The sequence below is a fragment of the Phytophthora cinnamomi genome (genome assembly GCF_018691715.1).
Source record: "Phytophthora cinnamomi strain GKB4 chromosome Unknown Contig21, whole genome shotgun sequence".
Lineage (NCBI taxonomy): Eukaryota > Oomycota > Peronosporomycetes > Peronosporales > Peronosporaceae > Phytophthora > Phytophthora cinnamomi.
This window is the reverse complement of record NW_027150954.1, coordinates 164,718-291,794: the sequence shown is the minus strand read 5'-3', so window position 1 is coordinate 291,794 and position 127,077 is coordinate 164,718. Positions and strand designations below refer to the sequence as shown.

Here is a 127,077-nt window from a genome sequence, read left to right as displayed (position 1 = left end):
CATCATATTGCATCTACCCTCATGCAAAACGTTAACAACAAGTTGCTGTTGTAGTCGACGATACCGTTCAAATCAACTACAAAGAGAAATATATTGTTGGTTCATTACAAACAATGCTAGCTTGGACTCTACTCGTTTGATAGCGACAGCTCCATGTCGCGTGAAAACGTCGTGCGTATCTGCGAGATGCCGACCGTGCGGACACGGTAGTTAGCCATTCTGAAGACGTTGTTGATTCTGCGGCCGCGAAGAACGGAGTCGTACGGTAGCGGGAGATTAAGGCGGCTGTATACCTTATGCATGCTCCCCATCCCCCACTCCGCTGCCTGCCGTACCGAAGTGATGGCGTTGTGAAGCGTCCGCGCAGAGCTTCTCAGCGACGGCAGAATTCTGTCGAGATCTCCGTCTTTGAGCGGTGTCAGGATGCGACCGACCATGGCGGTCGAACATGGAAATGCGGAGTCCGATACCACGTTCATGCGTGCGTCGGGGAAGTACGTGGGGTCGAGTAACTTAGTTCTGAAGCCGATCGAGGTGTCCGAGTCGTTCCATGACCCGGGGCAATTATGCTTGCACCAAATGATGCAGCCATCGGCTGCAAAGCAGATCGTACCAGTCACGAATACTGTGTGCAACCACCCGTTATACATGGCATTTTGCAAGTCAGCATTAGAAGGCTGTTGGACCTAAAGTATTAGTTATAGTACGTTGTATTTCTCTTTAAGCAAATAACAGTTTTGCAAAGTGAAACTAACCTTGAAGTTTTTCCCATCAATGAAGCCGAACGTGTGCTTGAGAAGTGGCTCGCGGGCTTCCACGAGCTGTGCCAATTCGGCTTGGCGAGAGGGGGACGGCCACGAGATCCTTGCCGGGGCGTAGCCGTCTAGCGCACCTGCTAGTGCCTTCTCCGCATGGCGTAGTGTTCTCGATATGGTGCTCGGCGGAGCACCGAACATCATACACAGGGAGCTCTGCTCCATCGATCCAACGTAGAAGCACAGGACCAGGCCCAGGATCTGGTGGTAGTGGCGTAGCTTCGGGGGGGGCGCCCACGTGACGTGCTGCGTGGAATGTAGTAGAAGCGGCGAAACCGCCGCAGTAGCTGGTCGAAAGCAGACCTGACAACGTGCACGTATTAGATGTAGCGCAGAACATTAGCGACACTAAGATAACATCATACCTGGTTAAGCTCGTCGCGTTCAGGAAATTGATGTCGCTGCCGTACGTGTACAGCATCTTCCTCGCGGAGTCGTTTGGCGTGTCCAGGCACTGGATAGTCAGGTAGTGTCGGCTTCGCATGGCAATTTTCCACGCCTCCTCAACCAGCTTGTTGTACACCTCCCTGCGCACCTCGTGCAGCGCTTCCTCCTGTCTGAGAAAGGCACCAGTCAGCACCACCAGCGCATCGACGTCCTCTGCACCCATCGCTTCGACACGTGGGCCCGAGGCGCGCCAAATCCGAAGTGATGAAATCTGGAAGGAGTGCGGCGTTGGAGGTGTCCGGTGTGAAGTGACAGGTACATTTTCAGAGCCATCAAACGGCTATTGCAGTTGCCTGCTTCAGGGCGACATCAAGCGGACACAAGTGACACATGTAAGGTAATTGCGGTGGAGCTTCCGAGCGCTATATCAACATATATCTTTTAAAAACCTGTCATATCTGCTGCAGATATGACAGGCGTTTAATGTATTTATGGTAGGCACCCACTGTACTACAGTCGTCTATGTTCATGACTCGTCAGTGCCCTGAATATATTGTATTAATACTGTATCGTAACCTATTGTGTTGCCTCTTGACAAACACACCCTCACAATGTTGCCGAAGCAACAGCTGGTACAGAGAGTGTTGGTCGAGGAGCACGCAAATTTTGCATGGTAGGAGCAATGTACAGCACGACGGGGAAATGAAGGGTTCGGCCACTAGTCTGTAAAAAATTCCAAATTGTGCGCCATATGACAAAAGCGGGCACTCCAACAAATTTATGGCACAGTACGACTGAATGGGGCAAAATGTCGCTGCCCTGCTGGAAATTAATCGCAAGGCTACCTAATGGTTGAAGCTAAGTTGATTTGCTTCTTATGAAACATGTTGCCTCAATAGACGTGATTGATATACATTCTCCAAGTTAATTACACAACAGAGGTTATCGAACCTATCATTGAAGGGATTTGTGTTTTATACAGCTACTCGTTTCAGCAGGTTATTTGATTCTATGGCTGTGCTATTAAAGCAAAATACTGTAATACTCCACTCGATGTATTGTACAATTAGCGACAATCATAAGCTGGTGACATCATCCAAGTTTGCGTTAATCCTTGTCCTAAGAAGTAATCAGAGTGGCGTACGTGAATTCTGACTGGACAAGATTGCGGTCGAGCGCACCCCCGCCGAAGGCCTCGTCACACTGCGCTGCGGGCCCAACAGGGCCCGCCCAACCACTGTATTACTAACTTAACACTGCGAGTAGCCGCAGGGCGAGCGGGACGGGGGTGCCACTGCCGCAGCGAAGCGTAGGCAGCAGACCTCGGAAAAAATATTATTGAATTGCAATTACTGTCTTTTTGTACGGAAATATGTATTATTGGACCCCAAGGTCTCCAGTACAATTATTACTGAGACAGCAAAAGCAGTAGACTGGATTTCCATACAAAACATAAGCATAATACATTTTCAATAAAACAATAAATACAATAAATATGTATTACTGATCACGAATTTATTGAAGTGATTATTATGGATTTTGAATTGTTGCAATTCAATACTATACTGTATTTTCCGAGGTCTGGTAGGCAGGCCAGCTCCAGTAGTGAAGGGACCATATCGAGCAGAGCGCTCCAACCAAACAATACTATAACAGGTAGTAGTACGGCAATAGTCATTCCAATCGATGGACTCCCAAGGATGCAAATTTTCTTAAGCTGGTTTGTCGTCTGTGCGGGGCGCCATACAGACATAAGTACGTGTGATGTGCCGCTACAAGTTTAATGAGGTTTAAGCTTTAATTCATACTACGTAGTACGACTTGCTGTTTTCATAGGTATTCTAGAAGTATGACTTGGTAGGCAAGACCGTCAAACATTCAGTTACAATACCAACAGAGACGGAAGAGAACTCGACTAGTACGACTCAGCGTATTCATTTCAAGTCGAGACATTTATCTCGCCGCCGTAAAGGTCTTAAGAGTATCGGATGGCCGAGATGGTCTGGTGCAGGGTGTACGTCTGGCCAGCAGGCAGCACCTGCTTCTCGCTGACACGGCCAGGCTCGATAGCCAGCATCTTGAGGTACTCCTCCGGGCCGAAGTCATCCATGGTCTTGGCGCGATCGGCCCACGGGTTCCACACGACCACATCGGTCTTGGTAGCGATGCCGTTGATGGATCCCGACTTCTCGACCCCCACGGTGTAGTCAAAGTTGGTACCCCTGATAGGAGCCTCAACCTTGTCCGGGGCGTTGCTGTACACGTTGTCGGTCTGGGACGTGATGCTGATGGCGTCGCGTGTCTCCGTCTTGTTCGCTTTGGCGACCTTATCGTAGTAGTTAACGCCGTTGAGGCCCGTAACCATCACGCCATTGTCGCGCACGTCGTTCACCCCGATATAGTTGTGCAGTAGGGCGTGGAAATCGATCTCCTTAGTGAACGTGTTGTGTACGTGCAGAGCAGTCTCGAGCTGGGCCGAGTACAGCTTCACCTCGTACTGGAGCTCGAAGTCGACGGGCCACATCTTGCGGGTCGCATCGCTCGACGCCATCTTGAACGTGGCCACGCTGGGGCGGGTCTCGTCAGCAGCCTGCTCAACGCTGGCCAACGTCCAGTTGGTGATGCGGGCGAAACCGTGGCTTGGGAAACCGGTCGCACTGCCGAAGTTCGGGAACACGACGGGGATACCGCCACGAATGGGGTTCACACCGTCAAAGTGTGACCGGTTCGACATGAACAGAATGTCAAGGTTCGGATCGAATACGGAGCGGAAAGACTTGACATGAGCACCGAAAAGGAACACCTCTGCGCTCGCGCCAGTCGGGTGCGTGAGCTTCACGGTCTCCAACTCAGCGTTAGCGGCGCTAAGTGCGGCCAGCATAGCCGAAGCCACGGCTGCAGTCTTGAACATGAAGGAGTAAACCATTGTTGGGTGTTGTCGCACTTGAGTTTGCTGCCGAGACGGTGGATTTCTCAATGAATTTCCACTCGTGGGGACGAGAGATGGCAGCAGGTCATGGCGATAGAAGGCTTCCGGCGAGCATCACCAATGGCGACTGTCCCAGCGTCCACATGGAAGCGTAATCGCAGATCGCGAAATGGATCACAGGGGACATGTTGTGCATCTGTACACATGTACATGAACTATCGGAAGTCGTGTTCTGATGGGAATGTGTTGTCCGATCGAATGCAGAATCGCTGGATATCTAGGAAAAACGATCGAGCATATATCCCGACCACCAAGTCGAATTTTGGATCCTTCGTCCCCAAAACTAGATATCTTTACAAGCTAGCAAACGAGAAGTTCACTATGTGGTAAATTGGGTCGCTGGATCTCGGCGGTCAGCTGTATTACAGGATACCATGTAGTTTTAATAAAAAAAATAATTCTATTATACCAGTTAATATATTGTGAAAACCGGTGATTTTGTCACTCCGTATAGCTCTGTAAATCAGGGCTGTGAGCAAAAACGATATGTGGTAATTTGTACTGGATAGGAAGTTAATGTGGGTACTAATCTGAGTAAGTCGGCTTAAATAGGAGTTGGGAACTGGGCTCTAAAGCCATCTTGTCGGAACAGAGTGGTGAGGGAGAGAGACAGCGGAGACACGATGTATGCTGTAGAATTTCGATGGAGAGCTGTGGTGCTGCACTACGCGTATGGTGTGCCATGTAAGCGTGTCGGCCACATACTTGGCATCAGCTCGCGACGGTACTTCGATGGTATCAGCAGTTCAAACGTGACGGCGAGGTCATCAAAGCTGCCCTCTGGGTCGAAGCGAAACTCCACGTCCTCGACACGGACGCTGGTACTGCTCGTCCTGTTGATTCCTCCTATTTTGACTGATATCTTGGCTAGTGTTTGCATAGCCGCTTGCTCGGTGGATTTATTTGTGCGGACTTCCTCGGAATGCCGAGGTTGGAGCTGACATTTCAGCCTATTTAGAGACCAAATCGATTCCGACTCTAAAATAGCTTTGACGCGATGCTGCATAAGACCGATTATAATTAGGGGTACACAATTCTAAATAAGGGATGGGTCGAAATAAATAAGGGTTACCGTATCTAAATAAGGCACTAAATCAGCCGATTTGCTATCCGATTAGACATTCTGAGTGCTTTTAACAATAATAATCGTGTTCTAATACATTACAGACTGTACTACAGTCGTCTATGTTCATGACTCGTCAGTGCTCTGAATATGTTGTATTAATACTGTATCGTAACCTATTGTGTTGCCTCTTGACAAACACACCCTCACAATGTTGCCGAAGCAACAGCTGGTACAGAGAGTGTTGGTCGAGGAGCACGCAAATTTTGCATGGTAGGAGCAATGTACAGCACGACGGGGAAATGAAGGGTTCGGCCACTAGTCTGTAAAAAATTCCAAATTGTGCGCCATATGACAAAAGCGGGCACTCCAACAAATTTATGGCACAGTACGACTGAATGGGGCAAAATGTCGCTGCCCTGCTGGAAATTAATCGCAAGGCTACCTAATGGTTGAAGCTAAGTTGATTTGCTTCTTATGAAACATGTTGCCTCAATAGACGTGATTGATATACATTCTCCAAGTTAATTACACAACAGAGGTTATCGAACCTATCATTGAAGGGATTTGTGTTTTATACAGCTACTCGTTTCAGCAGGTTATTTGATTCTATGGCTGTGCTATTAAAGCAAAATACTGTAATACTCCACTCGATGTATTGTACAATTAGCGACAATCATAAGCTGGTGACATCATCCAAGTTTGCGTTAATCCTTGTCCTAAGAAGTAATCAGAGTGGCGTACGTGAATTCTGACTGGACAAGATTGCGGTCGAGCGCACCCCCGCCGAAGGCCTCGTCACACTGCGCTGCGGGCCCAACAGGGCCCGCCCAACCACTGTATTACTAACTTAACACTGCGAGTAGCCGCAGGGCGAGCGGGACGGGGGTGCCACTGCCGCAGCGAAGCGTAGGCAGCAGACCTCGGAAAAAATATTATTGAATTGCAATTACTGTCTTTTTGTACGGAAATATGTATTATTGGACCCCAAGGTCTCCAGTACAATTATTACTGAGACAGCAAAAGCAGTAGACTGGATTTCCATACAAAACATAAGCATAATACATTTTCAATAAAACAATAATTACAATAAATATGTATTACTGATCACGAATTTATTGAAGTGATTATTATGGATTTTGAATTGTTGCAATTCAATACTATACTGTATTTTCCGAGGTCTGGTAGGCAGGCCAGCTCCAGTAGTGAAGGGACCATATCGAGCAGAGCGCTCCAACCAAACAATACTATAACAGGTAGTAGTACGGCAATAGTCATTCCAATCGATGGACTCCCAAGGATGCAAATTTTCTTAAGCTGGTTTGTCGTCTGTGCGGGGCGCCATACAGACATAAGTACGTGTGATGTGCCGCTACAAGTTTAATGAGGTTTAAGCTTTAATTCATACTACGTAGTACGACTTGCTGTTTTCATAGGTATTCTAGAAGTATGACTTGGTAGGCAAGACCGTCAAACATTCAGTTACAATACCAACAGAGACGGAAGAGAACTCGACTAGTACGACTCAGCGTATTCATTTCAAGTCGAGACATTTATCTCGCCGCCGTAAAGGTCTTAAGAGTATCGGATGGCCGAGATGGTCTGGTGCAGGGTGTACGTCTGGCCAGCAGGCAGCACCTGCTTCTCGCTGACACGGCCAGGCTCGATAGCCAGCATCTTGAGGTACTCCTCCGGGCCGAAGTCATCCATGGTCTTGGCGCGATCGGCCCACGGGTTCCACACGACCACATCGGTCTTGGTAGCGATGCCGTTGATGGATCCCGACTTCTCGACCCCCACGGTGTAGTCAAAGTTGGTACCCCTGATAGGAGCCTCAACCTTGTCCGGGGCGTTGCTGTACACGTTGTCGGTCTGGGACGTGATGCTGATGGCGTCGCGTGTCTCCGTCTTGTTCGCTTTGGCGACCTTATCGTAGTAGTTAACGCCGTTGAGGCCCGTAACCATCACGCCATTGTCGCGCACGTCGTTCACCCCGATATAGTTGTGCAGTAGGGCGTGGAAATCGATCTCCTTAGTGAACGTGTTGTGTACGTGCAGAGCAGTCTCGAGCTGGGCCGAGTACAGCTTCACCTCGTACTGGAGCTCGAAGTCGACGGGCCACATCTTGCGGGTCGCATCGCTCGACGCCATCTTGAACGTGGCCACGCTGGGGCGGGTCTCGTCAGCAGCCTGCTCAACGCTGGCCAACGTCCAGTTGGTGATGCGGGCGAAACCGTGGCTTGGGAAACCGGTCGCACTGCCGAAGTTCGGGAACACGACGGGGATACCGCCACGAATGGGGTTCACACCGTCAAAGTGTGACCGGTTCGACATGAACAGAATGTCAAGGTTCGGATCGAATACGGAGCGGAAAGACTTGACATGAGCACCGAAAAGGAACACCTCTGCGCTCGCGCCAGTCGGGTGCGTGAGCTTCACGGTCTCCAACTCAGCGTTAGCGGCGCTAAGTGCGGCCAGCATAGCCGAAGCCACGGCTGCAGTCTTGAACATGAAGGAGTAAACCATTGTTGGGTGTTGTCGCACTTGAGTTTGCTGCCGAGACGGTGGATTTCTCAATGAATTTCCACTCGTGGGGACGAGAGATGGCAGCAGGTCATGGCGATAGAAGGCTTCCGGCGAGCATCACCAATGGCGACTGTCCCAGCGTCCACATGGAAGCGTAATCGCAGATCGCGAAATGGATCACAGGGGACATGTTGTGCATCTGTACACATGTACATGAACTATCGGAAGTCGTGTTCTGATGGGAATGTGTTGTCCGATCGAATGCAGAATCGCTGGATATCTAGGAAAAACGATCGAGCATATATCCCGACCACCAAGTCGAATTTTGGATCCTTCGTCCCCAAAACTAGATATCTTTACAAGCTAGCAAACGAGAAGTTCACTATGTGGTAAATTGGGTCGCTGGATCTCGGCGGTCAGCTGTATTACAGGATACCATGTAGTTTTAATAAAAAAAAAATCCTATTATACCAGTTAATATATTGTGAAAACCGGTGATTTTGTCACTCCGTATAGCTCTGTAAATCAGGGCTGTGAGCAAAAACGATATGTGGTAATTTGTACTGGATAGGAAGTTAATGTGGGTACTAATCTGAGTAAGTCGGCTTAAATAGGAGTTGGGAACTGGGCTCTAAAGCCATCTTGTCGGAACAGAGTGGTGAGAGACAGCGGAGACACGATGTATGCTGTAGAATTTCGATGGAGAGCTGTGGTGCTGCACTACGCGTATGGTGTGCCATGTAAGCGTGTCGGCCACATACTTGGCATCAGCTCGCGACGGTACTTCGATGGTATCAGCAGTTCAAACGTGACGGCGAGGTCATCAAAGCTGCCCTCTGGGTCGAAGCGAAACTCCACGTCCTCGACACGGACGCTGGTACTGCTCGTCCTGTTGATTCCTCCTATTTTGACTGATATCTTGGCTAGTGTTTGCATAGCCGCTTGCTCGGTGGATTTATTTGTGCGGACTTCCTCGGAATGCCGAGGTTGGAGCTGACATTTCAGCCTATTTAGAGACCAAATCGATTCCGACTCTAAAATAGCTTTGACGCGATGCTGCATAAGACCGATTATAATTAGGGGTACACAATTCTAAATAAGGGATGGGTCGAAATAAATAAGGGTTACCGTATCTAAATAAGGCACTAAATCAGCCGATTTGCTATCCGATTAGACATTCTGAGTGCTTTTAACAATAATAATCGTGTTCTAATACATTACAGACTGTACTACAGTCGTCTATGTTCATGACTCGTCAGTGCTCTGAATATGTTGTATTAATACTGTATCGTAACCTATTGTGTTGCCTCTTGACAAACACACCCTCACAATGTTGCCGAAGCAACAGCTGGTACAGAGAGTGTTGGTCGAGGAGCACGCAAATTTTGCATGGTAGGAGCAATGTACAGCACGACGGGGAAATGAAGGGTTCGGCCACTAGTCTGTAAAAAATTCCAAATTGTGCGCCATATGACAAAAGCGGGCACTCCAACAAATTTATGGCACAGTACGACTGAATGGGGCAAAATGTCGCTGCCCTGCTGGAAATTAATCGCAAGGCTACCTAATGGTTGAAGCTAAGTTGATTTGCTTCTTATGAAACATGTTGCCTCAATAGACGTGATTGATATACATTCTCCAAGTTAATTACACAACAGAGGTTATCGAACCTATCATTGAAGGGATTTGTGTTTTATACAGCTACTCGTTTCAGCAGGTTATTTGATTCTATGGCTGTGCTATTAAAGCAAAATACTGTAATACTCCACTCGATGTATTGTACAATTAGCGACAATCATAAGCTGGTGACATCATCCAAGTTTGCGTTAATCCTTGTCCTAAGAAGTAATCAGAGTGGCGTACGTGAATTCTGACTGGACAAGATTGCGGTCGAGCGCACCCCCGCCGAAGGCCTCGTCACACTGCGCTGCGGGCCCAACAGGGCCCGCCCAACCACTGTATTACTAACTTAACACTGCGAGTAGCCGCAGGGCGAGCGGGACGGGGGTGCCACTGCCGCAGCGAAGCGTAGGCAGCAGACCTCGGAAAAAATATTATTGAATTGCAATTACTGTCTTTTTGTACGGAAATATGTATTATTGGACCCCAAGGTCTCCAGTACAATTATTACTGAGACAGCAAAAGCAGTAGACTGGATTTCCATACAAAACATAAGCATAATACATTTTCAATAAAACAATAAATACAATAAATATGTATTACTGATCACGAATTTATTGAAGTGATTATTATGGAATTTGAATTGTTGCAATTCAATAATATACTGTATTTTCCGAGGTCTGACAGGTGCCGTACTGGTATTGGACCAACAAATTTTATACTACCATGAGAGTTTACTACAGAAACTGCAGCAGGATTTGCGGAGGCACATGATCTTATGATCTGTGTGCGGCCCTCATGGTCCATTTATTGCGTGGTCTGTTGAGCGATTGTTACTGAAGGATAAAATCTTCTAATATCTTGAATAAGTATCTAAATGTTTAATAAAACCTGCCAAACTCCAAAACTGCCTCCAGATTTTACTAGATAGTCACATAATTTTAAGCCGTTGGTGACGTAGACTACATTACCGATGTGTACTCCACAAACATGTTCATGTGAATTTTACCATACAATTACTAACTGTAAGTGCTGTTTGAAATGGGTGTTGGATTGTTTGCTCCATACCAAGGCCTCCAAATCAGCTACGAGTTCGGTGTTGGAGGCCGCTCTGTCGCTTATCATCTTTCTTGATGGCTGCGCACACCCACCAGAAGTATATAAACGCGATTACACACAAGTTGTCGTAGTTAAAGAGAGAGTCAAGAAACATTCGTCTAACTTCACCAACACTTAGTGGGGGGGGGTCCCACCGGCAAATTTTTAGTAGGCTACTCAAGATTGGCGACTCAATAAATCCAGCGAAATCATGAGTTGTGTTTCCACCGGCATATTTTGAGTAGGTGCGGCCTTTCGTCCATTCCAAAGAGCTGGCAAACAGAACGCTAGTAGTTCTGCATAGGTTTCTGTCTCGAGGCTACGCATCATCTAGCGGCGGCGAGGACAGTGACGACACTGATGAAGCAGTGCAGTACGTGCTCAGTGGCAATGCCTGTACCAGTGGATTGTCTCTACCACTGCACGAAGATTGCGCTGCATCCGTGTTTTGGTTGTTGTCAGCGAAGTCCGCAAAATATGTCTGACGAGGAGCACTACTATCCTCTCTCTCAAAGATAGGCGTAGAGGAAACTAAAGCGGAAGGCTCGACAGAATCATCACCGCCTAAGATGTACTTCAAAGCATTGAATACGGCTATATCCATGTCGGCATTGCGAGCGTCCGTCTTGTTAGCAGCCTTGATGGCTTACTTTTGCTCACGTGACAGTTGCCAAACCAACAAGGCTGGCCGGTTGATCCGACCACACGGTTGTTGTTAAATGCGACTATGAACTTGTACGCAACAGGCAAGTTGTTCTTCTTGTCGATGACTGCTTTCTCACTGCGAGACGTGGTGCCACCACACAGCGTCTTGAATTGCTCGAATACTCGCGTGTTAAGAAGGGCCGTCGACTCCCCCTTCTCTGCTGGGGTATCCAGCTCAACTCGCCATGCCTCGATGAGCTTCAGGATCTCCGTTGTAGTCCAGTTAGGCCCTCGAGCACGAGATTCGCCCTGCTGCTTCTGCTGCTTCATCTTCACCATGAGACCTTCTCCCCCGCCCCCTACTCAAGATTTTTTTGCAGTAGCAGAAATCCTACTGCAAAAATCCGCACCTTCTGACGGGTTATTGAGTAGGAAAGTAATGAATCAGGTTAGGTTCTCAAAAACGCCTACTCAAGAGTTACCGGTGCGAACCCCCCAGTAGCTTTTGCTATAAACTAACAAACAGTTTGCAAACGCTAGCGTTTGCTATACGGCTCATGTATGTGCGAACATTAGTTACCGATCATCGAGATTGGATAGTACTCCGATTTCCCATGCCAAACTCTTACGACCAAGACAAATAGGAGCGATACAACCCCCAGCAATAATACGAGAAATTCGATAAATTTTCCCGATACGAGCAAATCGCTGCGTCTTTTTTCTAGGTCGTCCGGCACTAAATGACTGTAATGCACCTCACTTCAAAACGGAAAACGAAAACGCTGCGTCAAGACATAATTCACGATAGAGTGCAGACATCGCATAACTCAGTGTGTAGGGTACATCATTTTTTTAATTTCTTTTCGCATCTATCTATCCGAGCGTCGCCGCTTCGCGGTCGTAAGTATTGTTTGGTTGGAGCGCTCTGCTCGATATGGTCCCTTCACTACTGGAGCTGGCCTGCCTACCAGACCTCGGAAAATACAGTATAGTATTGAATTGCAACAATTCAAAATCCATAATAATCACTTCAATAAATTCGTGATCAGTAATACATATTTATTGTATTTATTGTTTTATTGAAAATGTATTATGCTTATGTTTTGTATGGAAATCCAGTCTACTGCTTTTGCTGTCTCAGTAATAATTGTACTGGAGATGTTGGGGTCCAATAGTTATCTGGATTATATGCCACTCAGGTGCTATTATTCTCCAATCGAAATACCTACTGAATATGATTCGTTCGGTTCGGTTCAACAGACGCTTGACTGGACTGTGGTGTTGAATTACCTGTGCTCTAATAAAATTATGCTGCCATCCAGTTTTATTAAACTAGTATGGCAGCATCCTCACGGCGAATCATCGCCTCGGTTGCTAAGGGAGCAATCCCACAAATATTCTCTTTCAGAATATTTTTGGCAATGCCCCCCAAATATCATACATATTCTAGTTAGAACGTTGAACTTCATTTGCAATCGAGTCGAGAACTGTCTCCAACCCCACGAGGTAAGACGTGCGCGTAGGGCGAGCTGCTGTCCGTCATACTTATACTGTGCGTTGCCTTGTGTTGCTGTAGCATTGCTGTTGCGCCGCTATTCCTACAAGAGCTCATCATCGTCGCCGCTACGTGTGAGGGTCATCTCATGGCGAAGAAAAGCACCAATTCTGAGATGCGCTCGGCGCAAGGCCTCAGTTCGCTACAATGTCAGTATCCCGGGAAATGTGGCAACGAGAGAGCGCTTAAGGCGAATGGTCAGTGGCACTGGCTTTGCGCTATCCACCGCGACCACCAGAATGCGATGCAGCGCGCGCGCTACCAAAACTCAAGCAAATCAAGGAAGGCATTTCCAAACGACAGAAGATTCGTGATTCTACTAATGTAGAAGAGGATCGCGGGACTATGCTCGGGTCTCCAATCTCACGCAGCGGTGATGCTGGGAACGCAGAACGACCTACACGTCTAGAACATGCACGGGATTGCAGCGCGCGTGATCACACAGACGTTACAACCAACGCGACAGAATCGGCGCTGTTGGATCCACCGGTTGAGGGAAGCTGCCACACGACGCCACCACCGGCGAGCGCTGTACACACGCTTCCCCATGTGTCTGTTCAAGTGAATTACACGCATGCGCAAGACCTTTCGCGTAGCTGCCGCATCTTCTCCATCCGTCTACATTGTAGTTCAGGCATTCCCGGTCCCCCCCCCCCCCCACGCAGCCAACAGCGGTTCCAGCGTCTTACATCTCTTGTGTTGCGCCTCAAGTGGAATATGGCCACACTGACGAGGATAGCGGCACTCGAGACCAGACCATTGCGACGGCAGCAACACCGAAGGAGTTCGCCCATGGCTCTCCATCTGTGTTGAGCCTTAACGTTGGCACGAGTCCGTCATCTTGTTTGCAACGCAAAACTTCTACTGGTGACTACAATCACGTAGATGAAGCACAGGGGCCCTCGTTGAAGGTATAGCTTTCAGTCAGGCAAGCTGTAATCCGTGATATACACGCTTGAATGTTATGGCTTCTGATTAGTTTTGCTCTAAGCATCAACTACGAATTTGTTAGCTAGTTGTTTGCTTTTAAGATGGCTGCAACTTCCCCATTACAATGACTCGATAGTTCTGTTGTGCACTATAGCAATGGCTTTCATGTTGAGTACTGCCGGCACTGCTGACTGTGTAGTTCGAGCTACAGCGTTTGAAACACGATCTTCTTCGCGCTGAAATTCCTTTACTTTCGCAGGAGAACCGGTAAGTTTATCTAATGTTAATCGGTGAGTGAGTACGATGGAGGACCGATGTCTGACCCGTGAGAGTGCTACATAAGTGAATGGTATGCTAGGAATCGAATTCGAGTGAAATACGACATACTTACAAGTAAGACCTTGGACTTTATGCACGGTCATTGCGTAGGCAAGCCTAAGCGGGATGCCTCTTCGTACTACACGGAGATCCCTTGATTCCTTTCCCCATGATACGTCTTTAGGGTTTATTGGCACAATGTTCGGTATGTCGTCCAGCAGCGAAGGTCCTAAGTACACGTCGGTAATTTGCACGAGAACAATAGGTAATTCACTACCTCGCACAAACATAAAGTCGTACACTACGGCATTTGTACCATTACACAGTCCAGCCGACTGGGCCATGTTGTATGTGAGCGTGACGGGGGCACCAATGCAAAGTTTTAGCTTGTTAGTCACTACTCTATCACGGTCTGGGTTGGTTTGTTGTGCATCCTTCACGAGCGCGCGTACCGTCCCCACTGGAATATCTCTTTTAATTGCCAACCTTTTCTGCTGAACAAAATGCTGTGAAGTAATGTTCACGATCGGTGATCTGGCGGAGCTAATACTCTTCTCGTTGGTGGCAGCTACGTCTACATTTTTGTACGCTACATGCTTTGCATTGTCCGTCCATGTAGGTTCATCTATCATTGCTAAACAGCGCGTGTTGAAGAGATCTGTATCAGCTTGTGTAGGCACCTTCTGCCTCAATCTACGAAGAGCACTAAACCACTCTGGATCAAGTTTGCCTCTATTTTGGCTCGTTAAGGTACACTCTGAATACTAAGCCAGATCTCCCTTCCGCGTCTTTGAACCACGTTTGACATTTTAACTAGTGGTGTTGAAAGCGAGCTCGGTACTACAGGGTCTAACTGAGCTGCATCGCCTGTAAAATAAACGTCTCTACCTCCGAATAACTCATCCGAGTGACTCGGCCAGATTTCTCGCATCCGCCTATCTATCCAGTACAGCATCCCACACGAAATCATGCTGAACTCGTCAATAATGACGAGGTGCACGTCCTTGAATTGCAGCTGCATGTTTTTCAGCTTAGTCGGACCAGTTTTGGTTTCTGTCAAGGATTTATATGGTACAGAGAATGCCGGCTTAGAAAAAGAGGAAAACCCAAGGGCCGAACATAGCGTCTTCCCCTTGATGTTAAACGCTGCTGTCCCTTGGTGAGCAAGTAGTAGAACGCGTTTTGATGTTCGTCGCGTCGAACCATGCTCACCGAAGACGTTATGCACGTCTTTCACTATGTGCCGGATCAACCAGCTCTTTCCGGACCCGCCTTCGCCATTTATTATCATCTGGAGTACATAGTTTGCAACTCGACTTTTCCAGCGAACATTTAAACCGTTTTCGAGACTGCTCCATTGCAAGGGCAAACGGCACCCACTGCGATTCGGCCATTGTTTCCGTACTACTTTCTCTACTAGTTTCCTCACAGTCATTTATCGGATAGCGATAATGCGATATTTTCCTGGTATTCTCGTGAAATACGTTTCCTAGTGTACGCTGGTCGTGTTTCTCTTTCGACCACGGCTTTAAACACACATTTATAAAATCACGAGCTTTGTTCATGACTTCCGCTGAGTAGGTATGCCTAGGTTTTAAGTCAACGCCACTGAGGTTTCTCGAAGCGACTTCATCCGTTGGCTCTTCTTGAGAATGTTCATCGCCTACACATGGGTTGTCAATAAAAACGTATTCAGAAGCAGGGAAAGAAGAAATACTACATGAGTCGCGGGAATTTCTGAGTAGATCTAGCTTGTGTTGCCGGCCAGCTTAGCATTGGACTCTTGCCGAAGCTCTTCATGCAAATTCTCTTCTTGTACTTCAAAAAAGCGTTTGATACACTGCTCATCAGTCTGTGGCAAGTCTTCCAATGATCTCCAGGGAACATACAGAAACACTTCCGAAAGGCAAAAATTTGCGTTCCCCGAAACCGGGTGCATCCACGGGGACTTCTGCACCACCACCGCCTTGTTTCGGCGTGCTATCCACCCTTCCCCGTCCACCCGTTTCCAGATATCACCACTTTTTTTATTTTTGGCTATCTCAGGTATCGCTTCATATTCCTCAACGAATGTTGCGAAGATCATCGACTCGAATAAAGTATCAGCTGGCCGGTTCATGTATGCTCGCTCGATGGGCTCGATTCTAATTGAATTCGAGTTAAATTGGTTCAGTGCAATGAGATCCTCTACTCCATTCGGCTCCACGCGGTAGTATCTAAGATTATGGCGCAGGACTTTCACTTTTACGACCGACCTCGACTTACTATGCAAAGGAAGCGTTCTTAGTAAGATGTAGATCGCCTCGGGAGCACCAACTTCTCGCACAGACAGCGTAGAATTTGCTACGCGTTTCAGAACCGAGTGATACGACAGGTTTGGGTCACACCGCTGGATCGCTCTAGCAATTACGCGTCGAAAGCGTAGCGTATCAGGCTCTGCTTTGCTAATGTAAGCCCCCGCGTACTCTGCGGCTCCATATGAATTACCGATCAATTGTAGATCCATATTAGCACGCCAACAAGATAGTAAATGCGGTGAATAATTGTTGTTCGTGGACACCGCACGTCTTAAATGTACCTTTAATGATGGGGTTCCATCCGCGCCAACATTTGTTTCAATGATCGTTTTCTCTTGCAGATTTTTAGGGAATACAAAGCGACAATTGGAGCTCTTTTTCCTACATGATGAGTTTGCATAGCACTCATGCTGTTGTACGCGCTGTACGAGCCTGGAAAGATCACATTCCCATTCGACGGTTCCAATTGCTGGGGGTATCAACGCCAAGATATCCACCTTACCGATGCGATGCACGCCGCATGTAGTACACGATCAGCTATCTAATTCTTGTAGTGTTTTCGACAAAACCGATAATGTTTATCAACAAATGCGGCAAGCTCCGCTCGTCGTTCATCGGTTTCTGACAGCTTTAGCACATCTGGGGCATCTTCGATTCAGAGTAGGCAATGAACGTGGGGTGAACCACGCTGCTGAAACTCAACTCTCCAGAAATGATCAATGATCTTGCCTAGTGGTTGTGCTTTACCGCACAAAATAGTATCAAAAAACGTCTGGAAGCGCCGATTAAAATGCCTCGCACTGATGTCGGGGTTTTGATTCAAGTATTTTCTTCGCTCTTCAAAAGAAAGTTGCCTGCATTCTGCTAGCGTCAGGGCGGGGTTACATGCTCGAGCGAAGTCCGGCCAAATAGAGTCAGCGGCGCTCAAGGTTAAAAAGTGTAGTGGGTCTATTTGACTCACTACTTTAGCTTACACGTCGCGCAACGTGTATGAGGAAGCGTAAGTACTTAGTAATTACTTAGGTTAATTATATTTGAATACACAAATATAAGTTAAGTAACAAAAGGATTCCAAGTGACTTAAATTAGGTAAAATGAGAACTGTATTGTTTGTAAATTGATCTTCCTCTAAAATCTGCTAAAAACTGTTTATCATCTATGAAAGGGTTGGCAGCGGCTGGCTGTCAGAGCCCCGCTAATATGCATGTCTCTGATTGGTAGAAAGATGCTGCTTTCTACCAATAGGATCTTTTGGGTATGTGTGGACCACTCACTGTGGTGGTCCACTTCAATGTATCCATCGGTGTGTCTTACACCAATGTGAGGAAGTATCCAAAACGTTTAACAGATAACCTATCTGTTAAATTCACAAGTGGCTTGCAGCCACTTGTACGTGTAACCCCGTTACACCATCCCCCTTAAGGTTAGACGCGCGGGGTCCCCGCCCGTCAATCTTTTGAATTGACCATTCGTCAATTCCCCGCGTTTGGAGAAGAGACTCGCGCTCATTCAACGATAAGCGCGCCCCAAGAGAAGAAGAACCCGAAGGCGGTGGGGAGTCATCTCTCCATCGACGACTACTTCGAACGCCAGAAGGCGAAGTACGGTGACGTCGTCGACTTCGACGACGACGATGAAGACATGGAGGGCGAGGAGGACTCGCCCTCAAAGCGTAAAGACTCAGTGTCGAGCGAATCGCTCGACCCTCACGCCAAGAACGTTCGCCCGCGTGAAGGGGACGAATCGGACGCTTCGAGTTCGAAGCGTTCGCGTACTGAGAGTGATACCCCACTCGCTTCAGCTGGGGCTCTCAGTACTCCGCGCGCTGCTGCTGCAGCGCGTGATGTTAAAGCTCAAGGCTCTCCGCGCGCTGCGCCTGCAGCGCGCGATCCATGGATGCCGTCCGCGTCCGAGATCGCGGACCGGTTTGGGAACTCGGTACCTCCGAATGAGGTGCCGCTGTACGTATGCAGCGCCATCAAAGATGACGCTGTGGCTGCCGAGCTGCACTTTGATGCGGAAACGCATCAAAGGCGCGATACTACATCGGACTCTTTCATGAGCTCCGATGGTTTCAAAGCAAGAAGACCTCTTCTCGCAGCAAAGTGCCCGAATGGCAGGCACTTTGTCAAAGCTGGAACGCCTTTGTTGAGAACTTCAACAAGAGGCCGAGTGCTTACCGTGATCGGATTAAGCAAGCGCGTGATCGCTTCGAGACGTACTCGAAGCGTGGAAAGCTGGAGCAACTTCATGTTGCTGCTGAGGAGGCAAATGTGCCGTGCGCTGTGCCCGAGGGCTTTCAGTGCACGAAGTGCTTTCAGGCGCGGTCCGCTTGAGCGACCGCGACCTGAACGGGTACACGTCGTTCCGTGTGCCCGAGAGTCTCAAGAGCTCCGTGCTAAGTTCTTAGCACGTGAGGGTTCGGGCGCTAGCGATGATCGCAGCGCTCGTGTTACTTCCGCTGCGCCAGCGCGTACTGCTCTTCGTACGCCCTCACCATTTCCGGAACGTCCTCCAGCAAGACGTTCCGCGGCTCCCATGTATCTCGATGGGGAGGAAATCCTCTCCAACGAATACGAAAACGAGCCCCTTGAGGGTTCGTTTTCGGGATACTATGGTCAGCAATCCGCTCAACAATCCAGCGGGTTGAGCCGCGGGCGTCACGGATCGGCGGTGGCGGGGGTGGGAACACGCCCCGGGTATGATCAGCCCCGGGCTGATCAGTATGCGCCTCTCCACGACCGGGTGGCCGTCGTGGAGCGTCTGCAGGGCGCTGAGTTCGCCGCCCTGAAGCAGGAGCTGGCGAACCAGAAGGCCCAAGTCGCGGCGGTCTCGCAGACCGCCTCGAATATCCAGGTCGAGCTGGGGACCCAGATGAAGGGGTTGCTCTAGCGCGTCCGCGCGCTGGAGGAGAGGTTGCTCGTCGCCGAGGCCAAGTCCTCCGCTTCTGCCTCGGCTCCTGCCGAGGCTTCGGGTCAGCCGAGCTAGATGGCTCGTGCTGCCGGTATGGCTTCAGTCGTCCGACGTAAAAGGTCGGATGGAGGCGCATGCTAGACGGTATGTCTAGCGTGTATGCGTTGCCGTGCCGTGCCAACACAGTGAACGGCCCGATGAAGCGCGGAGCAAGCTTGCTTGCTCCGAAGTTCGAAACTGCATGTTTAGGCAGGTTTTGTGTAGCTAACAAAACTAATGAACCAACTTCGAATTCATTTGTGTTGCCTCTGCCCGCATTATCTGCGTTCAGCTTCTGTTGATCAACAGAAGCTGCTATTGTGTCTTGGACAAACCGAATTACGGCTTGTCTTTTGGTGATGAAACTGATTGCATCCGAGCTGAAGTCATTCAGCTCGCTCTCCGCTAGAGGCCCGGCCTCTGCGTGGTTCTTTGCGGTGTCTGCGCTCTGCACAGACCCGTGGTCGTTGGCCATGTTGTTGGGGGAGTCTGCGCCCTGCGCAGACTCATGTGGTTTGTCCATTGTTGCAGCTGACACTGTGCAAGTGTCAGCGGTTTTCTGCGGCTGCTGTATTGCAGTCGTAGATCCTCCCCCACTTAAAGTGGGAGCCATCACTCCGAGTAAACTCGGTAGACGTGGATGCCGCATGGCATTCACGTAGAACGGTGTATGCCCTGTCGAGGCATGCACTGAGTTATTGATGGCAAATTCTGCCATCGGTAAGCACTCGCTCCAGTAGTGGAACGAGTGAGCGTAGCTCTTCAACATATCGACGAGCACGCGATTCACGCGCTCGGTTTGACCGTCCGTCTGCGGATGATCCACAGTCGACATGGAAAGCTGGCTCCCAAGAAGTGTAAACACTTCTTGCCACAGGTGCGCTGTGAAGCGCGGGTCTCTGTCCGACACGATGTCGGACGGCATGCCATGGTGTTTGAACACCATGTCGACGAGCAGACGGGCCGTCTGCTTCGCGGTCACCTCTGCTGGCACCGCAGCAAGATGTACCATCTTGCTGGAACGGTCTACAAAGACCACAACACCGGTGTTCCCTCCGCTGTCCGGGGGAAGACCAAAGATGAAGTCCAAAGACATGGACTTCCAACACTCCGACGGAGTCGGTAGTGATTGCAGTGGAGCCTGCGCGAATGGCGCAGGCTTTACGCGTTGGCATACCTCGCAAGCACGGATGTACTTGCGCACCCACTTATACTGGTGGTGCCAGTAGAAGTCGCGCGTGAGAAGGACGTATGTCTTCTCACGTCCGAGATGTCCCGCAGTCGGGGCATCGTGATACTCGTACATGATCCTGAGTCGCAGGTCATGGTCATTTGGCACGACAACGAGATCCGCGGTGTCGTCGACTGCGTTGTAAAGTAGTAGTCCTTCGTGCACACGAAAGCGGTGTGCACGCGCTCGAAGGTGCTTGGGCAGCTTCTGACGGGACTTGTCAGAAGGCGCTGTGCCATAGGCCAGCAAGAGCTTCGCGTCCGCGTCGTGCGCGTACGCGGCCTTCACATCATCCAACAGAGATGATGTGGGTTTGCTCGATCGTATGGCGTCAATGGCATTGACGTCAACAGCTTCTGCATAGTCCGGCCGACGTGATAACGCGTCGGCCACCACGTTCAATCTTCCGGGTTTGTATTCGACCCGGAAGTTATACTCCGCAAAGAATGAGAGCCATCTCGCCATTCTTTGTGAAATGTGTGGCGACTTCACTGCGGTGCGCAGTGAAGCGTGGTCGGTGTAGACCACAAATGGTCTACTCCCAAGCAAGTACACTCGGAACTTTGCGAGTGCATACTTCATGGCAAGGAGTTCCTTGTCATGCACCGGATAGTTGCGCTCAGCTGGCTTCAGCTGACGCGATTGGTAGACGACACGATCACGGCCCTCGTGATCGTGCTGCGATAACGCGCATCCGATCGCGAAATCGGATGCGTCACACACTACGTGAAATGGGCGATCTTGGTCAGCCACTGCCAAGATCGGCGCCTCAGTCAAGCCCCGCTTGACTGCATCGAATGCCTTTTGGCAATCGGGTGTCCAATTCCACACAGCTTCTTTCTTAAGAAGCTGTGACAGCGGGCGGATCTTGCTCGCATAGTCCTCCACGTACTTGCACAAGTACGTGGCCAAGGAACTGCCTCAGTTCCTTGACACTTGATGGCGTTGGCCATTCGTTAATCACTCTGACCTTTTCTGGGTCAGGGCGGACACCATTCTTCCGTACGAGACACCCGAGGACGGGTATCTCGCTCGCCCCGAAGATACACTTCTTCAGGTTCGCGTAGAGCTTATGCTTTCGCATAAGCTCGTGGAGATGCACCCTGTGCATCTCTACGTCGTCTTCCCGTCCACAGCCCGGCTGTGGATGAATACATCATCGAAGTAGCTCGGTGCGAAGTCGCGCACCGAGCGCAACAAGTGTGTCACGCACCTGTTGAAAGTCGCAGGGGCATTCTTAAGCCCCTGTGGCATTACTAGCCATTCCCAGAGCATGCCGCTTGGCGTGCTCACTGCCGTGAGAGGGATATCGCTCTCACGCATTAGGATTTGATAAAATCCATCTCGCAAGTCGAGAGCACTGTAAACGGTGCTCCCGGCCATCGAATCGATGATAACATCTTTTCGTGGTATCGGCGTCTGCGCCGGTACCGTCGCATCGTTCAGCTTGTTGTAGGCATGAACGATGCGCCATCCGCCCTGTGGCTTCTTGACACAGAACGTCGGAGCACTGTGTGGGGACTTTGATTCCCGCACTTGTCTCTTACGACGACTTTCAAAGAAGTCGTCGATCGCTTTCACTTGCTCTCGCGGCAGTGGCCACTGCCGCGTGACACAGTACTTCGTGCCCGGCACGAGATCAATCTCGTGCTGAATGCCCTTATCCTGCGGAAGCTCCGCAGGAATCTCTTCCGGGAGTACGTCTTTGTACTCCCTCAACAATTCGTAATAGGGACTCGGCTTCAGCGAGTCCCAGCCTTGTTCCTCGAAGCGCTCTCGCTTCGTCTTCGCACTGAGAGTGTCTTCACTCTCAGTGGTACTTCCCATGAAGAGCTGCCTCAGCTCTTCGCTCTCGCTCGCCGTTCTTTCGCTGTCCGAAAGAACGCAGACTTGCTCGATGCGTCCATCGTGCAAGTCGCGCGTGAAGCGCTTCCAGCTCATGGCTGGAAGCGAAGTCAACTCCGACGCCGTCGTCGGAGGACTAGCGAGTTCCATGTCACGATACTGGAATCCAGTATCGGTGCGCGTCAAGACGCTTAGCGTCTTGACATTCGGCGTCACCGCCGCAGTCTGCCCAGCAGACTGCTCTTGTTGCGTCTCGGTCCCGGACCGAGACTTGCGCAGCGTTTTCCGCTTGCGCCGTCTTCTTGTTGTGCGGAGCCCGGCTCCGCACAGTTGTTCTTCTGGTCCAGGCCCGGCCGTGGACTGTCGTTCGCCGGCGGACCCTGTCCGCGGGCGCGCGGTATCAAGCCCGGCTTGACCGCATTTTCCTCCGTGCAGCCCGGCTGCACGGCAATGTGTCCCTTCGCCGGCAGACCCTGTCTGCGGGCGCGCGATATCAAGCCCGGCTTGATCGCATAGCGCTTCGTCGTGCAGCCCGGCTGCACGACAGCATGCAAATTGCGTCAGTGCGGTACGTTTGCAACCGTCCGCACTGTTTGCAGCGTCAACTCCCGGAGTTGACACGCCTTCGTCACCTCGACGCCATTCATTGGCGGAGCCCCTCATGACCGAGGGTGCGTCGGCTCCCGGAGCCGACGCGTCGTTGTCGACCTGACCGCTTCGGGTCAGGGACTGTCCCTACACGCTTGAACGTGGGTGTTGGTTCCCGGAACCAACACATCTTTTTTCTTCCGACGTCGGCAGCATTGCCGACGTGGGTCTCACTTGTGCGCGCCCTCGCGCACTTCCTGGGGCACTCCGGGACAGCAGCATGAAGCGCTGTCTCGACTGGTGAGCCGCGCGCACCTGCTGGTGCGCGCGCTGCGGTAACAGGGCCATCGCTCTCTGTTCCGCTATCGCGTCCGAAGCGCACGAGCGTGCGCTTCTTCCAGTCTATTACCGGATCATGCCGTGCAAGCCACGGCATGCCCATTACCACGTCGAACTTATCGTCCAGGTCCAGGACGATAAAGTGTTCGACAAACACTCGTTGTTTGTACAAGAAGCGCACGTTCACGACGCGCTTCTCGGTCTTCACGATGGCACCTGTTGCCAGTCGTACCTCCAGAAGACTTCGAGGTGTATCTACCTCCTCGAAGTCAAGTCTCGACAGGCTTCGTAGTCGAACAAAGTTGTTCGACGCGCCTGAATCTACCAATGCTCGAAGAGAGTCACTCGCTCTCTTCGAGTAAACCTTCAAGATGACTAGGTTTGGCCTGTCATCTTGTTTCTTGCAGTGAGAGCTGGTCTCACTGGGGGCTGCAGTCCTCAGTGTCGCGTGCCCGATGTCGGCACGCGCGACTGCATTACCAGTAGGGCGCCCCGCGCCTACTGGATGTTCGCGTTTTTTGTTGGTCCGCGGCGATGCCTAGCATCGCCACGACGGCCACCTCCAGGGGGCATGGGAGCTGTACACTCCCGTGCAAAGTGACCGATCCTTCCGCAGCGGAAGCATCGCACGTTACCTCCCTGCTGCTGGTAACCAGCAGTTGTTGCGCTCGAGAGGTCCATTGGCTCCGGACCTCCCGTCCTCGCTACCGGGCGCGGTTGCGGCCTCGGTACGTTCACATGGAGTTTAGCCTGCCGCAGGCTAAACTCTTCTTGCATGGCAAGAGTGATTGCAGCTTCGAGAGTACTCGGGTACTCTCGGAAGAGATAGGTCTGCACAGGCCCATCTCTAAGCCCCTTCATGAACGTGACGACCTTGGTCGCCTCGTCAATCGGGTTAGTCACGATATTTGATACCAAATATCGTGCGCGCTGCGCGTAAGCATGGACGTCATGCTTACCCTGCTGAAGGTCGAGGAACTCCGCCCTCGACCGGAACTCGTTTTGCGGGGGCTCAAACGCTTGTTTGAGCTCCTCTTTGAACACTTCGTACGTGCTGAAGCACGTAGGATCGGAGAGTCGGCGTCCATACGCCCAACTCCTTGCGCGTCCGCCAAGGCAGGACATGGCGAACGCGACCTTCGACAGCGGGTCGACGATGCGTCGAGCCGCTATGGCTGTGTCGAGTTCGACAAGCCATCGGAGGAGAGGTTCGCCCTCTCTTCCCACGTAATTGCTCACGCTCAACTTTAACGGTTGAGCACGCGGTGTCGTCCCTGACGACGCCGTCACTGAGGAAGCAGCGTCACGCTGCTCCTTCATGATGAATCCCAGAGCAACACCATGTTGCTCCGTCGGCGATAGCGTACGCAGCATTGTAGCTATCGCCGCTTCTCCAATGACTGTTGACAGTCGTTGGAGGGCCTCCCACTCTGGGTCAGACAGGTGGGGGCAGTCAGCGCGTGCAACATGCGTTGCAGGCGTGTTGGAGCTCTCCATGGGCACCTCCGTACTCATGTGGTTCTCGGCTCCGCGTTCGTACACCGCGTACGAACGTCAAGCAGTCGGTCGTTGGACGGACTACAAAGTGCTACCAGGTGTAGTGGGTCTAACTTGACTCACTACTTTAGCTTACACGTCGCGCAACGTGTATGAGGAAGCGTAAGTACTTAGTAATTACTTAGGTTAATTATATTTGAATACACAAATATAAGTTAAGTAAGAAAGGATTCCAAGTGACTTAGATTAGGTAAAATGAGAACTGTATTGTTTGTAAATTGATCTTCCTCTAAAATCTGCTAAAAACTGTTTATCATCTATGAAAGGGTTGGCAGCGGCTGGCTGTCAGAGCCCCGCTAATATGCATGTCTCTGATTGGTAGAAAGATGCTGCTTTCTACCAATAGGATCTTTTGGGTATGTGTGGACCACTCACTGTGGTGGTCCACTTCAATGTATCCATCGGTGTGTCTCACACCAATGTGAGGAAGCATCCAAAACGTTTAACAGATAACCTATCTGTTAAATTCACAAGTGGCTTGCAGCCACTTGTACGTGTAACCCCGTTACAAAAAGTAAGTAGGCCACCTTGTTGGTAGCACACGGTTCCCAATCATGGCCATTAAATCGTCGCGGGCGTTGGACCAGTACAACCCACTACCCCGTACTACCCGAAAAAATGGATTTAACGAATCTAACACCTGGATTGCAGCATTGAGTTCTTCTTTTTCGTTAGACGGATGTCCGCAATCTCTTCTGGGACTTTGATCACGCCCACACCCTGCCGTTTCTACTGCCGCGACACGGCTGTCCGTAACACGAACTCGTCTCACCAGGCCATCGATTTGTCTTCTCTGAATCAAATTCATGCAGAAAAACTTGAAATTCCCGTGAATTACAAAACGTCTGTCATGCCACCTCATAAGGTGTGCGCAGAAGTCGGCTAAGCTGTACTCGTGCATTCTACCTTCATTATCATTAACCGCGTGATATCCTCCTTTTCCATCCGGAAACAACGTAGGGAAGCAACACAGCATTAAATGCTCCGTCCCGTATTCATCTATCGGATGTTCTTGACGTCGCAGCTCACCAATAGGAATAGCAGGATCCGATGCATTTACACCTGCCGCTCTCATCAGCTGTTCTAATTCGCTCTCTTCATTGCCCTGACTGCCTTCAAGTTCAAACGATTCAGTTAGATTGTCAAGTACGTCACTTCTTTCATCATCTCCATTTGAGCTCGCCAATTGAGATTGAGCAAACACGCTCGCGTCATCGTACTGGGTAGTGCATGTTGCACAATCTTCCGTGCTGCAGGTGGGGTCGAGCGCCGGATCCTGGAGTTCGTCCGTCAAACAATATGGTAAAGTCGGCGAATATGCTCACTGCTAGTGACGGGATAATCACGATTCTCGCTGTTGACCTACTGAGTGTGACCTCTTAGCTCCTGTACTTCCTCATCTGTTACAGATATCGTTGGTATGTCTTGTGCGGTGTCTACTTCTTCTAGCGCCCGGAGATTTTCCTCCGAAATCGAGACGACTTTGTAGCGATCGTTGTTAGCAATCAGCCACTTCAACGCGCTCCGCACCAATGCAGGCCGGACGCGAAAATACTTTGTGGTTTTGTCCGACTTTGACGCGAGAAAAACAACCCCACATTCCCTCAACGGCCTCGGTACTTCTCTTACTCTTGCTCCAGGGTCATTCCAATAATTTATAGCATTGCCTCGAGTGAATTCTTGGCCGTCACGGTAGAGATTCACACACGTAGTGAACGAGATCCCCAATCCGACCAATCTTGCCTCAATCCGATTAAGTACAGCCAGTTCTTTAGGCACCTCACAGATTCGGAATCCACTGCTCCGACAGAACTTAGGTGTGCTTCGTGAGCGTAGTGATCGATAGCATCGATCACACAGCCAAATCGACTGCGTTGACTGCGTACCCCCGCCAGACACACTCGAGACAAGACCCTCCGGTATAATTTCCACTGCTCCTTCCTCGTTGCGAAGGGGATCAAAAAACCTGGATTCAGATTCGTACAATCTTAACACGGCATTCACTGAGTTTGCGAGTTCCCCACAGCTTCCGCATACGCGAAACAGTGGGTCATCGATGCCCCCGAAAAAGTCTACAACGTACACAATTGTCGCTAGGTGAGTCTCCCAGACCAGAAGTCCGTACGAAAAACACTAACCTTTTTTGTCGTCCTCGATATTTTCTTCATCGTCTGCATTCAATCGAAGCATCGACTTCTTTCTCCGCTTGTTGCGAGGAAGCTGCTGAGTATCTGCGTTCCGTTGTTTTTTTTGTTTCCTCGTGTCGCGCGAGCTGGGCTCTGGTGCGCTCTGCTTCTACGTCATCAACAGACACGGTAGGCTTTGGTGTTGCTTTAGGCTTTGGCGTTGCTTTACGATACGGGATTGTAGATTTTGCTGTTGCCTTCAGAGCACGTTTTGCGGCTTTCGCGCGTCGTGTCAACTTGGCAGCTCTTGCCATCGTCTTGCCGAATGGTCTGGATGCTCATTCAGAGCTGAAGCGACGGATGTTGTGAGGACTCCCCCAGCATCAACAAACCCACTCTACGGCTTAAATCTGTTAGATTTTGGGTGAGCCTCACCCGGGGTATGGATGAATAGCATCATCTCTCCGACCTCACTGATCTTTTGTATGGCGTTTTTTCGTGAATATTGACCAATGATTTGCATTGATTCTGTTTCCACCAATCCACTCGAGACATAGCTCGTATTTTTTACCAATAAAAGCTCAGTATCAGACAGAGGTCGGAACCCCCTTAACTCCGACGTATCGGGTCGGAAGCAAGCCTCAGATATGTATATCTGTATAGAGATGGCCGCCCAGCCACACATCATTTAGATATCACCTCCCTCTCCGACCCATTACGATGAGCCTCAACGATCTCAAGCGCGCCAACACCAAGCGCGCGCGCTCGACCGCTCTAAAGGCGTTCGCTTCCTCTCGAGCGAAGGGACCAGCCTCGAGCACGTTGGCGCCATGATCTTTGCCGAACCGAGCCGTGCAAGCGCCATCATCTTGACGATAATGGACAAGTTTGGCGTTTATCTTGCTGTCCACGCTGGCTCGAAGGGGCAGTATCTGTCACGGTACTCCGTGGCACAGTACTACCGACAGGTGAAGTGCTGGCTGCTCGATGAATATCCCGTCCCAGGTGGTGCTGTTGCAAGGCAGCTGCTAAGTATGGGTCGCACTCTGGAGCAGCACTGTATTAAGCGCGAAGGCGGTGGTTTCGTGAAGAAGGCGGTGGCATGCACCAAGACCGACTTGCAAAAGATGGTGGGATACCTGTATTCAACAGCTAGCTGCGCAGAGGACTACCAAGATGCTGCATTGCTATGCTTGCTCTGGTACCTGTTTGGCCGCGCTTCGGACTTGACCTTCGTCCGCAAACAGCAGCTCTCCATCGGTGCTGGAGGGGTTTTCTTCATCCGCATCATTCGGATGAAGACGTCTGATGAGCAAGCGCTGTCGCTTTTCCCCGACGCTGACTTCCGGTCGTGTCCGTTGCTGGCTCTGCGCTTGCGCTGGCATCTCAGGAAGCTCCATCGACTGCGCTGTTGAGCCATCTTCCAGCGCTAACGGCCCACGTGCCAGTTGAGCTGACTGCCTCTGTCCCCCTCCTGGAGATGCTTGAGGGCTGCGACGACCAAACTCCTTCAAGTGCACCAGCTCAGTCGAATTCATCCAGGGCACCATCACCTCTTGGGATCCACGTTCAAGTTAATCATCTCCTCGATCGAGTTGCGGGTCCAGATGGAGTGGAAGAACCGCTGAGCTCGCACTCCTTTCGCCGAGGAGAAGCTCAGCGTGCAAACGCTTGCTCGGACTTGACAGCGCAGTGGATCTTCGACCGCGGAGCCTGGAACATGACTACGACAAACAAGGCATTTGCATACGTCTTCAATACACCGAAGGAGGATCACCAAGTTGCGAAGGTGCTCAGTGGTATGGCACCAAAGCAAACCTCTGTACTGCCGTCGCTGGAAGCCTTCGACTCGACTACGCAAGATCAGATCCATGAAGTCAGCCATAAAATATTCAGTGCAAGCCACTCACTGGGAAATCCGGCCTTCAACATCAGCGTTGCTGTGCGAGAAGTGCTGACTGCGACGCTGATCCTTCACTATCCGTCGCTGTTAAAGATTAACCCACGCGGTAAAGTAGTCGCGAAGATTGAGCACTGCGCCGAGGAATCCGGAGTGACGACGACCAACCTGCTCACTTGGTCACAACAGCTCACAAGATCATCAAACCAAGCAAACGGAGTCACTGAAGACATGATCGAATGAAGTAAAGGAGCGAAAGCTGCATTCGATCATCAAACGGCCTTGATTGAACGATTAATCGAGCTAAATCGACAACTGGAAGCACGCGTAAACTCGTTAGAATCTGCAAACGACAGTAAAAAAGACGATATAATCGCACGACGAGGTGAGCAAGGATCGAAGCGACTGCGAGAAGAAGAAACAAACGTACCCCAGAAGCGCAGACGCCGTTCGAAGCTGCAACCGCTAACCGACACCTGGTTTGCGTGGTATGCAGGAGATCCGCGCGGCTGGAGATGCAACGACAAGCACAAAAACTCAGACGCCAAGCAGCTTGTGGCCTTCTTGAAGCTCTTTATCGAAGATGGGTACGTGCTCGACGAATCATCACCCTGCTACAAGGACGATGTTCGTCAGCTTGGGGAGTTAGCATCAGGCAAGGTCATGGCGTTCTTGCGGTTGCGAAACGTACCCTCATCAGGATCCTGCGCTGTGCTGAAAGCGCTTCGGCAGCTGCATCGCGGAGGAAGCCTGAACGTTCTCATCGGAGACTATCGGAAGCGCCTTGCCATCGGAAGAGTTGTAAATCCTGCACCAGTACACCATCAAAACACACTCAAACAAGTCCCATAGCCCAACACAATAGCACAGTCATTGTTCCTCGTGTTAGTTGTTCTTGCTTCCGTTGATGCCGCTTGCGTGGAGGTCTGCATCGTTCATTCAATCATAGAAATTTTACCGATGGGTGGAATCGAACCACCTTCATCCCTTTCGGGAGCTCTTCCATTGAGCTACATCGGTGGGGGTTAGACAACAACATCGCAGGGTACTTCACACTGGAGTGCTCGACGGGGAATTAACGACCACAGCTCTTCGTGGAAGCGACAACCCTCTTAGGTGCACCGATGCGCGGCACAACCCCCTCAATTCACCCTCCCGGGTGGTCAATCGAGCACTGAGTGCGCAGGTCAAACGGCGCAGTCAAACTTACGCGTGCACCACTCATTTGTTAGGTTATTTACGTGCGTAATTACCTGCTGTCATCCTATTTACGAAAACCTTCCCAACTTAGTTCGATATAAAGTTCTGTGATATGGTCGGATTCTGGTCGGAGTTGCATTCACGGTGGGAGACGTGATGATATGGTCCACTGTCGGCTTCTTCTGTTTTGCAACTCTGCAACTATATCTGCACATCCTCACCCCTTGAATCCATTTCCGCTACAGCAGTTGTAAAGTATGGCATTCAGGCAAGTTCTAGGCATCGACTTCAACTAAAATGACTTCCCGCTATCGTATAATCACATAAAGTGGCACAACTGCTAGCAAATACAAGGCACGCAAGATCTCTTCATAGAAGTAACAGCGCCCGTCGTTTTTTTTCAGTGTCAAATCACTCTTTTGCATTCAAATCTGCTACATGAAATGAACTACCTTACAGCCTCAACACTCACTCGCGCGTAGTTAGTTCTGGATGAAAGCAACTTGCACCGTTCAATGCCCCAACATGTTCACCCTTAGCTGGCTTTAGGCCAATTTTCCCGAACTCCATTAACATGTTAGTAGTTTGTACTATACATTAACGGTTTACTAGCGCTAGCGTTTGTTATACAACTCATGTTAGCGTGAAGACTAACGGCATCCTAGATGGTGACTACCCCAGTCTCAATAATGCCCAAGTCGATATCTTATCGTTGCCGCAAAACGATTTAGGTAACTAAAATGAGGACGAATCCTGTAAACGCTGCGTAGATTCTGTATAAACGAACAATTTGTTGAACAGCTAGACGTGATATCGTGATTTAGATTGTCGTCGGAAAGCTGCCGACGTTGTTTAGTTGCGGCCGTTGGCAGCGGGACTCGGGGTCGGGAACTTCGTGTAGTACAGCTTGCGGCCGTTCACAGCGGGACTCGGGGTGGGGAACTTGGTGTAGTAGAGCTTACGCACGTTAGGCGTCTCTTCCTTGGCGTCAACGTTAGCCGAGGCGCTGGCCAGAGCGAAACACAGCGTGGTGGCGATGGCAGCAATGGCGACGATCTTGATGAACTGCATGGTTAGCTCGAAGCGTTGCTCGGACGGGACTTGATGTGCACGAGGCGAATCGAGAAATGACAGCGTGGAAATTCGCTTCTCCGCTAGCCAGTGCAGTAGGGAGCTACGAAGTCCAACCGCACGCATCTTATCTTCCTGGATTAGCTTGCTGAAGTACATGTACTGTACATACGGTACTTCATATAACTGTATATTGCAACCAGTTTACATGGGGAAGGTCTGTACGTGTTATATAACGTATGTGCACGGCATTTCTTGAGAGGATCGTGCCTTCGTTGCGTACTGCATGTGCCATACACGCATACAGATTATTATAATAGAGCTGTGTCTATAAGCAACTGAGCACGTGTACATGTACGCTTAGTACTAGCACGGCAAAGATGGCGACCAGGAGAAAACTGGAATATCCTTTTTTATCACGAGCCTATGACGAACGAGAAGTGAACAATGACGAACTGGTAGTGTCTGCAAAGGCAATGCTGTATGTACTGTAAATAAAACTACGTGATACCTGCGTTAGAATGTCCCAGCACTGGTCCAGCACCTAGTTCTGCGGTTTCTCCGCGCCAAGTAAAAGAAAATGACGTCACATACAGATGATCAACCACACGGATGGGCCCGATCTTTAGAGTGAGTTTTCGGGTATAGACATTGTACTATCGCGGGAGTTCGCGTATGCGGCACTGCAACAGTGCGCGGCGCCGGGCATAGCCACCCATCATAACCGCAAATTTCATTTCGCGTCTTTTTATAAACATTGTACTATGAGGTAAACAAATAATAATAATAACAATAAATAATAGAATAAATGAACGTAGTGATGCTTGACAAAGATGCAAAACGCACATTAATAGTGCTTGTACTCAACCGTTCAGGGGCAGCCACGTCACTCAAGCTCCATACAACAGCTACGCCTACAAACATGTTCATGTACATGCATTTTAATAATATAAACCAGAGTGCAGTTTTATAATTACACTATTATAATGGGAAACCCCACACCAAAAAATCTGCGAGATGCTCGGTCGCACTCGCAGCACTTCGTCTATGTGGAACAGGTAGTAGCACTTGTTGGTCACACGTGCCCGAGCGTCGAGTAGTAGAAACAAGTGTGCGATTCGAGAGAAAACTGATTGTGTCGTTGTTGTTTAAGTGTTGTTGTAGGGGAAAGCACCTCGAGCCACAAAACCCCCGTTGACTACTCTTGACTACACCGGCCGCAGCCTTAGAAGAATTCTGCACGCATGCAGAAGCAGCTCCCAGAAACCCGCAGGTATTATCCGGCAGAACACTATTAATTCTCTCATAGTCACAGGCATCATGGTCAAAGACCTCAACCACCACTCTCTACTTCAACAAGTACACTAGTCGGTACTCAACCAACTTCACCTTTCAAACATGCTGTAGTAACCAGAGTGACCACGGAACGCACTCAGCGTCTCGCACTCCCACTTCACTTTGGTTGCTCAACGTGCTTCATTCGTGTTGCCGCAGCAAACCTATGCTCCCTTCATGTCAACGTCTGATCCGCAATCATAGTCCATGGTAGTTCCGGCATTCTCAGTACAATGCCTCATGACATGGCGAACATCTTCTAGGTTGAGCTGGTCACGCAGACGCTCAAAGACACACGGCCCTAAAGCTTTCGTAAAAATATCGGTGATGTTCTTTGCTGAGGGAACATATTCAATTTCCAATCGATCACGATCTACCCATTCAGCAATTGAACGCGTCTTTTTCGCCAAATGTTTTTGTTCTTGTGAGTTTCCATTATTTTTCACTTCCTTGATCGTACTTTGGTTATTACAGTACAGCGTAGCCACGGCTCGCTGGTCGATTCCCAATTCCTTCAACATCAATTGTGCCCACTTAATCTCTTTCGTGCACTTGTGCGCTGCAATTAGTTCAGCCGCACATGTGTCATCAGCTACCGTACTCTGCTTCTTACTCTGCCAGTGCCACACATTGCCATTAAGACGAAGAATCCAACCGCTTACCGAACGGCTTGTCTCCGGACAACCTGCGTGGTCAGCATCCGCAAAGGCGTCAAGCTTCACACCGTCCTGATCGATCTCCTCGTAGCGATAGACCAATCCAATGTCTTTAGTATCACGCAGATACCTCAATATGCGTTGAGCTTGACGAAAATTTTGCTTCGTGTACGCACCTCCATACCTTCCCAATGTTCGTACTGCATTAGCCAAGTCCGGCCTTGTGCAGTGAACGAGATACTGAAGTGAGCCCACGATCTCCCGAAATGGTAATGTCGGATCATTTATCAGTTTCGGATCCGTCTCGACACGAAGTGTTGGTTCATTGTGCATTTGAGGTGAGCGAACTGATTTGGCATCAGCCAATCCAAACTTCTTCAGCATCCGCTCAATGTATGCAGTCTGAGATATGCACAGTCTTGCCGGGCACATAATTAATTTCCATACCAAGTAGATGCTTCACTCGGCCTAAATTCTTCAGCTTAAATTTCTTCCCAAGAACTTCCACCACTTTCTTCGCGTCTCTCCGATCTGACGCGATCACAATATCATCGACGTACACTGTCAAGAAAATCTTATTATGATCTTCCATCTTGTAGTACACGCCGGCATCAAATGGGCACTTCTTGAACCCCATGTCTGCTAAATGGGTATGCAGTGTGTTGTTCCAGATCCGAGAGGCTTGCTTCAAGCCATACAAGTCTTTCAACAATTTGCAAACCCTCCCAGTTCCATCGCTGTAGCCCTCGGGCTGCTCCATGTAAATTTCAACGCCTTGCAGTACACCGTTCAAGAAGGCTGTCACAAAATCTATGTGCTGACAGTCCAGGCCTAACAACAACGCTAGAAGCAGGACTAGTCGGACTGACTCGATTCGCACGACTGGAGAATAAGTTTCCAAGTAATCCAATCCATACTTTTGTCGATAGCCCTTGATTGCCAGTCTTGCTTTGTGCCTCTCAATTTCTCCTCTTTCATTCCGTTTTAGTGCCAGTACCCATAGTGACGATAAAATGTTTATGGGCCTGTCTCGTGTCGGCTTTGGTCTTGGGACCAACATCCAGGTCTGATTTTCAATCAATGACTCGTACTCAACGTCCATTGCTTCCACTGAGCCGCATGCTCAGACGCAAGCGCTTCATGTACGGTTGTGGGATTCAGTAAGTCACAAACCGTAGCAATCATCATGCATTGAAACAACGTTTGCGCCAAAACAAATGTTCCAGAATCGTATCGACTGTTAGGTCGTCGCACACAGTTCGACCTCCGCACTGTTCTCGTTGCTGTACTAGTATTCACCGGGCTCCGATCGGCGCTCCCACTAACACCAGTACTCCCACTAACACCGGCACTGCTAGCTCCAGCACTCCCACTAACACCGGCATCGCCTGCTCCAGTACTCGGTTGTGCAGTGACATCGACTTCCATCGCTTCAGCATTTCTCCCACTGAAGTCGCTGTCATTGTCACTATCACTACCGTCATCACTGCTACTGTCATCATCGTCGGTCTCTTCATCCACAAAGGCTTCGGACACACCATCGTCGGTGTCATAGAACTCGTCGTCGTCATCATCATCCAACGATGATGAGGGCCCAGTAATTTCATCATTATGCCCTTCGTCAAACTCATCATACGGCAAATATACCCGGCTCACCGGTAAGGACACGAAATCGATGTGTTCGAGCAACTCTACTTCCTCGCCATAGTACCGCTTATTTATCAGATCTCTCACGTACATGGGATCGGCCGCCATGTCTTCATGAAACACGACATCTCGTCGTTCCACCAGATTTCCTGTACTCAAGTCGAGAATTCGATACCCGAGCGATGTCTTGGCATATCCAAGAAATATACCAGGGTCTGATCGCATGTCTAGTTTGGTCTTACGTTTCTTCTTCGGAATAAAGTGAAATACCACTGACCCACACACGTGCAGATCACGCACAACCGGCTTGTTTCCAAATAATTTTTCAATTGGGGTTACACCATCCATGCCTTGGTTGCACTCATGTTGTCCACATGTACGACATAACCAAGTACTTCACTCCACAGACAGTACAGCAACCCAGCCGCTTCGTTAACAGCCCGCACTTTACTCATCAACCCGCCGTTCAGTTTTTCAACCAAACAATTTTCCTCTGGGGTATACGCGTTGGTAGTTAACAACTCGATTCCGTGCAAGGCAAGGAAGGAGATCAGTGCCGTGTTGACAAACTCCTTCCCCTGATCACACGAGAAAACATTGATCGAGTGTTCCTTTTCCAATCGCAATATCAAATTCATCACATGCTGAGCTGCTTCACTCTTTTCCTTCAGAAGATAACACCACTTATACCGTGATGCTTCGTCTCGAATGAGCTGGAAGTAAATATTTCCACCAGGAGTCAAACACCTACATGACAGACGTCCGACATCAGGCGCGCATAGCACTCTGTCTGACGTTTCCTCTGCTGACGATTGTAGGCCATTCGCCTTGTTTCGCACGCGGACAGGCAATGCAGCGAAACTGACCCTTAAAATCGTTCAAAGTGAGCGACTCCATACCTTCAACCATCTCCAATTGAACCATCTTTCTCATAGCTTCGACATTCTGATAAGCAAAACGCATGTGCCACAACAGTAATTTGTTCTCCTTTGGAGTTGAAGTCATTCTACACACAGTAGAGTTCGAGCGAACGGGGGACGTATCCAGCCAGTAATGTCCATTCCTCTTCTTGAACATCAGCTTCACACCTTCATACATCTCATTAGTGAAGTAGGCGACTCTATCTGCTGGGTTACGGGTAAACGGCGTGGATGGAATCCAGCCATCCAGTTCAAGCAATTCTTGACTCAGAAGATTAATGAGTCCATTCGGAGAATAACGCGTTTCCTCCAAGTTCAATATAAATCCGGAGTCATTCGGATCTAAAACATTCATTGTCCGTACTTGGACCAGACCAATGCCTTCAGCTTTGGCACTACCCCCCTTCCAGTCATTGAAATACATATCATCTTCGATCAATTCATGCTGAAATGAGTCCACACTAGGGGACACATGCACATCAGTACCGGTATCTAACATCCATTCCTGCGTAAATTCATCTGAAGCAGCCAGGACCTGTCGTGAAGCCGCAGCATCACTCGAACCTCGCATCATGCCAATGGTACCAGAGGGTTTTACCCATCGACCCATGAAGCCAATTTTCTTATTCTTTTTCTTCTTTGAGGCGTTTTTACCTCGCGTCTCGCTGTCCTCACTGTCGTCTTCATCATCATTTTGGCCCGCTTTCTCCTTTTTCTTTTGTTCGGCAAGCCACTTTCAGCACTTAGCCCGAAGATGACCAACTTTGTGGCAAAAATGACATTCACGGGTCTCTTTCCACGTGCCTCCTCCTTGGGACTTCTTTCCAGGATCTACTTTGTTTTGTTTCTTGGCTTGCCAGGGTCTTTTTCCCTGGACTGAACCAATAATTTTGTCGCCGTTCTCCTTCTTTTTCTTGGAGAGATCGTTGTTTTCATCATCGGATTCATCCATTTCGGCTTCACTTCGCAGAGAATTCAGCACTCGTTCGAGATCAGGAGGATTTTCATCTCTATTGAACATTCGGACAACGTTTCGATGGGTTCCTTCTACTCCCGTTAGAATGATACTTGCCATCTCTGCATCACCGATCTGATCATTCATGTTCTCGAGTTGGCGGCGATAATCCTCTAGATCCTCCAAATATTTATCCATTTTCATACCCTTCACAAATTTCGCGCCATACAACTTAGCACGAATCCGAATACTGTTTGCGAAGTCTCGCCGTGTCTTGTCTCGCACGAACGCTGTCCACATCTCACTCACCCGCGCGAAATTGCAGGCTTTCTTGGCATCCTTTGGGAGAAGCCCACAGAGCAAAGCATCCCGCGCAAACAGGTTGCGCTCTTCATAAATTTGTTGCTGGGCGGCATTCTGCGCGTCTGGACCATCGGTCCCCACAACCACATCCCAGCAGTCTCGTTGCCTCAGATATGATTCCAATCGAGCCCGATACAAATCAAAACCACCATCTGCATCATACTTAGGCGTTTTAGTAGCAGCGGCCACTTTCCGCACCGCTTGTTGCCGTTGGAGAGCTTGACCTACTTGTTGACCATGTCCTTGATCTTGTTGCTGTGGTTGCGGCTGCCCTTGTTGTTGCCCTTGTTGACCTCCAGCGTTACCACGGCGCTGCAACGCACCAAACTCCATTTTGCCTCTTGCTTAACTCCAAATCCCACACAGAAGCCATTTGGGCCCATAACCTGCGAGATGCTCGGTCGCACTCGCAGCACTTCGTCTATGTGGAACAGGTAGTAGCACTTGTTGGTCACACGTGCCCGAGCGTCGAGTAGTAGAAACAAGTGTGCGATTCGAGAGAAAACTGATTGTGTCGTTGTTGTTTAAGTGTTGTTGTAGGGGAAAGCACCTCGAGCCACAAAACCCCCGTTGACTACTCTTGACTACACCGGCCGCAGCCTTAGAAGAATTCTGCACGCATGCAGAAGCAGCTCCCAGAAACCCGCAGGTACTATCCGGCAGAACACTATTAATTCTCTCATAGTCACAGGCATCATGGTCAAAGACCTCAACCACCACTCTCTACTTCAACAAGTACACTAGTCGGTACTCAACCAACTTCACCTTTCAAACATGCTGTAGTAACCAGAGTGACCACGGAACGCACTCAGCGTCTCGCAAAATCTAACGCCAGCATACCCTCGTGCGTACGATTATGCAACAAATCCTCAAACTAAATCCAAATGAGTCCACCACCTCAACTTGAGGTTCCCCAGAATACAATGAGTACAGTCCGGAAAAAACCTCCGAGGTTTTTTCCCTCTCCCTAACAACCAGCGCTGGGCCAACAACGCCGCCCCACGCTCCTGCCATGGCGTCTCCGCTCGCGTCGAGCGCGTCCAGCTCCGCCCCCGCTGCGTCCACGGCCGCTCCAGCAGCGCCCGCAGCTCCCTCTGCCTCCCTCGCACCCAATGCAGCGCCCCCCGTCCCCAGCGACGCCGCACAAGCCGCGCAATCCGCGTCCAACGCCGACAACGACCCCGCCACGGACCATGTCGACGCCGAGGCCGTGGCCGTGCCGCGCTGCAGCACGTGGTTCGCCATGGACAAGATCAACCCCATCGAGAAGCGCATGCTGCCCGAGTTCTTCTCCTCCTCCTCCTCAAAGACGGCGGAGCTCTATCTCAAATACCGCAACTACATGGTGCACGCCTACCGCCAGCAGCCGGGCGTGTACCTGACGGCCACGGCCTGCCGCCGCAACCTGGCGGGCGACGCCTGCGCCATCCTCAGAGTGCACGAGTTCCTCACGCACTGGGGGCTCATCAACTTCCACGTGCCGCCGCACGCGATGCCCCCGGCCGTGCACGCCAACTACCACCTCAAGCTGGCGGACACTAGTGCCGCCGCCCAGCAGGGGCCGGTGGCCATGCTCGTGGCCGCCAAGAAGGAGAACGCCCGGCGGGCGGACACCGCGCTGGCCTGCGAGGCCTGCGGGGCCGCCAGAGGCCCCGACGACGCCTTCTTCGAGCTGAACGCCGAGGCCAAAAAGAAGTTCACGAGCAATGGAGCGGCGGGCAACGCCGCCACGCCCATGACGGCTGCGGCCAATGGGAAGGCGGCGGTGGGTGAAGGCAAGGAGATGACGGTGGGGGGCTTCGCGCTCAGGCCCGGGAGCGGCATCTGCGAGGAGTGCTACATCCGCGGAGCCTTCCCGGAGGGGTACGAGGCCGGGGACTTTGTGCTGATGCCGACCGTGGCCAAGAACTTGGCGGCGGCGCACAAGTGGACGAAGGAGGAGACCGACTTGCTGCTGGAGGCCGTGAGCAGCACCAGGACCAGCGGCATCAAGAGCCCCGAGAACGAGGACGACGACGGAAGCTGCGACTGGAACTTTGTCGCCGCCAAGGTGGGCACGAAGACGGCGGACGAGTGTCTGCTGCACTTTTTGGAGATGCCGCTGCTCAACCAGACAGTGCCGAGTCAGGGAAGGAGTCTGGGGGACTCGATTCAGGCGCTGCGGCCGTTTACCGCTGGAGAAGCGCTGAACGCCCCGGTGCTCAACTTGGCGGCACTGGTGGAGCAAGTGGACCCGCTGGTTGCGAAGGCTGCGGCCCACGCGGCTATTGGTGCTATCAAGCGGCTGCACACGATGCCTGTGCCAACGAAATCGTCGGAAAAAGAAGCGGTTATAGAGACCGGTGGACCAGCGGATGGAGTCAAGGTGGAGAGTGCGACCACTTTGGCAACTCCCGCTAAGGCAGGAGATACCCCGGCTACCTCGCTCGAAGATGCGGCGGCAGCAGTTGCTAGCAGCGCCGAGGCCGCGGGAATCGCGTCTGCCGTCAAGATAGAGGACGCATCGGCAGATGGTGACGTTGCCATGGAGGACGTGTCGTCTTCGACCACGACTACAGAATCTGCCTCAAAGACAGAAGATGGCAAGAAGGGGGACACAACACCTGTCTCGAAGGAAATCATCGCTGTTACAGAAGAAGCCGCCAACGCTACAACTGTTGCATTGCTAGCAACTCGGGCCCAGAGAATCGCAGATGACACTGCTGCGGGCCCCGTGCGAGACTTGGTGAATCAACTTCTGGAGAACCAATTGCGGCAAATGGAGCTGAAGATGCAGCAGCTCAGTGTACTAGAACAGACGATCGTCGCCGAGAAGGAGCAGCTTGCCAAAGAAAAGTACCAGCTCTATGTGGATCGGCTAGCATTCTCCCAGGAGAAACTAAACGGCCGATCTGGACCATAGACCCCCTTGAATTTCTCCATAACAATCGCATAGCATTCAAGCTGGCAAGCAGAATCCAAAGAGATGATGAATTTTCCCGGTATGCCCACTTTTATTGCAGGAACTTTTTGCCAGGAAGTAATTAGCAACTCGTTTCGCGGCGTGTCGGTTGGGAGGCCGTTCATGGTACGTTTTTGCGCGAAAATAATAGAGCCACACCTTGCCTGCACCATTGTTTCGTAGGCAAGATGGAGGTCACTTACACTGGAGCTACTTCACTTGGGCCCCGAGGAGAAGAAGCCGCAGCGGTGACAGTGACGGTGGACCCTCCAACATGCGTCGTACGTACGAAGGTAACAGCAACGCTATGAGCTTTTCCGATAGAATCATAGTACGCGCGACTTATTTTCACTTGTACTGTGCAGAGCGATCAAATTGTGCTGGATGCACTGGCGAATCCAGTCTCAAACGTCAAGAGTGTGGAGCTACGCCACTTTGATCTGGATCAGTTGAGCGTCCAGCAACTAGACTTGCTTTTTGGTGGCTGTGGCCACGAGTGCCAGAGCGTATCGCTCGAGAAGTGTACGCTTTCCGGGGATCGCTTTTTCGCCATGATGACGGACCAGTTAACGAGGAATCGCGTCAAACTTGTGCATTTTCGAGTGAGAAGGTGAGTGAGCGTAATTTTACATGAGATTTTGAGCAGGAAACTCACGCTTGGTCCTTTATTTTACTTTGCGTTAGTTGCCAGCAAGTAAGCATGACGTCTCTAATCGCCATCTCGGCGCTTTTTACTTCGTCTCTTGTGACTCTAGAGCTGTCGTCATGCAAACTACCGCGCCAGGCTGGAATCATTTTGAGTCAGTCACTTCAATCGTGCACGTCACTTCGTCATCTGCTCTTAGCCGACAACAACATCCGCGATGGTGGCTTACGCGCCATCGCAGATGCGTTAAAGCTGTTGATCGTATCAAGCGGCAGTGCCATGTCGATAGTTCTTGGCAAGCTGAACGATTCCGCACCGTCGATGTTGGAGCAGCTCGACATTTCTCGAAATGGAATCACATCGGCAGGATTCGCCACCTTGACACAACTTCCGCTGCGCCGCCTGAGTGCAGCTGGCAATGTTATTGAAAGCGGCGTGGGGGCATTATTAATGGACAATACCTCGATGATGGAGACGCTGTGTGTGCTTGGGAACCCTCTCTCGGAGGATGGCAAACTGGAGCTGGTACGCTCACTCTTCCGTCGCCGTGACAAGACAGGCAAAAGCGCCTTACGTGAGCTCGATTTGCGAGCGTGTGGCTTCAATTCGGTTGATGGTCTGGACTTACTGCAGCGGAGTTTCCTGCAAGCAGCAACCGCTGGCCAGCAATGCTCTCTCCAGACTCTCTACTTAGACAAGAAATCATCTCTTACGGAAGAAGAGGATGAAAAACAATTCAAGGGAGGTTGTGAATGTCTGAAGGAAGTTGCAAAGACAAACTTTCCAGGTCTGCGCCTTCAATTTCAGTCAGGTTCGCACCTGGAAGAATTGCCAGACCCCATGCAAAGTGGGGATCAGTCTGGGTGTGCAAACGCACTTCAAAACCCAAGTGAGCAACCACAGGATCCACCTTTCACGAGAAAATTAGGAATCAGTAGTGAGCTTGAAGCCGTGGCCATGGCGACCAAAACCAGCATAAACGCCACTTTGGCTTCGGTTGCTGGCTTGCCCACCTCCCCATCGTCAGGACCACACAAAGTCTTGAGTGCAGAATACCCTCGTTCGGATAAATCTGTTACAATTCACGCTGTGGCGTCGGATCCACTACGAACACCAACTGCAATAGTCCAAGCGCACCCACTGCAACAGTCCAACCTCGCAAACTCGTCAATGATGCGCGTTGAGCCTGTTGCACCGCTGCCAATGCAGCATATCGACGTCGAGTACATTGTCAGCAAGACTATCGAATGTATGAGTCACAACTTCGAGCAACGCCTTGGCCAATTTTTGTCCCGAATGGAGACGCAGCAGCAGGAGCGGGTACGTGGTTTTGTGAACTCAGCTTGAGGCAATACACAACCTAAGAAGATGTTCCTCAATGTCAACAGAATTCATCACAGGTGCAGTTTCTGGCAGCCAAGCTGGAGGCATGTGAACGTGCTCTGCCCCGATTGGAGGCGCGACTGGATATGCTGACAGATCGAGTTGCAGCCGGGAATGCTCAACTAGCCAAATTGCAGGCGGACGTTGCACTCCAGATCCAGCAAATACGGCAGGAAGTTCTCACGCAGCACATGTCCAGCCCGTACAACTCTACGCAATTATCTCCCACGAGTTCCCTTTCCTCTCGGATGCAATCGCAAGTGGAAGAAATGGTGTCCAGCAAAGTACAAGCTAGCGAACAGCGATTGTATTCTGAAGTGGACCGTGTCCGAGCCGCACAGTCCAATGTAACACCAACAGACCCGCATGCAGTGGTAAATGCTGTTTCGGTTCACTTGACGCAATTCAAGCGAGAGTTCGATGCGAATCAAGCTGCCGTTCTGCGCCAGTTCACCGAAAGTGTGAGCTCAGATGGGCGTCGACTGGAGGAGCGGATTGCGCAGGTAGAGGCTCAGATCGGTAGCCTCGAGTCCGTCATCCAATCCGAGCAGCAAGCGTCATTATTAGCTTTGGAGGCTATCTCTGATGCATTTCACGATCCTGCTACACCTGTCTCCACGCGGAAGGCATAGCGTAGCAAAAAGAAATGGAGACAGATTTGATAAGAATACGACGGCGTGAGCACTTGATAACACGGTTTTGTTAGCGGACCTCTCGTTCGGAGCGAGACGACCACTGTGACTCGTATGCATATCGTTGGTGTACCTGGAAAATGTATTGGATCGTGATAAACCTGCACCAGGGCACACGTAGCTGAGAACAGATCCGCACGGCGTATGGATATGGACGACTCCTATCATAATCCGTCTTTAATTACAAGTACTCGCCCCATTCCGGGCACCGAGTCCGGGCTCATTCCTATATATTGGCACATTTCGTCAGGAGAAGTGGAGATTATGGTTCATTGATTGGTGCAGGTAGTTCGTTCACGTACGGTGGTCTGCGCAACCGTTGTGACCACCGCAGAAAGCGGATACGCGGATGCATTTAGATATTTGCTGTTCGCGTCTTCGATGTGTTATCGAATAACGGTGGCTGACGCAAATAACACCCCCTGATGTCATCTGGGATGGACATACGTTATCTTCGGATCTGTTTGAGTAGAGAAAGAAATGGAGGTACACGCATTTGTATAATGAAGGCTTCACATTCAACTACTAAAATAAAAGTACGTATGAAGCATACGGTGGGAATGAAAGCAGCCGCCATGTCTTCCCCTGGATGAACTTTATTGTCCGTGAGCAGCGCAGCCTTCCTCGTGTGATCTACCCCACTTCGCAATTTGCTCTTCATGGACAAGCTCAAAACAACACTACCAAGTACACCTCAATCATGCGTCTTCACGTTCTAGCGCTACTCGTCGCTGCGGTTGGACTTCGATCGCTGATGCTTCACCGAAAACTGCTGACACGAAGTTGGTTGCATCCAACTTCCGCTCAGCTATTGTGAACGAAAACGCTATTCCAGCTCAGAGACTGCTGAGAACTGCTGTGCAAGAGGAAGACAGCGAAGAAGATGCCGACGAAGAGAGGGGCGTCCTAGACTTCGACAAGCTCACGGCTTCGATCAAAACGATGTTGGCTATCGCTCGGCTGAGATCGTGGCTGAAGAAAGGCACATCTACCGACGATGCCCTTCAGAAACTGAAAGTTAACCAAGTAGTAGTGAGAGTCCAAAGTTAGATACGTTGGTCACGTACGTAAGGGTCTTCAACAAGAAGAACTCTAGGGGGGGAAAAACGACTGTGATGAAGACGACCACGACCGCCTATGACGGACGAGGCCATAGTGGCGAGGGGGAATGAAGCGGCGACAAAGTCACCGAAGACGGAGACCACCGCATTACAACTGAGGGAGGCCCAATTCGAGCAATGGATAATTGGTCTGGATGATGTTTTGCCGAAGGTATTTAAAGTCCAGGCCGACAGTGCTACCGAAACGGACAAGCTGATCGCAAGCCAGTTCGCCAAGTACTTGAAGGAACCCCCTCGATGCTACGCAAGTGCTCCGCCTAACACCATTTGAATTGTACAGTTTTAGTTATGTTTAAAACTGTACGTACATTATGGTGATCGCTCTATGTGAGATAAAGTGATTCACATTGTATTTTTTGTCCTGAAGCTAGGTTTAAAAAAAAAGTCCACGTACGTCGAAGTAGTGAACATATTGTCACATGTCCGAGCGGACTCGACCGATAACTCGTTAATTAACGCGGTTAGCGGTATCCAGCGGGTCAGTCGTACTACTACATGTAGTAGAAAGTTTTGCCTCAACATGCAACTGTGTTTGTGGTAATATTCGATGCTGTGACAGCGCTGCTGTTTCCCTCCATTCACTTCGAAGTAGCAACGTACTAAAGCGAATGAAGTTAAACAATTTTTGAAGACATAATGTCACGCTATGACCAGGAGAGCGTGCGTAAACTGCCTACCCCGTTTTACTGTTTGGCGGGAGTGTCTTGGGACTAACCTTGTTGCTTTTTATGCGTCTCGTGGAATATGGTGACACTGGTGAACAACAGAGCGTGGCGAAGCACCGCGAGCACCCCGACTATAAGACGTTCGCGGGCGGGCTAGTTCGAGCCTTGATCCGTGAGCATGATTATGCTAGCAGTCCTAGCTGTACTGTAGTTTATGATACCAAGGTGCCAAAAGATTGGTGTACTTTAATACGGCTATGAGAAATCTCAAACGAACCGATCTTGTCGCGACATAGTACTAGTGACCAGGATCTGCATCATCACTGGCCAGCACACAATTCTGTGTATCATACTCGTACATATCGTGAAAATAAAAAAATGTCACTGTCGCGGAAGCCCAGGCCTGAAATTTGTTTTTTTTTCTTAAAAGAAAAACTCGCGCTATAACAGGAACTTGAAACAACACTACATGTAGTTAAGTATTGTATAAATGATCGAGTACGCTAGAAAATATGTTGCTTCGACGTTGTCCAATAGACAACAAGACACCTGACGCTATACCATATATTCAACCCGTTTTGGTGCAGCTAACTCCACAAGTGGTATGTCGCTCCTACTTCGAAATACTTTGAATCATATAGTTGACTCCACACACATACGTTTTCCCTCAGCTTGCTCTGGCGGAGTATTCTCTGCTGTTGACGCTTGTGTCAACGAAAGAGTAGGACCCACATTAATATTTTCCCAGCGAAGAAGCCCCATGACTGTCTCCAGTACGTTTGCCCGAACACTTCTCGGGTCCCCTATAGCCGAACATCCCGTCAAATGAATCTCGCAATGCTCCTCTCCATTTTCGTCAACAACCGGCACGAAATGATTCCACATACACGCATCGTTCGCCCAAATCTTTTCTAGCGAACCACCGTATCGAACAGGGTCCTGCGGGACACTTTGGGTCACGATCGCGTAGCAGCCATTCGCTTCGAAAAGACGAAAGCGAAGGTACAGCAAACGCACCACTTTCTCCTCGCCATCTGGGTCCACCTTCTCGCGCGCGATTAAATAGGTATCATCATTGAATTTCTGCACGACCTACATCAGGCCAACACAAATAAAAGAGCAAGTTAGTACCAAACGGCACGCCGCATTTTTCCACTTTCGATGCTTACATGGAACTGCTGTGTCGCTGCCTCCGACGCACTTCGGTAAGTTACGAATTTGATCTCGTTCGCCCAATTGCGATCCACCAGGTGCGTCGCTGACCGCTTCCGGAAAATCTTCTTGAAGGAAAAGTACAGCTTGTCGTCCTTGAACCGATGCAGCGTTGTCCACCCAAAGAGATACACACGCTGTGTGTCCGCAAAGCCCACTTTGTCCACCAGCGTCCTCTCGCGTCTCGAGTTCAAAATAATTTCATCGATGCGATCTGCGCTGAACCCATTCTGAACTGTTGGATCCACAGGGCTCTCGCGACACAGCTGCCTGTACACTCGCTCCTGGGCCTGTTGCTCCCGGGCCATTTCCTCCAGCAACCCTTCCATCCTGTCCTCCCCCTTGACTCTCTCTCCCATCTCTTGCTGAAATTTGAGGTTCTGTCGCATGAGCTTGTTCGCCTGCTCGCGAGTGTCCTCCAGGCGTCGCTGCAGGTCCGCAATGCGGTCCGTCGGGGCCGCCGAGACGGAGATACGGGACAGCGATTGGTCCACCTGGGACAGCAACTGACGGTGCGTCTCCTCGAGGCTCCGGGCCTCCTGACGCAGCGCCTCCATGTTGTCCTTGTCCCGCTGGCGCGCGCGCTGCATGGCCTCGCGGTTGCGGCGCCGGCGCTTGTCCAGCGACGCTTGCCGCTTGAGCTCCTTGGTCGACTGCATCGCTCGTCTAGCGACTGGGAAATTGATTGCCACGGGTATTTCAGCGGGAAAGTCATCAAGTTTTAGTGATGAAAAGGTAAAAGTTACTAAATTTTGACGAAAAGAAATAAGAGTATTAATAGTTGCTACTATTGCGTTTCCGATGGAGATGCTCTTACGCTGCATATTTGTACAAAAGTTATGTTAAGAGGAAACAGAACATTGCATATAAACTACATGGATACGGGGATTCGTCACCAGCATACATTTATCTTTGGCGAGCGTCGAGAGTTATGGGCTTTGTGCCGACGGTGTATGTGCTTGGTCGTTACCTTATAAAGGTTAAATGTACCCAATACAATCCTCAACCTTGAAAATGAAATGAAAAAGCTTACATTTATCAAGATATCTTATGTAGCCTATTATATGCTACATAATTTGCAGTTTCCAGAGCCGTACTGAAGGGGTTAAAGTACTACCTTGTTGTTTTAGTAGAGAATTTTTTGGTTTTTTTTTTTTTTTTTTTTGGGGGGGGTCTCGTTTCAACTACAGGCATCGCCTCCAAGAGAGAAATGTTTTACCGTCGAAACGATGAACTCGATTATTGCTAAACGTGTAATTAGCACACATACAGGCAACTGTACAGAATCCGTGATTTTGTACGAGGTTCACCATTGTTCGCACACCACTGTATAACTTTTAGGAATCCTAGAACTAAATGACTGCAATGAACTTCACTTTAAAACGAAACGAAAACGATGTAAAACAGTCGCTAGCGTTTGCAAATGTTTTGCTAGAGTAAGGCAAAAAAAAATGTGCAGCTAGACGTTTTAACCCCGACGCTCTCTATAGGCTGCGAGAACTCGTTGGGACCCACAACTCGGGGGTACTGATCTTTTCATATTAATTTTGTTGCGTTTGACAAAGATGATGGCCAACCATATGAACGTTCGCTGGGAACTTCTTGTCATCGAGATCTCGCTAAACAGTAATTGACCCTTCTACGAGAGAGCGAATCGGGCGCACACTAACGTGCAACCTCGACGCTCTTAGGAGAATGGAAATGTTTTCAGAGTGACAGATTTACAACGTACAAAACATACTTCCGAGTAATATTCGTTTCTATTCATTCGACAAATACAACACTACGGCGTAGTATCAATACTAATGCACCTTATATAATGTTCGAACAAACACTAAATGTATGCGAGGCTAACGTTTGCAAACTGTTTATATGTGTATAACAAGAAATGGCGGGGTTAGACGGTTTATTATGTAGCACTTTCTAGACCACGAAAAACATGTTGGGTGGAAAAGGTTGTGGTTCTTACCTCTACTGCGAGTAGGCCAGCCGAGAACTTCATTTCCTCCAATGAAATGCTTGGATGCCAAGCACTACCTCTTTTGCAAAACTGTGATGCTAACATCGACTATTTGGATAAACTTCGGACAGCATATGAAGACCTTCTGAAGCTGGTATCAGATAGGAACACCGCTGCAAGTTGTTGTGTTTGCGAGAGGTCGGCAACTTAATGCAAGTACTTTATAATACGCTGCAGAATTGCTGCAGCAGGAAAAAGAAGCAAATTAGTAAGCAAGTTCCTGCTCTCCTCCTTGATGAGCAATGCCAGTATTTTTGCTTGCTTAGTGTGCTGATGCTAATTTTTGCAAACTAACGGTGTTCACTTATATGTTAAGAAGCTGATCGTGGACATGTAATGTAGTGTGGTTGTATGAGAATCCAAAACGTTTTATAGTGTAGTAAAAACTCTCAGTGCCGATAATCGCTTTGGATTCTCGATTATAGACGTCCCCGCTAATTCGCCCCCGTGATCAGTAATTTACCTCGCACAGATAGTACATCCGTTCTTGAGATTTGCTCCAGCTGTAAGATGCATATACTGAATTGGATGAGTTTTGGAGATAAAAGTGTCACACTGCGGGAAGTCCCGCAAATACATGTAATTGGCTCAGTGCGGCCAAGCCGTAAATCAGTATATTTGCATCTATGTGTAGCCTGCACGACTTTACGACCTTGCAGTTTCTATTGATCCCACCCTGGCGGATACGTCTGTATGAAAAAGACGGCCAACCAAGCCTAAACTCTCCTATCATCACGGGATCAGGCAGTATGCTTGAAGTAATATAATGCATCTTATCGGCGTTGCACAATTCATAATTGTTGCTGGCTGATACATTACGTCGACGCCATCGACTAGACGGTACATGAATTTTCATCTGGTACGATCCCATCACGAAAGGGAGGCCATTCTATATAAAATAGCCAGGGTTTACCTCGCACAGAGAGTGCACATCTTCTTGGGATTTGCTCACCTGTCAAGTTCATTTTCTTCGTGTTTCGAAACAATGCATAGGTTTCACACTTTGTTTCACCATGGTGCAATTGGAAGAGATAGAGCAGATCCCAACCGAGTGAACATACGTACTGCTAAAACCAGAAAAGGCGATAATGTACACAAAAGCTGGGTTGTTTTCACTTTTAATACGGTTCGGATTGGATAAAATAATCTGATTTCGCGTGTGATTGGAGGAAATATATCGAAACTGCACACTATCGGCATGAAGAATTACAATAATGCAAACCTATCTAAAGTTGTGAAACACTAGAACGATCGGTACAAGTGATACCAGGACTATATTGTCAAATTAGAAGTATTACTAATACTGTAGACCAACCTATCCAACCTGATAGGACCAAGGTTGTTGTATCGGGTGTGATGATTAGACAGCGCTCTTACTTCACTTACTTTTTGTATGGATGCCTCTTCAGATCATGTAGAATGCAGGATACGCATCAGTTATCGTGGTCGATAGCTATCGGTTAGTACAGGTTCGTCTGAGGATTAAAATTCATACGACTTACAGTATTAATATGTATGTTTATTAGATTTTGTATAAGTAAGTATCAGCAGCCAATCAAATCAAAACGTTCGAGTCCCATCCGTGAGTACTGTACCGTTCTTTCTGGAAGAAAGTTCTTGTTCGCCATTCGTCATATCGCAGGGGTCATTGCTCGTACAAGCGCGCAAACGCCCTGGCGTGGCTTGAAGCCGCGATGGTGGTAGAGGGAACTGAAGACGACGACGAGGAAGCTATGCTTCACGAAGCAATTGGTAGCACTCCCTACCTGGAGCGCGGGTCCGTAAAGAAGACAGCGTTTTGTTCCCCATATCGACACATCAGATGACACGATGGCAACGCAGCCATCCGTTGAGCTCACGAACTTCACCCAATAAAATCAAAAACATATAATACTACTTCCGTGAACAGCCAATCAAACAGTCTTCCTTTCGAACTTTCCTCGTTTTGGAGGAAAGTATTGGCAGGCTTCAAGGTTTGATTTCATTGGACAATGAAACTTTTTACTTACAGTAACGTTACTTACTTTCCAACCGTGTCAACCCCTAGTTATATTACACTCCACTTAGAAATAAAAAGTGATGCCATTACTAGGGAAGGGCTCGGTTCGTCTGTAGGAATCTGACACGATTGGGTTGGCTCGCCTCCACGCCACGGTCGTCACGTGGAGGCAAACGAACCCAATCGAATCGCCGAGTCACCTGTGATCTTGTACATGTACCTCCTCCATTGATCTAGTATACGGTGCGATTGAGAGCAAGAGAGATTTACTGTTCGAACGCTGTACATGTACTCCCTCTTCAGTCTGAATGGTCTTCCCGCAAGTCCCTCTCGTAGTCACTTCGGAATTTGGTCGACCGCACTCACAGCGTTGTCTAAGTCCTGCTAAACGATGCGTCCCGAATCGATCGTGCTGCTGGTAGTGGCTGCTCTCCAGGCTTGCGTCGATGGTGCCTCGTCCAAACTGGTGGCTGTCGACTTTCCGGTCACGGACCACTCGCTCGCTAGTAACCAAGACACTATTCCTGCCAAAAGGTTGTTAAGAGTTTCCGAAACAACGAACCAGTATGACGAAGAGAGGGTAGACTTGGCGGGTCTGGCCAAGGCGGGTGCGTCGAAGGTCACTGGCGCCACCAGCACTCTCAGTTCTTGGTTGTACCACAACGCGAATGGGGTTCAAGTTTTGAGAAATCTGCAGCTTGGCGATGATATCGCGGCGGCTCTGAGGAGCTCAAAGCTGGAAATGCTGAGAAATTACGTCGCCATGTTCAACGAAAAGCACCCGAACAGCAAGATCTCAGTGATCGGGACTCTCACGGCGCACTACGGAGACGATGTTGTGGCAATGGCGCTCGTGACCGCGCAGAGGCGGCAGGGCACAAAGGCCCTTGCAACCCAATTGCGCGAGGATCAACTCGCGGGTTGGCTGAAGAATGACAAGTCCGTCGTCGACGTATTCAAGCTCTTGAATCTCGGCGACGACGGGTACCAAGCGCTTACCAGCCAAAAGTTGGACGTACTGGACGACTACATTACCTTGTTCAATCGGAAGAAGTTGGCTGAGAAAACGTTGCTCGCGACTTTATCGACGGGGTTCGGTGGAGAGAGGAAATTGGCGAAGTTGCTGATAACCGCGAAGGAAGATATAACTACGAGAGGAAGGGCCTTGGAATTGCAGTCTGAGCTGTTTAACAAGTGGTTCGCGAGAAAATTACAACCAGACGAAATCTTGCAGGGCCTCAAGCTTGGCGATAATGTGCAGGAAGCTCTGAACGACATCAACCTGCAGACCCTGATCAATTATATCTCCTTCGTCAACAAGAAAAATCCGGCCAACGAAGTGTCACTGATTGGAACTCTTACGGCGCACTACGGCGATGCTATTGTGTTAAAAGCACTGATAGCTGCAAAGGGGGTACATAGTACGAAAGACATTGCCACGGTGCTGCAGCTTCAGCAATTAGAGGGCTGGCTGACCAGCGGGAAGTCTGTTGACGACGTTTACGCGTTGCTGAAGTTCCCGGAAGATGACCTCGCAGTTTTTGTCAGTCCGGAGTTGGGAGTGCTGGAAGACTACATCAAGCTGTTCAACCGCCAAAAATCTGGCGACGAAACCGTGGTCAAGGCATTGGCAGTGGGTTTTGGTGGTGACGACCAATTGGCGATGGCTTTGGAGGATGCTAGGCGGTATCCACTTCTCAACGCAAAAGTCACACAGTTGCAGAAGGCGCAATTTGCCCGGTGGAAGGACGAAGGAATTGATTCAACTAACATCCTTGCCAAGGTATTCAAAGTTGGCGAGACGGAAGGAACAACCCCGTTGGAGGAATCGATTGTAAAACGGTTCACGTCGTTCTAGGAGAAATAGACGATTAACGTTCTGTTGTTTGCACCGTCAAATAATTCAATCCTCGTATTCATACTTCGAAGCATCAGTGTTTCGTTTGCGGCGCGCAACGGCAGTCATCTCTCCAACTTCTTAAAATCTTAGGCTATCCACGAGAGATGATCTAAAGAATGTAGAACGCGTGAAAGTATATAAATTTTACCTCAGTGAGCGAGTCTTGCACGCGCCTCGAGTGCCATTTGCTCCCAGCTCGAGTAGTAAAGATTGACACTGCAGACCGTAAATGCCGTGGCGATGCCCGTACCGAAGCCGATCCAAAGTCCTTCGATCCCAAAGCCAAAGTGGAACGACAGCAAGGTTCCCAGGGGGATGCCGATAACGTAGAAGGCCAGCACATTGGTTTTCGCGGCCATGTCCTGCCAGCCAGCGCCCTTGTAGATGCCCTGGATCACGCAGTTCAGCGAGTCGATGATCTCGTAGGGAACCATCACAAGCAGCGCGTCCGAGGCGCGCTGGATTGCCACCGGGTCGTTGATCACAAGGAGCGGGATCTGGTGGCGGAGCAGATACACGAGTCCCGCGAAGAAGCACGAGAGCACGAACACCGTGCTCTGCGTCGTGCGACTGATGACTCTCGCCTTCTTCGGGTGGTTCGCCCCCAAACAGTTGCCAACACGAATATTACTCGAGACGGAGACGCCCATAAACACCGTATAGATCGACGACGCAACATTCATGAGCACCGCATGAGCACTCACAGCCACGACACCGTCCGGCAGGTTCCCTGCCATCACCGCCAACAGCTCGTACGCCCACCATTCCATCGCCATCATAAGCAGGCCCGGGACCCCCAATTTGAGGAACAACGGGACCAGCGCCCACGCCCTCTCTACCTGCCAGCCGCTCCACCACCGCCGGTGGTTCCCACTGAGAGCAAAGTACGGCACCAGACACAGCGGCAGCACCATGTACCCGAGCGTCCTGGACAGCGCCGCGCCGTGGAAGCCCAGCGGCGTACAGTACGTGAGCACGTAGCCGCCGACCACGTTGACGAAGGTGCCCACCAGCGCGAAGAGCACCATGGGGCGCACCACGTTCTGCGCCTGCAGAACCTTGCGCAGCATCTCGTAGACGAACAGGAAGGGCGCGCCGAAGACCGTGACCCTGGAGAACTCGCCCGCCAGCCTGGCCACCTCCGGGTCCTGGCCCGCCAGCAGCAGGAAGTACTCTGCGTGCCAGTTCATGAGGAACACGGGCACGAGGCACGCCCCCACCACCACGAGCGCCGACTGCAGGTAGAGCCCCAGCTTGTCCAGCTTGCCGGCCCCGTAGGCCTGCGAGCACAGCGTGTCCAGGCCCGACGTGAGGCCGAAGCCGATGGACAGCGCCGACACGTTGGTGAACATGGTGGAGAGCGTGGCGGCCGCCACGAAGCGCTTGGTGTCGGGCGACTCGAGGTGCCCCACCAGCACGATGCACACGAGGCCCGGCAGGTACTCGAGCGTGTAGGTCACGACCACGGGGTAGGCGAGCGCCATGGTCTTCCAGAACTCGTCGGCGGCCACGGGCTCGGGCTCCTCCTCCTGCTCGAGCGCCAGCTCCTGCACGAGCGACGCCGCGTCGCTCTCCGTCTCGTAGTCGCGGACGCGCACCACGTCCAGCGACGCCACGTACGTGGGGCTGGCGGCCGGGAAGCTCGAGCCGCGCGAGATGATGGCGGGCGCGAAGTCCACGTCCACGTCGCACTCGCCCACCAGCAGCGACGTCTGCTCCGACGAGTCCGCCATGGCTCTAGTAGCTAGACTAGTTCGTCACCTGAAGGGGCAAAAGCCCAAGTGACTGACTGACTGGTCGGCCTTCTAGCTACAGGCAGATACACTCAACTTGTAGTTCCGGCGGTGTGCGCCACATCAGCGACGCTGCCTGACCAGTGGATGCACGGCAAACAACAGGGAGGGCCAATGCTAGGCATCTAGACGGTACACAGTGTATCCTTGTATGAAGATATCAGGACACAGCTTCAAGGTTCAAGATTACCACAAGAAATCCCCAGAAGAATCATATTCACAGGAGCTCCGATAAGAGAAGGGCAAGCACAGAGCTGGCAATAATGGCCGTTGCTCCTTAGCTGGAGGCCGAACGGCAAACGAACGCGGGCGGGATAGATCACAACATCAATCCTAGTATTTTAGAAATTAAGGCAAAGAAAGGCTTGAAAGTAAATGGGCGGCAGGCGCCGCCGCGGGCGCGCGCACCGAAGCACTCAAGCCTCAAGATGCTACGCGCAGACGGCGGCGGGTCTGCCCCAGATTCTAAGACCAGTGGGCTCCTCTGCGGGCAGCTTAGAAGCACTTGCGGTGCACGATCGAGGGTCCCGACTCGTCGTACTCGGCCTTCGAGATCCACATCTGCTGGAACGTCGACAGCGACGACAGGATGGAGCCACCGATCCAGACCGAGTACTTGCGCTCGGGCGGGGCCACCACCTTGATCTTCATGGTGGACGGGGCCAGGGCCGTCAGCTCCTTCGTCATACGCTCGCCGATGCCCGGGTACATGGTGGTACCGCCCGACAGCACGATGTTGCAGTACAGGTCCTTACGGATATCGACGTCACACTTCATGATGGTCTGGAACGTGCAGTCGTGGATGCCCGAGGCTTCCTTACCGATGAGCGAGGGCTGGAACAGCACCTCGGGGGTACGGAAGCGCTCGTTGCCGATGACGATCACGTTGCCATCGGGCAGCTCGTAGCTCTTCTCGAGGCCCGACGACTCGGCGGCCGTCTTCATCTCCTGGTCGAAGTCCAGGGCGATGTACGTGAGCTTCTCCTTGATGTCGCGCACAATTTCTCGCTCGGCCGTGGTGGTGAACGAGTAACCGCGCTCCGTCAGGATCTTCATCATGTAGTCCGTCAGGTCGCGGCCGGCCAGGTCCAGACGCACGATGGCGTGCGGCAGCGCGTAGCCCTCGTAGATGGGCACCGTGTGGGACACACCGTCACCGGAGTCGAGCACGCAGCCCGTGGTACGGCCAGAGGCGTACAGCGACAGCACGGCCTGGATGTTCACGTACATGGCGGGCACGTTGAACGTCTCGAACATGATCTGCGTCATGCGCTCGCGGTTGGCCTTGGGGTTGAGCGGGGCCTCCGTCAGCAGCACCGGGTGCTCCTCGGGGGCGACGCGCAGCTCGTTGTAGAACGTGTGGTGCCAGATCTTCTCCATGTCGTCCCAGTTGGTCACGATGCCGTGCTCGATGGGGTACTTCAGCGTAAGCACACCACGCTTGGACTGGGCCTCGTCACCCACGTACGCGTCCTTCTGGTCCATGCCCACCATGATGCCCAGGTGCTTGGGGCGGCCCACGATGGACGGGAACACGGCGCGCGGGGCGTCGTCGCCGGCGAAACCGGCCTTGCACATGCCGGAGCCGTTGTCCACGACCAGGGCTTGGACGTCTTCGTCAGCCATCTTGATGCAGAGGAGGGAGTGGGCTTGGGGTCTTGGGGAGCTGCCGCCTACTGGGGGAAAAGGGAAATGAGCCACGTGGAGTGGGGGGGAGTTGGCTCCTGAGGTGAAGCGACGACAGGCGCGTCGTCCCTCCCAGGAGATAGAGAGGGCGAGTGTAATTTGGGACGTCAACCATCCTCGGAGGGATCTCTATAGTGAAACCAAGAGGAACGCCGTTCCATAGGCGGTTTTTCAACCCGACGCTGGTCATTTGGGTGAGGCCCGCGCCTCAAATAGACGCCCGGCATCGACAGAAACCGTTTGACGCTCGCAACGCCGGCCTGCAGCGCGCTGCAGTGCATGTACATATTGACACACTGCACAGCGAGCACGCGAGCAATATCGTCCTGCGCTTCGCTTCGCGTTGCCTCGCTTGAAAAAAGAAGCGACGCTGCAAGGTGCACAACGGTATTCGAGCTGTAAAGGGCTGTACACCAACCTAGTCATCATTTTTGCCGACGTACGCGGCCAGGTACGACGGCAAATACATCCATGCGAGCACTGCGAGCAGCTCTCGGTGGTGCTATTGCAGGACTTCTTTGCCTGGCAGGGCGCAATCATCGTGGATCTCCAGACAGTCATGGAAAGCCTTATGTTCTCCAATAAAGGACTTTGTTGGCCACTATCTAGTAGCATCCATTAAGTTATGTCCTTCTGAATGTCATATATCTAGTTTATATGACTGCATAGAGTCTTAGGTCGGCGCCTCAACTAGGCTTAGATGAGGTGTGAGCCTGTCTGATTGTGGGGTCAATTTTTACCTGAGGTTAGGGATGCGTTTTCCGATTTTCCGAACCCGCCTAAGCTTTCGCACAGCGTTTTTGTATGCCGGCCCGATTTTCCGAACCCGCCGCAGAGCTGAGACACGCCCCGCGTACGTCAGCGAGGCCAGCGCTCAATCGTAGATCGCTCTGCTCGCCGCGCGCGATTTGCAGCGCGCTCCCGGAAACGCTGAAGCAGCAAGTTGCCCTGCTGCCCTTGGTTGCCGTGCTGCTCACCTAGCATCGCTGGGCAACGAGAGTGTTGCTTGGGCCGTGCGCAGAGCTTGCAGCATTGCATGGGATGCGCAGGTCTGGGTTCCTGATTCGCCTCGCCTGTCATGCCAGGATGAGCCCGCATCGACGACACGCCGGTCCGTATCCTTTCGGACGGACGCAGGCTGTCGGCAAGCGCGCTTGTTGCCTGCACATGTACATACTACCTAGCTGGTTGTCCCCAGCTGCTGCGCCTCAGCCGAGCTAGGCCCAGATGCCGCGTCCTGAGGACGCCGGGGCGGGCGGCCAGCTGCGGTCAGGCCTGCAGCCAGCCCTATGGGGCGATCCGTGTCCAGGTTGAAGTGCGTTGTTTGTCCGTGCGGAGACCGAGGCCTCGCTATGCCATTGGGTTCGCGGCAACGAGGAAGGGCCAGTCGCTCTATGGGCTGCCGAGGCTCGACAGGCTCCACCGCATTGCCGCATTGGCGGTGTCGCGCCGTTGTGGAGGAGGTGTAGCCTGCCTGGTCGCACGTTGAGTCGTACATGTAAACTCCGGCTTGGCGTCCTTACCGTACGGGGCTGCAGTGTATCGTCGAGCCTGTCTTTTGCCGCCGCAGACTCAGACGTCCGCGAGCGTCGACTAATTGTCCTCGGCGACATGCCAGCTCTTCCCGCGTGGCGTATCGGCCTGGCTGATCAGCGCCGCGATCACTGGAGGCTCCAAGCACCAAGACCCGGACGCAAATCTTTCGACCACCGAATTAATCGCTTGCCCTGGTGCATTTTGGGCTTGTTTGGCACCAAGCCAGCGCGTGGGTGGAGATTTCTGGCCTCTTGGATCGCTGCCGTGGAGCACGACGCACTCTTCCAGCTTGTAGAGCCCCAAGACCCCGTATTAAAGCGTTTTTACGATATGCAGCTATCGTCTTCAAATGACCGTCTTCAAGTTGAAGTGTACTTCAGCTGATCCCAGACCCGACTCGCTTTCTCCTGAGCTGGACTCGACTAATTCATCGAATAACACAAGGACGTGGACTGCCTGGCGGGTTGACAGTGTACACACACACACCACTTTCAGACTATGCTGAAATGTTCGTGCTTGTGCCGTGTCAGAGCGAACTTATGCACGCAGGTGGTACTGCGTGTATCCATTTCGGTGCCGCGCCAGCAGGATGCAGGAATACACCGTTGGTATCAGCCGGGCTATTAAATTAAAATCTGAACCAAACCAAAGCGATGCAAAGAACGAAGAGCACATAATTTACACAACTTCATTAGGAGTTGTCATCGTCGTTTTAGCTCCTACTGCACTGAAGACAATGGCGGGAAAACTCCATAACTATGCAATTCCGAGTGAGACTGTGATGTATTACTGCTACCGGTAACTCAACGATTTTGCGCTGGTATTCGAGGCTGGGCAAAATGCATTATGGTACGATGCTGATTGGAGTGTCCCACCCCTCGCCAGCGAATAATGGCGTTATTTCATTCTTTCACTAAAGCGGTAACCAGGAAAACGACTGGTTGAGCAAAATGCCGAGTTGAGTAAGCAATATACCTTAACGGGTTTAGAATATGGTTGAATTTAGACACAAACACACATTTGGTGCTGGATAACAAGTTGTGCGCAATGAGTGAATACTCACTACTTATTTAGCACACTATCTTTAAAGTCATCATTACCCAGTCGCTGCTTCTTCTTACTCCTCCTCATCCCCCTCTTTCAAACCAGTTGCAGCAATGGTGGTAGATGCTGGTTGTACCAAGCGCGAATTGCTTACATTTCTGGGCATGTTTTATTATTACTGATGTATTTACTATTGGTTATCAGTGAGTTGATCCAGTAAGTCGCGGCAAGTTTTTTTTATTAGGAAGTCGTGCCTCGTACGTTGTTTATTGGGAACCTCTATTCTGTCAAGGGTCAATAAGCACAGAGTGTATTCGAACTCGCTGTTGTCGCAGACGTCGAACGTGCTGCTAATATCGAGCGAAATGATAACACTATCCGTACGCGCAAATGATGGAGTCGCACTGCTCTGATCGATGTATTGCAGCGAAATTACAGCAAGTAACAATGACGACTTGGCAAGCACTGAGACCCACGTGAACGTCTTGTCCGTCTCAATGTGGAACAATGAGGATGAATCTGCCCCTGACCCTCTAGAGCGCACGCGCTGCAGGAACGAAGTATAAACAGCTTGAACTACACGATCTCCGCGGGCCTGTTCGTAGCTGCGAACATTCGCGTGGGCATGCCGACGTGCTCACACTGACCCAACTGTCGTCGTTAAAGATACATCTACTTGCAATACTGCCACGCATCGACCATTGCTACGGTGTGCGCAAGTTGGGTCAGTGTGAGCACGTCGGCATGCCCACGCGAATGTTCGCAGCTACGAACAGGCCCGCGGAGATCGTGTAGTTCAAGCTGTTTATACTTCGTTCCTGCAGCGCGTGCGCTCGAGAGGTTCCGGGGGTTAATCTCCGTGCTGAGAGCCGCAGCATTGCAGCAACTTTGTCACTTCAACGTACGAATTGGTGTTTGCCACACCATTCAACCGTTGTTTTTGCATTCAACCGTCGACGTAACGACACGACACTGACTGGTCCGCCGGCATTGGTCTCAGTATCACTTCGGCCACACTGCGCATCAGCATGGCGTTCGAGCCTCGCAGCCCAACCTTCGCAAAATATGGCGGGGAGCGCCAGCCGCTGCTGGACTACAAGCAGAACGAGGAGACGGTCGTGGGGATCGCCGGCAGCCTCGAGATCCCGGACGAAGCTGAGCCCCACGTCGTCGAAGAGCTCAAGACGCTGCTCAAGCTCGTGTATCCCGTCGTAAGTGCCAATGCGAACAGCTATTGTACTTTATGTAGCGTGCATTTCATATCATAATGACCGCTGGACCGGTGGTAAGGCTTACGTACGGAACAATTAATTAACGGGGACTTTTGGTGGTTGCCAATTGCAGGTCGTGACGACGGCGCTCGAATTTCTCCCGGGCTTCACGTGCATCATCCTGGCGGGACACATCAAATCCCCGCACACGCAGCAATACGTGGATGCAGCTACTCTGTCCACGATGGTGAGCTGCATGGGTGATGACTGTAATGTTGAGGGGAAAATGTGGTTTAACTTTTCTTTTACGTATTGTGTTGCTGCAGTTCATCAACATCACAGCGTACTCCGTTGGTTTTGGGCTCACGTCGGCGCTGGACACGCTGTGTTCCCAGGCGTACGGCGCGAGGAGGTTTGAGAAGATTGGGATTTACTTCCAAGCCGGACTGCAGATTATCCTGGCGTGTCTTGGGCCGATTTTCCTGCTGAACTGGTACTCCGAGAGCTTCTTGCTGTACATGGGGCAAGACCCGGAGGTGTCGAGGCTGGCGCAGAGCTTCTCGCGGTGGATGCTGCCTGGTGTACCGTTCGTTTTCCTGTACGAATTGGTGCGCAAGGTACTGCAGGCCCAGAACATCATGAAGCCGCTCGTGGGGATCGCAGCGATGGGCAACGTCGTGAACATCGCGACGGGATACGTGCTGACGTACCACACGTCGATGGGTTTTGAAGGTATTGCCTTGTCCAGGTCTCTGGGCAACATGGTTCTCCCGCTCCTGTTGATCCCGTACTTCTACTACCACCCGCACCACTTGACTCAGTGGTGGCGCGGATGGAACATGAAGGAGGCGTTTGCGCACGTAGGGTTGTTCCTGCGGCTTGGCGTGCCAGGGGCTTTGATGATGACGATGGGATGGTGGGCGTTTGAGCTGCTTACGTTGATGGCGGGCGTGCTGCCGAACGCCGTCGTGTCGGTCAGCGCTCACGCGGTGCTGGTCAACATCAACAACACCATCTATATGACTTTTGCGGGTCTCGCAGTCGCTTCCAACATTCGTGTCGGCAATTGCCTCGGCGCTAATGCACCCAAGCAGGCTAAGCTTGCGTGCACGGTGTCTCTGCTGCTGACGCTGGGAATTTCGTCAACCTTCTCCATCACGCTGTACATGCTGCGTGGCAGTATTCCGAGTCTCTTCCTCAACGACCCCCAGGGCATTGCGCGAGCCGCCAGCGTGCTGGCGGTTTGGGCACCGCTGGAAGTGCTGGACGGGCTGAACGCAGTGATCCAGGGTATCTTCCGCGGAGCAGGCAAGCAGAAGGTGGCCGCCACCGTGAACGCAGTAGCCTACTACATTTTCGGCATCCCCGTCGCCGGATTGCTGGCCTTCCACTTCGTCTTAGGCGTCGAGGGTCTCTGGTTGGGCTTCGGCTTCGGCATCTTCGTTGCTGCGTCGCTGCAGTTCTACATGCTGTTCGAGCGCTGGACGTGGGCGAAACTCGCTGACGAGGCCCAGAAGCGCACCGAATGATCACGATTTGTGACGTGGCTGTACGGCGGATAGACTTATGAACGACGAGTGCACAGATCAAAGTAGAGATGGCAATTCAATGATCCACTGAGTTGGGCTTACGCCTCCACACACACACGATGCAGTCAATGTAGTTCCGGCCGTCGTTGGGCCACACCACTATTCAACTGACCGTCGATCAGGTGGATGAATGATTCAACCAGTTTAGCATCGGATTGATTCAAACGAGCCCCTGATCTGTTCATGCTTTCGACTTCTGCGATTGCAATGCGTCACGGAGACCATGCGCCTGGCAGCAGTACATGCATTCTACCCGAATCCCTTCCTGATCACGACGCGTGCTGATTATGGGATTCTCGCTGGATGTGTTCCACTTCGGCATCGGGTGGATGGACGGCAGTTCGAATTCTGCGGCAGGCGAGAGGCACATCAGGGGGGATTCATACAGGTGCAGCGATGGTGTCGCCGCTGACTTTCGAGCCCGAGCCCGCGAGTCCCAGCGAGAGTCGACCCCTGCTGCTCCAGCAGCAACTGCAGCATGACACGCTCGTGGCCATCGCCGACTGCCACGGGCTCAAGCCCCACGAACCGGAGCCCGACGCCGCCGAGGAGCTGCAGACGCTGTTGGCGCTGGTGTACCCCGTGGTGAGCAATCAATTGCATTGAGGTGACATAAAGCCACCGTCACTAAGCTAAAGAATAAATTCATGGACAGGTGGGCACAACGGCGCTCGAATTCCTGCCTGGCCTCACGTGCATTGTGCTGGCGGGACACATGGATTCGCCATATACCCAACAGTATGTAGACGCCGCCACTCTCTCCACTATGGTAAAGTTTTCTCGCTGCTTACTGCATCTCGCATTGATATGAGCGGTAACAACGAACTGTTGCTGCTATTGCTCTTAGTTCATGAACGTGACGTACTATTCCGTTTGCTTCGGGCTCTCGTCTGCGCTGGATACGTTGTGCTCTCAAGCGTACGGCGCTCGACGGTATGACAAGATTGGCATCTACTTCCAAGCCGGAGTCATTGTGCTCGGAGCAGTATTCGGACCCATTTTCCTGCTGAACTGGTACACCGAGTGGCTCATGGTGCTGATGGGCCAGGATCCGGAGGTGTCGAGGCTGGCGCAGAGCTTCTCGCGCTGGATGCTGCTAGGGATGCCGTTTGTGGTTCTCTATGAGCTCGTGAGGAAGGTGCTGCAGGCGCAGAACATTATGAAGCCGCTCCTTACGATTGCGACCATCGGCAACGTTGTTAACGTCGTGACGGGCTACGTGCTGACGTACTACACGCCCATGGGCTTCGAAGGCATTGCTCTATCGAGGTCCTTGGGGAATATTACACTGCCGCTACTGCTGATCCCGTACTTCTACTACCATCCGCATCATCTCACCCAGTGGTGGAGTGGCTGGAATTTGAAGGAGGCGATCGCGCACGTGGGGTTGTTCCTGAAGCTAGGTGTTTCGGGCGCCTTGATGATGACGATGGAATGGTGGGCGTTTGAGCTGCTTACGTTGATGGCGGGCGTGCTGCCGAACGCTGTCGTGTCCATGAGTGCCCATTCGGTACTGGTCAACATCAACAGCATCATCTACATGGTCTTCGCAGGGCTGGCTGTGGCCGTGAACATCCGCGTCGGCAATTGTCTGGGCGCGAACATGCCCAAGCAGGCCAAGGCTTCATGCACAGTGTCGCTCACACTAACGCTCGCTGTCTCGCTGACCTTCATCGCCTTCCTGTACGCGACTCGCTGGACGTTGCCCAATCTCCTCCTCAACGATCAAAAGAGCGTTGCGCGCGCCGCGAGTGCACTGGCAGTGTGGGCGCCATTTGAAATTCTTGACGGCCAGAACACTGTACTGCAGGGCGTGTTCCGAGGTGCAGGCAAGCAAAAGGTCGGCGCAACCATTAACGCTGTCGCTTACTACGTGTTTGGTACGCCGTTGGCCGCGCTGTTGGGATTCTACTGGGCATTTGATGTTGAAGGGCTCTGGGTGGGCTTTGGACTGGGAATCCTCGTGTCGGCATCATGTCTGTACTACCTGTTGTTCGAGCACTGGACGTGGGACGAACTTGCCGACGATGCCCAGAAGCGCACGGCGGCGTGACATTTAGCATGAGGATAAAGCGGTATGCGGAAAGCGCTCAATTGAATACCTTATAGGAAAATGCATTCAAGGAGAATAGCAGATCGATTGATGCTGGCGTGTTGAACCAACGTGCAGCGCAGTATCATGCCTCGTGTACCTGGGCATCTTCAGCGAGTTTTTCCACGACGAACTTCAAACAAGTATGTGAACCCGAAGCCCATCCTCAAACATTAGACGCCTAGAGCTGCCATTGGATAGCCATGATAGTTGTTGACTTTGCCACCGCTTCAAGTTCTCGACCGCGTTTTGGAAGGCGTGTTTCAAGAAGCTGGTCGCCCATACAGAGTGAGAACCACCCCATAAAAGACTCGAGATGATACATGTACTGCGCATCATCGGTAGTTTTCCACGCGAACTGAGTGCAGCGTTGGAGCAAGGAGGAATGAGCAAGCGGACGAAGCTGGGGAAAAGATGTTTTGAAGACATTACGATCAAGACCTCAAATTGAAGACCCCAAATCTAGTTGTGCAGAAAATGGGTAGGTGGGCTGGCCAATGCCGATGAATCTTGGCCCCCTTCCTGTCGTGGTTCGTTTGGAGTTACGTCGCCGCGGGAATCAAGCCCTCACGACCGCGCCGCCGTACAAGTGCCGTGAACGTTTCACCAGCGTTGTGTCCTGCACCACGCCTGCCATATCGGTGTAGTTGTAGGTATTCAACCATTCCTGATAGGGGTTGCCACTCGGCACCTTGCTTCTCAAGCAACGCACCTTCAAGCCTTTGACCTTAACCAAACGAACCACATTGACCCCTAATCTGATTGAATGCTGCATAGTGTAGCAAGAGAGCAGAGGTGGGGTCATTAAGTAAGTTTCGCTCTGCATCAGAGCTAGTCGTCGATGAGAGTTGTGATTTGCCCCCTTCCCTAAAAAATGGTCATTTGGGGGAGGAAACAATTTCTTCAGAATATATAGATAAACGGAATTATCATAACTGAGGTCCGGACCCGGTCTCTGTCGGGGGCTTGCATAAACTATGTTATTTGCCCTAGCAGCTGGTAAAATAACTTTCCTACACAAACGCGCACACAGTGTGGGGGTTAAGACGTCGATCTTGTATTAGTGACGGCTCTTGAGTCGGTTGCAGCAGCTGCCCGAGTTGGACAGGAGCTGAACCCCCCCAATAACCGGTGTGAGGCGTTACTGAAGGGTAGTCGACGATTTAGCCTCGCTGACCACCTTCGATGCGGCCGAGGACACCAACTCTGCGCAGAGTCGAGTATAGATCGTGAATGTGTCAGACGCCCAGCGACCGTGGAACTGTATTGTGAGGGCATCGATGCCAGCTCGGTACATATTCGTGGTCCCGCCGGAGCGCAGTGAGTGCGTGCTGTACCCACGAGGGTCGCCATCGGAGCGCCGTGCTGCGTCCTGTACTGCGCAGGCAACCTTTTGGGCTGATATGAACCGGGCAGTCCCGTTCTCAGAGACATAGGTGACGGCTGGTAGGTCCGCAGGTAGGTTTCTCCTTGACCGCAGTAGGAGGATGGCCCCCAGGACGGGACACAGGAAGCTGTGACCCGATCGCTGCAGCATGCGTGCCTTGCCGTGACCAGATTGATCGGTCTTGGATCCGCGGAGGCGGATATGAACGGATGTAGCTACAAAGGTATCCGTGGTCGCTGTACCGGTGTCGTCACATGGCACCACGTCCGCTGCCCTTAGCGCGAACCACCGAAACTTGCCGTCATCTGTGGCGGTAATTTCGGACCTCCGAAGGAGAAAGAAGAAGGACAGACACCCCAAAGAGCTTGGTCCGAAGGGGAAGTCATGTTGAGTGAAGCGAAGCATGTCTACAGAAGGCTGATCGACACGGGAGCTTTGCGAGCCGGGGGTTCGTCGAGTCTGCGGATCCCCTTCAGGAGCATGCGGATTTGTGGATGGTCCGATGGAAACGGCCACCCGGATGCTAGGAAGAAGTGTCTGATTCCCATTAGCGTGGCTAGAATAATGGAGCTCCGAATGCGGCGGTTTGATCCATAGCCGTGCTCAAAGCCTGAGATGATAAAGTCGGAAATATGTTAGAGTTGGATCGCGATGGGGAGACCGTCCAGCCAAGGGCTTATTCCGCGGCGCGAGATGAAGGATTGTCATACAGAGAGTACCAGTTCGTATTTGTTGCATGTGGAATTTGCCATGGAGTGCCCGCGCCGATATCTAGCCAGATCTGTTCGAGCTGAGTCGTGTTCAGTTGGGGTTGAACCTGTGTCCACAATTGTGTTAGGTTAGTGAAGGTTATGTTAGCATGACGGCCCCCGACTAGGCGAGATCCGGCACCGGCAATGATGTTATCCGCGCCTGCTACGTGTGATGAGGAGAACCGTAGTCCGAAGGCCACTTCCCAGTACCCGAGTAGACGAATAATGGTTTGAGCTCGCGTGTTGGTGGATGACATTTTGGTTTGCCATGCTACGACCGAGGTGTTGTCTATTCTGGAGTGTACGTGAGTCGGTGTGTTGCGTTGGCGTGACCCGAACTCAGAGCGCCATGTGCTGACCCATGTGTGAACCGCAAATTCACTCGAGAGTAGTTCGCGGTAGTTTATGTCGAACCCGTTGCGGTGACCGGCATTGAAATCTGAGATCATGTCTCGTCCTGGTGAAGAGAACTGGTAGGTGAGCACGCGCTTTTGGCGGCGCTCCAGGGCGCACAGTGTTGTGGGCCTACTTTGGCTCACTTCTTTAGCTTACACGTCGCGCTACGTGTATGAGGAAGCGTAGGAGCTTATTAATAATTTGAATTAATTATACTTGAGTCCACAAGTATAATATAAATCAAATAAAACAATAAACTCCTACGCTTCCTCATACACGTAGCGCGACGTGTAAGCTAAAGTAGTCAGTCAAGTTAGACCCACTACACCTGGTAGCACTTTGTAGTCCGTCCAACGACCGACTGCTTGACGTTCGTACGAGGTGTACGAACGCGGAGCCGAGAACCAAATGAGCACGGAGGTGCCCATGGAGAGCTCCGATACGCCTGCAACGCATGTTGCACGCGCGGACTACCCCCACATGTCAGATCCAGAGTGGGAGGCCCTCCAACGACTGTCAACAGTCATTGAGGAAGCGGCGATAGCTACGATGCTGCGTACGCTATCGCCGACAGAGCAACATGGTGTTGCTCTGGGGTTCATCATGAAGGAGCAGCGCGATGCTGCTTCCTCAGCGACGGCGTCGTCGGGGACGACACCGCGTGCTCAATCATTAAAATTGAGCATGAGCAATTATGTAGGAAGAGAGGGCGAGCCTCTCCTCCGATGGCTTGTCGAACTCGATACAGCATTGCGGCTCGACGCATCGTCGACCCGTTGTCAAAGGTTGCGTTCGCCATGTCATGTCTTGGCGGACGAGCGAGGAGTTGGGTGTACGGACGCCGACTCTCAGATCCTACGTGCTTTAGCACGTACGAGATAGTCAAAGAGGAGCTCAGACAAGCGTTTGAGCCCCCCCCCCAAAATGAGTTCCGGTCGAGGGCTGAATTCCTCGCCCTGCGGCAGGGTAAGCATGACGTCCATGCTTACGCGCAGCGTGCACGGTACTTGGTCTCGAACACCGTGACCAACCCGATAGACGAGGCGACTAAAGTCGTCACGTCCATGAAGGGACTTAGAGATGGGCCTGTGAAGGCCTATCTCTTCCGAGAGTACCCGAGTACTCTCAGCGCTGCGATTACTCTCGCAATGCAAGAAGAGTTTAGCCTGCGACAGGCTAAACTGCATGCGAACGTGCCGAGGTCGCAACCGCGCCCGGTAGTGAGCACGGGAGGTACGGAACCATTGGACCTCTCAAATGCAACGGCTGCTGGTCACCAGCAGCAGGGAGGTAACGTGCGATGCTTCCGTTGCGGAAGGATCGGTCACTTTGCACGGGAGTGCACAGATCCCGTGCACTACAATGGTGGCCGTCGTGGCGATGCCGGGCATCGCCGCGAACAGACAAAAAACGTGAACATCCAGTAGGCGCGGGGCGCCCTACTGGTAATGCAGTCGCGCGTGCCGACATTGGGCACGCGACACTGAGGACTGCAGCCCCCAGTGAGACCAGATCTCGCTGCAAGAAGCAAGATGACAGGCCGACCCTGGTCATCTTGAAAGTTTACTCGAAGAGAGCGAGCGACTCTCTTCGAGCATTGGTAGATTCGGGCGCGTCGAACAACTTTGCTCGACTGCGGAGTTTACCGAGTCTTGACTTCGAGGAGGTAAATGTACCTCGAAGTCTTCTGGAAGTGCGATTGGCAACAGGTGCCATCATGAAGACCGATAAGCGCGTCGTGAACGTGCGCTTCTCGTACAAACAACGAGTGTTTGTCGAACACTTTATCGTCCTGGACCTGGACGATAAGTTCGACGTGGTAATGGGAATGCCGTGGCTTGCACGGCATGATCCGGTAATAGACTGGAAGAAGCGCACGCTCGTGCGCTTTGGTCGCGACTGCGGAACAGAGAGCGATGGCCCTGTTACCGCAGCGCACGCACCAGCAGGTGCGCGCGGCTCACCAGTCGAGACAGCGCTTTATGCTGCTGTCCCGGAGTGCCCAAGGAGTGCGCGAGGGCGCGCACAAGTGAGACCCACGTCGGCAATGCTGCCGACGTCGGAAGAAAAAGATGTGTTGGTTCCGGGAACCAACACCCACGTTCAAGCGTGTAAGGGACAGTCCCTGACCCGAAGAGGTCAGGTCGACGACCACGCGTCGACTCCGGGAGTTGACGCACCCTCAGTGATGAGGGGCTCCGCCAATAACTGGCGTCGAGGTGACGAAGGCGTGTCAACTCCGGGAGTTGACGCTGCAAACAGTGCGGACGGTTGCAAACATACCGCACTGACGCAATTTGCATGCTGTCGTGTAGCCGGGTTGCACGACGAAACGCCATGCGGTCAAGCCGGGCTTGATACCGCGCGCCCGCAGACAGGGTCTGCCGGCGAACAACTGTCCACGGCCGGGCCTGGACCAGAAGAACAACTGTGCGGAGCCCGGCTCCGCACGGCAAGAAGACGGCGCAAGCGGAGAACGCTGCGCAAGTCTCGGTCCGAGACCGAGACGCAACAAGAGCAGTCTGCTGGGCAGACTGCGGCGGTGACGCCGAATGTCAAGACGCTAAGCGTCTTGACGCGCACCGATACTGGATTCCAGTATCGCGAAATGGAACTCGCTAATCCTCCGACGACGGCGTCGGAGTTTACTTCGCTTCCAGTCATGAGCTGGAAGCGCTTCACGCGCGACTTGCATGATGGACGCATCGAGCAGGTCTGCGTTCTTTCGAACAGCGAAAGAACGGAGAGCGAGAGCGAAGAGCTGAGACAGCTCTTCATGGGAAGTACCACTGAGAGTGAAGACACTCTCAGTGCGAAGACGAATCGAGAGCGCTTCGAGTAGCAAGGCTGGGACTCGCTGAAGTCGAGTCCCTGTTACGAATTACTGAGGGAGTGCAAAGACGTACTCCCGGAAGAGATTCCTGCGGAGCTTCCGCAGGATAAAGGCATTCAGCACGAGATTGATCTCGTGCCGGTCACGAAATACTGTGTCACGCGGTAGTGGCCACTGCCGCGAGAACAAGTAAAAGCGATCGACGACTTCTTTGAAAGTCGTCGCAAAGCTGGACAAGTGCGGGAATCGAAGTCCCCACACAGTGCTCCGACGTTCTGTGTCAAAAAGCCACAGGGCGGATGGCTCATCGTTCATGCCTACAACAAGCTGAACGATGCGACAGTACCGGCACAGACGCCGATACCGCGAAAAGATGTTATCATCGATTCGATGGCCGGGAGCACCGTTTACAGTGCTCTCGACTTGCGAGATGGATTTTATCAGATCCTAATGCGTGAGAGCGATATCCCTCTCACGACAGTGAGCACGGCAAGCGGCATGCTCTGGGAATGGCTAGTAATGCCACAGGGGCTTAAGAACGCCCCTGCGACCTTCAACAGGTGCGTGACGCACTTGTTGCGCTCGGTGCGCGACTTCGCGCCGAGCTACTTCGATGATGTGTTCATCCACAGCCGGGCTGTGGACGGGAAGACAGACATTGAGATGCACCGGGTGCATCTCCGGAAGCGACTTGAGCTTATGCGAAAGCATACGTTATAAGCAAACCTGATGAAGTGTATCTTCGGGGCGAGCGAGATACCCGTCCTCGGGTGTCTCGTAGGGAACAATGGCGTTCGCCCTGACCCGGAAAAGGTCAGAGTGGTAAATGAATGGCCAACGCATTCAAGTGTCAAGGAACTGAGGCAGTTCCTTGGCTTGGCCACGTACTTGTGCAAGTACGTGGAGGATTACACGGGCAAGATCCGCCCGCTGTCACAGCTTCTTAAGAAGGAAGCTGTGTGGAATTGGACAGCCGATTGCCAAAAGGCATTCGATGCAGTCAAGCGGGGTTTGCCTGATGCACCGATCTTGGCAGTGGCTGGCCAAGATCGTCCATTCCACGTCGAATGTGACGCATCCGACTTCGCGATCGGATGTGCGTTGATGCAGCACGATCACGAGGGCCGTGATCGTGTAGTCTACTACCAATCGCGTCAGCTGAAGCCAGTTGAGCGCAACTATCCGGTGCATGACGAGAAACTCCTCGCCATGAAATACGCACTCGCAAAGTTCCGAGTGTATTTGCTTGGAAGTAGACCGTTTGTGGTCTACACAGACCATGCATCACTGCGCACCGCAGTGAAGTCACCACACATATCACAAAGAATGGCGAGATGGCTCTCATTCTTTGCGGAGTATAACTTCCGGGTCGAATACAACCCGGAAGATTGAATGTGGCGGCCGACGCGTTATCACGTCGGCCGGATTATGCAGAAGCTGCTGACGTCAATGCCATTGACGTCATGCGATCGAGCAAACCCACATCGTCTCTGTTGCACGATGTGAAGGCCGCGTACGCGCACGACACGGACACGAAACGCTTGCTAGTCTATGGCACAGCACCTTCTGACAAGGCTCGTCAGAAGCTGCCCAAGCACCTTCGTGCGCGTACACACCGCTTTCGGGTGCACGACGGAATACTGCTTTACAATGCAGTCGACGACAACGCGATTCGCGTTGTCGTGCCAAATGATCATGACCTGCGACTCAGGATCATGCATGAGTATCATGATGCCCCGACTGCGGGACATCTCGGACGTGAGAAGACATACGTCCTTCTCACGCGCGAGCTCTACTGGCACCACCAGTATAAGTGGGTGCGCAAGTACGTCCGTGCTTGCGAAGTATGCCAACGCGTAAAGCCTGCGCCATTCGCGCAGGCTCCTTTGCAATCACTACCGACTCCGTCGGAGTGTTGGAAGCCCATGTCTTTGGACCTCATCTTTGGTCTTCCCCCGGACAGCGGAGGGAATACCGGTGTTGGGGTCTTCGTCGACCGCTTCAGCAAGATGGTACATCTTGCTGCGGTGCCGGCAGAGGTGACCGCGAAGCAGACGGCCCGTCTGTTCGTTGACATGGTGTTCAAACACCATGGCATGCCGACCGACATCGTGTCGGACAGAGACCCGCGCTTCACAGCGCACCTGTGGCGAGAAGTGTTTACACTTCTTGGGAGCCAGCTTTCAATGTCGACTGCGGACCACCCGCAGACGGACGGCCAAACCGAGCGCGTGAATCGCGTGCTCGTCGACATTTTGAAGAGCTACGCTCACTCGTTCCAATACTGGAGCGAGTGTTTGTCGATAGCAGAGTTTGCCATCAACAACTCGGTACATGCCTCGACCGGGCATACACCGTTTTATGTGAATGCCATGCGGCATTCCCGTCTGCCGAGTTTACTCGGAGTGGTGGATCCCCCTTTAAGTGAGGGAGGATCTACGACTGCAACACAGCAGCCGCAGAAAACCGCTGACACTTGCACAGTGTCAGCTGCAACAACGAACAAAACGCATGAGTCTGCGCAGGGCGCAGACCTTGGCAGGAAGAACCAAGGGTCAGCGCAGGGCGCTGACCCCCAGAACAAGGAAAACGAGTCTGTGCAGAGCACAGACTCCACAAGGAACAAGGACCACGGGTTTGCACAGGGCGCAGACACCGCGAAGAACCACGCAGAGGCCGGGCCTCTTGCGGAGAGCGAGCTGAACGAGTTCAGCTCGGATGCAACCAACTTCATTACCAAAAGCCAAGCCGTAATCCGGTTTATCCAGGATGCAATAGCAGCTTCTGTTGATCAACAGAAGCTGAACGCAGACAATGTGGGCAGAGGCAACACAAATGAATTCAAAGTTAGTTCATTGGTTTTGTTAGCTACGCAAAACCTGCCTAAACATGCAGTTTCGGACTTCGGGGCAAGCAAGCTTGCTCCGCGCTTCATCGGGCCGTTCACTGTGTTGGCACGGCACGGCAACGCATACACGCTAGACATACCGTCTAGCATGCACCTCCATCCGACCTTTTACGTCGGACGACTGAAGCCATACCTGCAGCACGAGCCATCTAGCTCGGCTGACCCGAAGCCTCGGCAGGAGCCGAGGCAGAAGCGGAAGCCTTGGCCTCGGCAACGAGCAGCCTCTCCTCCAGCGCGCGGACGCGCTGGAGCAACCCCTTCATCTGGGTCCCCAGCTCGACCTGGATATTCGAGGCGGTCTGCGAGACCGCCGCGACTTGGGCCTTCTGGTTCGCCAGCTCCTGTTTCAGGGCGGCGAACTCGGAGCCCTGCAAACGCTCCACGGCGGTCACGCGGTCGTGGAGAGGCGCATACTGATCAGCCCGGGGCTGATCATACCCGGGGCGTGTTCCCACCCCCGCCACCGCCGATCCGTGACGCCCGCGGCTCAACCCGCTGGATTGTTGAGCGGATTGTTGACCATAGTATCCCGAAAACGGACCCTCAAGGGGCTCGTTTTCGTATTCGTTGGAGAGGATTTCCTCCCCATCGAGATACATGGGAGCCGCGGAACGTCTTGCTGGAGGACGTTTCGGAACTTGTGAGGGCGTACGAGGAGCAGTACGCGCTGGCGCAGCGGAAGTAGTACGAGCGCTGCGATCATCGCCAGCGCCCGAACCCTCACGTACTAAGAACTTAGCACGGAACTCTTTGAGACCCTCGGGTACACGGAACGACGTGTACCCGTTCAGGTCGCGGTCGCTCAAGCGGACCGCGCCTGGGAAGCACTTCGCGCACTAAAAGCCCTCGGGCACAGCGCACGGCACATTAGCCTCCTCCGCAGCAACGTGGAGTTGCTCCAACTTTCCACGCTTCGAGTACGTCTCGAAGCGATCACGCGCTTGCTTAATCCGATCACGGTAAGCATTCGGCCTCTTGTTGAAGTTCTCAACAAAAGCATTCTAACTTTGACAAAGTGCCTGCCACTCGGGCACTTTGCTGCGAGAAGATGTCTTCTTGCTTTGAAACTATCGGAGCTCATGAAAGAGTCCGATGTAGTAATCGCGCCATTGATGCGTTTCCGCATCAAAGTGTAGCTCGGCAGCCACAGCGTCATCTTTGATGGCGCTGCATACATACAGCGGCACCTCATTCGGAGGTACCGAGTTCCCATACCTGTCCGAGATCTCGGACGCGGACGGCATCCACGGATCGCGCGCTGCAGGCGCAGCGCGCGGAGAGCCTTGAGCTTTGGAATCACGCGGTGCAGTTGCAGCGCGCGGAGAACTGAGAGCCCCAGCGGAAGTGAGTGGGGTATCGCTCTCAGTTCGCGAATGCTTCGAACTCGAAGCGTCCGATTTGTCCCCTTCATGCGGGCGAATGATCTTAGCGTGGGGGCCGAGCGACTCGCTCGACACTGAGTCTCTGCGCTTTGAGGACGAGTCCTTCTCGTCCTCCATGACTTCATCGTCGTCATCGAAGTCGACGACGTCACCATACTTCGGCTTCTGGCGTTCGAAGTAGTCATCGATGGAGAGATGACTCTCCACCGCCTTCGGGTTCTTCTTCAGGCGCGCGCTCATCGTTGAATGAGCGCGGGTTTCTTCTCCAAACGCGGATAATTGACGAATGGTCAATTCAGAGATTTACGTGCGGGGACCCCGCGCGTCTAACCTTAAGGGGGGGATGGTGTAACGGGGTTACACGCACAAGTGGCTACAAGCCACTTGTGAATTTAACAGATAAGACTTCTGTTAAAAGTTTTAGATACTTCCTCACCTTGGTGTAAGGCACACCAATGGATACATTGAAGTGGGCCACCACAATGAGTGGTCCACACCTACCCAAAGATCCTATTGGTAGAAAGCAGCATCTTTCTACCAATTAGAGACGTGCATATTGGCGGGGCACTGACAGCCAGCCGCTGTCAACCCCTTTCATAGATGATAAACAGTTTTAGCAGATTTAGGAGGAAGATCAATTTACAAACAGTACAATTCCCATTTTACCTAATCTAAGTCACTTGGAGTCTTTATTTGATTTATATTATACTTGTGTACTCAAGTATAATTAACTCAAGTTATTACTAAGTACCTACGCTTCCTCGCGCGACGTGTAAACAACAGTAGTGATTCAACTTAGACCCACTTCATCTACGAGTTGGCTGGTCTTTAGGTGGTGTGCAAGACCGGCATATTCGATGCGAATCAGCTGGAGATCAGTACGTTGGGTGTGTTGTTGCTGGGCTCCCGCTTAATCATGCGGACTTTTCAGTCCGTCCTCCCCATTTTGAAGACAACCGAGGTTCTAGTCTGCGTAACTGCGTCGCAGAAATGTTCACCGCACTTCACGCCACTAGAACATTCAAGATAGCCTAAATCTGTGCATGGCATCTCTCGTCTGTCATGCTAATTACCACGGAGAGACATTGCCAGCTTCTCACCCGCTGCTTTCAACGTACTGGTTTCGATATGATAATGAATTGAGTCAACTACGATCTAAACTAGTGGTGGGCACGTCTTCGCGGATGAATCCAACAGGAATTCCGCCACGTGTAGACCTGTACAATCAGCTACATGTAATGCAAAACTCTATTGACAACATGCCACCAGTGCTGTAGGATGGAATCAGCAACCAAATTGAGGAAAAGGGAGTTGCAGCTGGAAATATTAGCAAGGACAGCTCGAATCGACCATTGATAAACTACCTGCATGCGCAGGGTGGCACATCCTCCAGCGATAGCAGCCTCTATTGATAGGGACACAAACAACCGCCGAAGAGTACACTGCTATGACGGGAAATTTCATCTACTTCCGCAGTCTTTTTAGTTTCTAAATCCTGGTCCATTTGGAGCATGGACGTGGTAGTTCGGCGATTCCCACAAAGACTATCCTCCATTTAAAACTATTCGAGCACATGATCTACCCAGCGAAGCACTGCGCAAAACTTTCTCTTATTGGTCTGTCATGATACGGCGCATTCAAGCAGCGGCCGTGTCGGCTGGGTTGGCTATTCCACCGAGTATGTCTGAGCAGCAGGTAACGGAAGTTTTTCGTGTAGGAATGAACTAACTGGCACCTCCGAAGAGAAGAAGACACGTAGCAGAGTTGTCAGTCACTACTATACTTAGGCTTGTGAGGGAGGCGCGGCACCTGCAATTTCGGACTTCTTCAACATCAACACTAGAGCACAAACGGCAGCAACTTAATTTTGACCAATAAAATCCCTTTCCTTCATCGGAGTATTATTGTCCTACGAATATGTCAGATAAGTGATTGTATTAATACGTCCAAGAATAAAACTGACACTTCCCTGATGAAGCCCACTAACTATTTTGCGCAAACCCTCGTCTGCTCTTCCTGTCGTCCTGTCGTCCTCAGCTGTCGGTATGGCCAGCAACACCCCAGACAACAAGTGTGGAATCGACTGGAATGAGTGTGTACCAAATCTCTGGCGAGAATTGCTGCTGCGAGCCCTAAAATCTGTGTACAGCCGCAAGTTCTCTACAACGCACGCACCAAGGGTTTTAACTTCAGGCTTAAAGGAAAACCCCAGATGTGGTTCCTACTGGATACAGTCAGTGGTGACTCGTATTTTGTATCACACAAAGTCGGCCCTGACAATCGTATTTCACATTTATTTTTTTGCAGCTCACGAATCAATTGCCATCTACAAGCAGAACCCTGGCGTCATACTGCTTGATTGTTCCTATAAGACCAAAAGTTCAAAATGCCGCTGCTGAATATGGTCGGAATCTCCGGGGTGAACACGACGGCACAAGCACACTTGAAGGGAGACAAGGATGATTATATTTTCGCGCTCAAAGTCCTAGAAAAAAAAAAAAAACAGAACAACAAGCACCTGATTCTCGTAGATAGGGACCTCGCTCTACTCAATGCTCTAGATGAGGGTTCCCCAGAGGTATCTGCACTACTCTGCATTGGGCATGTGGTCAACGGCGTCAAAGCCCATGCAAGGCGCTCGTTCCTCGGTAGCGAAAAGTCAACTCCTATATGTCCGAAGTGGAAGGACTCACCACAGCACCGCCAGTTTTGCGACATTTTCTATAAAGGAATCAGAGCGCAAACCGAAGAGGGGTACAACACAGCTCGTGAATCGTTGCGTGAATGGCACCAACAGAGGCCGACTGTGTGGACAGCATTTGGCTTGATACTTGGAAACGGCGTCTTGATCACCATTGGATGAAGTTACCCACTTCGGCCTTCAGATACCACTCAGCACTCAAACGGTGGCTCCGATCATCGAGAGACGACATGCTGACGGCATCCACTCGAATGCAGCACTGGCGGACTCAATTTAACCGTAACTATTTTGATAAGGTGGCTACAACAAAGGTCAAGTCGTTGGCATCTCTCCAGAAGTCTTTATTTCACGGTGCTACCACCGTGGTTCACAACTATGTCCTAAGGTGTTATCTGGATTAACTCGACTTAATTACATCAAAGCCCTGCATCGGTAGATTCACCCGCACCACCGGATTCTGTGCTCGCACAAGCTCGCAATTTGAAAGCAATCGAATACTTCTTTGAAGCCGTCCGACATCCAGGCTCACTGGTGGGTCGCCCCCTCCACTTATTGTTTTGGAGCCGCTCACGATTCGCGAGCTGAGGGCGGCTCGAGCGCAACAGTACAAAGCGGCTAGAGCACGCAAGAAAGATAGCGGTGTGTGCGGTACAATCTGTAGTACGTCTCGCTTCGAGCGAGAAGACACGCCCACACACACATCGTAGCGTGTCACGCCCACCGCCATCACTGCTGACGCTGGAAGCCACGCTGGCGACAGTACAGCGGTCAATTTCAAGGTTTCCATCTGTGCGCTTTACCCTTACAAACAGTGCAAGTCGATTCGAGCAGTGCCATTATATTTATCTTCACAGCCTCTTGCAAGCAGGCTAGCTATCGAACAAAGTTGCTTGGGGCTCAAAACTCCTCCCCCCCCCTCCCCCCAATGACCATGTTTTTGCCTGAAGTGTGGGACCGGACCCGCCCGTAGAACCGGAAAATCTACCCGTCCGAAGTAGCGCGTGCATATGCCATTTGAAGACCTCAAAAGATATGGTGCGAAAAAGTCATTATGCAAGCAATGCTACTCAACTAAGCTTCGTGTTTATCGGAAAACACGAGGCGTATTCTAGTACATGGGAATTCTTGCTGCAATATCTACTGCGAGGCGAGGGGCGCAAAAATTTACGAGATGCGAGTATTGCGCAATGCCGACGAAAACTCAATCCTGTTTATCGCGTGCTAGCTTGCAACCCAAGTCTAAACAGTTCCTGAATCGAGGTCATCAGGTTAGCGGGTTCTCCCTGAGGTACTTAGCGTACGACTTCACAAGCCCGTTATCTCGCTTAGTTTCCCAATCCTGGTAAACAGCAGGCCGTTTCTGTTTCAGCATTGTTTTGATGTCGACATTTGACTTGCCAGCTAGTCTCCATTTGGCAAACAATGCCGACTGCAGATCCGTTGCAAGACCTCCTATGCTCAGGGAGCCCTTGGCCGACTGGATGTACCTCGCCAAATCCACCTGGTCGTAGTGCTTCAACATAGTCGTCAGCATAATAACTTCGTAGTCACCCGGCTGTAATCTGTTTGCAGCCTTAGCCCATTCCTTCATCTCGCCGACACCAAACAGGTATCCCTTCTGGTTGTGGAGGTTAAGTTGCTTGAATAGGTTCTCCATGCGTTGAGAATTCGAGACCTGGGACTTGAAAACACTAGCGACCGTTTCGATGGCGTGGAGCCTTCTCTCTTCGTGACCGTCGACGTCGTCGTTCTCCTTGTTGGCCCTCAGAACCTTTGGGCAAACTTGTTCTCTGTACCAGTAACGGTCGATCGAGCCACAGTGGGGAAATAAGGCGTCTCAACCGTGGCGGCATCGACGCTCGCCAGAAAAGTTGCAGCAGCTAGGAGCACGAAGTATCCCAGGCGCATGACTGACGGAGAGAGCTTGGCGTTCCAGTGTCTACGAAGAGAATTGCGAACTGAGTGTATGCAAGCTGCGTATTCTACCACACTGTAAAGAGACGGTTGTCAGGACCGGCTTGAAACATACAAGAAGACCACAGCTGGGATGTGGAGGACATAGTACAGTACCGCAATTCTGACAGGTACATGTATATCAAAGTGAACAACATACCGTTACGCTGGTACCGCATCGCCCCTGTCCTAAGCGAACTGCAATGTATACAGTTTACGGTCCATCTGTTGCCAAGTCTCAGAATTAAATGATAAAAAGTAAAGTTAGAATAATTATTGGTATTTTGGGCCAATCAAAAAGTATGGACACGGCGGGAATTGAACCCGCATAAAATTGCGGTGCTCGAATAGACAGCTTGTGTCTGCGCATGAACCGACAGCGCCATGAATGAGACGCCTTGAAAATTGCGAGGGAAAGTCCTTCGTCGGCTGCAACTTCCAGCGCCTTGTACTTAAGCATCTGGCACGAAACAGGACAGCCATCCTTACGCATAGAGTTGATCCACAGCACAATATCACCTTCAGCGTCACTAGAGAGGACGGTGCCCTGTCCACTGTAGCGTAGATTCTTGAGGTGACCCTTTCCTTCATCACAGACCGCTACAATGTGACCCTGTTGCTTTTTCCATTTTGAAATCTGCTTTTGTTTCCGCAGAGTATCGGACTCGCTGCAATTTGGGTAGAAATGTGCAATAGCTTTGTTTACAGAATAGCCAGCAGCCAGGAATTCGAGAGGGCGGCGCTTGTGCGTATAGTCGACTGCAATGCAGGTGTAGCGCTTTGGCTTTTTGCCGGTTCCTGTGGTGCGTGGTCTACCCTTAGCACTTTGAACACTGAGACCGAATGGCTGGTGGCAGCCTATAATTAGCTGGTTAACATGGAATTTTAACTACAGACATGCGGTGTCAATGCATTGTTTTCATTGGCTAAAATAAAAATTCGCTCCTAACGACGCGAAAAAAACTCGGGATCTGTGGGACTTGGGAGATGCCTCCCCCCTGCCAACCGGATGCGTGGACCAATCACAATGCGTTATTTAGTCATGGGACGTGGGAGCGGGAACTTAAGAACGGCCCTTAGATCGAGCTGTCAGTTCAAGTAGTATTCATTACAAGTTGTTGAGATAGACTGTACATGTATTCCAAAAAAAATACTGGAAGATACACGCTTTTTCTTACCTTTCGACGACAACCGGATCTACAGCCTCAAGGGTACATGTATACTATACAGTACACGCCGTAATACATGTACATGTAATCGTCATGTACAGTTGAGCTACGATCGACGACGAAATCCTATCCCATTTCGGACATCCTCGAGGACAAATCACCACAACTGTGATCTGATGTTCTGCGGGAATGCCTAAGGCCGGTTCTCAACCGAAGCGTTTTTCTCGACGCGTGCGTTACATGCGTGCCCTACCCCGTATGCTCGGTTGAGAATGAAACTGGCCAAATTTGATTGGCCCAGTGTTTGATCAATATTATCCAATCATTGTACTGTTACTCTGTGTGATCTACGTGTGGTTCACAACTCAACAATATCTGAAGCGCTGACCAAGACTCCCCCGTCCGGCAATGGGGAGCGAAGCTGGTCCAACCCACCAAGCTCCTGTAGTATCACTTGAAAGCTGAATCTCTAAGTAGCGTAGAAGCATGCACACGCCACGAAATCCGCTCTCGAACTGTTGGATTTTTTTTTCGTGCTGCTTGGTATCGCTTGATGGCTACCAAACAAACCAGAAGGCTGCACAGCTCATCTTCAGCTTTCCAGCGACGCCGTTACCTTGCGGTGGGGGTGAAGCGCGGGGGAGAAGCACGTCGAAGCCGGACCGACGCCATGTCAGAGGAGGGGGAGTGCTTTGAGGGGGAATTCAAATAATGCAGTGCACTGATTGGCCAAAAGTAGTTAACGCTTGCCAACGCATGCGTTGTGCAGTATCATTTTTGTAACATCCTGTTAACCAATCAGATCACAAAGTGTCCGAAAACGCATGCGTCCGCCTCGGTTGAGAACCGGCCTAAGGAGGGCCATTTGCAAGGAAGGCCATTGTCAAAGAATGGATATGTTTAATGTTGTATACAGAACATACACAAGGACATCTGCGGACTTCGACACAGGAGCTAGCTTTGTTTGTTCGGTATCAGTAGTGCATGTAGTGCATGACACTGTAGAACAGCACCTGTTCTTACTTACTAGTACGTCATAGAAACCCATAAAAGAAGCAGGTTTTGATGGGACGGGCGTTGGCCGCCTTTAGTCAAAACGAGTGAGTTCTGCACAATTACGTCAACGCCTCTGAGTGGGAAACAGCGTTCACAGACCCAACCATGCAAGTTGTATTGTGAGTTTATGATATTAGTAAGGTTTGTGTACAACACACAAAATTCCCACTTGCCATCATTATTTTGGGACTCTGGGATGGGATTTTCCCGGGATTCGTCCCAGGAACTTAAGAACGGCCCTAACCACGAACACTTGTGGAAACTCTCCGATATAGTAGAGGAACTATTGTGGTTTGCAGATATTTTGTCGCTCGGATTTAGGGCTTAGATCGATCTCTGAGATAAAATAATTCGAAGACATAAACATGCGACATGGTAGTAAATCGACCTCCAGGTGTAGGTAAGTCGCACCACCTCTTCCTACTAAATATAACGGGCGCATCGTTGGTTCTCAGGACACCGAGGTAACGTCGCCGGCCACTGCTACTCCGATACGGCTCTGTTGGATGGACGTGTTTAACGGCTCGTTAGCTTCGTCTGTGAGTGCACTAGCGGCTCCTGTATCGCTGGGCTTTCCGCTTGTCTGTCGCGCAAGCTGCACTCCGCCATGTAAGACCGCATGTCGATACTACGCTACCATACTGAAACTTAGTGTGTCTCCGGCCCTTGCGACTCTAATACTAATCTGTTGAACGTGTTTGATGGCTCGTTAGCTTCGTTTGTGAGTGCACTAGCGGCTCCTGTATCGCTGGGCTTTCCGCTTGTCTGTCGCGCGAGCTGCACTCCGCCATGTTAGACCGCATGTCGATACTACTCTACCATACTGAAACCTAGTGTTTCGCCGGTCTAATACTAATCTGTTGAACGTGTTTGATGCTCGTTAGCTTCGTCTGTGGGTGCACTAGCGGCTCCTGCTTCTTACAATGAGCCCACCACGTGGTGGTGATTTGCCATTCGACAAGCAACTTCGGGGCTCGGTGACGTTCAGGACTGGCCAGCGCTCATCAGGCCCGCGTAAAGGAATCGTGAAGTCGTTCAAGTTTGTGGCCGATGCAGGCTACTCAGAGTCCCGGGCTCAAATGTTTCGCTTCCTCTCAGGTCAGGAGTTTGATGCTGAAGTTGACGTGATCGAAGACAGGAAGGTATTCATGAAAGCCACTAAGAACGCCCGCCAGCAAGACTTCAAGGAGGTCTCCGTATCCAACTTCTGGGAGCTGCTAAAGTATCGTTGGGCCTACATCTCCGAAGCTGATATTCTAACGATGTCATCGAGTGAACTTCCAACTTATGATCAGTTCACTTTCGAATTTTTTGTTTATCTTGCCGCAGCTCGACGAGTGGCGGAAGGCATTCAGCGAGCGACAGCGTAAGTGCACGAGCGGCTCCTGCAACACTGGGCTTTCCGCTTCTCTGTGGCGCGAGCAGCTCCCCGCCATGTAAGACCACATGTTGATACTACGCTACCATTTTACTTTAGGAAAAGCGTTTCGTATGAACTGCTGTAGCTCCTCTATATAAAATGTAGGGTGGGCTTTCATGTACTTTCGAACACGGGTTACCACGTCGTTCGGCCAACGCGACGAGCGGTTAGTTCGATCTCCTTCATCAACCACACCATCGGTCAAAAACAACTTGTACCGACGTTGCAGTGTTCGCACGTTAGGCCCAAACATATCACTAACATACTGCATACATATTCCATACACATGCATAAGAAAAACGGCTCGCCAACGGTAGTCGAGAGAGTACATGCTGCAAGGTGAAGGTTTTCGGAAACTGCGGTGCTTCGACAGATCGGCAGCGCGATCTGCCGACCACTCGTCAAGTGTCCAGATGTAAGTGTTCAATTGCATATTTTATATATATAAAGCGCGGCATTATCATCCGTACACAGCCATCGCGATTTAAATTAAATCGGCCCGAATTTCGTTTTTGGATCGGCAATTCGACCACAGATAGCGTAAATCGAGATCGATATCGAGGCTGGCGATTATAACTTGGAGGATTTAATGGCCATCTGTTTTTATATCGGGCGCCAGATATTATAACTCGGGCAAAACACTAGGTGAAAACGACAAACGCATTGCAAAGCATAATACAAATCCCGCTGGCGATATAATACATGTAGTGGGTAGAGAAGCACGAGTTTGCATAGGTACCACCCAATCATTGCTCGCACCGATGATTACTGCACTGAAAAAAACAAACCGTACTGAATAATCATTTTGATAAAAAAAAATAGTTGCTGCTGCGGACATTGACAACCTCTAATCATATTATGAGTACCTGTACTACATATTATGTAGTACAGGTTTGACAGGGCCTGAAAAGCTGCTTGGATCATCTCATTTTTACTAAAAACTAAAAGGGTCTACAAGCTATGGAAGCGTTGGCCGAAACAAGTTTTTCTTCTTTTTGCCAACGGCACACGCAACGTCTCCAATCCAGTGGTTGGTACCGCCAGGTAAGTCTCTAACTTCATCAGTTCACAGCAATTATTATTAGTGCGCTGTACGCTTCTGAGCATCCGTTGCAAGTTCTTCCCACGACCAGCGTCCGAGCAACATGAACAGTAGTAGGGAGACCGACATGAAAACTCCGACACCATATCCCAGCCACAGACCTTCAACACCGAGCGCAAAATAATAGCCCAATAGTGTCGCCTGCGGGATTCCACACGCATAGTAGGCCACACCACTAATAGTAGCTGCCACTTTCTGTTTGCCTAGGCCTCGGTAAACACCCTGCAGCACGGTGTTTTGTCCGTCGAGAATCTCGAATGGCGCCCACACTGCGAGGAGGCTCGCCGATCGCTCAATACTTTCGCGGTCGGTGAGGAAGAGGCTCGGAATCGAACCACGAAACAAGAACATCACCGCAGCAAATGTGACTGAGATCGTCAGCGCCAAAATCTGAGCTACCTTGCAGGCGAGTCTTGCTCGTCTGGGCGAATTCGCGCCAAGGCAGTTACCAATTCGAACATTCGCAGCGACGGCCAGCCCCCAGAACACCATGTAGATCATGTTGTTCACGTTCACCTGCACTGCGTGCGCGCTGACTGACGCAACAGCATCGGGGAGGACGCCAGCCATTAGCGTGAGCACCTCGAACGCCCACCATTCGAACGTAAGCATCAGAGCTCCTGGCACGCCGAGCCGCAGGAACATCCCCACGTGCGCCTGAGCCTTGTGCAAATTCCAACCTCGCCACCATTGACTCAGGTGGTGCGGGTGGCAGTAAAAGTATGGCATCAACAGTAGCGGGAGGGCCATGTTGCCTAGTGACCTGGACAGCGCAATACCCTCGAAACCCATCGGCGTGTAGTACGTCAGCAAATAGCCGGAGACGGCGTTCACAATAGCGCCAATGGCGGCAATGGCCACCAGCGGCTTAATAATATTCTGAGCCTGCAACACCTTCCGCAACAGTTTATACAGGAACACAAACGGTACGCCCAGCACAGCCCACCGCGAGAAGGTCTGCGCCAGTCTCGACACCTCGGGATCCTGCCCGAGCACCAGCAGAATCTCCCCCGAGAACCAATTCAGCACAAAAATAGGCACAAAGCAAGTTCCAACCACCATGAACCCAGCTTGGAAGTAAAGCCCGATCTTGTCGAATCGCTTGGCGCCGTACGCCTGCGAGCACAGCGTGTCCAATGCCGACGATAGTCCAGAGCCTATTGAAAAGGCTGTAATGTTCATAAACTGCGAAGAAAAGAGGGAAAACAAAGTAAGTAGACACCAGCATAAATCATACAGTAAAACAAAATAAGAAAACATGAAAAAAAGGATTAAACACTACCATCGTGGACAAAGTGGCAGCATCCACGTATTGTTGCGTTTGAGAAGACTCAATGTGTCCCGCCAAGATGATACACGTGAAGCCTGGCAGGAACTCCAACCCCGTTGTCATCACCTACAAAAAATGCGAAAACGCTGACTTAAAACGCAGAACAGTACTATCGTGCATTATCCTGTTCACGCACAACGGGGTAGACTAGAGACAGCAGAGTTCGTAGCTCCTGGGCGACTTCGGGCTCCGATTCAAGGGGAAAGTCTTTGGGGATTGCCACGTAAGTGTCAGACTGCTGCTTTCCACCGAGCAACGGCGAGCGCTCGCCGGAGTCGTGGACTGCGGGGATTCTCTGCGTTTGGGTCACCATCCTGACCCTTTGCCAATTGAAGATCGCTACAACCTGTTGACGGAGACACTGGTTCGGCTTAAGTTCGAATTGGTGTATGCACACACTAGGTTGTAGATTTGTATTTTTGCTTCAAGTAATAATACATTTTTATCTGAAGGGATCCCGCATTCAGTCCCAGCGTTATCGTGAATGAACGATCTCACGCATCAGCAATCGCTGGGTCTTTCTCAAGATTGGGGAGCGAGATTTTCTAAAATCAGAGCGCGAAAAGCGTTGAGGCCAGCGACGTCCTGCTTCAGTTTCGGGTTGTCGTTTGCCACACATCACGGATGACAGTCACTTCAACTTGGCAGCTATTGAACTTATGTCGCTTCACACTGGTGCAACACGCATCAAAGTATACTCTCGATCGCGAAATAATACATCTTTTCATTCATTTGTTAAACCAATGGGGCAAGCAGTTGCACCTCCAAACACAGCTATATCCTACTAACACAAGACGAGCCACCAACCACGACACGCAAGGAGCGACATATTTACTCCAGCGAAAGCGACACAAGGTTCAGCGCCGGCGCGATGGTCAGCAGCTCCCAGCGCAGCATTCCCTGCAGCGTGTCACCAGCGTTGCGATGTGCGTGTTCCTCGCCGCGGTAATCCGTGCGGCCCGTCCAGCGCAACTGCTGGTACTCTTCGCCCGTGACGGGGTTCACCACGTTCAGAAACTCGATCGACAGCGACAAGTGCGCCCAGGCCAGCTTCTCGTCCGTGTCAGCCTGCAGGTGTGACCCATCGATGTCCACGCTCTGCGTGCCCAGGACGTAACCGGTAGCTTCCAGCATAGGTTCCTCGGTCTCCGAGTCCGACACCGGAGACATGGGCGGAGTCGAGGGGCAACTTGCGTCCACGTACGTGGGGGTGGCCATGGACTCCGACGAGGCCGGAATTTTCCTGCTGGTTTCGATCAAAAACCGCACGAACACGGATCGGAACGTCGAGATGTCGTCGGTGGGAGATATCACATCCCTGCCGAGCACATAGGCGTTCGGGTTGATCTGCTGCAGCACCTCCAGGCGACTCGTCTCGCACTTAACCTTCTTAAACCGATCGAGTCGCATATCGTTGGCCCAGGTCTTTTGCATGAGCTCGGCGACATTTAACCCCGTAAACTTCTTGGTGAACACGCACTCCATGACGCTGCCCTCCACCTTCTGCACGACGTCCCAGCCGAAGGTCTGCATCCTCCGGGGCTTAAACCGCCCCTCTCCCGCCAGACTCGACGGTAGCAACAACCTGTTCTGCACGCGACTCATCGCCCGGTTATTGTCCAGAATCACGCGGGTTAAATCCAACTCGGTTAACGGGTGGAAGCCGAAGACCTGCGCCGCCTCGAACTCGTCGAGTCGGTCGAGTTGCATGCGCAGCGCCTCGGCGCCGCCTAACGCCGGTTGCTGGAACTGCTGCGCCCACCTGGGGCCGTCCATTTCCGGCCGACTCTCTAAAATTCGGTACAAGTGCAACTTCCACGTCGCCTGTTGCTGGATCTCGGCTTTCAGATACAAGTTCTCGGCGCCCAGTCGCTTTACCAGCTCGACAACCTGTGCGTAACTTGTTGCCAGCTTGCTGCTGTTGCTGTTGCTGTTGCCGACGGTTAGAGAATTCAGAGAGTTCGCGTCATCCGTGGTGGCGGAGGCTCTGAGACACATTTCGGAGTACTGCTTCTCCAGTCTGGCAACCGTGCTCTTCATCTCCTTCAGCTCTTCTCGTTGCCGCTGCCGCGCGCGCCGCATGCAGTCGCGGTTCTTTTGCCGCCGCAGTTGCATGGCCCCCGCGTTGGGCAGCTGCGCACAGTCGAGCACTTGCTCGGAGGCAACGCTGGCCCAGGTTAGAGGGTGAGTTGCACTTGCCCGGTTGCCGCCCGCTTTCGCCGACTTTTTCGAACCTTTTGTCGGCCGACTGGCGACGCCCGCGGCCCATACTGCGTCCAAGGTACTGACCAGACCCAGCCCTGCGTTAACACCACCTCCGCCCGAAACGGGGCCCTGCTCGTCGCCCCGGATGAGGCTCTGGCCGTCGCTCGTGTCGAGGCTGTGCACGAACTCGGCGGGGCTCTTGACGGGGCTGGCGCCGCTCACGGCGGCCTCCATCTCGTCCCACATGGCGTCCTCGTAGCTGTCCAGGATGGCGGCGGCGCCCGAGCGCCAGTCTTCGTCCGTGGTGGCGCTGGCGATTAGAGTTGCCTCGTGCATCATGCTCACTCGCGGTTAGCACTAGCCTAACTGGTCGGGGGACAAAGCGCCAATGAGCTGCTCACTTCCTGTGGCACCAGCCTTGTCCCGCTGCTGTCCACATCGCTACTAAAAGCAGCGCGCGACTCGAAACGCAATCAGATAGCGAGTTCAGCACTGACGTAACGGAAAGACCGCGCCATTCCGCTTCTGCGCACACGAAGGGATAAACATGGGGATGCCAGAGCACCCACGCCCGACCCAGCTGCGTTGAAGCTGCTGGCCGCGAATGCATCGCGTGCTCGAGGGAATTGTGACTTGTTGCCTGCTAAAAGCATCGATAGTCGCGCCGCAGTAATTTCTCCGCGCGCACGCTCACTTGTTCGCAACTTGCCAGCGCTGGGGTTGCGGCGCGAAACCGCGGCCAGCTTCAACATGTACACACAACAGGCCGCGACTGCCGCCCATCCGACTCTTGATCTCGCGGCCGAGTTGGTCTAACACTTCAGTTTCCCCTCGCGCCGATCAGGCCATCGGCAACGGCAAGCCTTGCTGCTTGGGCAGCACTACGAGGTGTCGACGCCTCTTGCAGCATCTTCAGCGCCAGAAACTGAAGCAGTCAGCAACAACAATCGAAGTGGTGTAGGGCACTTGACGGCAACGCTTAACTTCTCTTTCAGGCCGGAAACTAGTGCCCGACTGTCCCGTGGACAGCGGCCCGCACACGCAACCGCAACCTGACGCCATTTCTCATGTTACAATTAGGATAAATATCACGCGTGACCCTTTTTAACTCCAAACATTGTAAGCAGTGCTTTTGGTATGAACGTTTCGATGACTACGCTCTTGAACTATTCCCGAGGCGCAACCGAAAGTTTGTTTTTCGTGGAGCCTGGTATATACAAGCATAGCACGCCGAACCGCCAGGACCGCACGTGAAACAATGTGCATGGGTTTCCTTTTTTTCAATGGCATCCACCACACTGGATCCGCGTGTTGGTGTGCAGTCCGCGTCACGCTGAAGAACTCTTTCCTGAGTTCATGTTCATGGACAGCTTCCAGTGACGACGCGTCTAGTGGAAACAGCTACATGTATGATTCGGCTAAACAGACGGCTGAACAAACTGTTCCAGCTAGGTGTATTACAGTTATTCACTCCCTACCCACTCGCCAATGTCACCAGGCTCATTGCCGGCGAGATCACCAGCAGCTCCCATCGCAGCAACCCTTGCATCATGTCGCTGGCGTTGCGTTGCGCGTGCTGCGGGCCGCAGTAGTCCGTGCGCCCGCTCCACCGTAGCTGCTGGAACTCCTCTCCAGTGAAGGTATCCACGATGTTCAGAAACTCAATAGACAGTGAGATGTGGGCCCACGCCACCTTATCCCGGACGTCTTGACCCCTCGGGTGTCGAGAGTAGTCCGTCTCCACGCTCTGAGTTCCAAGCACAAACCCGGATGCTCGGAGTATTCCTTCGTCGCTTTCCGAGTCGGAATTGGCAACTTGAACAGGCGGAAGTGTGGAGGGGGCACTCGCGTCGATGCAGCTCGGAGTTGCCGTTGCCGTAGCAGTCGCCACAGACTCCCGGGTGAACTTCCGGCGCGTTTCGATGAGGAAGCGGACGTATACGGACCGGAAGGTTGCAATGTCCTCGGTCGGGGACGTCACGTCGCGACCGACGACGTAAGCGTTTGGGTTCACCTGCTGCAGCACCTCGAGGCGGCACGTCTCGCCTTTGACCTTCTTGTACTCCCCGAGGCGCATGTCGTTCGCCCACGTCTTTTGCATCAAATGGGCAACGTTCAAGCCGCGAAACGTTTTCGTGAAAACACACTCCATGATGTTACCGTGCACACGCTGCACCATTTCCCAGCCGAAAGTTTGCGTCCGTCGAGTTTTCGCACCGAAATCGGTATCGAGTGACGACGGGATCAGCAGGCGGCTGTGAACTCGCGCAATGGTGCGGCGGTTCTCTAAAATGACGCGAGTCAAGTTCAGATCGGATAAAGAGTGGAATCCGAACTCCTCCTGGGCCTCGAATGCGTCCAAAGTGTCCAATTGCATCCGCAACACCTCCTCCCCTCCCAACGCAGGCTGCTGGAACTGCTGCGCCCACTTCGGACCATTTGTAAGCGAGCAAGACTGTAATACACGCGACAAGTTGAGTTTCCACGTGGCTTGATGCTGGATCTCGGCTTTGAGGTACAAGTTCTCGGCCCCGAGTCGATGGGCCAACTCCACAGCTTGACTATAGTCCGACGCCATTCGAGACACGAGAGTACCGCCACTGGTTGAATCACTGTGTCGTGCAGTAGACTGTAGACTGAGCTCGGCGTATTGCTTCTCGAGTCTTGCAACGATGATCATCATGGCTTTGATCTCGTCTCGCTGCTTCTGCCGCGACTTTCGCATGCACTCGCGGTTCTTCTGTCGTCGAATGTCCGCAGCGCTGGAATTTTTCGGTGGGGATGGGCCCGCGTTCAAAGTGGACGGAGCGGTCCATAGCGGGACTGATCTCGTGTCACGTTGAGTTGCAGCCCACACAGCATTGAGCTGGGCGGTATCAAGCCCCAAACCGAAGCTGCCACCTCCGACAGCAAGCGGGGTGAAGGAGTCCTGGCCCTCGTCCCCGCGAACTGGAGCAAGTGCCTCACCAGGACACCAATCTGGTCCATTCGCTAGGGAGCTTGGGCACTTGGTGGGGCTCGCCCCGCTGATGACGTCGATGGGCGCCACGCGCGACTCGAACGGAGCTGCGACCTGTGAGAGGTCGCGCAGCTCGCCCCACATGACGTCGTCGAGGCCGTCCAGGACAGCGGAGGAGGCATCGGAGATCGCCGGATACTTGGGATCGCGCTTCATCAAGACGATGCAACAACCTCACCCTCCTCGCTCGCGACCCTGCTACTTCAGGTGCTTCAATTGCGCGTATACAGAGCAAGGTGGCTATTGATACCCGAGACTTATCCAATCGTTGGAAACGTTTCTGGGTTTTGTACGGTACGGTTCCGCTCGGTTCATCTTTCTTACCAACTGCCCGGTTGTTGGCGTCCATGCTGTTCCCTACCGTGGTGGTAGTTAATTAACTGGCTCAGCCATGTGGACTTCCAATTGACTGGAGATGAGCGCTTGCCGACCGAAATGGCTGCGAGGTTGCACTGCTTGCAGAGGTTTTCGCTGTTAGAGAAAATATATCTGTGTGAAACCGAGTTCGTTCGCGTGGAATAACGGGCGAACTGAGTGTGAACCACACTTGTGTGGTCCCGACATTCGGCACCAATTCCAGCAGATTTCTTACTCTACCAGACAAGGACGCATTCACCACGGTCTTATACTTAGGACGTGGAGGTGGGGTAGCACTTGACTGGTTTAACAACCGTGACTAAAGAGGTTTCATATGGCATGGGAATCGGTTGGCGAGAAATTTTGCGATGGTCTCAGCTAGCAGAGGTCTTATCACTATTCGACCACCGTTGCTGCTCGAAGGTCACACACTGACCGACCTGGACACTCTATTTGATCGACATCAGCATCCCATCATGGTGCCACTAGAAGATGACACTGACAACTACAACAAGGGCGGCGTCAATCGATCTATCAGCACAACGCACGCGTACGAAGTTGTCAGCGTCTGCTTGCCTCGTCGACAGCACCGAAGCGAACCCTCCCTGATTGTCGTCGAAAGGGGCTTGAACTTGATGGACGACAAGGAAAAACTTCTCCAGCGCGGACAAAATGTACCCAAGCGCCAACCAAGCGGCCCAGTCAAGCTCAAGTATCTCAACGGGCTGAGAGGTGTGGACAGTTTGCTAGTCGTTCATACCCACGCAAGTTACCTGCTGGAATTGACGATCGCGCCGAGCAGCGTCGACGTCTTCTTCGTCCTGTCGGCATTTCTGGTGACAATGCTCAACGAGTCCAAGATCCGCAAGCTGGTTAACAACGAGGCAAACTTCCGTCAGTGGGTGGTTGTGCTGTTGGACTACTTTGTCAAGCGAATCCTGCGCGTCTACCCGCTGTTTGCACTCGTGGCGTGCGTCCTCACGTGGATGTCAGAGGAATCACGCACGCACTACTACAACCTCGCGCACTACCACATCTAAGAGTGGAGCGTGTGGGAAATCCTGACGTTTAACAAGCGGTATTACCTGTTTTGGACCATGCCGATCGAAATCACCTACTACTTTTTGATTCCGGTTTTCTTGAGCACGTTGTGCTACTTGAACAAAATACCACAAGTAAAATGGTCGATCATTGGTATGATGTACATCTGGGTGTACTACGAAGGAAGTCACACAAATCGAACCGGTCACGGCGAATTCCGTCCTCACTTATCGACATTTCTCGCGGGATCTCTTGCAGCGGTTGTGTACTTGGAGGTAAGCAAGTGGATGAAGAAACACCACTACGAACCACGAAAGTGGCAGATCGCTGCTGTCCGTGTATTCGAGTTTATGATGCTGGGGAGTATCATCAGTGACGTGTGTAGGGGGAGTTTCAGGCAATGGATCGGTGGATCTCTGTTTCCGTATCAGCATCAAAGAGTGCCTGTGGTAGGCCTCCCTATCTCAGCGGTGATTGTGATCGAGGCACTGGCACCGTCGGCGATTTCTCGCGCATTAGAGTGGAACGTGCTCTGTTACTCTGGCAAGATCGTTTCTCAATGTATTTGCTCCACCCGTTCGTCAACTTCTCGCCGTGGCTTGTGGGGATCGCACGCACGGAGCAGTTTCTCTTCCGTTTGTTGTTAGTGTACGCGCTGGCGACAGCCTCGTACTTTGTGGTTGAGCGCAACTGCCAGCGTCTTGCTGTGGCTATAGGTGAGCGACTGAAGAGAACCAGCTGGGCTGCTTGAAGAAAAGTTGGAGTTGAATGGATGCCTACCGTAATGCTAGCCGAGAATTAGGCTCTGTAGAACTACCTTACCTTACATCGAACCCATATCTTCGAAACATGTTTGGCGTATTCCTGTAATACCAGTAGTATCCATATAGACTCGTGGGGCAGAAGCCGCGATATGTTGCGTTTAGCGATGGGAGTTTAGTGTTCGAAAATGATGCTCGCAGGTGAACAACAACCTCTAGAATTAGTGCATAGCGGTCGACAACGGAGAGAAAAATAGTTGCGATGATCATGTGGGAATGAAATCGACCGAATAGCATTCCTGCAGTGTCGGTTATTCGTAGGAATAGTCCCCATGTCACCGAGATGTCGTTGGCCTCAACTTTGGGAATCACAAACACCCAAGACTCATCTTGCCATTAACCCATTTGGCATTGGCACATCTCGCAAAAGTAGGACCCTCATTTCACTTTTTCCACCAACGCCCAATCCTCCTCCATTGTCCAGTATGCTCACAAATCCACTCGTCTTCAGCTTGTCACCCTGCTGGCAGTTTTTGCTCTGTTCACCGTTTCCGGTTGCATCCCCCAGAGACTTCCCTTCCAACCGTGCTACGACCAGGCAGGAATCTGCGACTAAGAAGAAGCAACAACGCCCACAAAGAGCAAGCGTTTAATTGATAAGCGAAGTCACTAGAGCCGCAAAAAATCCACTGCTACCAAGCTCTTCACGATGCTCGAAGCCAACAAAGTCGATTCGAACCTGTTTTCAAGCGCTCAATTCAAAGCATGGACTGGTGCGGTGATCAAAGCCAACAGGAGAAATCCGCAGCGCGCTAAGATGGCGAGATGAACTCTCAGTCCAAGAAATTCAAGCACCTCCAAGAATACGAGCTTTAAGGTCCGCCAAGCCTCGAGGATACTCCAGAAACAAAAGAAGTCAATCAGGCAATGCTAACAGCGACAGTAGAGCTCTGTAGTTTCAGGAAAACACAAATAGAGAGCCGAACTGGTCATTATGCTGATCCAGTGAGGGAGATTACAAAGTCCTGTACTTGTATTCTTGTATTATATATGCAAAAGGTTGCCTATTTTTATAAACATGTGCCGTCAAACTTACCAAATGACAGAATACTAGCCCTCAACCACCAAGGATAGCGATTAGGCTGATCAATAGATTAGTGCATTTCTGACCAAGTTGATCCATCAATTTCCATCGATAGTGAGTGTTTTCATTCTGAAGTAAGATACGCTATCGTCCAAGAAACTTATACCCCAGTTCAGACGATATTTCGAGTGAATGTTACAATCCCTGTCGCGGCAGGTTGTGTGGACTACTACATCGAGCGACCTGAGTAGGAAATTTTAGGCAACACAATCGAACAAATACTACTAGTAGTACGACAGATGAACGCATTAACTACACGTCTTGCTGCATATCAGGCTTCTATAGGTAAAAAAAAAAAAGGATGACGATCCCCACGCCAATATAAGCGGGCAATTCAGAACTGCGGAGGATTCACCTTCGCTTTATTCATGCTGTACAAAATTGCCCAAACTCCCATCGCTGCACGCAACACATCGCGGCTTCTGCCCCACGAGTCTATATGGATACTACTGGTATTACAGGAATACGCCAAACATGTTTCGAAGATATGGGTTCGATGTAAGGTAAGGTAGTTCTACAGAGCCTAATTCTCGGCTAGCATTACGGTAGGCATCCATTCAACTCCAACTTTTCTTCAAGCAGCCCAGCTGGTTCTCTTCAGTCGCTCACCTGTAGCCACAGCAAGACGCTGGCAGTTGCGCTCAACCACAAAGTACGAGGCTGTCGCCAGCGCGTACACTAACAACAAACGGAAGAGAAACTGCTCCGTGCGTGCGATCCCCACAAGCCACGGCGAGAAGTTGACGAACGGGTGGAGCAAATACATTGAGAAACGATCTTGCCAGAGTAACAGAGCACGTTCCACTCTAATGCGCGAGAAATCGCCGACGGTGCCAGTGCCTCGATCACAATCACCGCTGAGATAGGGAGGCCTACCACAGGCACTCTTTGATGCTGATACGGAAACAGAGATCCACCGATCCATTGCCTGAAACTCCCCCTACACACGTCACTGATGATACTCCCCAGCATCATAAACTCGAATACACGGACAGCAGCGATCTGCCACTTTCGTGGTTCGTAGTGGTGTTTCTTCATCCACTTGCTTACCTCCAAGTACACAACCGCTGCAAGAGATCCCGCGAGAAATGTCGATAAGTGAGGACGGAATTCGCCGTGACCGGTTCGATTTGTGTGACTTCCTTCGTAGTACACCCAGATGTACATCATACCAATGATCGACCATTTTACTTGTGGTATTTTGTTCAAGTAGCACAACGTGCTCAAGAAAACCGGAATCAAAAAGTAGTAGGTGATTTCGATCGGCATGGTCCAAAACAGGTAATACCGCTTGTTAAACGTCAGGATTTCCCACACGCTCCACTCTTGGATGTGGTAGTGCGCGAGGTTGTAGTAGTACGTGCGTGATTCCTCTGACATCCACGTGAGGACGCACGCCACGAGTGCAAACAGCGGGTAGACGCGCAGGATTCGCTTGACAAAGTAGTCCAACAGCACAACCACCCACTGACGGAAGTTTGCCTCGTTGTTAACCAGCTTGCGGATCTTGGACTCGTTGAGCATTGTCACCAGAAATGCCGACAGGACGAAGAAGACGTCGACGCTGCTCGGCGCGATCGTCAATTCCAGCAGGTAACTTGCGTGGGTATGAACGACTAGCAAACTGTCCACACCTCTCAGCCCGTTGAGATACTTGAGCTTGACTGGGCCGCTTGGTTGGCGCTTGGGTACATTTTGTCCGCGCTGGAGAAGTGTTTCCTTGTCGTCAACCAAGTTCAAATCCTCTCTGGCCACTTATTCAGACTCGCTGCAAGCTTTGTGACGGAGGGAGCGGATATCAATGATTTCGCAGTCGTGCGTACTGTCGGCACATTGCGAATTGACCACGATGGCGCAGTCCTGAATCTGTAGGGAGTGCTTCGTCGATACCATTCTGATTGCCCTGGTTCAGTCGTTGCCCACTTTCTTAAGAGATTAAAATGGGATGACGACCTTCAATTCTTTACTTGCACACACTTGGAGGAGAGCTCGAGATATAACTTAGAGTGTGTGTGTTTTGCTGATTAAGGGCAAATTCCGAAGTGACTAAAGCCTATCCGTTGGCCAGAGCTAGCTGTGTTGTGTAACATTATTGGGTACGTTGCTTCCAAAATCATGTGCTTGGAAAGCAGCACCTGAGCAATCATCGAAACATCCAGTTCGTTGTCCGTCGTCCCCTACAAGGCAGAAGTCTGACAAAGTCAAGTTGTGAGCCTTCACCCAAGCTTGGTCATTTACTGTTTTGTCTGGTATACAGTTTCTTACAGCCGAAGCACGATGTGAGCACCGGAACGCATGGCGGTTTACTTGCTTAGACGTTATAACCGCACATGGATTCAACTTGCACATCCATGTGGTAATCACCGCACATGTGCGGTGATTACCTCGCAGCCAGTACAGCCAGTATGCAGGATTGTTAATGCCTTTTTTTTGCATTCTATACATTGTGCATGCTCATGAATCCATGCGGTAATCACCGCACAATGGGGAACCCCCTCAAAACACCCTAAACATCTCCAAAGCACCTAGACTATACTACTAGCACCCAGATTGTATCTCTTTGTGTCTCAAATGACGTGGCAGCATCGTGCAGCACGTCTGCTGTCGCCAACACCACTCAAAAACTAATCTCGTATACCCACTCCTCCCTCGTCCGATGATATACTTGGAAAATGGTTTATTTTAGCCAATTAGACACTCTCACTTAGGTCTGAGCACACTGCGAGTGACCTACTCACAAAGATACCACCTACCTGGCCACGCATTCTCCACCTGCTCCTAGCACTACCAGCTCACCATGCCGCTTGCTATACCCTTGACTGAACTGGCTGTCGGCCTTAGCGAGGATGAAGCGGATCTTCTCCTGGAATCGTTCAAGGCGTTCAAGATTACCAAGCGCTGCAAAATGCAGTGCAATGTGTGCACGGAGGCTGGCCACCACAACATGCGTAAGCGGGAGCTACGCTGTGCTTGCCGCCAGTGCAAGGCTGCAGAGCCGTACGCGCACTGCCCATGGAGGGGCAAAATGCTGAAGTGCGAGCGTCATGACCTCGTCGATCTGTTCAAGGTTGGTTCCCACGTGACGGCGCGCCGCACGCCAACACCAGCGCTTAACGCGCGCTATGAAGGAATTCGCCCGCCAAATGGCCGATCAGGGCCTTAAACCAGTTAGAATCCGAACGGGTCTAATGCGGATGTTTGAGCTGCGCACCGAGGTGCTGCCCCCTCTCGAAACGGTGCAGAGGTTTGTGCACAACTACACCAGCACCAAGGTCGGAAGAAACGACGTGAGGCGGTTGGTGCGTGAGACGGCGATTACGGGGCATGAGCAAGAGTGTGATGCTTTCACATTTACGTGGCGTACGGGCATGAAGGGAATGCCTTACGTCGGGAACGGTGCCGACTTGAACCCCTTCCTGTGGGCGTCACCTCCAAGGCGCTGCTACGGCAGGCCGACCGGGATTCGGTGTCGTTTGTGCTTCACACCGATGCTACTTTTAACCTGAACCAGGTCGACTACCCAGTCTTCGTTGTCGGGATTTCTGATCGCCGCCGGGCTTTCCATTTGCTGGTGATTTTCGTTTCCTCGCAGCGCCAAGATATGCATTTCGCGGAGGTACTGATGGCTCTGCGGCGGATTTACACGCAAGTTACTGGAAAGCAACTGGCCGTACGGTACACAATGGGTGACGCTGACGACGCCCAGCACAATGCTGTGAAACCAGTATTTGGCGTCGATAGTGACATCAAGATCATGATGTGTTTTTACCACGTTGCGGCAAAGGTATTTGAGAAGCCGAGCAAGCTCCATCCCTCTCTGTATGCAGCTGTCGCCAAAGGCGTACACGATATGCACTTCGCTGTTGGTGAGGCGGAGTTTCTAGCAACTCAAACTCGGGTGCTGAAAGACTGGTCACACCTGCCGGGGCTGGCGTCGTTCTCGGCGTACTTCAAGCGTCAATGGCTGCAGAAGCGCTGCTGGATGTGGCAGATTTACCACACGCCATCTGCCTTCGCGACGACAAATAACCCGGTCGAAAGCTTCAATGGTACGCTAAAGAGGGACTATACGCTACGGGCCAGGATGAAGATGGGAGCTCTGCTCCGCCAGCTGATGATCATGAAAGCACAACACCGAAGCCGTTCTCCGTGGAGCCGCTGCCGAGCAAGACCCTAATGCGACGCGCCAAGGAGATGCGAAGGACAGGCATGCTTTATGAGGGGGTTCGTGATAGTGGCAGCATCGCATTTCTACTTAACATCACTGCCAATGATGACTCCACCGGACCTGAAGTCGTTCGTGTGCTTTCCCGGCGCGTTGCCCGTGTGTACGACCCGGAGACCAAGCGCTCTCGCGAAGCATTGCCTGTTACGTCACAGCTGGGTGAGCAGACCGCCCGAATGGAGGTTGAGGGGATGCCCGAGCTTGGCTGGGCTGTTGACACCCAGTAGTGGACGTTTCCTTGCAAGTGCTGGGCCAAGTTTGCTGCATGCATCCATACCCTGCTAGCGAAGCACGTGCGCGGCATTCATGCAATGGAGACCCGCGAGCGACTTGAGCACCGCGGGCCCAACAAGTGGCAAACGGCACATGGACACGGACTTCCTGGGCGCCCGATCAGTAACACGCCAGCACTGCAGATCGAATAAGCTTGTGTTAGTATGTTAAGCGCAGTAGAAGAGCGTAAGCATTACGGTGAACCGTACCGTGTACACACTCTTTCAAGTACGCTGGCGATATTCGATCTGCGCCACGGAATATGCCGCCTTACTACTGGTGTCACTCACTGCACCGACCGATCCATGCTCGGGCCGCTAATCGCCGACCCTTAGCAGCTTGCAGCAAAGACGCAGATAGTGGTAGCTCTAGGTGGTGTAGCGTCGATGTCGTTCAGCAATATGACGTGCAGGACGCCTTGGTAGCACTGGTCACTGCGTGATTCGGCACGTGAGTGGCGCTGCTACATGCCATCACCTCTACGGCTTTCCACGCTGTCAAGAGGCGCGTTCATCTCGAAGCAGCGCCACCTGGAGATTCCACAAACAACAGCACCACACAGTACAGGTAAGGCAAGTAGAAGCGACGGATGCTTGCCGCCACTCCACCTCACGGCGACTACATGCACACCACGGAAGGCCTTCACAACGTCGTACTTGTTGCTCGTCCATCCGCAGCGAAGAGGCGGACTGCAACGGCACTTGCGCAGAGATTGAAGCCGCCGCTGGCGGCAGGACAGTAGCTTGCTCTCAGGACTGCGCCTCACGCGCAGGACGCTCAACCGCTCGGACGCTCATACCGCTGGCCGGATATTGGATTCTAGAATGGGGGATTACAAATGGGAGTGCCCCCGAATGTCTTGTCGCGTTGCCTGCGTTGACATGTTTTTTTGTGTAAGTGCTGAGTGAACGTTTTGGGTGTTGTGCGTCTCTTCTGTGGGTGTTTCTGGGATTTCCCCCGCACCATGCACCACACAATGTGCGGTGATTACCACATGGATTCATGAGCATGCATAATCCTATAGAATGCTAAAACAGTTTAAGAATCCAACATATTGGCTGTCATCTTTACAAATTGGAACTTTCGCTCCTAATATACAGTATCATTCTTTAGAGGGTTCATTGCGATGGCAATGCGGTATTCATTCCAAACGTGGACTAGCATTGATGCAGCTGTGACACGGTGTCACTATTGTTTCGACACAGCAATCGCGTGAACGTCAATTTCGAACAGAAGAAGAACGTGAGAGCCGGAATCCGAAAATCGGCGGACAAAGCTGCAGTGTATGGACAGATTTACTGATCAACCAACATCACATGCATCTGAGCAGAACTTCTAGCAGGGAAATCAGTACAAGTACGTAACTTTCGCAAATTACCAGCCGGTTACTGATGAGCCACTTACCGCACAAAATCAGCCCGATTGAGCCTCATTTTAAATATTCCAGTGGCAAGATGCCGACCACCGCCGTCCAAGTCCTCGACCGTCTTACTCGCCAGTGGTATGACGACTTTGCCAACCTGCTCGCGGCAGCAGTGCACCGGCTCTTGGCTACTTGATTTTTAGAAGCAGATATTTGTACTTGATATTTTCCCAACAGCTGAATATTTGCCCATTACGCGTTTCAACCAAACTGAAATCTAAACTTCAGTGCCTAACTTCATGTCCTCACTACGCTCCGCCAAGGCACACGCCTTGACCGCATGACGCTCGAGCCACCAAACGAGTCGCCGGGTGTTTGTTGGCACCGCCTGCGCCACTGCCTCCTTCATTATGACCAACCGGTACTCTGCGTACGTGTCATACACACACCGAACCATAATTTTTGGTTCTTCGTAGCCATGAAGCGCAGCATCATGGACTTGAGCACATTCCAACACCCCTCGATGGGGTTCAGCATGGGGCTGTACGGGCCCCGCCGCAGCAGTACGAGCCTGTTCTCGTTCATGATGCCGCCTACCACCAGGAACTACCAAGCCAGATCTTTGACCTGACTATGGGCGGGCGCATTATCTGTCACGATGACGACCTTGTTGCTCGGGGACAGGTCCTGACACTCCAATGATCGCTGAGCCGCGACGAACAAGTCAGCGATGAACCGCGCCATTTCCGTCTTAGTGATAGAACCCTCGTGCGTACGAGCCCTGTAAAGGCAGAGACGCTACCTTGAAAATGCAAGTTCTTACCTTGCAATGGGGGCAACGGCACGACGGGGCGCTCGCCCACGCGAGACCACCGCTTCGAACAGGACAAGCACATATTGAAGTTGGTTTCGTCTACCTTCTCCACGAACTCCTTTCGCTTCCGCTTGGTGATTGTATTGTTCGTTGTAGCCTTCTCGACGCGTAGCGTACGGCAAGCCTTATAATGCACGATGAATCGAGGACTTGCTCACAGAAACCCCTGTATCGCTCAGCAGCTTGTCGCACATGTCAGTTAAAGTAGCGCGGCAATCCTCGTCTAAATACTCTTCCAATTTAGCCATGACGTCAACGGTCATTTTAACGCACGGCGAGCGCACGCCCCCTCTTTGCTTCGGGTCCGTGCCGCTATCGACCACGGCACGGCGAGCAGTAGTGTAGGGTAGGTCGTTATGGATAGCAGCGAGTTTCCGGTCTCCCCCTTCGCGGAAGACTCGGAGAACTCGCTGCTTGGCGAGCTCACGCGCGTGGTCGTCGACGTTCTTGGGGGACGGGTGGGAAGGCATTATGTTGCCGCTCTGCAAAATACAGATTGAAGGGAGTTGGGGCACAGTTCTGAACAGCGTGGCAGCTCACCAACCACTGGCGTGTGGTTGTTTTGGCGCCAAAAATTGGCGCCTTTCACTTTGCTTGGAACGAGTGATGGGCAAAGTTTGCTCCGCTGGGAAATGTCTTCTTTTGTATCGACTTGTAGTCTTTTTTTCGTAGGCACATCCCCCTTTCACTTTGGTTGAAAAAAATTGCAAGTAGCTTGGGAAATGATGTACTATCTGAAAAGAATCTGACCCTATAAAAAGCCTGTAATTGCATTTATATAAGTTTCTGCGGCATTGATAATCATACGGGAGGACTGACGTTTTGTGATTATTATCTAATGCAACGATGTAAATATACATTTTCCGAAAAAACATTAATCACTCGTACGAGACTGACGGTGACTGGAAAGGAGAAATCCAAATAGAGGTTCGTGAACTTCCCGGAATTACTGGTGCACGAGTGCACTCCCACTAAACGGGGACCGGCATAGTCAAAGTAGGTCTAAGGGGGGGGGAGGCTTGTGAAGTTTTCCCCTACACAACAACACTTGAAGAACACGTGTCGTGGAGGACTTCCTCCGCAGCATTTGTGCTGAAACGCCGTAGCATTGGACCGCTATGCTTCCGCTCGTTGCGTTCGCGTTGAACAATGCTGTGCATGCCTCCACAGGCTATACGCCGTATTACGTTAACGGTCTGGTCCATCCCCGTATCCGTTTGACGCCGCCACGCTGTGGCTCCGGGTGTAACGGGGTTACACACACAAGTGACAACTGCCACTTGTGCACGATAACGGTCACAAGAGACAACTGCCACTTGTGCATGACATTTGTCACATATGGTTTAACAGATAAATATCTGTTAAAGGTTTTAGATACTTCCTCACATTGGTGTAAGACACACCAATGGATACATTGAAGTGGGCCACCACAATTAGTGGTCCACACATACCCAAAGATCCTATTGGTAGAAAGCAGCATCTTTCTACCAATCAGAGACATGCACATTAGCGGGGCTCTGACAGCCAGCCGCTGCCAACCCTTTCATAGATGATAAACAGTTTTTAGCAGATTTTAGAGGAAGATCAATTTACAAACAATACAGTTCTCATTTTACCTTAAACTACCTACTTGGTGTTTTATTTGATTTATATTATACTTGTGGACTCAAGTATAATTAATTCAAATTATTAATAAACTCCTACGCTTCCTCATACACGTAGCGCGACGTGTAAGCTAAAGTAGTGAGCCAAAGTAGGCCCACTACACCTGGTAGCACTTTGTAGTCCGTCCAACGACCGACTACTTGACGTTCGTACGAGGTGTACGAACGCGGAGCCGAGAACCACATGAGCACGGAGGTGCCCATGGAGAGCTCCAATACGCCTGCAACTCATGTTGCACGCGCGAACTGCCCCCACCTGTCGGATCCAGACTGGGAGGCCCTCCAACAACTGTCAACAGTCATTGGGGAGGCGGCGATAGCCACAATGTTGCGTACGCTATCGCCGACAAAGCAACATGGTGTTGCTCTGGGGTTCATCATGAAGGAGCAGCGCGATGCTGCTTCCTCAGTGACGGCGTCGTCGGGGACGACACCGCGTGCTCAATCATTAAAATTGAGCGTGAGCAATTATGTAGGAAGAGAGGGCGAGCCTCTCCTCCGATGGCTTGTCGAACTCGATACAGCATTGCGGCTCGACGTATCGTCGACCCGTTGTCAAAGGTTGCGTTCGCCGTGTCATGTCTTGGCGGACGAGCGAGGAGTTGGGCGTACGGACGCCGACTCTCAGATCCTACGTGCTTTAGCACGTACGAGATATTCAAAGAGGAGCTCAAACAAGCGTTTGAGCCCCCGCAAAATGAGTTCCGGTCGAGGGCGGAATTCCTCGACCTGCAGCAGGGTAAGCATGACGTCCATGCTTACGCGCAGCGTGCACGGTACTTGGTCTCGAACATCGTGACCAACCCGATAGACGAGGCGACTAAAGTCGTCACGTTCATGAAGGGGCTTAGTGATGGGCCTGTGAAGACCTATCTCTTCCGAGAGTACCCGAGTACTCTCGAAGCTGCGATTACTCTCGCAACGCAAGAAGAGTTTAGCCTGCGGCAGGCTAAACTGCATGCGAACGTGCCGAAGTCGCAACCGCGCCCGGTAGTGAGCACGGGAGGTCCGGAACCAATGGACCTCTCGAACGCAACAACTCCTGGTTACCAGCAGCAAGGAGGTAATGTACGATGCGTCCGTTGCGGAAGGATCGGTCACTTTGCACGGGAGTGCACAGCTCCCATGCTCCCTGGATGTGGCCGTCGTGGCGATGCTAGGCATTGCCGCGGACCAGCAAAAAACGTGAACATCCAGTAGGCGCGGGGCGCCCTACTGGTAATGCAGTCGCGCGTGCCGACATTGGGCACGCGACACTGAGGACTGCAGCCCCCAGTGAGACTAGCTCTCGCTGCAAGAAGCAAGATGACAAGCCGAACCGAGTCATCGTGAAGGTTTACTCGAAGAGAGCGAGTGGCTCTCTTCGAGCTCTGGTAGACTCAGGCGCGTCGAACAACTTTGTTCGACTACGAAGCCTGCCGAGACTTGACTTCGAGGAGGTAGATACACCTCGAAGTCTTCTGGAGGTACGACTGGCAACAGGTGCCATCGTGAAGACCGAGAAGCGCGTCGTGAATGTGCGCTTCTCGTACAAACAACGAATGTTTGTCGAACGCTTTATCGTCCTGGACCTGGACGATAAGTTCGACGTAGTAATGGGCATGCCGTGGCTTGCACGGCATGATCCGGTGATAGACTGGAAGAAGCGGACGCTCGTGCGCTTCGGCCGTGACAGCGGAACAGAGAGCGATGGCCCTGTTACCGCAGCGCACGCACCAGCAGGTGCGCGCGGCTCACCAATCGAGACAGCGCTTTATGCCGCTGTCCCGGAGTGCCCAAGGAGTGCGCGGGAGCGCGCACAAGTGACACCCGCGTCGGCAATGCTGCCGACGTCGGAAGAAAAAGATGTGCTGGTTCCGGGAACCAACACCCACATTCAAGCGTGTAAGGGACAGTCCCTGACCCGAAGAGGTCAGGTCGACAACGACGCGTCGGCTCCGGGAGCCGACGCACCCTCGGTCATGAGGGGCTCCGCCAATGAATGGCGTCGAGGTGATGAAGGCGTGTCAACTCCGGGAGTTGACGCTGCAAACAGTGCGGACGGTTGCAAACGTACCGCACTGACGCAATTTGCATGCTGTCGTGCAGCCGAGCTGCACGACGAAGCGCCATGCGATCAAGCCGGGCTTGATATCGCGCGCCTGCAGACAGGGTCTGCCGGCGAAGAGACACATTACCGTGCAGCCGGGCTGCATGAAGGAAAATGCGGTCAAGCTGGGCTTGATACCGCGCACCCACGGACAGGGTCCGCCGGCGAACAACAGTCCACGGCCGGGCCTGGACCAGAAGAACAACTTGTGCGGAGCCCGGCTCCGCACAACAAGAAGACGGCGCAAGCGGAGAACGCTGCGCAAGTCTCGGTCCGGGACCGAGACGCAACAAGAACAGTCTGCTGGGCAGACTGGGGCAGTGACGCCGGACGTCGAGACGCTAAGCGTCTTGACGCGCACCGATACTGGATTCCAGTATCGCGAAATGGAACTCGCTAATCCTCCGACGAAGGCGTCGGAGTTGACTTCGCTTCCAGTCATGAGCTGGAAGCGCTTCACACGCGACTTGCACGATGGACGCATCGAGCAGGTCTGCGTTCTTTCGGACAGCGAAAGAACGAAGAGCGAGAGCGAAGAGCTGAGGCAGCTCTTCATGGGGAGTACCACTGAGAGTGAAGACACTTTCAGTGCGAAGACGAAGCGAGAGCGCTTCGAGGAACAAGGCTGGGACTCGTTGAAGTCGAGTCCCTATTACGAATTATTGAGGGAGTACAAAGACGTACTCCCGGAAGAAATTCTTGCGGAGCTTCCGCAGGATAAGGGTATTCAGCACGAGATTGATCTCGTGCCGGGCACGAAGTACTGTGTCACGCGGCAATGGCAATTGTCACGAGAACAAGTAAAGCAATCGACGACTTCTTTAAAAGTCGTCGCAAAGCTGGACAAGTGCGGGAATCAAAGTCCCCGCACAGTGCTCCGACGTTCTGTGTCGAAAAGCCACAGGGCGGATGGCGCATCGTTCATGCCTACAACAAGCTGAACGATGCGACAGTACCGGCACAGACGCCGATACCGCGAAAAGATGTTATCATCGATTCGATGGCCGGGAGCACCGTTTACAGTGCTCTCGACTTACGAGATGGATTCTATCAGATCCTAATGCGTGAGAGCGATATCCCTCTCACGACAGTGAGCACGGCAAGCGGCATGCTCTGGGAATGGCTAGTAATGCCACAGGGGCTAAAGAACGCCCCTGCGACCTTCAACAGGTGCGTGACGCACATGTTGCGCTCGGTGCGCGACTTCGCGCCGAGCTACTTCGATGATGTGTTCATCCACAGCCGGGCTGTGGACGGGAAAACCGACGTAGAGATGCACCGGGTGCATCTCTGGAAGCTACTTGAACTTATGCGAAAGCATAAGCTCTACGCGAACCTGAAGAAGTGCATCTTCGGGGCGAGCGAGTTACCCGTCCTCGGGTGTCTCGTAGGGAAGAATGGCGTTCGCCCTGACCCGGAAAAGGTCAGAGTGATCAATGAATGGCCAACGCCTTCAAGTGTCAAGGAACTGAGGCAGTTCCTTGGCTTGGCCACGTACTCGCACAAGTACGTGGAGGATTACACGGGCAAGTTCTGCCCGCTGTCACAGCTTCTTAAGAAGGAAGCTGTGTGGAATTGGACAACCGATTGCCAAAAGGCATTCGATGCAGTCAAGCGGGGCTTGACTGAGGCGCCGATCTTGGCAGTGGCTGACCAAGATCGCCCATTTCACGTAGTGTGTGACGCATCCGATTTCGCGATCTGATGCGCGTTAATGCAGCACGATCACGAGGGCCGTGATCGTGTCGTCTACTACCAATCGCGTCAGCTGAAGCCAGCTGAGCGCAACTATCCGGTGCATGACAAGGAACCCCTTGCCATGAAGTATGCACTCGCAAAGTTCCGAGTGTACTTGCTTGGAAGTAGACCATTTATGGTCTACACCGACCATGCTTCACTGCGCACCGCAGTGAAGTCACCACACATATCACAAAGAATGACGAGATGGCTCTCATTCTTTGCGGAGTATAGCTTCCGAGTCGAATACAAACCCGGAAGATTGAATGTAGTGGCCGACGCGTTATCACGTCGGCCGGACTACGCAGAAGCTGCTGACGTCAATGCCATTGACGCCATGCGATCGAGCAAACCCACATCGTCTCTGTTGGACGATGTGAAGGCCGCGTACGCGCACGACGCGGACACGAAACTTTTGCTGGCCTATGGCACAGTGCCTTCTGACAAGTCCCGTCAGAAGCTGCCCAAGCACCTTCGTGCGCGTGCACACCGCTTTCAAGTGCACAACGGAATACTGCTTTATAATGCGGTCAACGACAACGCGGACCGCGTTGTCGTGCCAAATGATCATGACCTGCGACTCAGGATCATGCATGAGTATCACGATGCCCCGACTGCGGGACATCTCGGACGTGAGAAGACATACGTCCTTCTCACGCGTGACTTCTACTGGCACCACCAGTACAAGTGGGTGCGCAAGTACATCCGTGCTTGCGAGGTGTGCCAACGCGTAAAGCCTGCGCCGTTTGCGCAGGCTCCTTTGCAATCACTACCGACTCCGTCGGAGTGTTGGAAGCCCATGTCTTTGGACTTCATCTTTGGTCTTCCCCCGAACAGCGGAGGGAATACCGGTTTTGTGGTCTTCGTCGACCGCTTCAGCAAGATGGTACATCTTGCTGCGGTGCCGGCAGAGGTGACCGCGAAGCAGACGGCCCGTCCGTTCGTTGACATGGTGTTCAAACACCATGGCATGCCGACCGACATCGTGTCGGACAGAGACCCGCGCTTCACAGCGAACCTGTGGCAAGAAGTGTTTACACTTCTTGGGAGCCGGCTTTCAATGTCGACTGCGGACCATCCGCAGACGGACAGCCAAACCGAGCGCGTGAACCGCGTGCTCGTCGACATTCTGAAGAGCTACGCTCACTCGTTCCAATACTGGAGCGAGTGTTTGTCGATGGCGGAATTCGCCATCAACAACTCGGTGCATGCCTCAACCGGGCATACACCGTTTTATGTGAATGCCATGCGGCATCCCCGTCTGCCGAGTTTATTCGGAGTGGTGGCTCCCACTTTAAGTGGGGGAGGATCTACGACTGCAACACAGCAGTCGCAAAAAGCCGCTGACACTTGCACAGTATCGGCCGCGACAACAACGACCAAGACAACCAGGTCTGCGCGGGGCGCAGACCTTGGCAGGAAGAACCAACGGTCAGCGCAGTGCGCTGACCCCCAGAACAAGGAAAACGAGTCTGTGCTCTGCACAGACTCCACAAGGAACAAGGACCACGGGTTTGCACAGGGCGCAGACACCGCGAAGAACCACGCAGAGGCCGGGCCTCCTGCGGAGAGCGAGCTGAACGAGTTCAGCTCGGATGCAATCAGTTTCATCACCAAAAGACAAGCCGTAATTCGGTTTGTCCAGGACACGATTGCAGCTTCTGTGGATAAACAGAAGCTGAACGCCGATAATATTGGCAGGGGAACACAAATGAATTCAACGTGAATTCATTGGTTTTGTTATCTACTCAAAACCTGCCCAAACATGCAGTTTCGGATTTCGGAGCAAGCAAGCTTGCTCCGCGCTTCATCGGGCCATTCACGGTGATGGCACGCCACGGTAACGCATACACGCTAGACATACCGTCTAGCATGCGGCTCCACCCGACATTTTATGTCGGGCGGTTAAAGCCATACCTCCAGCACGAACCAAGTGGCTCGTCTGACCCGAAGGGACAGACGCGGCAGGGGAAACCTCCTCTCCAGCGCGTAGTCGCGCTGGAGCAGTTAATACAGTCGGGTCTACAGCCCGACCGGCACGTTCAAGGCGGTCTGGGAGACCGCCACAGCCGGGACACGATGGTACGGAGCGGCAACCTCCGCGCTCTGAAGGTACTCCACGACCGTCACCTGGTCGTGGAGGGACACGAGAGGAAGGTCAACACGGCGTTGACCATCGGGGCGTGTTTCCACCACCTCCGCCACCGCTGCGAGACGCACGCGGAGAAATTCGCTGGATCGTCCAGCGAATTGTTGATCATAGGGAAACAATCCGAGGCCCGGATTGTTTTCGCATTCGCTGGAGAGGTTTCCCTCCCCAACACGACACGTGGGAACCACGGAACGTCCTGATGGAAGACGTTCCGGACATGGTGAAGGAGTACGAAACCCAACACGCACTACCAGCAAGAAGGTAGTGCGAGCGCTGTAGTAATCTACAACTCCTGACGACTCGCGTGCTAGATAATTAGCACGGAGATCATTGAAGCTCTCAGGTATACATATAGTATACCTGTTGTGGTCGCGGCTGCTGATACGCACCGCCACCTGGACGGACAGTGCGCACGGCGCACGGACACCAGCCTCCACCGCAACAGCGTGGAGTTGCTAATACTTGCCTCACTTCACGAAGGACTCGAAGTGCTTTGGCGCTTGCTTACCCGGTCAAGGTAAGCAACATAAATTCGCTTAGAGATGTCGACGCATGGACGCGGTCGACATCGAAGAATCGTACACAGACACTGTGTTGTCTGTCCCCGTGGTAGCGGCGCACCTCGCGCTACCGCGCATTGTACACAGCAACAGAGAGTTTACACTCTGTTGCAATGGTGGTCTTCAGCTTGATCGTGCTCATTGCGGATGAGCACGGAAACCCCCAGCACAAACAATTGACAAGCAGTCAATATTAATTGACGTGTCGAGACCGACACGTCTAAGCTTAACGGGGGGATGGTGTAACGGGGTTACACACACAAGTGACAACAGTCACTTGTGCACGATAACGGTCACAAGTGACAACTGTCACTTGTGCACGACATTTGTCACATATGGTTTAACAGATAAATATCTGTTAAAGGTTTTAGATACTTCCTCACATTGGTGTAAGACACACCAATGGATACATTGAAGTGGGCCATCACAATTAGTGGTCCACACATACCCAAAGATCCTATTGGTAGAAAGCAGCGTCTTTCTACCAATCAGAGACATGCATATTAGCGGGGCTCTGACAGCCAGCCGCTGCCAACCCTCTCATAGATGATAAACAGTTTTTAGCAGATTTTAGAGGAAGATCAATTTACAAACAATACAGTTCTCATTTTACCTTAAACTATCTACTTGGTGTTTTATTTGATTTATATTATACTTGTGGACTCAAGTATAATTAATTCAAATTATTAATAAACTCCTACGCTTCCTCATACACGTAGCGCGACGTGTAAGCTAAAGTAGTGAGCCAAAGTAGGCCCACTACACCGGGCTTGATGGGGGAGAGATGGCTGATGTAGCCGCTCGGCTTGCTGATGTCAGCCCGGCTACTGTTCGTAAACAGGTTGCTGAGTTCCTGTCAACGCGTCTAAGTGTCTTACGACACGTGCGTGACGCAATGGCTGAGAGCCAAGACCCACAAACGAAAATGCCAGAGGCAGAGGCAATGTTGAAGGTTATGAGGTCGGGGACCTGGTGTTGCTGAATGCAAAGAACCTACCTACAGATGCTGTCGTCAAGACAAAGGTGCGTCCTCGCTTCATCGGACCATTCAAGGTCGTGGCCAAACGGGGCCTGGCGTACACGCTCAACCTTCCCAAGAAGATGCGCAAACACTCGGTATTTTACGTGGGCTTGCTCAAGCGATATCACGACCCGAGCCAAGTCAGCGCGGAAGCTCTGGCTCCGACGAGGACCGCCCCCGCTACTGGAATGTCGGGCGGACTGGAGCCCCGCATATCATCGTGACCAGCAGCTCAATCTGGCCACGAAGACTGACGTTCTCAGAGCGGAGATTCGCGACCGAGCGCTCCAGTCCGGCCAAGCACTGGTCCTGTAGACACTCGAGTCCCCAATTCGACGCTCCACATCGAGCAGGCCATCGTGGAACCGGGCGAACTGCACTCCCGCCCAATTCCGGAACAATTGGGACGAACGGCTCTCGTAGTCCAGACCGGGCAGGCGGTGGCGCAGCACGCGCGGATCCAGCGGCGGCTCGTCGTCCTCCTGCGCAGCTCGACGAGCACGGGGAGCTCCACTACAACGTGGAACGACTTCTGAGGCGGCGACGTCACCGGGGTCATACCCAATATCTTGTGAAGTGGCGAGTACGAGGTACCCTTGCAGCAGGACAGCCCGGAAGCCGTTGATGCTTTTGACCGGGAGCACCCGCGCCGCTCAACGAGCTCGCGGTCGCCTCGCGCTTCCCGGCGCTAGACCGAGACGACGACACGTCAGAACGAGCGCTCGAGTGTGACGCGTGAGCTGAAGTCATGGGCGTAGATCTCAGCGCGTTGCGCGGGGCATCTGGAACAGTAAGAATGGCGCCTGGGCGCGAGGCCTTTGACCCGAGTGACGGTTTTGACGGCCCTTCTTCATCGCCCACATGAAGCGGAAGCGCCGCTCAAGATAAACATCTTGCTTCTAGAAGCTTGCTCGAAGAGCGTCGATCGACGGCAAGTGGCGGGCGGAGTCAGCCCAGGCCTGGAACTGGCCATCGTCCTCGACCTCGATTTCACCTGGGAGGAGAACGCGGGGATTCGATCCACTTTCGGAACGGAGCGCTCGCGCAGCTGATCATCCAGCCGGGTGCAATACTCCGACGGAGTCATTGTCGGTGGCGTCAAGTGACGTTGCCGCAGCGCAATGCGCGTATTGACCTCGGCCACGGTCGATGCTGGAGGTCCGATCACGTTGGAACCCAGCAGGCCTTTGACCATTACGTTAGCGACCTCTGCGGGATCCTCCCGGCTCCGAGAGCCATAGCCATGACGGGAACTAATGAGGGGTAAAGCCTCAGGGACGTGCGAGCGCCGTGGGGCGTTGCACGCTTCTAACCCCCGGCCCTGGGCCTCGTCCAGCGGAGTCGTAATGACATTGGGATCCACATGATCGCCGTAGTGATCGCCTACCACGAGGATAGAGGTGGCGCGCTGCACAGGGCGTCCGTACGAGCGACAGTGCTAGCGACGCGATCTGTGACTGCTTGGGTCGCCGACCCTGGGTTCAGGAATGAATTTTGCGGTGGCGAGGGCGAGCGCGCCGAGGACTCCGGGCTGTGGGTGCCCTTCGGCGAACCGTCGCCGTCGTTCGATGAGTCGTAGTCGACCTCACCCTCTTCATGCTCGCTGAGCTGGTCGTCAGCGCGGTGCACACCACGCAACGTCTGCTCGCCGGTCTGGCTTGAGCTGCGCTTGGACATCACTGCCGGTCCGTGCTTGCGGAGGTGCGCGGCACAATACTCGGCTACGGAGAGCCTCTGGGTAGTGGTGGCCGCGGCGGGCCCGGATGCGCTGGGCGCAAACACGGAGACTGGCTCGGCTGCGGTCTTGGCCCTGGCGACGAAGCACGTGTGCGCGGTGACTTGGGCTGGCGGTCTGGCGACCCGATCGCTGCTTGCATACGTGTGCGCGTGGCGCAGCGAAAGCGATAGTAAAACTCAAGTAGCGCGTTGGCCGCGATGCGAAGTGACCTCAACGGGAGGAACGCGAAAGAGGATTCGGCTTGTTCGCCGTTTTGATGGGGGAGAGTGTAACGGGGTTACACAAGGGGGTTACCCTTTTGTACCCTTATGATGTAGCTTACACAAGCGTTATCCCTTGATGAAGTTCGGCCGCGGGCCAATCATTAGGAATGAACTAGAGCTAGTTATAGCTGAGAGTGAAGTGCAGATACTTGCACTTTTTGCGGCGAAGCCGCAGTAAAGAAATCAATACAGTTTGCCATTTGCAAGGAAGTCTGTGACTTGTTCTGAGCGGGTCCTCGAATAGGTCCTGCTGGACTCTCGGAGTCGTAAAAACTTGCTCTGTCGGCGACCACAGCCGCCAGGCAGCCCAGCAGACCCGAAAGACCCGCACGCGAACCCGAGCAGCCGCAGCTCGTGGCTCGCGGGTGCCGTCCGCAAGTGCGAGGGTCAGGAGACTGTGCTGCTGCGCATGGGAGACATCCCGCCCGGCCCGGGCTCGTACGCGGAGCCGCCGTCGTCGTTCGCCACCTTCTCACAACACCAAGGCCAAGTCGATGCGCTCGTCCACCATGGTACGCTCGGTTGATAGCCACAGTATGTTCGCCAACAACGGCTTGATAACCCTCTCGAATGCGCAGGTGCCCCGACCGTCCCCGAGGAAGACGGGGGCCGCGTCCGCGCGGCAGCTGCACCAGCGAGAGCCGTCCCCACGCAAGGGCAGTGCCATGACGAGGCCCGCCGAGTCCACGGGGCCCAACGACGAGCCCTAGAGTTCGCTCGGACACCCACGCCAATACCAATGATAGATCAGATAGCTGCCATCCTCGCGTTCGCTTGCTTGCTTGCCTTGCCCCTCCACCATCTCAGCTCGATGCTCGCACAAACCTCACCGAGAGAAACGCAGAGAGAAACTCAGAGCCCATGCGTCAGCCGTATCCACCGCTGATACGGTCAGTGTATGTCGCCGCGGAACGTGAGGGGAATGCGTGTCAACGGACATCTTCAACATGCTGCCAAAAAGGCAACCTGCACCCGCTAGCGCGCAGAGGTGTCGGACGAATAGGGCAGACCAGCAACGCGCTTGCTGCTCGGCCTATCGCGGCGAGATGTGCCGTGTTGCAGCCTTTCCTGCTGTTGTTGGTCGCGGCGAGGGGGGATCTTCGCGGCATTGCCGGCTGGCGTACCGTCGGACGTCAAAGCACGAGCTGCTCGGCTCGGTGTCGCGTTGGCGAGTGTCGGATCGGCTAGTCGACGGCAAGGCTTCACGGCTCGACCTCCTCCTCTCACTGCGCGCGTCGCACGTAGCGAGCGGTGTCCACACCCCGCGGATAAGGTGTCCTTCGAGGGCACGGGTGCCGCTCGCAGCGACGCAGCGATGACTGTGAGACCGTGAGTAACGCGGAGCCTATCGCGGCAATGGGGCATTCGGGCGACATAATGCCGGCCGAGGCAGTGTAGAGCGCCGGAGCCCGGGCTCTCTTTCAGCACGCGCGCCATTTCCAGGCTCGGCGCCGACGTTCGGAGCGCGCGGCCAACTCGCGTGTGTGGCGTGTGGCTGCCTCTCGCTGGCAAAGATTTGCAGCATGGGTTATTAGCTCGCGGCGGGCGGGCGGTACAAACCATGCCGTTGCTGCATCGACAGCACGAACGAACCTGTAAGCCATGTAACACGTCCTCAGCTGCGTCATGTGAAGACTACTTCCGATGTGCGCCCGCAAGTGAACATGCCCCGCCGCGGCCACGCTAGCGGCGACTTGCAAAGCTGCTTCGCGGGGGCTATTGAAGTGCGCCGGGAAGCCGGCGCTTAGCCCCGGCTACAACCTCTCTCTGCGTCACATTGTGAAAGGTGCATGCGCTGATGGACGCCGCATTGAGATGGAGTCATAGAGATTCACTCGCTGGGCTTTCCAGCCCGCGTGCTGGATGTGCCCAAGCGTAGCCATCGCGCCGCTGCGTGGCAGCAACTTGATTGATTTCTGCTCGATGTGAGCGTATACTTCATATCTTGGCACGACAATGAAGCAGTCGTCTTGATACTGAATATAAATAGGGAGGACCTTAGATTTTTGTAGGCTGCATTTCGTTTGCAAAGAATTTGGTTAATAAAATTTTATTTGTATCCATGACTGCGTGAATATAGCTGTGTTGTTGCTGGGGTACCCCAAGAGGATTTTGTGGCGCAAGTGGATGATGATCAAGTTGTGGGTCGACGACAGGAAGTGCCTGTACCGCGATATGGCGCACATCTCCTTCGCAAAGCAGCCTGTATAATGTAGATGATAGTGATGCTGCAAAAGCTGAGCCAGTTTTGTTCAGATTCATAAAAGAATCTACACAGGTTATAAGGTCGCATATTGCTAGAATGTTCGCGGCTTTCACCGATAACTCACATTGGCAGCCAGTAAATGGAGATTTCCAACGCATACGTCTCACATTGCCAGCCAGTACATGGGGCTTTCCAATGCATGTGTCTTCAACTGTAACGAAGAAGGCTACCTCAGAATCAGCTCTTTACTACATATAGTACTATCGATATCATATCACACCACGTTGAACTTAATATTACTATAAACATAGTACCAGAATCGTCTACTGATTTGAGGCAGTAAGAAGCGATTATCACCATCTTAAAAACATATCTCAGTGTTTAAGGTTGATTTATGGAAATTCCTCTCGACGAGCCCGTGAACACCTACGTCCCTATCATTTCTGCGGTGGCATCTACCATTTATAAAGTGCAAGGGGAGACACTGGAATCTATGGTTGTTGTCGAATGGAAGTTGTCGGTCAGAATCATCGATAAGCCCCAGCAAACATACCTGTTGGTTTCTCGCGTCGTTTCTCGTTCAGCTTTCTCGACGTTATCACCCTTTACTCCTATGCTTGCTCAGTGGTCCAATCTCCAACATCGGCATTTCAAGAAGAAAAATAACGGTTATGCGATCTATCCGCTGCTGTTTTGCAATCTTTTAATGCCAATTAATCTGTTCCTTTTCAGTCTGTATGTCGTTTGTTTCAACGTTCGAATTCCCCCCTCCCCTCCCCGGGTCCACCACCCGGGTCCCCGAAATTCCGTATCTGACGTGTATGCAATGTGCCAGCGCCTCAAAAAGCAACGTAGGCCTTCTCGCACCTCTTGATCTTCGTCATTGGATATCCCTTCCCAAATTTCCTTCATCTCTTCGTGATAATCGTCATCTACAAGTGGCACACACATGTAAACACGATTTGGCTATCATTCAGTCAACCTCGATACAGACCACCCACAATGTTTTCGAAGCTAATTGTTGTGCTGCCGGAAATCGTCGCAAATTCAGTGCGTCACCTGCTATATGTGAATTTTGCAATCAACTCATCCGCCATCAGTTGATGGCGATCGGAAACGACATTCTAAGACATGCTAGCCGTTTTAGTCCAGAGCAAAAAGATCAACGTCTGCGACAAATTTCCGCCAATCTTGCTCCATCCACTTCCTGTCTTGAATCCATGATTTACCCTTGGACTTGATATCATAGGATCCGGTCAACGCGCCTACAAATTGACTAAAAAAATAAACAAATATCGTACAGCAACCTTAGTAACGCATCCCTAGTAAAATAACTTTATTAAAGCAAATTCAGTAAAGCGACCTTACCCGCTGAGCTTCCACAGCTTTGGATCGATTGACGCAACAACATCAAGCGCAAAATGTTGGTTCATTACCGAGACTGTCAGTTCATCAAGTTTCTTTTTCTCCTTTCTGGCAGTTGTCACTGAAGCCTACATCGATCGGGTTAGATCTGGAGGGATTACAAAGGTGTACATGTCATCTTTTGGCCGCACGAATTCCCATTTACTACTCCGTCTCAAAATTGATGTCCTATCCCACTCTTTTTTTTGTCTCAAAAATGATGTTCTCAAACTGTATTTGATTTAACTATGGTGAGTAGTCTGTTCCCTGTAACGCTGCGACACAATTACGGCTGTTTTGGGGGAGCACTGAAGGCTCAGAGGAAGTCTTCCCTCCCGCTGAAGCTTCGCTTTGGCCATGTGAGGAGGCTTGAACGTGTTGCCTCCTGTATCCTGAATGCACAAGTCCATCGACCCCTGCAGGCTTAAGAACGCGGCATTAATTGTCGATGGCGGCAGCTCCCAGTACGCTGCTGTAACGGCATCAATGAGCTCATCAAAGCTGCGAGGTGTGCGCAGACGTTGGCGGGCTTGTATGGCTGCGAATAAGCCTAAGTCCAAGCAGTTGAGACCCGGGGAGTTCGGCGGTTGGCAGCACAGCTCGATATCCAGCTCCTGCTGCTGCACGGCGTCGGCAAACTGAGCATCGTCAACGCTAATATGGGCAGGGGCGTTGTCTTGCTGCACGCGCACATGCACACCGTCTCTTGCGGCCGGCCAGCGCTCGCGAACAGCAGCTAGAAGCTTTTCAATCGACATTGCACGATAGGTACCTTCATTTACGCGGCCTTCCTTGGTCACGATTGTCCCCGCCGGACGCCTGGTACTGCTGCGGACAGCAGCTTCCCGCACGATGAAGGGCCATACCATAAATTATCCGACCTCCGACCAGCTCCGACCTGTACCAAAACACTGGTACCCCCTATCACATACCTTCACAAGTTGATATATTAGTTTATGCTTTTAGTTGTGTGCCACACCGATCACTTTCATTCAGGCGAGGCCGGGGTGGACAGCAGGAGGCGGTGTCGGCAGGAGGCGGCGGCGGGGTGTCGGCAGGAGGCGGCGGCGGGGTGTCGGCAGGAGGCGGCGGCGGGGTGTCGGCAGGAGGCGGCGGCGGGGTGTCGGCAGGAGGCGGTGGCAGCGGGGCGGAAGCGGGGTGGACGGCGGAGTGGACGGCGGGGAGGCGGCAGGACGAGCGGCGGCGGAGTGGACGGCGGAGTGGACGGCGGGGAGGCGGCAGGAGGAGGCGACGGCGGCAGGAGACGGCGGCAGGAGGAGGCAGGAGGAGGCAGGAGGAGGCGGCGGCAGTGGCAGCGGGGGCAGCAGTTTGCGCCGACGACCTTGATGGCTTACCCGGCAGGGCGGCTGGCAGGCTGCCCGTTTGGTGAGCACCTGCAAGCGTCACGCCGCGCCCTCTGGCAGCCTCCAGCGACCCTGCCGCCACGTTGCAAGTAGCACTATATTAAATAAAAAGCGTAAATAAAAATGAAGTTCTTCATCATTAATGCACGCCTGACCTGCTAGGCCCTAACGCATTCACATTTTAATATTTAAAATGCGGGATATTAGTAAATTTATTCCATGTACGCTCATACATTTTTTTACAGAGTGCATGTGTACCTGAACGACGGTACAGGTCGGAGACGGTCGGAGACATGACAAATATGCGTGTGATATGCAATTATATTAGAATTTGTATTGCCATATACATATTTTGCGTGTGCCTCCGACCCGATACGTCGGATCTGCCAGCATACCGGACTCACCTACCCCTATCGAAATCTATTGGCCGAAATCCAAAAGAGACGTATGATGATTAGCCTAAATAAATAAAAAATGCTGTGATTGGCTATTAAAGGCAATACAAAATTTAAGTTAGGTCGGAGAGTTGATGATATTCTACCATATGCCTAGCTTTCCGTCGAAAAAGGAGCCCGAGGCCTCGCCCCATCTTGGTCTTCCTACCGCAGCAAGCATCATCACCTTAGTGATGTAGCGCTTGGAACGAACTTGGCGGTGGGGCTCTGCTTCGCCAGGAAGAAGATAGTATCGGCGGCGGACGGTTGTCATGTAGAATAGTTTTTCGTCTGCATGAATGGTGTCATCCATGTCTCTAAACAGCAAAGACAATGGCTCAACATGCCCGATGCACCAGGTTAGTCTTGCTACCTTGTTCTCTTCCGTCAGAAGTAGCTTTACATTGCTAGTGTGTGCCACGAGCTTCCCGTCCTTGACACGACGCTGCAGGGTTGCTCTCGACACACCGCATGACAACGCTGCCGAGCGCAATGTGCTGCGCTGCTCCAGCGGGGTAATCCGCAGCCGCTCCAACTTGGCCGACAAATCCGCCATTGGGCGGCCACGATCACGGCGGCGAGACTCAGCACACAGTCGGCCCGACTTGGCCTCCTCCTCCTTCGCGCGCCGCCATAACCTTGAGATCGTGCGAGGGCTGACTTGGTACTTCTCCGCCACCCCCTTCACGGCGCCTCGTCGAGGAACGCCGTTCACCGATCGCTGCAGCAGCGACACAATGACCTGCTCGCGGTCGATGTCAGTGAGCTCCCGCCTTCGCGGCGTGCTTGAAACCTCCATTGGACTGGGAAAGTAGGAGAATGAGCGGATCTGGACGCTTGGTTTTAGGAGGAAGGGCGACATCTGCGATCTGCCGCCCTGTCCCAGCTCTTAAATCACCTCCGAGGCCATTCATTTCGTCACTCTGCTGTCAAAACTAACCGGGCTGAGTAAATAAGCACACGGTTCAAACCATTTGCCAAACCGCGCTGCAAAATACCAAATATTGACAAAACGCGCATGTGTTCTACAACAATGGGACATCAATTTTGAGACGGAGTAGTACACTTGATAGTAAGCGCCTTAAGGTATGCATCGTCCAGCGGAACAGGGTACTTCTCCAATATCGTCATCACGGACTTTGGATTAGGGGTGTATCTGGTCCACATCAGCAGCTGATCTAAATTCACTATGAGAGCACGTGGATACTTGTGTACAGCCAGACGATCTGGCTTTGATGAAAGTTTCATTTGACGCAATTTTTTGGGTGTCGACCTTGAATTCCCTCGACGATTTGGCTTCGTTACGTTAATAATATCCACTTGACGAGCGGGTTGCTTTCGAACAGGAAAATGTTTTGCAATCCCGTCGTTATCCTTGTCTTTGCTGCCTTCGGGGTATTGGTCTGCAGTAGGTCATGGCACTTTGGACTTTGATACGTCTTGTTCTACTTGTGCCAATTGCGTTGGTGGCGCTTCATCCCCATCCTCGTCTGACAATCCGTCAATACTAGCACCTTCAAGAGCATCCATTAGACTAGCAGTGCCTATGGCTTTAGCAGGATCTAAAATCGACAATACACTTGCTTCACTATCATTTTCATCGCCACTGTCTTCATTAGCATCGTTAGCTAGGCCAATTGTTTCATATTGTGTGTCCTCTGTATGAGTGCCGCCTTGTGCGGTACTTTGCTTCGTTCGACTCAGGTCAACATCCACGGTTTTCTTCCATGCATCAAGCTCACGATAGAAATCAGCACTTGGCATGTTCGATAGATGATCAAGTACAGGCTCTAGCATCGCTTTCGCGTAGGTATACTTCTCTGCTGAAGCCAAAACCACATGGTTGGCACGTTCATTGCGTCGCAGGCGAATGTAGACAACTTGTTTCGGGGCCTTGGACCCAGGAACAGAAGAAGGTTTACTGTCACCATTCGACAACTTTACTTTCGGCGACTTTAGCGTAGACATTTGCACAATTGGCAGTAAGGAATCGGCTGCAGCCGGGAGTTCAACGATAACTTCTAACGCAGATAATGTACTCCATCGCTCGTGAATTGCCATAGTAGGTAACATTTTAATTCCGTGACCTTCGTGTGCTAAGTACATCAGATGCTGGTATGGCGACCTGTTAGATTTGAAAAAAAAGAGACAGGAGCAGATCCACCCCCCGTCGTGACATCTAAAAGACTGGTTGAAACAATACACAACCCAATTGGAAGTAATACTGCCAACTCGCTTGCAAGTTGCACGATCCATTAGGTTAAGTTACTGCTCCCATTCTTTTTTAACCTTTGCAAGCACTCCCAAAGATAATCGACGGGCCACAACTCTTAACAATTTGGGGACTGTCTTGGACATACGAGACGTCGAGTGCTGTTGTCCGATGGAAGTTCAATTTGCTGAGTGATCGTCATCTGGTGCTATAGAAGACCAGCAATTGTCTAGTCAATCCTAGTATTGTGCCCCAGTAGCAGTTTTAGTTGATTCCAGTTTGATTCCATTCTATTTGTCGTTGTGTTGCCCGCCGTGAAGTATTTACCAGGGGCATAATTTGCCCACATTTCACGACAAGAATTCCAGTTTTTATCAAAGTACGAGAAGACAAACTGAATCTTAATGATCCCATAGTATTGCTTCAACACGTCGTATCCCCTGTAATAATTTGCTTCCATACGGCTGTGAAGTAGTTTCATCATGAAGTCGACGAGCCCTTCACGGTCCGACATTATCAAGCAAAACGTCGACCGCTGTAACACCTTAATATGATATTGCGTGAAACTGATACAAGAGTACTTTCGCTTCAGGAAATAATTCCTCCAACACACGTCATTCAACGAAGGCCTTGTCGATTACGAAAGCAGAAATGTTTGCCCAACCGGGGTTCTTCTCCTTAAAATAATTCTAAACTGTTGACATTGTCGCTGCTTGCTCATTGAGGCAAACGAAATCCAACAAAGGAAATCCTCTGCCGGTTGCCGTAGTGACGACAAGGCTCCCTAAACATCAAATACATATATATATATATATACAAGGTTGCTATATGCGAGTAGTTACACTTACCCAGGTGATACCCAAGATTATTTGTACCATGCGTGAAATTCATTGTGAGAGTCTCGCCCCAGAGCTCGAACATCAACTTTTGCACTTTTGTTTGTATAACAATTCCACACGTCACATTCATCTGATCTTGAATAACAAGAACATCACTACCGTCCAATTGACGAAGAGCATGTAGCATGTCTTTCATGCGGTCTTCGGCAGAATCATGACCCATTTTACTCCAAATGAGGTTTCGTGTTTGCTGAGGTGTAACTTTACAACCTGACAAAATAGTGTTTACAGAAGCTCCGTGTAAGCAAGCATGCCGACGATAATGTAGGGCTAGCAAAATCGCACCTTTGCTCGCATTGAGGGAGTTAGCTATATGTTTTGAGGATACGCGTGCGTGCGCCAATGTCTTTACATCCTCTCGATCTTGCTTGTCGAGCGGCAATGTTTTCGTTGTTAGGTAGGACGAAGCCACCGCGGCTGTTGTCGGATGTGAATGGGTATGGTTCTAGTTGACACAACAAACGCGCGTTAGAAACCGAGTAGAGTCAATGTATTGCATCTATCGCGTACCTCATTCCAAATTATGATCTTGTTTTCTACCAGCTGGATGGTTGATGTCAATAGTGCCTTGCACCCGCAATAGCGGGTTTTGCGATTACGAAAGCCTTTCGACCGCGACCCTTGCTTGACGCCATGAGTACAGTGATTTTTTGTTGTAGGACCACTGAAATCCAGTGGGTAGTTGATCTTCAAGGGTGCTGAACATTAGCCAAAATATCAACGTAATCGTCAATTTTAATTATATCATTTCATTACCGCACAACAATCAAATCTATTATGCAACGCCGCTGTTTCCGAGGATCGGACGCGGAACTTGAGGTTGTTCTCAGTTTGTAGTCCATGAAGACCTTGTCAAATTGCGCCCATGTCTCGATAACTCTAGATGGAAATCTCGGCACCACATTTAGAATCTTATTCTGACCCTCGGCAAGTGTTTCATATTCATCGTCATGCTTGCTTGCACGTTTTCGAGGTGCGTACTCCGTGCCCACTAATTAGTCATTTCAATCATCATCGCATCCTCCATTACCAACAACAGCATCGCGCTCATCAGTATCAAAGCCGTTAACACCACTTTCGACTTGGATTGTATCTGTTACAGCGTCTTGTCCATTGGGGTCAATTTCCAGCTTTTTTTCTCTTATGAGCCGAGGTATGAGGTGGGTGGCGACGTTTCTGAAGTGTCGAACGGGGATATCGTTTTAATATCTTGTCACCTGCCAAATACACAACAATATGCGTGAAAACACTAGTTATATAATTTGCAATCCTGGCTTAAAACGACCATAATACCTGACGCTTCTTGGCGGTGAGGCCTAACGCCTAGCTGCTTCCTCTTCCCAACTGGTATCGCGAGAGCTAATTACAGAAACACAACCATATCAGATTATGTCAAACGCGGTGTACACGTAGTTAAGGCTTGTCCTCGATTTGTCGCGCAAGCGTCGGCCTGTTGTGTGAAATGAATAAATACAAGACTCGTCAGGAGTATCCATACGACAACACATGATCATTTATCTTACCGCTCGCAGGGTTGCCCAGCGAAGAAGCCATGGAACCTCAGCCGCTGTGGCCAAGTCCGTACTCCACGTGGCGTCCGTCCGGCGATTGAGAAATGAGAGGCTGTGGGTGGCTGACCGTTACTATTGCATTTAACCAAATCATATCTAGTGTGCGAGCTTCAAATATTACCGTACTTAAGCCGAGTGGGAATTTAGAGATTTAAATTACGCCCGGAATTTTTTAAATCTGCTAAAGCGACCCTAAATGTCCTGGCTTTTGTTAAAGCGACCGCACATGTCTTAGGTCGCAATAACAACTCCGTTGAGATGCAATGTATGATGTGTAGAAAATGAGTTGTGAAGACTTGGGTAGGAGAGCGTTGCTTGGGGCCGTCCTATCATGCGGCTTCAGTGTATGTCAAGGTCATACACGAGTACTCTTTCTGCTCTAACTTGCTATTCTTTGAGACCAGACAAGTCTACGCTTTCTGCTTTAATTTGTATGCATTCATGAAGCTGAGCTAGCAAATGCTTCGCATCTCCATTTACCAAAGAGGTTGAACAGGTTGCTTCTTCAGCACCAAGGCACGAGCACTTCTCGATGCGCCTGCAACAGCTGACGTCTCGCTAATTTATGGTACGCTTCTTTCCAACCATTTTGCAACACAGAGAAATGAACGGATTGTCCCACCAAGTCTCACATCCTATTTTCAAAATCACACTACACACACACTATTCTCAAAGACTAAAGCTTCGCCTCTAGTTGTTGGACATCTCTAACGAAAGACGCCCGCACCTGAATGGCCGTCCATGTCCACTACGCGGCCAAGCGGTTCCTACGCGTCTACCCACTGTTCGCCTTGGTGGTGTTCGTAGCCATCTGTATGGCACAAGCAATGCGCACGCACTACTACAAGCTCGCCCACTGCGACATCAAGCATTGGAGTTTGTGGGATGTTCTGACGTTCAAGAAGCGCTGATATACCTTCTGGACCATGTCGATCCAAGTGCTCGTAGATTCTATTTGGGGTCGTGTACGGGTCGGATCGTGTTAGAGGTCGTACGCACTGACGGGTCGTCGTTTTTAGAGATCGTTGTTTTGGTCATCAAGCGTACGTGTAGTCCAGTAACCGCAACTTCATCTTATCGCCCAACCGGGGCAACAACTCGGCGCCGTGCCTTTTGGCGCACCGTTTCGTGTAACCCCAGTGGAGTATGGCTAACCGTACACCTGGAGCTGGTAGCGAACCGCAGCAACGGTTCAATATCAACGAGTGGATGGCGACAGACAAGCTGCATGCATACCAAGGCAAGTAGTGTTTCGCTTAACATCCACGAATTGACACAGGTCTTCCAGCGTCGACATCAACAGCCAGATCAACATCGACGGCTTACACACGTAGTAGACTCGGTGCGTGTGTGTGCCCCCGGAGCCGTATGTCGGGAACGACAAGGAGGTTAGACGACCGTGATTCACACCGACCATCACGCCGTTCTCCCACGAAGCGAGCGAACGAGCCGTCAACGAAGCTCTTTCATGGGGACTACGAATACACTCTGACGTGGACTTCGAGTCGTAAGATTGTGATCAGGTGCATTGTGTACCGCAGCACAGGCTGTAAGGCTCCCTTGGAGATTCGACCCACTGACAGTGGCTATAACCTGGTGAATACCCACACTGGTGTGCAGACCTCTGCTGTAACTATTGATATCGTTGACTGCACGGTTGCGATGAAAAATCGTGTTGACAGTCTATCCGTGATCGATCATACTGCTCCTGTCAACGAAGTGTGGCAATAAGTGAGTGCTGAGTTCTACTAAGATGCCGATGTGATTCTCAAAGTACTACCGGAAGAACGAGTCAAACGTCGTGCTCGACATGCTGACAGTGATCGATCCTGAGCTAGTTCCACACCAAGCCATCTGCTGGGTCAAGTGTACAATTCGCGCACAATGCAGTGCACAAGGCGTTGTTTACTCACGACATGAATGGAAGCTTTTCTTGGGCTACTTCCGTGCTGCATGGCTAGAAAGCTACAACGTTGAGTCATGCAATGTTAGTGTGCCTGAGAATAGCCTTGTTGCGAGAACTAATAATCCTCTCCGAGAGTTGAACCGAGCTTCCCAAACCCGCATCCCAACATGACCCCTTTGGTTCAGTGGTTCAAGCGATTTCACAAGATTATGGCACAAACCTTACAAACAGGGCACAAGGTCGCCGCAAGAGGGGCAACAAGCGGAATGCGAAAAGCGGAAAGGAGCTCGGCGGCACGCTACCAGTACAGACACTGTAACGGTGTTACACGCGCAAGTGGCTACAAGCCACCTGTGAGTTTTAACAGATAAAATATCTATTAAAAGTTTTAGATACTTCCTCACCTTGGTGTAAGTCACACCAATGGATACGTTGAAGTGGGCCACCACAATGAGTGGTCCACACCTACCCAAAGATCCTATTGGTAGAAAGCAGCATCTTTCTACCAATTAGAGACGTGCATATTGGCGGGCCAGCCGCTGTCAATCCCTTTATAGATGATAAACAGTTTTAGCAGATTTAGGAGGAAGATCAATTTACAAACAGTACAGTTCTCATTTTACCTTAAACTACCTACTTGGTGTTTTATTTGATTTATATTATACTTGTGGACTCAAGTATAATTAATTCAAATTATTAATAAACTCCTACGCTTCCTCATACACGTAGCGCGACGTGTAAGCTAAAGTAGTGAGCCAAAGTAGGCCCACTACACCTGGTAGCACTTTGTAGTCCGTCCAACGACCGACGGCTTGACGTTCGCACGAGGTGTACGAACGCGGAGCCGAGAACCACATGAGCACGGAGGTGGCCATGGAGAGCTCCAACACGCCTGCAACGCATGTTGCACGCGCCGACTGCCCCCCCCCCCCCCCCCCCGTCTGACCCAGAGTGGGAAGCCCTCCAACGACTGTCAACAATCATTGGGGAGGCGGCGATAGCTACGATGCTGCGTACGCTATCGCCGACAAAGCAACATGGTGTTGCTCTGGGGTTCATCATGAATGAGCAGCGCGATGCTGCTTCCTCAGTGACGGCGTCGTCGGGGACGACACCGCGTGCTCAATCATTAAAATTGAGCGTGAGCAATTATGTAGGAAGAGAGGGCGAGCCTCTCCTCCGATGGCTTGTCGAACTCGACACAGCCATTGCGGCTCGACGTATCGTCGACCCGTTGTCAAAGGTTGCGTTCGCCGTGTCATGTCTTGGCGGACGAGCGAGGAGTTGGGCGTACGGACGCCGACTCTCAGATCCTACGTGCTTTAGCACGTACGAGATATTCAAAGAGGAGCTCAAACAAGCGTTTGAGCCCCCGCAAAATGAGTTCCGGTCGAGGGCGGAATTCCTCGACCTGCAGCAGGGTAAGCATGACGTCCATGCTTACGCGCAGCGTGCACGGTACTTGGTCTCGAACATCGTGACCAACCCGATAGACGAGGCGACTAAAGTCGTCACGTTCATGAAGGGGCTTAGTGATGGGCCTGTGAAGACCTATCTCTTCCGAGAGTACCCGAGTACTCTCGAAGCTGCGATTACTCTCGCAACGCAAGAAGAGTTTAGCCTGCGGCAGGCTAAACTGCATGCGAACGTGCCGAAGTCGCAACCGCGCCCGGTAGTGAGCACGGGGGGTCCGGAACCAATGGACCTCTCGAACGCAACAACTCCTGGTTACCAGCAGCAGGGAGACAACGGGCGATGCTTCCGTTGCGGAAGGATCGGTCACTTTGCACGGGGGTGCACAGCTCCCATGCTCCCTGGATGTGGCCGTCGTGGCGATGCTAGGCATTGCCGCGGACCAACAAAAAACGTGAACATCCAGTAGGCGCGGGGCGCCCTATTGGTAATGCAGTCACGCGTGTCGACATCGGGCACGCGACACTGAGGACTGCAGCCCCCAGTGAGACTAGCTCTCGCTGCAAGAAGCAAGATGACAAGCCGAACCGAGTCATCGTGAAGGTTTACTCGAAGAGAGCGAGTGGCTCTCTTGGAGCTCTGGTAGACTCAGGCGCGTCGAACAGTGCACAAGCGAGACCAACGTCGGCAATGCTGCCGACGTCAGAAGTAAAAAATGTGCTGGTTCCGGGAACCAACACTCGCGTTCAAGTACGCGTGGGACAGTCCCTGACCCGAAGAGGTCTGGTCGACACGACGCGTCGACTCCGGGAGTTGACACACCCTCAGTGATGAGGGGCTCCGCCAATAACTGGCGTCGAGGTGACGAAGGCGTGTCAACTCCGGGAGTTGACGCTGCAAACAGTGCGGACGGTTGCAAACGTACTACACTGACGCAATTTGCATGCTGTCGTGCAGCCGGACTGCACGACGAAGCGCCATGCGATCAAGCCGGACTTGATATCGCGCGCCCGCGGACAGGGTCTGCCGGCGAAGAGACACATTTCCGTGCAGCCGGGCTGCACGAAGGAAAATGCGGTCAAGCCGGGCTTGATACCGCGCGCCCGCGGACAGGGTCCGCCGGCAAACAACTGTCCACAGCCGGGCCTGGACCAGAAGAACAACTTGTGCGGAGCCGGGCTCCGCACAACAAGAAGACGGCGCATGCGAAGAACGCTGCGCAAGTCTTGGTTAGGGGCCGAGACGCTACACGAACTGTCTGCCGGGCAGACAGAGGCGGTGATAAACTTCTTGATGCGTACCAATACTGGATTCCAGTATCGCGAAATGGACCTCGCTAATCCTCCGACGACGGCGTCGGAGTCGACTTCGTTTCCAGTCATGAGCTGGAAGCGCTTCACGCGCGACTTGCACGATGGACGCATCGAGCAGGTCTGCGTTCTTTCGGACAGCGAACGAACGAAGAGCGATAGCGAAGAGCTGAGACAGCTCTTAATGGGAAGTACCACTGAGAGTGAGGACACTCTCAATGCGAAGACGAAGCGAGAGCGCTTCGAGGAACAAGGTTGGGACTCGCTGAAGTCTAGTCCCTATTACGAATTGTTGAGGGAGTGCAAAGACGTACTCCCGGAAGAGATTCCTGCGGAGCTTCCGCGGGATAAGGGTATTCAGCTCGAGATTGATCTCGTGCCGGGCACGAAGTACTGTGTCACGCGGCAGTGGTCACTGCCGCGAGAACAAGTAAAAGCAATCGACGACTTCTTTGAAAGTCGTCGCAAAGCAGGACAAGTGCGGGAATCAAAGTCCCCGCACAGTGCTCCGACGTTCTGTGTCAAAACGCCACAGGGTGGATGGCGCAGACGCCGATACCACGAAAAGATGTTATCATCGATTCGATGGCCGGGAGCACCGTTTACAGTGCTCTCGACTTACGAGATGGATTCTATCAGATCCTAATGCATGAGAGCGACAATCCTCTCACGGCAGTGAGCACGCCAAGCGACATGCTCTGGGAATGGCTAGTAATGCCACAGGGGCTTAAGAATGCCCCTGCGACTTTCAACAGGTGCGTGACGCACTTGTTGCGCTCGGTGCGCGACTTTGCGCCGAACTACTTCGATGATGTGTTCATCCACAGCCGGGCTGTGGACGGGAAGACCGACGTAGAGATGCACAGGGTGCATCTCCGGAACCTACTTGAGCTTATGAGAACACATAAGCTCTACGCGAACCTGAAGAAGTGTATCTTCGGGGCGAGCGAGATACCCGTCCTCGGGTGTCTCGTAGGGAAGAATGGTGTTCGCCCTGACCCGGAAAAGGTCAGAGTGATCAATGAATGGCCAACGCCTTCAAGTGTCAAGGAACTGAGGCAGTTCCTTGGCTTGGCCACGTACTCGCACAAGTACGTGGAGGATTACACGGGCAAGATCCGCCCGCTGTCACAGCTTCTTAAGAAGGAAGCTGTGTGGAATTGGACACCCGATTGCCAAAAGGCATTCGATGCAGTCAAGCGGGGCTTGACTGAGGCGCCGATCTTGGCAGTGGCTGACCAAGATCGCCCATTTCACGTAGTGTGTGACGCATCCGATTTCGCGATCTGATGCGCGTTGATGCAGCACGATCACGAGGGCCGTGATCGTGTCGTCTACTACCAATCGCGTCAGCTGAAGCCAGCTGAGCGCAACTATCCGGTGCATGACACGGAACTCCTTGCCATGCAGTACGCACTCGCAAAGTTCCGAGTGTATTTGCTTGGAAGTAGACTGTTTGTGGTCTACACCGACCATGCATCACTGCGCACTGCCGTGAAGTCACCACACATATCACAAAGAATGGCGAGATGGCTCTCATTCTTTGCGGAGTATAACTTCCGGGTCGAATACAACCCGGAAGGTTGAATGTGGTGGCCGACGCGTTATCACGTCGGCCGGATTATGCAGAAGCTGTTGACGTCAATGCCATTGCCGCCATGCGATCGAGCACACCCACGTCGTCTCTGTTGGACGACGTGAAGGCCGCATACGCGCACGACGCGGACACGAAACTCTTGCTGGCCTATGGCACAGCACCTTCTGACAAGGCTCGTCAGAAGTTGCCCAAGCACCTTCGTGCGCGGGAGTAATCGTAATGACGTAGGAATATCCAACGTGTAGGCTTCACCGTTAACCTTCACGACTCTGAAGGGACCAATAAAACGAAGCGCGAGTTTGCTCGCGCCAAGATTGGTAACTGCGGAAGAGCGAATGCCGTCGGCGACAAGAGGACTTGTTCTCCTATCCGGAAGGTAGCCATATTCTTGTGTCCGCGCCTGTCCGCGTTCTCTTTTTGTTTATCCACTGCATCTTGAAGTGCATCGCGCACAAAACGGGCGATTGACGCGCGTCGCTGGACAAACGCCGAAACGGCGGCGTTATCGACCTGGCACGCCGGGGACTTCGGCGCGTAGCTGGCCGCAACTTGAGTACCGGTATTGCCGGGGTCAATCAGGGCTCGCGTAGTCCATGCTGCGAGAGGAGACGCCGTGGAGCTCGGCGTCGCGAGAGCATGTTTCGTCTTGAAGCGGGTGACCGCGTTCAGTGACTCGGGGTCGTCAGCCCCACTCGTCACAACATATTCATCATTGCCACCGTCATCATCCCCACCCAGAGTGGAGGCACCAGACACCGTGGGATGGCCCACGGCGAGGAGAGCTGGGTCGCGCGGGTGCCGCGCGTTCTTCGCGAAGAACGGGGTCAGCCCCGTCGAGGCGTGCTCGGCGTTGTTGAGTACGAACTCGGCAAGGGGTAAGAACTTGCTCTAACTCGCGAAAGAAGTTGCGTAACTCCGAAGAACATCTTCGAGGACCCTGTTGACCCGCTCTGTCTGGCCATCCGTCTCCGGATGGGCTGCCGTCGGCATCGACAGCTTCGTCCCCAGAAGCTGGAAGAGGGCGGTCCAGAACGCGGACGGGAACCGCGGGTCACGATCGGAGATGATCGACTCCGGTAAACCGTGGTGGCGAAATACGCAATCGACGAAATGCGCCGCGGTCTCAGCCGTGGTGACCGTATCACTCACGGGGGTGAGATGCACCATCTTCGTGAATCGATCCACGAAAACCAAGACGCCGTTCCGACCGTCGGCATCGGGAGGGAGCCCGAAGACAAAGTCCATGGAAACTGAGCGCCAGGCCTCAGTTACGATCGGCAGCGGGTGCAGGGGCGCTTGTAACGACTTAGACGGCTTCACTCGTTGGCAGGTCTCACAAGTGCGGACCCACTTACGCACCCATTTGTACATGCGGGGCCAGTAAAAGTCGCGGGATACTGCCGCGAAGGTCTTCTCGCGGCCCTAGTG

At 52.0% G+C, this 127,077-nt stretch overlaps 19 protein-coding genes across 19 annotated transcripts; 8 read left to right on the top strand and 11 right to left on the bottom strand.

Moving 5' to 3' along the window:
• Positions 1 to 30,833: 30,833 nt before the first annotated feature.
• IUM83_03497 (uncharacterized protein) lies at positions 30,834 to 31,178 on the bottom strand (the record flags this gene model as incomplete). The annotated part of the gene is made up of 1 exon (XM_067927502.1): positions 30,834 to 31,178. One exon carries the CDS (start codon positions 31,176 to 31,178, stop codon positions 30,834 to 30,836), a length of 345 nt encoding a protein of 114 aa, XP_067795161.1.
• A 6,762-nt stretch (positions 31,179 to 37,940) lies between these two features.
• Positions 37,941 to 39,830, top strand: IUM83_03496 (SWI/SNF and RSC complexes subunit ssr2; the record flags this gene model as incomplete). The annotated part of the gene is made up of 2 exons (XM_067927501.1): positions 37,941 to 38,717; positions 38,799 to 39,830. The coding sequence occupies 2 exons, from the start codon at positions 37,941 to 37,943 to the stop codon at positions 39,828 to 39,830; spliced, it is 1,809 nt and encodes a 602-aa protein (XP_067795160.1).
• Positions 39,831 to 40,057: 227 nt separating this feature from the next.
• On the top strand, positions 40,058 to 42,530 carry IUM83_03495 (uncharacterized protein; the record flags this gene model as incomplete). Its single annotated transcript, XM_067927500.1, has 5 exons — positions 40,058 to 40,162; positions 40,235 to 40,479; positions 40,554 to 41,040; positions 41,725 to 41,835; positions 41,904 to 42,530. 5 exons carry the CDS (start codon positions 40,058 to 40,060, stop codon positions 42,528 to 42,530), a joined length of 1,575 nt encoding a protein of 524 aa, XP_067795159.1.
• A 2,479-nt stretch (positions 42,531 to 45,009) lies between these two features.
• IUM83_03494 (Avirulence protein (Avh)) lies at positions 45,010 to 46,247 on the bottom strand (the record flags this gene model as incomplete). Its single annotated transcript, XM_067927499.1, has 3 exons — positions 45,010 to 45,179; positions 45,264 to 45,468; positions 45,546 to 46,247. 3 exons carry the CDS (start codon positions 46,245 to 46,247, stop codon positions 45,010 to 45,012), a joined length of 1,077 nt encoding a protein of 358 aa, XP_067795158.1.
• A 3,751-nt stretch (positions 46,248 to 49,998) lies between these two features.
• Positions 49,999 to 51,465, top strand: IUM83_03493 (putative secreted RxLR effector protein; the record flags this gene model as incomplete). The annotated part of the gene is made up of 1 exon (XM_067927498.1): positions 49,999 to 51,465. The coding sequence occupies one exon, from the start codon at positions 49,999 to 50,001 to the stop codon at positions 51,463 to 51,465; it is 1,467 nt and encodes a 488-aa protein (XP_067795164.1).
• A 191-nt stretch (positions 51,466 to 51,656) lies between these two features.
• On the bottom strand, positions 51,657 to 53,240 carry IUM83_03492 (Multidrug/Oligosaccharidyl-lipid/Polysaccharide (MOP) Flippase Superfamily; the record flags this gene model as incomplete). Its single annotated transcript, XM_067927497.1, has 1 exon — positions 51,657 to 53,240. The coding sequence occupies one exon, from the start codon at positions 53,238 to 53,240 to the stop codon at positions 51,657 to 51,659; it is 1,584 nt and encodes a 527-aa protein (XP_067795178.1).
• A 555-nt stretch (positions 53,241 to 53,795) lies between these two features.
• IUM83_03491 (actin-1) lies at positions 53,796 to 54,926 on the bottom strand (the record flags this gene model as incomplete). Its single annotated transcript, XM_067927496.1, has 1 exon — positions 53,796 to 54,926. One exon carries the CDS (start codon positions 54,924 to 54,926, stop codon positions 53,796 to 53,798), a length of 1,131 nt encoding a protein of 376 aa, XP_067795163.1.
• A 3,668-nt stretch (positions 54,927 to 58,594) lies between these two features.
• On the top strand, positions 58,595 to 60,306 carry IUM83_03490 (Multidrug/Oligosaccharidyl-lipid/Polysaccharide (MOP) Flippase Superfamily; the record flags this gene model as incomplete). The annotated part of the gene is made up of 3 exons (XM_067927495.1): positions 58,595 to 58,777; positions 58,911 to 59,024; positions 59,104 to 60,306. The coding sequence occupies 3 exons, from the start codon at positions 58,595 to 58,597 to the stop codon at positions 60,304 to 60,306; spliced, it is 1,500 nt and encodes a 499-aa protein (XP_067795162.1).
• Positions 60,307 to 60,762: 456 nt separating this feature from the next.
• On the top strand, positions 60,763 to 62,419 carry IUM83_03489 (Multidrug/Oligosaccharidyl-lipid/Polysaccharide (MOP) Flippase transporter; the record flags this gene model as incomplete). Its single annotated transcript, XM_067927494.1, has 3 exons — positions 60,763 to 60,951; positions 61,022 to 61,135; positions 61,214 to 62,419. The coding sequence occupies 3 exons, from the start codon at positions 60,763 to 60,765 to the stop codon at positions 62,417 to 62,419; spliced, it is 1,509 nt and encodes a 502-aa protein (XP_067795365.1).
• Positions 62,420 to 76,081: 13,662 nt separating this feature from the next.
• Positions 76,082 to 76,474, bottom strand: IUM83_03488 (Ras-related protein; the record flags this gene model as incomplete). Its single annotated transcript, XM_067927493.1, has 1 exon — positions 76,082 to 76,474. The coding sequence occupies one exon, from the start codon at positions 76,472 to 76,474 to the stop codon at positions 76,082 to 76,084; it is 393 nt and encodes a 130-aa protein (XP_067795366.1).
• Positions 76,475 to 79,501: 3,027 nt separating this feature from the next.
• On the top strand, positions 79,502 to 79,941 carry IUM83_03487 (uncharacterized protein; the record flags this gene model as incomplete). The annotated part of the gene is made up of 3 exons (XM_067927492.1): positions 79,502 to 79,604; positions 79,709 to 79,786; positions 79,880 to 79,941. The coding sequence occupies 3 exons, from the start codon at positions 79,502 to 79,504 to the stop codon at positions 79,939 to 79,941; spliced, it is 243 nt and encodes an 80-aa protein (XP_067795367.1).
• A 1,555-nt stretch (positions 79,942 to 81,496) lies between these two features.
• IUM83_03486 (Multidrug/Oligosaccharidyl-lipid/Polysaccharide (MOP) Flippase transporter) lies at positions 81,497 to 83,160 on the bottom strand (the record flags this gene model as incomplete). The annotated part of the gene is made up of 3 exons (XM_067927491.1): positions 81,497 to 82,702; positions 82,800 to 82,913; positions 82,984 to 83,160. 3 exons carry the CDS (start codon positions 83,158 to 83,160, stop codon positions 81,497 to 81,499), a joined length of 1,497 nt encoding a protein of 498 aa, XP_067795368.1.
• Positions 83,161 to 83,678: 518 nt separating this feature from the next.
• IUM83_03485 (bZIP transcription factor 1) lies at positions 83,679 to 85,391 on the bottom strand (the record flags this gene model as incomplete). The annotated part of the gene is made up of 1 exon (XM_067927490.1): positions 83,679 to 85,391. One exon carries the CDS (start codon positions 85,389 to 85,391, stop codon positions 83,679 to 83,681), a length of 1,713 nt encoding a protein of 570 aa, XP_067795369.1.
• Positions 85,392 to 86,526: 1,135 nt separating this feature from the next.
• On the bottom strand, positions 86,527 to 88,227 carry IUM83_03484 (uncharacterized protein; the record flags this gene model as incomplete). The annotated part of the gene is made up of 1 exon (XM_067927489.1): positions 86,527 to 88,227. One exon carries the CDS (start codon positions 88,225 to 88,227, stop codon positions 86,527 to 86,529), a length of 1,701 nt encoding a protein of 566 aa, XP_067795370.1.
• Positions 88,228 to 88,904: 677 nt separating this feature from the next.
• Positions 88,905 to 89,468, top strand: IUM83_03483 (Acyltransferase family; the record flags this gene model as incomplete). The annotated part of the gene is made up of 1 exon (XM_067927488.1): positions 88,905 to 89,468. The coding sequence occupies one exon, from the start codon at positions 88,905 to 88,907 to the stop codon at positions 89,466 to 89,468; it is 564 nt and encodes a 187-aa protein (XP_067795371.1).
• A 2,075-nt stretch (positions 89,469 to 91,543) lies between these two features.
• On the bottom strand, positions 91,544 to 92,898 carry IUM83_03482 (acyltransferase family; the record flags this gene model as incomplete). Its single annotated transcript, XM_067927487.1, has 2 exons — positions 91,544 to 91,557; positions 92,547 to 92,898. 2 exons carry the CDS (start codon positions 92,896 to 92,898, stop codon positions 91,544 to 91,546), a joined length of 366 nt encoding a protein of 121 aa, XP_067795372.1.
• A 2,158-nt stretch (positions 92,899 to 95,056) lies between these two features.
• IUM83_03481 (uncharacterized protein) lies at positions 95,057 to 95,826 on the top strand (the record flags this gene model as incomplete). Its single annotated transcript, XM_067927486.1, has 2 exons — positions 95,057 to 95,423; positions 95,486 to 95,826. 2 exons carry the CDS (start codon positions 95,057 to 95,059, stop codon positions 95,824 to 95,826), a joined length of 708 nt encoding a protein of 235 aa, XP_067795373.1.
• Positions 95,827 to 108,715: 12,889 nt separating this feature from the next.
• Positions 108,716 to 109,009, bottom strand: IUM83_03480 (uncharacterized protein; the record flags this gene model as incomplete). Its single annotated transcript, XM_067927485.1, has 1 exon — positions 108,716 to 109,009. The coding sequence occupies one exon, from the start codon at positions 109,007 to 109,009 to the stop codon at positions 108,716 to 108,718; it is 294 nt and encodes a 97-aa protein (XP_067795374.1).
• Positions 109,010 to 113,185: 4,176 nt separating this feature from the next.
• Positions 113,186 to 115,540, bottom strand: IUM83_03479 (Transposase, Tc1-like protein; the record flags this gene model as incomplete). The annotated part of the gene is made up of 3 exons (XM_067927484.1): positions 113,186 to 113,581; positions 113,644 to 113,679; positions 115,115 to 115,540. 3 exons carry the CDS (start codon positions 115,538 to 115,540, stop codon positions 113,186 to 113,188), a joined length of 858 nt encoding a protein of 285 aa, XP_067795555.1.
• Between the last annotated feature and the right edge of the window lie 11,537 nt (positions 115,541 to 127,077).